The following is a 119,608-nucleotide window of genomic DNA, read 5'->3' as shown; positions in this document are numbered from 1 at the left end:
ATATCTTATAATATGCAGGCTATATAATTGAGGAGACGTAAATCCAGTGTGTACCGTTGACAGTGACCACTGGGGTTCCATTTATTTTGCAGAGCTTTTAACCTCTCTCTCTCTCTCTCTCTCTCTCTCACCGCCCTCTGACCTGGCAGCTTTTGTTTGCAGTCCACCTCTGGTCTTGTTTTTGCTTGTTTTTTCACAGTATTGAGAGGAAGCTTATAAACCCTTGCGTCATTTGTCACCGAGGACTAAAGGTGCTTTTCCTTGTTGAAGGGGCGAACATTTGCTTTTGCACGTCCTGCTCTGCTCTGTTGTTTGTTGAAGGTGTAGAAGAAAGAAACTGAGGTAGAGCAGTGCTTGTTTTGTGGCTTCAGATATACACTTTCATCCAATCTGGTGTTATTCAGTCAGTCAGTGACTTAGCTGTGGCTGGGCTGTAAACTTTGTGGATTTTCTGTTTTTTATGATTGGATTACAGCGACAGTGTACAAAGTTTTAAATGTGGATTATTCTGGGTTTGAGTGGACCAATGTGCAGGTAAATTTTTTTTTTTAATCAGACTTTGTCAACTGTGGTATTTTGGGCCTCAGCTGAAAGCAAACACACTCCCTGCTCCTGCCACAACTGGCTGCTTCCCACTGAGCGAGACTTCAAAGTTTGCCCGGGTTTCAGCGTGCTCTCCAGACAGAAAAGAGGCCGTTATTTTACTAAGCAGACAGACCTACTTGAGTCCAGTTTCATCTAGTTTTACTTGGTGTGTTGTGAAATCTGCATACACCACAGCACATATCAGGGGACCTGCTGTTTGTCTACAAGATAGCGTTGAGTAAATCCCACCTGCAACTAACCTGCCCTCTTTATCTTGAGTTCCTAAACCTGAAAAGGAATTTTCTGATCCGTTAACCTCACCTGGCATCTTTTTACAGCCTGTAAACACACATGTGTACACTCATTGTGTGAGCCAATGCTAGGTTTACACTTTTCTTCCATTCTTCCATGTCCATTGTTTCCCATTGTTGTTCTGTCGGTAAATCCTTTTTCCCAGAAGACTCTATTTACTTTTTGTCCCTAACCTCTAACACTCTTTTGACCCTTCTGCCCGTATGATCAATATTTTGTCATCAAGATTAAACAGTCAAAACTAAAAGAAAATGGTGCTAAATAGCACTAAAAGTGGTTCTTTGGCTTGTAATCATAGGGGAACCACTTTTGATGCTATATAGGACATGTGTTTAAAGGCGCTATACCTTTGTCAAATAAAAACCTCTCCCCAACTAAACTGAACCAAGCTGAAAAGCCTGTAGAAAACCTCTAAAGAACCATACAGAGGCTTAACAGGTTCTTGTACAGCAGAGGTGCTATATAGCACCTCAGTCACCCCAAAGGACCGCTGGAGATCTGCTGGAGTACCACCATTTTCTGTGTGTCGCTAACCTACAAGTAACCTTTGATAGTTATCTGTGAAGTTGACAGTGGGCCTCTGCCTGACCTCTGTTTGACCTTTCCCTGACTTTTGCTAAATAAGGAGGAGCAAAGATCAAGTATACATGACCTGTGCTCTTTGGACCTTATTTTTGGAGAGGAGAGGAGAGGAGAGGAGAGGAGAGGAGAGGAGAGGAGAGGAGAGGAGAGGAGAGGAGAGGAGAGGGGAAAAAGGGGTCCAGACACAAATGCATTCCATGTGGCAGCAGATTTTAGTCAATCCTAACAAATGATTGCAATATGTGTAACGCTGTCGACAGAGAGAAAAAAAATCTTCTGCATTCACTCTGAAAAAGCCACAACAGAGACATGGTGTCTTTTTTTGTGCAATACACAACATGTGTCTCTGAGTCACTCTGCACAGTTTTGTGGGATTTTGTTGGATTCTTCACTGTGTAGGCACACAACTGAAACACACATGCCCACATTGACAGAGTCTGTGCTGTACATACACACACGTGTAAAAAAAAACAGACAGAATCTGGGCTTGGCAATATTTTCAAATGTATCGTTGCTCTGCTTCATTCCCTCATTAATCTACGATCAGATTAACAGGGTGCATTCTTTCTTGATGTTCTCATTGCTTCCACTACCATTACAGTCAAATTACAGTTGACCTACATCACTTCAGGCATTCACAGACTCACTTCATGTTGTAATCCGTTCCATATGGAGGCGATAAGTGTTCATGACTAACCACTGGGTGGCAGCAGAGGTTGTCCACGTATCTGGCATCTATTTTAGTCTGGTTTGAAGTGTTTAAGGAGGTGGTAACTAAATTAAGATAATTCATACTCGGTCAGAACCATGTTTAATCCCAGACAACTATAATAAACCACCTATACTTATGCACTTAAATGAATTCCTAAGATAAGAAAACTATACAGATCTGGCATGTGTCAAATAAATAGATGAATGGATAAAAAAAAAAAAAAACAAGCAAATGAATTGACAGTTTGTGACCCAAATATTCTATTTATAGAATATAAAGAATATAGAATATATATAATATAGCAGTTTATCATTCCCATGGCAACAAGACTAAGCGCTGAATGGTAGTGTAAAAATCATTAAAATAATTTTTAAAAAAGCTTTTCATACATACTTTGACTGAGAATTTTATTAATGTAGCATTCATACATTTTTTAATTCAATATCCATTAACGCTTATCCTCATCCTGATCACGCTCACATTCACACCTACAGGCAATTTAGTGTCACCAGTTAACATAAGCTGCATGTCTCTGGACTGTGAGGCAACAGCACTAACCACTGCCCTGTCTAAAGTACAGCCAATATAATATAGTTCCCTCTGTCAGTATGTAAATATATGTATGTAAATGATTGATTGCAAAAGTGATCAGGAGGAAGTGAGCTGTAATTTTGCATTCAAATCCAGTCTATATACCAGTGTGTTAGTAAACCTATAGTGCCCTTCCTAGAGAGCCAGGAGAGGTATTCTTTTTACTCCAAAGGGGGCAGTATAGAACTATTTATAGGCCAATATCCAACCACCCAAATTTATCATTCATTTAAGACAGCAGAATGAAGGCAGCCTTATCATTATCCTGCTTCTTTTTTTTTCTTAGATCCAGATGCTCTGTGAAGCCAGGCAAATCTGCATTTTCATCCAAGGGGAACTGTTGTGAGCAGTCTCCCTTCACAAACAATCCACTTTGGCAGGCCTGATAAACGATGTGTCCTCTCTTAGTCTAAAATATCAATAATATATTTAATAAAAAGGCCCACAAAAAGGGGTCTCTGAATGTTAATTTGTTCATAAATAACAGCAGATTTAGCGGTCTTTGGAGGGAAATCAATGACAAAGTTAATTAAGTAACTTGAGAAGACAATGAGGCCAGTATTGGCAGACAAATTAATATTTTGAGAGTTATTGCCAAGGAAAATAGAACACAGAAGTTAGTTTCAGCAAGTTTCCGGAGATTTCAAGAACTACTGAATAAGTGCCAGTAAGAGGACAATTAATTCATGAATGCATACAGTACTGGATAAGCTCTGGATCATGCTTTTTTTAAATTTGTATTATTATTTTATTTATTTATTTATTTGTATCGCAACCAGCAGAAAATGAATCATAGTCAGAAACTGATACGTGTATTAAAATGGTTGTGTAATTTTGCAGCAAAAAAAAAAGAAAGAAAGAAAAGAAATCTTGACTCAAGACTTGAGCACAAATGTGAACAATATTTCCACTCTGCAAATCCAGGCTGAGCTGCCACATTGAGAGTCGACTTGTTCGCAGATGCTGAGAGGGACCTGCATGGGCCCGTGGTGCAGGCCCTGCCCATAGCTAGAGTTACATGGTAACCTGAGAGTCTGTGGGGCGGCAACCCGAGTGAGGGGGCAGATCAACAGAGGGGGGGGGGGTGTGTGTGTGTGATGTGAGTCTGATAGAAAGAAAAAGAAAGTAAATTAAAGGGGCGTGTATGTTTGGGGAAAGGGGGACTAGCAAGTGTGAGGAGGGAGTTCCCAAAGTTTTCAAAGAGGGCGTCACACATTGTGCTTCTGGATCTGTTTGCAGAGCCCCATTTTAAACACACATACACACACACACATACACACTTAGCATGCACAAAATCTTTCGGGTTGAGATACAGGCGCAGACGCATGTGTTGATTTATGAGCAGAGGTGTTCTTGACATGTTCGTGGTTCATTAACTTACTGCTCTTGGTTTAATGGACTTTGGACCTGAAGGGAATGAGAAGAGAAGAGAAGAGAAGAGAAGAGAAGAGAAGAGAAGAGAAGAGAAGAGAAGAGAAGAGAAGAGAAGAGAAGAGAAGAGAAGAGAAGAGAAGAGAAGGAGACCTCTTTGACAAGAAGGAGAATGGGATAGAAACTGCAAAAGGGCAAAACAAAACTGTCAGTTAAGAAGATGGACTGAGGCGAGTCAGAGACGCAGAGGGGACAAAACAGTGGATGGACATGGGCAGAGAGCGACTCACCCGGGGAATGCTCCTGCGTTTTGGTATTCTGCTCACTGTTGTGTGTGTGTGTGTTCATGTTTACCTGGAGACGGGTTGGCGGGGAGCACCTGCACCCCTGGCATCAGGACACGTCACCCAGCCTGGTCAGAACTGGGGCCAACAAAGCAGAACCAAACAGGTCTCTGCAGAAGCAGAGGAGCAGGACAGAGGCATTAAAAGGAGAATCTCCTATGTACGGACACCAAAGAAGGACAGCCCGTCTAGGAAGAGGGATGAAGGCAGAGAGGGCCCCTCACCACCATGCTGCCCACCTCTCCGCCCACACAAAAAGGTATGTTTAATATCCCATGCACTTCTGAGTTCTTAATTGCTGCGATTAAGATTCTTGTAAGGTTATCTGATCCTAAATCAGTGCAGTAGGAGACAGAGTGGCTCAATAAGGAGCTTTCACTCCATCTCTGTGAGTCACTGGCTTAAAGCTCAGTAATCCCAGAAGGGTGATGAAGGAAGAACATGCAGCAGAATCGATATATGTTCAATAAGCCTCTGAAAAGCTTTGAAGTTGAAAAAGAGAGTTCGTAACCAGGGTTTCTGCCGGTACAAAGCTGCCTGCATTCATTTTGTCTTTGATAGATGTATACAATTTAAACAGGTGTAGCTGTCACGCAAACTATTCTGGCTGTTTTGTATCACTTGCAAATCTATCCAGAGTCAACTCTAACAAAGGGCCATTCAGATGCAGTGTCTATTGGAGCAAACACAGCTATTCACATACACAAACACACATACCCACACTCCAGGCGCTTGACCCTTGACACGTGAAGGGTGTGTTAAAGCGCCGGCTTAACATAACTCCCACTTCCCTCTTTCTGTGTCTCATCGGGCCTTTTATTTTTGCCTCTTTGATTCATCTCCACTATTTGTTTTGGCCTTTATTTTGTCATTTGATCTCTCCATCCATCCATCTCCCATTTGTTCCCATTCACTACTGTTTTCCCTTCCCCAATCCCGCCACCAGCACATCATATTCTCTCTCTCTCTGTCTAACACACATACAAACACACAACAAATCTGTCTTAATCTTGCTTTCTTCTCTCTTTCAGCCCCCCATAGTCTTCCTCTGTAATGAATTTATTCTTTCTGTTACTTTGGGATAAGAAATGCTTGTTCGCTTTTATCTTTAAATCATTAATGCCTAAACTGACTAGAGACTGAGGAGTTTTAAATGCTATGAAAATCACTGCAAGGCTATTATGCCACACAGAGAGATGGGCACTCTTGTGCCATCAATATTGCATACCACCATATGCTCACTATCCCCGCTTCTTAACACAAAATTTGTCATATCAGATACCCTGGAGGGGCCCTGATGAAATGTCTGTGTCATATGCTGCTGCCGTTTAACTTTACACCTCTTCTCACTTTTTCTTGCTTTAGGCTCTCATCTGCTCATCGCTGTTGTTCTTTTGCTCTGTCATGTTACCTTGTACCCGTTCTTCATGCTCTCATCTTCCCTCTTGCTTTTTCATCTCTCCTGTCTGTCTCAATTTAAAACTTCAGTCCCACCCTCCACTTCTAACCCATATTTCTCTTTCCCTTTAATTTCTCTCTCTCTCTCTCTCTCTCTCTCTCTCTCTTTCCCTCTTGCTCCCTGATCTCTCCTCTCGGCGTATATTCATGATGAAATAATGGGCTGCAAGGCAGGACTGTTGCTCTGCGAGGAAGATGACAAGGACGCCTCTAGTGACCATGATGAATAGCAACGGAGGGACTTAAGAGAACACTCCCATAGGAGCTTAGTTATCAGGGGGCAAGTTGAAAAAATAGCTTTGTAGACAATAACTTGCACAGGCTGATGTTTTCCACAAACACCAGTGCAGCTTTGTACAGTGTTAATGATATTCTAAGCACCCGCTGATTCAAGAAATTCTGTATTATATCAATAGGTTTGCTAGATTAGCCTGTGTTCATTTAAAAATGAGATTCTGAAGGTTTTCTCCCAGCCTTTAAAAGGGGAATATATCAGTTCACACCAAAAGTGATCATACACTTATAAACATTTGGCATTATCTTGTATTTCTGTTACACTGCCATGATGTTTGGCGTGTCGACAATATTATCAGTGCTGTCAACAATCTGCCACAGATTGCAGAAAATCTAAGTTTTGCGTTACCACAGAGCATAAACAGAACCTGATTACTGCACCTCACTATTGTCTGTCTATGAGCTGCTGTAAATCAAACCAGTGGAAGGCTTTGCAACAGTTATTACCACATCTACAGTAAATAACATCGCCTCTATGTTGCATTCCCATGAGTCAGATCTTTTCTTATTCATCTCCTATTGTGTTTTCCATTTGTTTTAAATTGCGAGCGTGACATGGTGATGATGGTCTTCAAAAGGCGAAGGTGAAAAAGTGTCCACTTCTGCGTTTAGAGAACTGGTGATGAAACAGAATACCTTAAATTATTATTATTATTATTATGGCAAACGTGGATGATTACAATATTATTCCTATGTAAATATCACAGTATTACTGTTACAGCCCAAAGTGTATCTGAGGAAGAGGTGATGGAAATAAAACTACGTGACGAATATGACAAGTCAGTTTGTTCAAATTCTCAATATTTTACTGTCAAATAAAATATTGCTTGTTGGAAGCTAAAGTTTGGCTTGAGAGACAGCCAAGGCCAAAATAATGAGCAAATAAGCACTGTCTGCAAATAAAACCACAATAATAAATAAACCAATCAAAAATACATTGGAAACAGCAGATGAGAAAAGAAAAAAACTCACCTCAAGGTCCATGGAGTTCACCCAGCTGTCACTGAATTGTATATTTTCAAATTTCACATGAACCATGCACCAACTCTATTTCATGAATATATCACATTTCACAGTATCATATTACATATTAGTACATGACACATCAAATCTTGTGGAATATGTTCTGTATAAAACATTATAAACTTAGCAAACATTCTGGATGTACACTGCCGTCCCCATAACTTAGAGGGAATCTGACTTCTGTGTTTAAATATTATTTACTTATGTGCAAGGTTGAGCTGTTGCTGAGGTTAAAGTGAGATAAATGACATGTTTACGATAATGACGACTGAGCGCATCTATTTAAATATAGCCTGCTCTTATTTTTCATATCAGAATTGACCTCACAGCTGAAATGTATGTTCTTATCATCATTCATTTAATGTATTCCATTAGTTTGGTTTATTGAGGCAAGTGCCAAAATCAGCACTTGCGTTATGGTTAGAGACACTGTCTTCAAACAGTTGTTGGAACTATATCTATATCTATATATGAAGTTTTATTAATGTCTCAAAGCTGATTCAAACACAAATAAAACTGAAATAATGCCACCCGAAGACACCTCGCCAGTAAATAATATTCTCCCTTTCACATTGCTTGGTTGATTGGTGGCATTTTTATGGCATAGCAGCAACTACAGGGTGACACACCTTCACAAGCACAACAGCAGCAGTTTGAAAATGCCAAAACTTTTATAAAAAGAAAATACAAAGAAATGAATATATTTAGCTTTGAGGCTGTGTCTGAGCAAAATGAAGCAAAAACATTCACAAAGGCAAAGCTGGTTTCAAGTCATCCAAGAAGCTGTAGTGTAGATAGGTGACAGGACCGACTGTTGCTGACAAATTATCTCTCCCTTAATAATGTGTGTGTTCACTGTGAGACACAGCCTAACGGTCTGTTTTAGCAATAACCAATCTAGAGGAAATATAATCTCTTAGCTGTCAGGCATCCCACATAAACACACTTACACACATCCTCTTTAACCATTTACCTCTTGCAGGCATTCTTCCCCGCTGGGAAAAGAGGAGAGGGGTGAGTTGGTAAATTACAGACAGACATGAAATGTGCTGAGCCAAACAACAGCAGCAGGGATGAAGGGAGGGAACGATGGAGAAAGAGAGACACAGACACAAAGAGCGAGAGATAGAGAAGAGCAGACACAGCATGCACTGATGACTCAGCCTCCTGGCTTTAACACAGTAATAAACAGGCTACTGCCCTTAAGTCACAGTGACGCACATACACACAGTATATTCGCACTCCAACGCATGTCTATCTCTACGGCTGAAACCTGCAGAAAACTCTGAAAAAGTCAAGTAGAAAAAAAGTCAACCAGCTGCCATAAGTAAAAAAAAAAGTCACCAGAATTCACCGGATGATGCCATGTGCTAATTTGCATGACACTACTTCCCACGCTCACCTACTGCCATTGGTGGGAGAGGAAGTGCTGCTGTTACCCTGCCTGAATGTGAGAAGCAAGTGCCACCAGTGTATGCTCTGAATCATTTCCAGAAATCAATATGCAGGAAAAATAGCTCACAACAAGGCGTCTAGAGCTACACTAGGAGCTGTTTGAGGCTGTAGTTATAGGGCTAAATACATGCTTACATGCTCACAATGACAATGGTAACATGCTGGTGTTTAGCAGGTGTGATATTAACTTGTTCATCATCCTAGTTTAGCGTGTTAGTATGCTGATATTTGCTTCCCAGCAGCAGTGACCAAATTCCGTGGCAGTTCAATCAGTAGTTGTTGAGACTGACCAGCCAGCAGACCGACTTTGCCATCACTAGAGGCATGCCTGTATTGCAGCTGAAAATAAGACCATGGACAAGATGCTACTGTAGGTAAGTGTGTCTCTCTCCAGGGTTTTTGCAAGATCATGTCATGCCCCACTTTGTACACTTGAGGTTTTGCCGTCCTGATATTCCAATGAAGCTCTGAGGTTTCTCAGTTCTGTCGTTTACATTTAACCAGCATTGCCAGTGAGATCTTTTCTTACAATCATATAGGTTACTGTGGACAACATTTCACTTCTGGCTATTCTGTACATGGGAACTATTACATGCATGTCTCAGAATTGTAACTTGACTGAGGACCATAACCCAGAATCCTTGTGTTGTTTTAATGTTATGCAACTTCCTGCTTCCCATCTCAGAGAATTCAAATAACTTAACCCTCCAATTTAGAAAATATGCATATTAAGCAGCCTCATGAGGCTAACACTGTGATTGCGTGGTTGAGCTATTGCGTACAGTTGAGCTCAACTGTTTAAAGAGTAGCTGGGCAAATACGACAGGAGCCATCTTGACCTAGCAGTGAACTGCAACAAGTGTCTCATTACTCCTCATATAGTCAAACAACTTCAGAGTCTGTAACTTTCCTCTGCAGTGAAACGACAGTTCAGGAAGGGGAAATTAGTGCTTAGAACCACAAGTGAGACGGGGCTTTGCTCAAATCTAAGACAGCATGTTCCCATAAGTCCAAGTGCCTCCTGTCAAAAGGAGAACATTGATATTTGCTGGCTCTTCTCCCTGGTGCCACCCAGCAAATGTTCTTTTTCTCTTGCTTTTCTGAATACAATATGTTCAGTTAGCAGCGTGGGAATGATTTATTCTTAAGTCACTCTTCTCATCACAAGCTATTGAATGAAGCCACACAAACGTGTCCAAATTAATGTAGAAATGAATTATTCATGTTAAAGGGCTACCTTTATAGCCCTTTCACTGCATGTCCACCTCATCAATTCCCCCTGCCTGTTCTCCACAGCATCCCATAATACACTGAAGGTACTGTGAGTGCATGAGCGCTGCAGAGCTTCTGTCCCAGCGTCACTCTTTCTTCCAGATAGGCCAGCTGCCACTCACATGTCACACACACTCAACCTCAAAGCCCACGGGCAGGCAGCACATAGATCATAACAAAGAAGCAAAGTGGAACCGTGCATCCTTTCAGACAGGCCTCCCAGTTTTAGAAGATTTTATAATGTGAGACAGCCCGCTGAAATGATCATCCAGTGATGTTGTGATGACAAAAGGGTAATCTGTGCCACCCCATGCAATAAATGATCTTTTCAGATCTTGTTTTACACAACCGCACAGTGGGAGACAGCACCTATTAGAAGTTTTCTTTATCATCCTGTTGATGTTGGCTTCAGAGACAGACTGTCAGAGATACAAACTAGATGTTTCTGTTAGTTCACTGGCATTCTAGACAAAGAAAAATGAAAGGAATCCAGCAGAGGGGAATTAAATAAAGTGTTATGGCCTTCTGAGTCGAATAATTCACAGAACACTTTTGATGTATTCCACCAAAAAACACCAATAAGCCAGAGCAACATCTTTCTTTTGATTAGATGAGATACATGTTAATTTATCTGAAAAGAAAGTATTAATTACTTTTAATCAAATAACCATAAGTGTGATTGAAATTAATACTTTGCTCCTGAATGTTGATTAATTCAGTGTTGGGATAAAGCGATAAAAGAAAAGGCCACTCTGTGCTGTCCGTGCCAACCACTGCCAGCCACTTCTTGGCCCCCAGTGGAATTTCTAATGCAGAAACCCAGTGACCTTGGTCACGTCTGAAAGACCTCGGCTCAACAGAGGGAGAGGGAGAGCGAGAGAGAGAGAGAGGCTGTTACAAAAGAATGAGAGGGGTTGACTTCTGTAATCCCAAAGGTGTGACTGGAGTCAGTTCTCAGGCATCTTTAACCTCCAGCTGAGGCATCCGGGGAACCAGGAAGTCACAAGAAATCAACGGCTGGGAAGATGACATGTCACCTCGGTCACGCTCCACTCCCTGTTCCTCGAGACAAAAATTTCATCCATTACAAACAGTGCCTAGAGTAGTTGCCCTCCCAGCTTGGATTATTTATACATTCATTGTGTTTGATTCTACAAAAGAAGTCTTCAAGCCTAAGAAAATGTGTGGCCTTTTGAAGTGACATTTGTTGTCTTTAGTCACTGAATTGCCTGAAATATAAGTGTAAAGCTAGAGCACCAGAGGTAAAACTGCAATGCAAATGTAGACAAAAAGGTTGCAGTGGCGAGTTTTCAACATACAAACCTGCCATGGTGCTAATTATTCCATCAAAGCTTCAAGGAATAGTATGCCTATTCACTTAATTGACTTTTAGCACAAAGACTGTAAGCGGAGAGAAACAGGTAGCTTGGCGACCTACAATCAATGCTTAAGCTCACTAATTAACATACCATAGTGTATTTAGTTGGTGTAATCCTCACTAAAACCAAAGTGCCAAAACGCCACAATGGGGTTTTATGAGGTGGTATGTACTAACTATTTTTTGGCCAAGAGCATTGATGGAGCTTCCCTTGGCTGCCTGACAACCTCAGTGCATCAGTGCACATATAACCAAAACATAACGTGTTACCTTTCAACCCTCGGACAGAACCAGGCCCACTGTTTCCCCCCCTGCTTTCATTCTGTCTGCAAAGTTAGGCCAACTGTCTAATGGCTCTCGCTTCATATTTAACAGACAGTTGTGAGAATGGTATTGATCTTCTCAGCTGACTCAAGAATGCAACTTTTGCTTTATGGTTGTCTGCAAATGCCACATTGAGTACAGAATTTACAAATCCTTTTAGTGTTATTTCAAAGGCAACAGTAGCTCATACTTTAGGATCACAGGCACCTTGAAAGCAGCTTGCATGTTGGTACATAGCGAGGTGTAATAACTGCAGGCAGATCAGAGCGGAGAAAGAAAAAAAAAGTTTAGACATACAAGCCCTTTGATTCCAAAGATTTTTGGATCATTTTACCACGGTGACATCGCATCACACCTTATGCACACGCCAACCACCCTGGAGAAATAAACAGCTCTACACAGGCACACAGCTTTGCTTGCTCAATGCAAGATTAGTATCCAAGTCCAAGCAAACAAAACAGGCCGGCCTGGAGTCTTTGCCAAGTTATGGGGGGAAGAAGCACAAAGAGACCTTTCAGATAATCAATCACCCATTCTCTGCAGAGTTTACAGACATAAGACTATTCAATTGCAATAAGCAAGGGTTTACACACTTTTTAGACATGAGAAGATCTGAGCTGAGAAGATATTACTACTTTTATTGTGTCATGAGTAGGAACATTATGGATCCCATTCAAACTCTGTTTTTTCTAAACTTTGGCTTTGAGTCTTGGTTTGCGACATGACAGCTTGTGATCCCAACTTTTAAGTGTGGATTCAGAGAAACCCTGCCTCAAACAGAATGATCAAAACCATGTGTTGCATGGGGAAGCCAGCCCATGCACTTTATGTTATTGACTGGATAAACAGAGGGTCTGTTGTGTGCTTTAACTGGTATCAGACAAAGACTCCCACTGGAGGGGGAAAAGTCAGTGTCAAACTGTCAAGTCCAGAGTCTCGCTCGCACAATATTCCCCTCAGACATGGACGCCTTGTCTGGAACATTCCAGAGAGTTCTCAGCCTCCCTCCCAGCTGATATGAATGAGTGCATTGACCTCTGAAATGGACGCCCTCGCTCCCATCTTTGCCACTCACCTACATTGCCTCATCCATGTATACATACACTCAAACAGACCATGAATACCCTCTTCTAGCAAATGGCACTTTTGTGTGTCACCAAAAAGGTTTGTTTGTGTAGCAGAAACTCATTCCAGTAGAATTTGACGCGCACCTTAGCTACCTGTGTCTGGTTACAAAGACAACAGACATCACTTTGCCCCAAAAGCAAGAGAGGGAAAACGCGAGGGCCAGTGGACCTCAAGTGCGATTAATAGAGCTTGTTGTTGCTCGAGGCCTTGTTTGAAATCTTGTCGGGAAAGAACATTTCTACCACTTGATCTCTCACTCTCACTCTATCTGCAGTATTTATTTGAGAAGTGATAGAAGAGTATTAATAATGAAAATGGAAAACATGGCTCAGAATACACACACAAAAATGATGATTCTTAGGAAGTTCTTCAGCATAGTTTAGTTTAGTTGGGTAAAGGTTTTTATTTGTAGCACCTTTAACGATAGATACTATATAGCACCGAAAGTGGTTCCTCTATGATTACGAGCAAAAAAACGGCTTCTAGTGCCATTTAGTACTATTTCTGAATTAATGTGTAGGGAGATGAAGTTAGAAACACAAAACAACCATGAATATTGGCAATTATGCTATGCCATGGCTAAATTTAAACATCTACTTTGCCATCGCTTTCAATTTCTTACCATTTTTATATTCAGTCATCGTTCACAAGTAAGAAAGAAACAGACAAATTGGCACAAAAATGACTTGATGAGCTGAGAGAGAAAATTAACGCCTGTCTTTGTCCATCTCGCAGTCACTCTCTCTGTTTTTCCAGCTCCATCTAAGGAAATAAATGTCATATGGTCCCCATCGTGCTCCCTCTGCTCCTACCCACTACACATCAAACACAGATCTCATATCTGGGATGCTGTCCAGGAAGACAGGCGCACACTTCCACAGACACACTCAGAGACACGCATAGAGCTTTTAACGGCAAGCCTGTTAACAATAAGACCCCATCTGTCTCTTGAGATGCTGGCCAGCAGGGCCCGATTGAATTTGCTCAAAACAGATAACAACGTGTCTTCAGATGTGTCAGTCACCTTTTTTCCGAGCTGCATCTCCTACACAGCTATTTCAGTCCACGTAGGGATGAAGAGGAGCATCTGTGTACGTCTGCATGCATTTATGAACGCGTGTGTGAGGGAAGTTACCATGATGTGAACGAAAAGGAGACTGTGTTTGTTTCCAAGACAGCCAGGTCTATGGAGATGTAAGTTGAAGGCGTGTGTGTGATGTTGAGTCAAAGAACTCCAGAGAACACACTGACTAATGTTAGGCATGTTTTGATATGTGTGTGTGTGGGTGTAGACATGTATGAGTGCATGTGAAAAAGGAGGACAGGTTATTTATTCAGCTGTTACTTGTGCTAAAAGTTAACTGGAAATTACATATAACTGATGGAGGTTTATCAAATCAAGTCACACACACAGATGCCTTTACTTAACAACCACGCACAGCATTGGACAGTGTTTGGTACATTTTATAACAGCTATAATCTCCCACTGTGGCTTTTTATTAGATCATGTTTATATCAAAGCCGCACAGATATGTATGTGGCTCTGACAGCTACATGCCTTCCATGCATACATTGTTTTAAATGACTGCTATCTGCACAGCCTTAGTATTTCATGTCTTTCTCTTGCTGTGGAGTGCATACATGGTCGTCTTTGATTACCCTTAACATTCAATGTAAAGACAGAGCTGGAAATGAGCAGCAATCACTGCAACATGAGAGCTGGAAGGAGTTTAATTTGTGCCATTGAGTGGAGCAGCACTGATCGCTTTGTATTATTTTTCACCATTTGTCCTTGTCCATCTTCTGATGAATTCTGCGTTTCATTAAACATTAAAAAAAATGTCCTCATATCTGCCACACCTTTGCACATTTAATGCAACAAGGACTGACATGGGTCTCTGGACACAGCACAGTATATTGAGGGTGTTGGACAAAAATACACAGGAAAAAGCAACTTTGGTCTGACAAAATGTTTAAGCACTGCCCACAGTTCAGCTTTGATTTAAGCTAGTTGGACACAAAATGATGCTGCCATGTAGGCGATGTCACAAATTGCAGAGCAATAATGGAGGCGCACTAGTCTTCGATCGCCTTTGATTTACAGCACTTGGGCAGATAGTTCTGCCTCCAAGTAGTCTACAGAATGAAGAATGAGAGAGTGTGCGCTCTATAATGTAACACAGTGTGTGGAGCATGAATGAAAAGCCTCAACTTTCTCTCTCACTCACTTACTCACACGCACGCACACACACACACACACACACACACACACACACACACACACACACACATTCTCACAGTCACTGTCTTGCAGTAACTACACACTAGACGTGGGTTTGTGGGACTTCTCTTACGAAGAAAAAACAGTACAGATCTACACCATCCTCGATCTACACCATCTGCGCCTCGACCTCCAATTTCTCTCTCTTTCTCTTCCTCACACACACAAACACGCTACTTCCACCCGCCCCCCCACCCCCCCCCCCCCGCTTTAAAATCTCTCCACTCCTCCACAGACTTCTTCCACAGCATCACTCATGCCTTTGAGACTGAGGCTAAACTCTTCGGAGATTACTGCCTTTATTAAAAAAGATCAGCGTAATCCTCCACTTTAATTCTGTTATAGCCTGTCTGTCTCTCGCTGTACTCTGGCAGTGAGCTGGGATTGGCCGGTGAGCGAGGCCTGCCAGAGGAATAGAGATGACACTACAGGAAGTGGAGACAGCTTGGTCCGGTCCGACTGCCAGTCTCCCCATCTCCCAGATTAGTCAGAACGATAGAGCTTAGTGAGGCCGATTCTTTGTGATTATCCTGCTCTGTATGCATTATACAGCCATGCTATAAGTATCAATCTGTTACATAGACACTTTTTACTATGCTCTTAATATTATAATTTTCATTGTTTGGCAATGTTTGGCGTGTCACTAACTGATATAACACAATATGCATTCAACATGATATGCTATGATAGCCTTTACTTTTGCTGCTCTAAATACCCAGCATGCAGCAGGGATATTATTCGGATTAACAGGTCTGATCTGTCTATGATAAACTCTGTTCTCTGTGAAAATTTTTGCAATCCTTAAAGGATGAGGATCGTGATATTCTACATTTTTCTTATTGTCAACAAATCCCATGAAAAGACCAAAACCAACAAAACATTCATCCTATTGTCTCTGTTGCCAAAGCCTGATATAGCTGATTGATTTCATAGCACTCTATTATTTACTGTCAACAGCTATTAACAATACATCAGTTAGCCACACCATTGCACCGGGTAACATGTTCCTTCATTATTTAGAACAGTGTAGTTTATTTTGAGTCTGCTCCATTCTGCTGCTGTTAAAGCTCACTAGTGCACCAAATGTTTATCAGTACGCAGTGTGTATTCATTAGGAATAATGGGCTCGGGGCAGATTGCCACAGACAGAAGCGAAGTTGGAAAAGTATTGTTGACAGTAAGAAACCAAATAACAGCCTCTTGGCCTACCTACCTCATGGTAGGTGGGTGGTAAGAAAATGTAAGCCCTTGTCAAGAATTTCTCAGAAAGCTAATCTCAAACCACAGGTCAATGGCATAAATTTCACAGGAAATTTTAAGAAAATTGAAATGTCCTTTGATGCACAGGAAGGAATACAGCTCACAGCTGTTGCTGCTTATGGAACACAACAGACACATTATGTGTACGTCAAGACGGACTAAACGAAGAAAAGGACATAACCTACAGTATTTAAAACAGAATTTTACCTGTAAACACGTATGTTGTTGTTTTATCTCATTATTTCATGTATTAACTTGATAAACTTCTTAGTAACTTTTTACTGCAAACAGCCTTTCATTTGACAATCATAACTTACACCAAAATCTCATTCTCTGTCTTTTGTTATTATCGTTTCTCACTTGAATAACTCACACTAAAAATCACTACTATCTGCCAAAGCTGTGCTTGGCTACCATGACAACGATAATCAAATGATAATCATGTTTAGTACATAATAAATCTCTCAAATGGAAATAATTGAGAAACAGCAGTAAACAACAGTAAAGTGAAATGAAATTAATTTATTAGTGATTTCTTCCAGCCAATTTAATTATAGCTTAATCAACACCCATGTTTCGTAGCCATGTGTATGATATCAGCCTCAAACCCAGCCAGTTAACTATCATGTTAAATATCTGAGTTATAAACCCATCTGTCGTTGCAGTTATGTAAATATTAAGTAGGTTTTCATAGTGTTCAAAGGTACAACAATTGATTTTAATCATGTCCAAATTAAAAAAAAACATTTGGAGATTGCTGATTTGTTCAAAAGCAATAAAGCTCTTTTACCTTTTATTGAATGTTGCATTGCACCAAAGTTGTGAGCATTAAAGACAAAACACAGCATTTTTCCCTGTGTCGCATTAGCACAGGCCTCTGGAGCACAAGTCTCTGATAAGCTCTTTCATCTGGGTTCACCAAGCACTAGAAATCAGGGGGAGGCTAATGGGATTCAGCTACCAGCTGTTTGATTAAACCACAGCTTCCCTGTCTGCACACTTGTCCATCGCATGTCTTGACCTTCATTTGGCAAAGAGGTACTGTCGAGTTTTTAACCCAAGCTGTCAGGAAAATATAGCCTGTCAGATAACATCTCCTCACTTCAAGACGCTCCGTAGTGTTAAAAAAAAAAAAAAAGTTCCACACGCTGTTGAACTGAAAGCTTTGGCCTCTTGACTGCACAGCTTGGTGGTATTTTTCTGAAGCATCTGGACTCCGGTGAGAGCAATTGCAAGAAATGAGCAGCAGGTCTGACACTCAGCCACCCAGGCACTTTACCAACAGACAGGGCTGACTTGGCAGCACTCCTTCTGTCGCCTTATGGTTTTCAAATGGGCAGACACAGCTCACCTGTGGCTGGCTCCTCCGTGACATCTGATACACCAGCGACAATTTGTTTACTCGAGCACTGATTGCACTGTGTCCTCTCAGATGCTTGTGACCACACTGTCATCGATTGTCATGTATTGACTTTCAGTGTTCTTGGTGTAAATCCATATACAGGTGTCGAGCGTGTCTTCTTCCTTCACAGTGAGTGACATGTCCTCCTTTAAGTGTTTGTCCGTCTCCCTCTCTACCTCCCACTACTCAATTCTTCTCACCCGCCTTCATTGTTCTGGCAGACAGTCCTCTCTTGTTTTATCCAGTCATCTCTTGTTCACCCATCCATCCTCTCCTTCCAGAGGGATTATTCATGCTTGGTCTGGCTGCTCACGCCTCTCACACCAGACTGAGAGGCACAGATACGCTAACACACCCAACTCCATCAAGACATGCAGGCCATGCAGAACGGCCCCTTAGCAGACTGATCAAAAAAAGAGGACAGGATGTTAAAAAGAACATCCTTTATATATGCCTATGAATTAAAATGAGAAGCAAAGGGAAGGATGTAATAGGATAAAAGACTAATAGAATACAATTCAGTTAAATTTTTACCCCTGAAGTGAAATGTATTCCATTAAAATTGTCTCCAGATTAATTCAATTAATCATCTCTTTTTCTTTTACCAAGAGTTCATCTGCTTTCAGTAATCACACTTCAAATGACACCTCAAACCCTGTCAAGTCTAATAAGAACACTAACACAACTTCCACTACATATACACAATTAATAACAGCTTTCAGTGCTTACACTTCAAGTGACTCTAACTCTCAGTTCATACACTTGACCTTGCAGTCTTCTTCTCTCAGGAATGCCACTTTAATGGACCCTTCCAGCACAATTTATCACCTACACTTTAACCGTCGCTTCAACTTCTTTCAATATTTCAACTGTTTCAAATGTTTCAGCAGCAGGCACACATGCATTTTGTATGGATGTACTTCAACTTCTTTCACACTTCCATTTTAAATGAATGGAAATAGAAATTTCCAGCAGAGAGCGCACACAACATAGACATTTCTAGTTCCCATTATCATTGTACCAACTTAATCAGTCATTTCTATTGTCCATCCTTCCATTGATGTCAAGGCGAATGACTGAAATGCTCGTGCTGAGGATGTAGTTATATGTCTAATGTCATGGGATTAAGGTCTAAACAGCTGAGGCTCAACACTTCTGGGTGATGTTCAGCGTGTTTGTTATTAACACTGCTTACCTCTGATGTCCCTGAGGTGCAGATGACTTGTTGCTTGACTGAACATGGGGCTTAACAATAAGCTCATCAGCACTCAGCGATGATTCAGCTGTTAGCAAGACCTCATAGGCATGCATAGTAGACTGTGTGCACAGACACACACAATCTCTGGTATGATTTCAGGTTTAGCACAGTCACAAATTGAGTTGTTAGTTAAAGATTGGATTTATATTTCACCAAACAGCTTCACAAGAAGAGAAAAACAATCGAGGCCCGCGAGGAAAACAGACTTGGATTGAAAACCTGATATTGTGCAAGTTAGTCTGACAGTGTGTGTGTAAAGTCTGTAAACTAGAAATGTTGGACGCACTCCCAATGCCTTGGCAAAATCTGCCAGTATTTCCATTTCATCTCCGCCATAAAATTCACGGAGTATGTGTGTGTTTGTGCATGCGTTTGACCCCTCCCTGTGTCCTTTCCTTCTTCCACTTTTTTCCCTTGCTGCTCCTATTCAACCCCACCTTGTGCAATGCAGCTTTGCAGTGAGTCCATTGTCCCAGATATCTGCCCTCTGATCGGTAGTCCTGTCCAAACCTGTATCAGGCTGATGTATGGAGCCTGATAGCTGAGCTTTGCAGGGAGGACTCTGTAAGGAGATGAAACGGGCAGCTCAGAAACAGAGAGCTTTGGGTGCTTTTAGGGTCCCCAGGATGCAGACTACGTGTAAACAACAGACTCCCAGACTTACATGCAATCTTTCTGTCTCTTTAAAAATCTCCTGGTCTCACTGCTGCATGTTTTGAAGTTGATTGACATTGGTATTTCTGTTCTCTTTGGCCTTTGCAAGAGAGTTTCCTGCCATGAGATTTGAATTAAGATTTTATGAAGGAATTGAACAACAAAGTCTCTCTGTGGAAGTTTACCCAAACGTAAAAATCAGAATGTATTTTTCCTTTTATCAAGCTGTTGTCATGGCCAAGGCAACAGATATAGCATGAATAAATAGTGTACGTGTGTGTGTATGTCTGTTGCCTGTTTATTTGACTGGTAAATCAGGAAAACCAAAAGTGCAGAAAACAATAGCTATAGATCAAAATGCACGTGTTCACATCCATCACCCTGTTTGTCCTGCAGGGTAATTATGTTGATCATGCATCATGGGTGCAATTATTTTAAACTGAGACATTGAGCAGTGAGAGAGGGAAGGGGAAGAGAGAAAAATGAGACGCAGAATGTCAGAACCAGAGGGAGAAAGAGAGGAAAGGAAATAGAGGGAAACAGAGGGATAACATGATGAAGAGAGAGGAGGAGTTGAGTTGAGGCGCAGCAAGCACTCAGATGTTTTGACATGCCACAAATCGATTGAAGGCTGAATGCCAAACAGTGAATATAGAGTTGCGTGGATACAGCTCTGCAGCCATTAAAGGGACAGCTGATTCTCTGTGTTGGCAGGTTCTGGATCAGCATCACTGGAGGAGGAAATAGCACACATGGTGCTGTCATAGATAATGTATTAGCTGTGCCCTGTGAGTGTATATACATGGTTTCAGACTTATAAGTATTTGTACAAGTAGTGCAGGCATATGAATGAAGGAGATGGCCTAGCCACCATCTCAATTATAAAATACCACAACTGCTATGTGTTGAGTCTGAAATCACAAAGCCAAACTAGACACATAACTGTGAGTAGAGAGAGGAAGAAAAGGAAGCCTGGAAAACATGGGAGTGAAGGTTATTTTCCTAAACCAACCTGATGTCACCACAGTGGCCTTTGCAGATTGTTCACCAGATGTGCCCACAGCATCGAACAAACCCAAACATGATCTTGTTAGCTAAGCCAGAAATTATCTGTGCATAACCATGGAAAATAAACTACAGCACCCACAAGACACTGATGAAAGCAGGAGCGTCCAGGGCAGGGAAGCAGTCTATCGTGAAATCACACAGGATTATTTATACCAGAGCTGCTAATGAACACTTGGCCATGGTGTTTGACCCAAGAAATGATTGTGCAACCAGCACATGCATCATCACAGCTCTGTTCACTCTCCATCTCACTGCCTCTGCTCTAATCATAAACAGACACATTCCTGTAGAATACAGCAGGCTATAAAGCAAAGCTGTGCCAGGTTTCAGGAATGTGATCACACAGCAGCACTGAGCTGCTGCAGCCAACTGATGATGAAGTCTTATTTTTCCATTGTCAGACACAGCTGGACTTTGTGCAGTACATTTTTTTTTATCTGTACCTTGCTGCAAGGAATGCATATGAATAAATAGCAGCCCCCCAGTTAACTAAAATAACATCGGAAATTAACTTTAGTAGTTATTTGTCACAAACACACAGGTGGGAAAAAAATCTTCCACTGAGCACATTGTGACCTAGTTCCATTTCCATCAGTGACTATACACAAGTGGGTTATAATACCTGAAAGAATAAAGCTCCTTTTGTTGTTGTCCTTGTACTGGATTTATTTGAGTGGCCTACTTTGTTGTTACTTAATTGTCAGTTTTAATGTTCTTTTTAGTATTTGATCGTGTGTGTGTGTGTGTGTGTGTGTGTGTGTGTGTGTGTGTGTGTGTGTGTGTGTGTGTCCACTACAGACTCCTCGGTGGCACATAGACTTGGAGCCATGGGCCAGTGAGAGTCACTCTCTGGAGGAAGAAGCTAAGAGGTTCCTCAACTACATCACAACGCCACAAGTAAGTAATCACTGACTTCTAACTGGTATTTAAAATAAGCTCTTGTTGTATAAAACTAGATGGACATAATTGCAGTAAGTGCATTTCCTCAAGCGCTTCTACTCCACTACAATTCAATGGAAAATATTATGTTTTTTCTTCGCTATTTGATAATTATAGTTAAAATCTAATATTCTAATAATATAGGTAATAAAAGTATAATAGTCTCACAGGGTCCATCTTTCTGTTTTAGGAAGTTTTACTTTTGGAGTTCCAGGTACATACAGGTACTTAAGATAACATTTTAGTGCAGAGTATTTTCATAATGAGGTATTTCTACGTTTTAAGGAAAGGCCTGAATATTTCCACTACTGCCTTTGGCCATTTGATGTATTTTACCAGAGTTATCTTTAAGCTTATCTTCTCTCCCTCCATTGACAGCTTACAATTAAACCATACACACAGTGACGTACAACCTTAAATAAACAGGTTCAATTATGCACAGCTGAACATTGCATATGCTATATCATCATGGAATGTATTATGAAAATTAAAAGCAAAAGAAGGTAGGCTGCAAAGCTAGAAAAATACAAAGTAGTATGGTTACATAGTTACAGCTATCAGTCAAATTTACATTTTTACAGAGAGTTATGTGCAGTAACTATTTCTTATAACCACAACTTGTCGTTCATATTAAACAAATAAGATACAAAGTGTTAATTAACTAACAAGCTTTAGAGACACAGGCTGATTTGGAGAGAGTCAGACTTGCCGTTTTCCTCTGCCTCCATTTTTTATGCTAAGCTAAGCTAAATACCTCCCAGCTCTTGCTCCATACTTAATGCACAGACATAAGAGTGATATCAATCCTCTCATCTAACTCTCTACTAATAAATTATTGTTTTAGACCTTCTGATAGAACTGCAACGCAATGTTATCTGGTGAGTGTTTAACAGAGAATACTAATGGCCCGAATACAACAGAGCTAATTAGCACAGGACAATTGGATATGGAAGATTTGCAGTGCAGAAGTATTATGAAAGTGTGAAATAGAAAACAGGATCGCAGGTTTATTGGCCCAATTTACTCAGCTGACTTTATGTGAAGAGAATCTGAAGGATATAAAAAAAAATTAAAATGAGATTAAATTAAGTAAATTAAATTAACCTCATTAACTCAGTTATTTGTCTGCAAATCCTTGGTTGCTCAGTTTTTAAACTGTTCGACCATTAATATAGTTTTTTTCTGTATTATATATTTGTGATGGTGGCTGTACTTGATGCTTTAATGTGAGCTATGTTCCCTCAGAGAGCAAAACACTAAACTTGCATCTACTGTTTTTAACTAAAGATGAACTAAGCAGTGTAACCAGATGCATAAATGTAGCATTAAGATAATAGTTGCAAGACAGATAATTGAAGTTGTGGCTATGGATGGTCAGGAAGTGCATTATTTTGACATGTCTTTGTTATGTATATCAGAGTGAGCCTGTATCTATCAGCCCTCGAGTGAGCTACGCCTCTTTGGCACCTCTTTCACATTCAGCTCAGCCAGAGTATTTGTCTTGTTTGACAGCACACACATAATTCATTACTCTATTGATTACCATACAAATGAAACTCACAGCCCCTCTATTCATACTTAATCAATACAATGTTGTGGTTTGTTTGTTGGTTTATGTCAGTATTAAATTACTATAAATCGATTACGATGCTCAGCATCATAATTTGAGAAATATTGGGGGAATGAGAAAGCCTGAAATTCTGTGTCCTTGTCCTTATTGTGAAGGTAATGCAAAGAAAGAAATCAGTTTCACTGTCCAAACATAGAAGGATTTTTTTTAGGATTACATATGCTGCGGTTTTTATTGTAATGAAATTGGCTTGGGGATAAATCAGCAACTTATCTTTTTTCCTCACACAAAATAGTGAGAACACAGAGTGCCCCACTCCAAATGACTAAGCACTCGTTCTATATCTTTCACAAAGCAGACATTCAGCTCATAATGAATTAGCCCCAGGATGTGTGTGCGTACACGTGTGCGCAGCCACTCGTGTCTGTTTGTGTGTGTGAAAGGAAGAGACAAGGACAAGAACAGAGAGAAAGAGATTGTATGAGCATGTGTGTGCAAGTGTGTGTTTGTGCGAAGCTGTTGAAGGGAACTGTCCATCATACACAGTGACAGGCGAGGGTGGAGGGAGTTGGAGGGCACACAGCAGCATCCTGAGCTGTAATGCTGACTGACACGGTGCCTGGTGGAACTGTTACTCAGAGAGATGGCCTGCGACACAACTGTCCAATCAGTAGCAGTCAGTGTATCTTGCATGCATGCACCAGCACACACACACACCGATAAGAGGAAGTGTTTCAATAAAACTACTTCTTGAAATGTAGGATCACTTTTCTGATTAGCTTAACAACAATAACAATAATTGTTATAATGTATGCTCAATGAAAACATTCTTTCAGGTTAATTTTTACAGCTCAGTGTTCATTGTAACAATGTTCAGCAGTCAGCAGTTCAATGCCACTGATAAGTCTGCAGATGTGAAGAGGCAAAATAATCAAGAGTGATTTTGCATTTCATTGCACACTCTTCATTGTGTGCTGATGAAAGCCTTCAGCTGGAACACATTAGCAAGGACTGGCACAATGGGGCATATTTCAAATTCATTTAAATAGATTATTGCACCACCCACATGTACAATACAATTCTTGTGCTGTTTGCAACAAAAACTCATCGGGTGACTGTTACTCCCCCTTCATACGGTGACACTGCACTTGACTCAGCTGGTCCCTTCTTGCCTGGCCTGTAACTGAACTCTCTGATTAGAGGTTCATCAAAAACTGTATTCCCCACCTCATCATAGTGGAAGGGTTTGTGCGTCCCTGTGACGCCGGAGGCTGTGTTGTCCAGGGCAATAGATCCGGGTAGAGTCTCCCAAGGTGAATTGGTCCAAGGGGAGGGGGCAGACTAAGACTAATTCTCAGACAGCATGAGAATTGGAGGAAGCTGGGAATCCCTCCTGGAGCCAGACTTTAGCGGAGAGCTTGCTGGCAAGTGTCCTGAACCCATTGGGGCACAGCCCGAAAGAACTACATGACAGACAGGAGCAGGCGTGTTGATGCTTGTCTGGCAGTCTGGTTCTAGAGACACAGAACATCACCTTTCTGGCCTTTCTGGAAGGAACCAGAGCCAGTGTGGAAGGTAGGGTACCAACTACATACAGTTGGACTCACCTCTACACAAAGCGCTGGGTCAGGAGCCAAACTCCTAGAGAGGGCTTGGGCTCTCTCCATTTTTGGAGTTGCCAAGGGTGAGAGGTGCCAGGCGGGTATGGCGAGTACTCTCCAGCACTGCTGGCTGAGCATCACTCTCTCTGAGTTCTCCACAGAGAACGAGAGGGTCGCCTGAATGCGTCCAGTAGCCGATACGAAGGCCCTGACTGTCTGTGTTTATGAAGCCAACAGCAGTTCAGAGTATCCAGCCTTCGAAGAGTCTTTGAGTGGGGTTCTGGGAAAGATAGCACCAAGGGAATCTATAGTCCTGCTGGGTGACTACAACACTCATATGCTCAATGATGGAGAAACCTGGAAGGGGTTAATTAGGAGGAATGGCCTGCCTGATCTGAACCTGAGTGGTGTTTTGTTATTGGACTGTGGAGCCATCACTCTTTTGGGTCAAAAAGAGCCATTTGAAGTGGTTTAGAGATCTGATCTGGACACCTCAGGGGGGACTAAGGGTAGACCCAGAACACACTGAAGAGATTACATATCTAATTCGGATAAGGACACTGGGAACTGTGGTGTTGGCCTGAAAATGAAAACACGCTTAATGAACAATTTCAATTGCCAAATTGAATAAACATTAGATGTGATTTTATAAGAGGATGGGATACATCCCCTATCGTTCCCTGACAAGAGAATACTTTTGGAAAGCACTCATAATTTCTCCAGTCTTCATTGCTTTTATTTCACATTTACATAGCTGTGAGCCATTCTGCTCAGGCTTCATTTCAATTAACCTGAGAAAACACAGGGAGCGCTTTTCAGCTAGATAATACAGAATGGACAATACAGTGACACACACACACACATGCTATCTTGTTTACACTTGAATGATGTACAGTAGAGGCACAGATAAATTTTTCATACCATCATGTCTGAGCCAATATTGTTCCTTCCTCTGTAGACTGAATCTCTGCAGCAGACGGAGCTTAAGGAAACCAGACAGCAAACATTTGAGCAGCAGCTCCTGTGCCAAAGCTTAATCAGATGTAAAACTCCAGATGGACAACACAAAGCCAACACGCTGAAATGTATGCATGTGATAACAGTGCGTATGTACACACTGCATGTAGGTACATGCTTTCTATAATCATATGGAAATAGGTTGCAGGTTCTGGGCGAGTAGGAGCTGGGCTGAGACAGAATTGCTGCTGTGCACAGTTTTTAAAAAGATAAGTTATGATTAAGGGACACTGACACATTGTAGCCACTGTCTTAATGAACAATTGTTTTGTTAGAGAGGCTTCTTTTCATGCACGAGACGAATGCCACGATAAATATGCCTGTGGGATCAGTTATAAAGATTTAAATCAATATTTATGGTCAAACACTTTGCAGGTGTTACATTGTATTGGAATTTCCATTGCACTAGAAATGTTAGTTAATAGTTGTATTTTACATAACGATACTGTATACAGTATCTCACAAAGTTTGGTTACTGAATTGAAAAGAAAAAGCCTGCCTGTACATTAATCTCCCCCTTGTTTATCATTTCGCGTTCATTCCCCCATTCGCTCACACTGCTGTTGACAGACTTGGCAACGCTGTTTATGCATCAGCCCCAGCTGCACATCATGATGAATAGTCTGCATATCGCACTTCAAACACTATACTAGCCCAGGGTCATGTTCAGCAGCAGTTTTCAGTGATTTGTAGCATGTTGGGATATTTTGAGAAAAAGATGTTCATCACATCAGGACAGCTCAGAAAGTGGCAGCCAAGTTAGTGTGGATGTTGAACCTTCCTGCCACTCTATTTATTGTCCTATGTGACTAAACACACCCATTTGATACCTGGTTAGACTGCTGTTGAAGGTAAATGCAGTCAGACACTCAGTCCCCAACTACCCACAGCAAAATTTATGTAAAGCTTAAGAACACAAACCCTGCTGTTCTACTAATACCTGGGTCAACCTCAAATACAGTATGGAGATTCAAATAATATATAAATACATTAAATGACTCATACATCAGACATATATAGCCTTGACTGTTCATCGTTTACATAATTTAAACAGATACGTATTGCTTATTAATATTTGGATTTTGTGTGTCCTTGTCTTTAAGGCATGGTGAAAGATGCTCTGTAGCCCGTTGAGAACAGACATATTGTGCTAACACTGTGGGAAGCCAAAAGTCAATAAAACTCATTGCTCTGGTGGAAATACCATTCATATCCCAATATAGGGCTTGTTTTTTTCAGATCATATTTCCAATACATGATTCCCAGTTTGAGTAAGGGAATAAAACATAACCTTGACAAGAGGCTTTGGTCCTCAATATCTGAAATGGCTATTATAATATATGTGCTGTATACACTAAACAAATCTGTACTCATACACGTAATCATATGGAAACCACTTTTGGTGACATGTAGGATCCATCTTTAAAGGTGCTACATAGCACCTTCATCAAATGAAAATCTTCATCCAAATATGCTAAATTAAGTAGAGAACCTCTAAAGAACCATATAGGGGCTTAACGGGTTCTTTGTATGTAGCTGTGTTGTATTGCACCTCAACCACCCCATTTTGGGTGAATGTACAGTGCTGTGAAAAAGTATTTGCCCCCTTACAGATTTCTTCTGTTTTTGCTTTATTGTCACACTTACATGTTTCAGATCATCAAACCAATTTCAATATCAGACAAAGATGACCTGAGTAAACACAAAAAGCAGTTTTTAAATGATGATTTCATTTATTAAGGGAAAAAAGCTATCCAAACCAGCCTGGCCCTATGTGAAAAAGTAATTGCCCCCTCCTTGTTAAATCATGAATTAACTGTGATTAACCACATTTTTGAAAGCTGAGTTCAATTTCACTTGCCACACCCAGGCCTGATTACTGCCAGAGCTGTAGAATCAAGAAATCACTTCAATAGACAACATGAAGTAGGCTGAAAGATCTCAAAATGCAACACATCATGCCCCGATCTAAAGCAATTCAAGAACAGACAAGAATCGGTCTGGAAATAGTTACAAAGCCATTTCTAAGGCTTTGGGACTCCAGCGAACAACAGTGAGAGCCATTATCCCCGAATGGAGAAAACATGGAGCAGTGGTGAACCCTAACCCCAAACAACATGTAGAGCACTGCAGGCCTCACTTGCCTCAGTTAAGGTCAGGGTCCATGATTCAACAATAAGAAAGAGACTGGGCAAAAATGGCCTCCATGGGAGAGTTCCAAGGTGAAAACCACTGCTGACCAAAAAGAACACAAAGGCACATCTCACACTTGCTAAAAAACATCTTGATGATCCCCCACACTTTTGGGAAAATATTCTGTGGACTGACAAGACAAAAGTGAAACTTTTTGGAAGGTGTGCGTCCCGTTACATCTGGCGTAAAACTAACACAGTATTTGGGAAAAAGAACATCATACCGATAGTCAAACATGGTGGTAGTAGTGTGATGGTCTGGGGCTGCTTTGCTGAACCATGAATTCTGCTCTCTACTAGAAAATCCTGAAGGAGAATGTCCGGCCATCAGTTCATGACCTTAAGCACAAGCGCACTTGGGTTATGCAGCAGGACAATGATCCGAAGCACACCAGCAAGTCCACCTCTGAATAGCTCGAAAAAAACCAAATGAAGGTTTTGGAGTGACCCAGTCCAAGTCCGGACTTAAATCCAATTGAGATGCTGTGGCATGATCTTAAACAGGCCATTCATGCTCGAAAACCCTCCAATATGGCTGAATTAAGACAATTCTGCAAAGAAGAGTGGGCCAAAATTCCCCCACAGCGATGTGAAAGACTCATCGCCAATTATTGCAAACGCTTGATTGCAGTTGTTGCCGCCAAGGGTGGCACAATCAGTTATTAGGTTTAGGGGGCAATTACTTTTTCACATAGGGCCAGGTTGGTTTGGATAGCTTTTTTCCCTTAATAAATGAAATCATTATTTAAAAACTGTTTTTTGTGTTTACTCAGGTCATCTTTGTCTGATATTACAATTGGTTTGATGATCTGAAACATGTAAGTGTGACAAAAAAGCAAAAACAGAAGAAATCTGTAAGGGGGCAAATACTTTTTCACAGCACTGTATATATATATATATATGATATGCAAGTATGTATATGTTTTTATGTGTCCAGGTGTCATGTGCATCGTTGGATGGTGAGAAAGCTGCTCAACAGGGGACCAAGGGTGCTTGGACTGTCTGTCTGGATCCCAACTACAGCCTGGCCCACAGGATACAAAGCAAACACTGCAGGGTTTACTCTTTCGGGTGCGTACAAACAAACACTCATTTAAGGCTTCATCTCAACAGATTTATTCCCAAACGCAAATCTTTATCCTCACCACCACATGTCCAACATTAATCTTTATTCTAATGCAAATGTAATTGTAATCACAACGACAACAAAAAATCTACAGACGGTACGCTATCTTCGAGGCAAGCTGCCATCTTTAGAGCAACAGAATGGTTCACAACATTAATTTTCAGTCAGTGAGTGATCTGCAAACAGTTCTTCAGAGCATCTGGTTCTGTGACAGGCTGTGATATATCTATTCAAAATCGCTATTGTTGTTGCCTCACCCATGACACTTAACTTTTATTCTAAGTGGAGAAACTCAGGGTTTTTTCACCATTTTGTCAAAGAATGACGGCTATTTTTTCCGGCCAATAGAAGAAGAAGAGTATCTCTGTCTTAAGGTCTCCTGTTAGTCTGGTCTTTTTATGTCCTCATTGCAATAACTAATTGGCAACTGAGCCTGTGTTTATTCAGAATCTGTATTTCTCCAACAAAGCAGAAATATTCAACTTGCTTGTTTTGAGCCAGGTAGAAGTTAGGTTTCTCTTTTTTTGTGGTTATCCTGTTTTTTGTTTTTTTTAACAATCCCTTTTTAATCTGTTGAGTAACGCTGTAAAAAGTAAAGATAATCCTGTCCCCTGCATTACTCTGAAAATGTTGGATGCAGCTTTTCAATGTCTGAATATTTACCTCCAACACCCATCTTGAACGTCACATCCACTCTACCTCCACGTCCTTCCCTTGAGTGGCAAGTAACTGTGAATTGAGTTTTCCTGGCCACCAAAGTTTTTGACCTTCTCAAGATTGGAGGGTCAATCACTCCCAGTTGGCTTTGTGTCGTGGATCAGCTCGGCCGGTCTCCACAACGCTGGGCCTCCGATGTTCTGAGGTGCTGCAGAGGTCTGAAGGGATTTTTCTGCAGGAAAGAGGGAGCTTATTAATTTGACTGTTGAGAGACAGGACAGGTGTGCTGGCATCAATGCAGGCAGGGCACTGATACTGGTGTGGGAGGTAAGGGGGGGAGTGGGGTTACTGCTGTTTCTGGCTTCCTGCCTCTCTGTGGAGAAGGGTTCAAGGGTCAAACGGAGAGATTATCTGATATCCTCTGGCTGACTGATGGAAGACCACTCATGCAGACAATCTACATGCACCAAAATAAAAGGAATATTAGGATTTATGCAAACATTTTAACATTTGACCTGGATGTCAGCTTGGGAAAATGTGACTCACTGCTCTGATTTTCTACGATAGCTGCATTACAATATTCCCTTCTATTTAACCGATCCCTTAAGACCCCTGGAATGAATTCAATTTACGCTAAGTTGCCCCACCACTCTGGCTAATGCAATGATAGCGAGCCCAGCTAAAATAGAAAATTTTATGACAAACAGAAACTTCATAAGTATCAAAAGCAAAGTCTTAGGAGCCCATTACAACAGTTAAACAAGTCAAATGGCTCTCTGAAATTCCACTTTTCTGGATGCAGCAAGTGATCTTCTCCTTCCTGTGTCCCCTATCTGACCTAGATTCATAGCACACACACACACACACCTTGGTCACACTCTTGAATTCATGCCAGGTATGCTGAGCATCCTATTCTCAGAAGACTTCTGCCCTGCTGTATGTGAGACTCAGAAAAAACCCTCAACTACAGCGAACTGCTGCACATGACACTGGCTTTAATAGAAATGTCAAACAATATTGAGGGTGGGCGTGTGCATACTGTTGAATTCAGTGCATTGCCGAGTATGTATGAATGTATCGTGTGTGTAGTCTTGCATGCATATCTTTGTGTGTTTTCGTGCGTGTGTGTGAGGCTGACAAGTCTCATTTGCATGCTGTTTAACGAGCCGTGGACGGCTGTGCCTGGGCAGGATGAGCAGCTGTTCTCTGATTGGTCTGTCACATGGTGGTGGATGGGGGTGTGTGGAGGTGCGGGGGGGTTTGCAGGATGTTTTTCCACATGAAAGACCATTTATCCACCTTTCACCTCTCATACTCGATCTTACCTCTCTCTTCCTTCATCTTCCTCCCCTCGTACTGATTTCAGTCTCGTAGTCTGTCTCTTTGATCATACGTTATTTTTTTCTCCTGTTCTCTTGCAGTATCAGTGCAGATGTTTAATGTAATCAAAGATTGTCTGAGGAGGATGAATCATCCATTATTATAAAAAAAAAAAAAGAGCCCACATTCTAGCCAATCAAAGCAGACACTGAAACTTGTGATTTCACTCATCTAATGCACTTTCAATCAGAAGTGTGGGCATGTGTGATGCTGCTTGTGCAGCAACAGGAATATTCACAGTATATCTACAGGCAAATGTGGCTCCAGTCACTGCATCTTTCCTCTCTTTGTCCAAATTGCCAGTGTCATCATATTCCAAACAGCTGACAACATGCTGTGACTTTTTATTATGAACGTAATTTGTTTTTCGGATGTCGTAGATCTTTTGACAGGAGACATTTTGACATGTGATTGCAGAAAAAGCACAGGTGTAATTATGACTGCATTCCATTTATGTGAGACAGTTTTAAAGCCCTGGTATTAGCCTTTTGCACGGAAGACATTTTGATTCGTCAAAGTAGAAATAGCTGTTAAATCGCTTGGTTCACAACCACCAGACTCCATTGAGAAAAACAGCAATTCTACACAGGAGTTGCTGGTCTACCACTGTCTCAGTCATCTAGTCTGTTTGTGTTGTTAACACTGAAACAAAGAAGAAGAAAAAAATTAACAGATCAAGGCAGCAGTAGAGCAGCCACACTTCTTCTGCCAGGTAAAATTATTGGTTTTGTCAGTGGAGTCTGGTGGGTTTGAATAGCACAATACAACAGCTGGTTCTGGTTAAACAAAAAGGATCTTAAAGGTCTGTCTCTGTAGGAATCCTTTCCATGGTGTTGTCAGACATTTCGAGTAACAATCTGAGCCTGTCAGTGGCAAAAAGAAACATTTTCAGTGAACGTACATTGATTGGGCCCAATTGCTTCAAAGGATTACATTCCAGCCAATACAGCCCCTTCTCTGCCCGTTCCAGGCTGCTGGCGGAGGTGATTTACTGGACCACTTCTAGCAATTTTTGTACCTACCAGTCATTTCAAACCCAAAATATGTAAAAAAAAAAAGGGGCTCAGGTTTAAAAATACAACTTGTTAAAAGTTACCCTTTTAACAAGTTGTTTGTGTTTTGAAAAGTAAAATGTAAGTAGGGTCAGATTAGGATCTCTCTTGTATGTAACTGAAGTTGCAAATTTGATTCTCTCAATTACCCACCATCTCATTTTACGCCCCAAGTAACATTGTAGGAGACCATTGTCAAGCAAAGTCAGTCATCTAACTTTTTTATGTATGGCATCTCTAGCTGAACCTCCATTCAGCCTTACTTTGAACTTACACACGAAGTGCAGAAAAACTTTTATTCCTTGAATCTGAAAGAGGTCCACCAATGACAACTCGCAGACTATAGGCAATGCAGCCGTTGTTCAAATTTAGAGCACTTACTGTAAATAGGCTAAAGCACAGCAAGGGAATTAAAAATACCAGCACCTCATCACTCACTGATCATGAATATGTTAATGTGCTGCACAGCAGAAAGAGAAAGACGGAGTGGAGGAAGGCGGTGAGGAGACAGACAGTCACTGAGACAGATGGTATTTGAAACAAGCGAGTAAAAATGAGAGAAGATGTAGTGGCAAAGGGAAAAGGATAGAAAGGAGAATTTGAAAAGGAAAGAGACTGAAAGACAGCAGATAGTTTCTCAGCCCACCCAGCGTTTGTTAACCCGCCTCGCCAAGAGGTTCCCAACATCCAGACAAGCTGTTGATTAAACAGTTCAGTGAGAGGATAGGTGGACTAAAGGCTGCGTTTACATATTTACAATCCACTAGGTGCTTTGGACCCATCACACACAAACACACACACACTTATTCACATCTAGTTGCCATGACATAGTCAACACAGTGTTATCGCTCCTGTATTCTGCAGTCTCATGAGAGAGGATATTACATCTTGCAGAGACCCTCCTTTATCAGCACGGACAGCCACAAGAGCTTCTGATGCACTGTGAGCCCCCCACCTTCCTCCGCTTCTGCATGAACAATGCCTGATCCCTGTCACTGCAGCGATTCCCTGCCAAAACAACCCACCAGAGAATGAGAAGCTCTCAATGAAATATCTGAAATATTTATCTTGCTAAAAAGAGACGTCTAGTTGCATCTCAATCTCACTCATACGCTCCTCTCTCATCTCCCTGCTAGTGCGACGCATTCGGGGACTCTGTGCCTCATCTGTAAAAGACGTGTACTGTGAAATGTACTCCCTCCGCCGCAATTACAGAATACAGCCGCAGCACAAACTAGACACATGGGAATGTGGAGACAGCAGCTGAGGAAGGAAGAATGGGAGAAAACTGCAGAATTAGAGAGGGGAGGGGTGAGATAAAGAGAGAATATACAGTGAGAGGGGAGTGGGAAAGTGTGGGAGAAGAATGAAAGAGTGAGAAATACAGGGAAGTGTGTCTCTCTACTTAGATTTACTTTGATTTATTTTTTTGGGATTATAAGTGGGCAGAACAAGACAGGATCACAATGACTGTGTGGTGTTTGATATGTAGCCTGTCTATAGCTCTGTCTCAGAGTGAAATTTTATCATGAGAATTCAGTGGTCTTCCATTGTATTTTACTTCTGTGATAGAATGCGTCATAAACTCTGTTGCTTCATGCCACAAAGGAGATTTCTGGGTATCTGGTCAAACATTTTCTCTTTAACATGCAGCATAACAGTGCATGTGGAATAGAACAGGAAGCCCTCATCCTGTCTGTGCTCACGAGCAATTGCCCTGGTGGGAAAGTGGGTGGATATATTTTGAGTTGAGATGTCATTGTGGTTAATATTACACCTTCTGAACACCAGCATCTTAGCATTGCCGTGGTGAATATGTTGCCATGCCAGTGCCAATAAGTAAACAAGATTACTTATCGATGCCAGCTTTCAGTACAGTTTTCAACACTATATACTGTGTGTATATTTTAGCTTGTACCACAAATGTATTAAGGTTTGATACCTGGTTGTGCTGTGCTGTCTGGGTTGCAGGTTGGGTGCAGATGATCGGTCCCTAGAGCATTCTCTCGCCAGGGCAGGGTGTGAGGTCCACTGCTTTGACCCCAGTCTGAAGCAGCCTCACCTGCAGCAGTCTGAAATGTGGCTTCATCGGCTCTCTGTGGACTGGAGGGATCCCAACCCGGCCATTGTCGCCCAGCGTCAGTACGCCAACACCAAGAAACTGGCCACCATCCTTAATGACTTTGGACACAGACAGGTGAGAGGTAGAGCATAAGGGGGATCATTAACAACATGGTCTCTGGTTATGATCTAGATTTGTGAAGGATTCTGTCATTATAAAATCACCCGGAAAAGTGCGAAAGTCATTTTTCTTTCTGTGTCAGTTAGAGGATTCACTTAAATGCTGCATGCATGCAAACACAGGCTCCGTCCTCTGCAGTCCAATATAATACAGCTCATCATGATTCATTCCTCTGTTATCTGTCACAGGCTCAAGGTGGATAAACTTCCATATATAATTTTATTTTCATCTTCTAAATATTGTCATGCTGAATGTTACCTCTGCAAAACCCCCCAGGGATTGCGTTTCACCTCATCAGACAGGGATCTGCATACAAGATCAATCATATACACCAAGCCCACTAGTAGCATGCATACTAATAAACTCAGTTATAGATCCAGTGAACATGCCAGTTTAGGAACAGGCTGTATGACAATTCAAGGTGAAAGAAGCCAAAGATTCTCTTACTTAGGTAGTCCAATCACAGCCAAACGACAGTCCTTTCTCTTCTCTTGCCAGTGAGAGGAAAACTGATCATACAGACACACGTTTACAGACAGATGAGGATACACATTTAAATCTATGTCTGGATTCCATTAAAACCCTTTTTATGTGATTGTAGCATTTTGCATAATACTCTGAGGGCCTAAAAATGGTGTGTAGAGAAATTAGTGAAGTGGTGCAGTTTTTGTGCTGCTGTGTGTAATATCAGTGTGTCCTGCTCTCTTCCTTTGCTAATACTCCCACTTGGAGTCACCAAAGTCAGAAATGTTCAAATCCGACACATTGTGGACAATAATTGTAGGCAGAGGAAGGATTTCTTAAGGATTTCTGATAACCCTTGACCTTTCATCTAGCACCACCACTATGCCAATACTTTTATACCAAATCATGCACATCTAATAGGCAGACCGTCATGAAATTGAACACATTCAGGTTCCCCAGATGCCAAACTCAGACCAAAGTGTCTGCTTGACATACAAGATGTTTCATTATGTGAGGGACCCTTTACTATGAATATCACAGCTACTAAGAGCTGCTAACAGGGCTTAATGAATTACTATTAATATTATTTTTTTTATACCTGTTCATGTATGAACAGTTAAATCAAAGCAAATTTAAATCAGCTTCTGAAGCAGAATGGCTACATGCTGCTCAATAGTTTCTTTTTTGGAGCCAAAAGCAAAGCAGACTGGCTCATAGAAGGGACTTGGAATATTAAGATGTCGCGCAGTGTGTGACAAGATAACAAATAAATGTTGGCATGTGTATGTGCTCATGTGGGTGGGTTTGCAAGCCATACTGTTTTGAATAGATGACAGTATCCACCTGTTTTAAATGCAGAGCCACGCACACATTCTTGTAATGAGGTTTTAATGTGAGTACATAGTGTGCCGGAGGTGCAGGCAGCAGCATCAGAACAGTTTCTTCTCAAAGGCTCTCGCCCAACCTCTGTGATGGGAAAAGCAGCAGAGAAGAAACAGAGACATTCGGAAAAGGTCGAAATATGCATCTGTGCAGCATTTCTTATCTGCGCTGGTTGAAAACTACACAGATGACTCATTCGCGGAGCCCTGGTGACCGGCTGAGACAGCAGACACTTTCACCACATGGGCAAATGTCAGTCGCAGGAAGTCACATCTCATTTACTGAAAGAATATTGCACCATTGATCATGTTGGCAATTGGACAACACAGCAGAATCAGCACTGCCCAGCATTACTACCATTCTTTGGCACTCCCATATTACAACAACAGAACAAGCAGAATGTATGGCACCTAACATACCTTAGGATTTCCTGAGTGAAGATCCCTGCATTCTTCTGCATACTAGTTGCTGTAGTTACCCAACATAAATCTCTGAACTTCTATTTGGGAGACCCCTGATGTAGCCAGTAATTTGGCACTAATAGATGAGGGGCTTTATTGGTTTACAACCAGCAAGATGAAGACTCAAATGTTGTCTAACATTTACCATGTTCACCATCTTATTTTACATTTGCTAATTAGCACTAAACACGAAGTAAAGCTGAGGCTAGTGGGAATGCCAGTTTTGAAGATATTTGGACAAATTATGATTTTTAACTTGATGATGGTACTTGATATGAAGTTAAAGGATCAATAAAGTTATATTATAATTCATCCTGAGGGGAAAAAAAAGAATGTCTTACCATATTTCATGGCGAGCCATCCAATAGTTGTTTCACTCAAAACCACAAATGTCAACCTGCTGGTGGCATTAGAGGAGAAGTCAGTGAGTCATTAAAGTCAGTAGGATTCATCCTCTGGGGAGCGTGAATAACTGTGCAAACTTTCATGACAATATCCAAAAGGCAAGATATTGGTGGACTTACCGACACATTGATCATTCCTGAAACCACAATGATAGCATGAAACTCAGTGGTTTTTGTTATCAGCCTAGTAGAAAGTAGTAGAAATATCCATATGTGAGGCTTTAGCTGGAGGTAAGCACAATTATCTCACACACTGTTTGGAAAAATAATAACTCCTATTTCATGTCTCATTTGGGAGGCTCTGCCCTGATGTCAAAGCAGTTGTTGAAGTACTTCCAAAAGCACAGAATTAGCAAACTTCTCAGATGTGTAATTAAATATCTTTAATTGCGATCTGCTCTCTAGTGGCCAGCTCACTAATTAAAGCATTTAAAACATATAATAATGTAGGTCAATTAAGCTGTGATGTTTGGCTCTTTGATTTAGAAGAAAAAAGGGTTGAATTATTCTGATAAGACCAATCATGTGGAACAAAAGGGGACAGTAAATTACACACACAAAAAAAAGGCTTGTTGATAGCTGGGATTTGACCACCATGAAATAAACACATTTCAAGCCAATAGCAAGGCAAAGTGTAAACTTCCATTTTAAGTTATTTCCTCAAATCACCAAACTTGTTTGTTTACAAAGACTCCGACAACTTTTCATCAAAAGCGACTCTAAATTAAAAAATGTCCCAGTGTGCTGCATAATCCTGAGGATGCTTTACAGAAATAATTACCATGTGTATTTCGATCACACACTGCATGAGTCACTTGGAGCAGAGGAAATCTGACATTAACTCCTCTGCTGTGGAGGGCAGGAATTTTAAATAAAATGTTCTATGGAGGCTAAAGAGTGGGGCTGATGACCGCTATTATTTTGAAAGAGTCTAATTAGGTTTGTGGTTGTTTTTGAATTGATCTTGAGTTCTTACTGAATTTTCACAAGACAATTATAGTGATAGTCGTCTTTTTGCAGTTATCGTTTGTTATCAAAGACGCTGGTTTAAATAGGTTTCATTCGTTTGCTGTTACAGTTCAAGATTCAAAATAAAACCAAAGACAAGTCAATGTCATCCATGGGAGCCAATGTTTAAGAAACTCTTATTCGCTTTCCTTGCTAGGAATATTGGTAGAACTGAAGTTACCAGCAGCAGCTGGCTATCTAAGCTTAGTGTAAAGACTGGAAACTGGCGTTCAACTTCCTCTGGCAGCAGCCTGGTCAATAATCTGGCCTTGAGCAGAACCTGCAAAGTTCACAATTTTGTGGCTAGGAGCAGTAACATCCTGCATCCTCCCCTGGTTCAACTCAAGAAACAGTCTTGCACATAACCTCCCGCCAAGTAATACTGTTACACATTATTTTTTGTACATATAAAACAAATAAGCCATGATGTGTTTATTTGTGAGCATGCTAGTGGGTAGATTTTGTTAGCTTTGGACAGAGCTGAGCTAGCTCTTTCCTTGTTCCCAGCCTTTATGCTAAGCTAATTGGCGCAAAAAGTCAAACTACTCTCTACAAATGATCGATGTATATCAGCCAAATGTTTTTGACATGAAACATAATACTTTACTCTGCAACCACCAGCAAACTCATCTCATCTATTTCCAGCATAGTTAAGGACCAGTTAGCGGCAAAGGCTGCACAGCAGGTGTAGCAAGAAATCATCTGTCCGAGGCTCCAACACCATATGGACTTTGCTCACACCAGGCAGGAGTCTTGTCACGGCTTGCAACCTCTCCTGCTGAGAGAGTTGATAATGGCAGCATAAGATCAGGGACCGTCGAGGTATAAAGGCAATTTGTGTGAAGTCCACTGAAAAAAAAAAAAAGACTTAACATCCGTCAGACAATATGAAGTTGTATGAGCCTTTCTAAATAACAACCAATCTCGACACATGGACCCAAACACTTCGATACACATAGACACACACTCTCTCCCTAGAGACTCAGTGAATACATCACCCGCTGATGATGCCATATCGTTTTCCATTACGAGGTTTTCTGTCCAATTAAGGAAGTATCTCTGCTTGTGGGAGTTCTGGGGCCCATGGGGCGGATACAGAACAACATTTGGACTTGTTCTCCACAGAGAGCTTTTTTTTTTTGTTTTTTTGAGAGTTTCTGAGTCTTGTTCAGTTCCACTAATGAGAGCTGGGATTTCTGTGGTGCCACCAAAGGCATCAATTGGAGAGGAATTTCATGGCCACTTTAATATCTGTGCTGTCATGGTGCCGGTTGATGTTCTGAGTTTAGTTGTAAAACCGTGCATGTTTCCCATAATATAAAAAACATAAAGGAACTGTGAATTTCCTTTAGCTAGTATTTCATGTTATCTTTAATGGAATACGAGTATCTCATGTTATCTTTAATGTAATATTCTTGACACTACGATACTCTGAGCCTCTGATAAATCCTGTAATCTAAATCTCTCCTCAGGTCTTATCACTAATTAGCGGCTACATGATGTACTAGCTGAGAAAAAGCTAACTGAGACATTGGTGAGCCTCGAAGGAATAAAAGCACACTCATCAACGAGACTTTTAAATACATACAGGTCAGATAATGGACATCTTTAGCAATTCAGTAGACTGGAGAGGAATCCCAAGGTCCTGAGGATGTGGATTAAACTTTGGGCATGCATGCATGAGTCTCCTCATATGAATATGACCTGAGGGTGCTATTAACATTCATCTTGTGAAGCATTTCCTCTGTGCTCCAACACAGCAAGCCTTGTCAGGCTGCTCTCTCGCTCAATCCATCATCAACATCGCTAAAGCAAGAACAAAGGCCAAGCTTCACTTGCTCCTTTTCATCTTTTAATAGCATTTGCGTTCAATAATTCCACAGAGTTTAGTGTCATTGCAGTGTTATAATGGAACTCATTTATTACCTGAAGAAGAAAAAAAACATTTTTTTTTCTGTTCTAGGTGGATGTACTGAAGGCGGATATGGAGAGCGCAGAGTGGAAGATTTTGGAGAATTTGATCCTGGAAAGAGTTCTGAACTCAGTGGGTCAGCTGTTGTTGGAGCTTCACCTGCACTGGGCGGGCTTTGAGGTGGGCGGCGATGACCCCTCCGTAGTGCGGTACTGGTTCAGCCTGCTGAAGGAGCTGGAACATGCCAATTTCCGCCTCTTCCACGTACACAGCGACCCTGACAAGCCTCACCTCTTTCTGCATAAGAATGTCCTCAATGCCAGCAGTGCGTACACCCTGAGCTGGGTGAACACAGAGTGGAAGCCTTGAAGGATGCCACACTAACAGAAATCAAATAGGTGGAGCACAAAAAAAAAGGACAGTTACCTCGGCTGGAACGGCCTTTGAATGGAAATTGTGTGCAAGACGGAGTTTTAAGTCTGAGCACAAATTCTGAGTGGGCTCAGCTGTTCCCCAACAGACCGCTCTTATCTGGCCTGACCTTTTTTGCAGAGCTCAAAATCCTCGCTCCTACTTATCCTCCTGTTCTTCCTCTTCTGGACTGTAATGACCTCAGCCGTGTACAGGGGCACAGTAATTGCCTCCAGAGGCTCTTTGTGTTCTACCTCATAGTGGCGGTGTTGTTGGTCAGCCTCTGAGTCACAGCCACCCCTGTCATCACCGTCCTATCCGAGCTCGGCCCACAGCCAGACATCCCCGGCTGATATTGGGGAACCTTTCGAGATTAGGATAGTCTGCAAGGGCCCAAAGACCACAGACCCCCTCAACAGAACATGAAGTGAAGGAAATGGGTACATGATGTTCAAAGGGGGTAGGTAGATGAAAGATCCTGCCTCGTTGATGATGAATATTCATGGGAGGCCGTTGGAGCTGGATGCACAGAAAGATGAAGAACGAGCAGAGGAATGTGGGTAATAAAAGTAAAGAGATGGAATCAGCTCCGTCTGGACAAAGAGAGGACTCCCTGCAGTTGAACGCGGATATGACTGTGTCTAGAACCAAAAACATGACAACAATGTGAAGAACGTCAACAGCTGTCTCTAGATTGGGTTCTGTGTGTTTGATGGATATTTGAATGAGCCTGTGTGGGCGAATGTGTGAGAAAAGATAAAAAGAAAAGATGACATTTTTTCCTGGGTTATCATTGAAAACAACAATTGAGATTCACACAAAGAAACATTTGTATAACTGTCACTTCTGTTATCATTCAGTTTTGCTCTGCTGCTCCATTGGCCCTACTCCATTATCTCTGCTTTACCAGAACATCACCACCAAACTTGATCTGAAAACATAACACTGGGCTGACAAACTATTCCACATTAAAAAATTATCCAATTAATGGAATTTGCCGGATGTTTTGATGGAGTTTAATAAAGAGAGGAAACAAAGAATGGCCTAGGGTTTCATCTTGTGATTTTGTGTTAATTAGAAACTCTTTTTTTCCCATGGAAACAATGTTCAAATTTACAGAATGTTTATTTCCACAAAGGGATGGTCATACAATTGAAAATTGAGAGTTTTTACTGAGCATTACAAAGGGTCTGCTACACAGGACATCGTAACTTAGAATGACAAAACAAACTTAAAATAACACCCAAGTACCCCCTCTAGTATGCCTTGTATGCTTGCAGTAGATTGTTAAAAAGGAGGCCTGTGTACAGATAAAACATTAGTACATATTTCGATCTCTCACAACAGGATACAAAAATACACAGCTACGATAAGACTGGATACCAGTCCCGTGGCTTTCAATCGAGGCTTTTCACAAAAATCCTTGAGACAACCAGTCCCTTTCTGTCTCTCTTTAGCGAACCAGTTCACTACTTTCCATCTCCCTCCTCGAAAAATACACATACGCCAGGACAGACCTAGTCCCACAGTTTGATTTGTCCGTCCCAGCCGCAGGTGATGACTTTGGACGTTTCGTGTGGATGCCACAGGGCGCTTATGCACACTTTGTCATGAGCCTTGATCCTGTGGTAAAGCTTGGTGGTCTTCCAATCCCAAATGTTCAGCTTTCCATCTGCGTCTCCTGACACCACATAGCTGGTAGACAGGAGAGAGAGTCACAGGGAAAAAACACACAGAGAGAAAGAGAGGCAGAGAGAGAGAGAGAGAGAGAGAGAGAGAGAGAGAGAGAGGAGGGGAGGAGGACAGAATGAGAGGATTAGTACTTTGCTAAAAATGACTTGTGTGTCCACTTCACCTGCCAAAAGGTGGGAGTCTGAATGTTTGGTATTTCGGTCCAGCTGGGAGTTGTAGTGTTGCCATAGATACTGAAAGGAAGTTAGGGCACCTGCTCACAAGCGTGGGTGGTGGTGGGTGAAAGGAGGGGAGAAAACAGGTCCTAATAGGTGTTTTGGCTAAAATTAGATTGCTGAACTGTCCCACTTAGCTCTCCGTGTTGAGGTTATACATCAGATAATATGTAGAAGCTGTTTTCCCAAAATTTCTCCTTCAACTGGGAGCATATTAGAGGACAGAAGGTATGATCTGAGTAATGGCGTCTCACTGCAGCTACAGAGGCTGCAGACTTTTTCATTTACATTTTCTTTTCTTTGACACTTTCCTCTCATTAAGACCAACCCTCTTCCCAAAGAAACAGATGGATTTAACCTCTGCTAACTCAGTTTTAATTTCTCTGGCATGTTTTCCTTTATCAGTTAAAAAATAACAATTAGACATTTTTAAAATCAGCTGTGAGAATCTCTGCATTCCACGTGACACAAGTGAGTAATAAAGTTAAGTCTTACCTCATGTCTGGGGAGAAGTCTACTTGGCAGGCGTACCCAGCCACCATGTGGCCTTTGAAGACTTTCTTCTTGTTCAGTCTGAAGCGGTTTTGGGCTCCAAAGATCAGAATCTGGTTGTCCATGGACTGACACGCTAACCATTTACCTGGGGTTAGAAACAAGCAAATGGCATAAGTCTAACAGCTAATGTCAAGTGGGGCAGCATAGCACTTCTTTACTGCTGCAGTAAAACAGTACAACATCCCTTTTTAGAAATATCACTAAAAAAAAAAAAAGTGATATTAGTATTTGGGTACTGAAAGTAGTTGGAAGCACAGTGTAAAACTCCAAGGCCTATAAGAAGTAGACATCAGTTTGTTTTCACAGTCATAATTTTAACATACCTACCATTCAGAGGCTGTCACAACAAGTTTAAAAATGCCTATTAGCTTGCTAGTTTGTCTCATTAGCATGATTTTGCACAGCCAAATGTTTAACAAGCAGCCACGAGTAATATGGATGATAATGATGATGCTGCCTGCCGCTGCTCTTAGGATGTGCTAAACCTGAGTATCAACTCTGATTTAGATGGACATCAAGTAGAGTCACATATTTTAAACAAAAGGTACATGGTAATTGGTGGAAATATGCCTTAAGGACAGAAATAAAAAAAAAAAAAAAAGTGGAATTTTGAATTTGAGTGGACACTGAAAAGAGTATGAATTCGTCATGCTGCTATCGTTAAATTGTAAAGCTTGAGGTAATTTAGGGAAAAATGAAAAGACGTTTTTCATCAGTGATGCTCAGTTGAGATGTACTTTACAGGGCGTTAAACCTCCTGACAACGCTACAGCCTCAAAGTCACTACACAGTGGTAAGAGGCAGCGTTTGAGTGTCAAAGCATTACATGACTCACTGCACTCCTTAAAAGACGACATGATGGAAATTATTAACGTGGTCTGACAAAGAGATCGAGAGTTTGTGTGCGTGTATCCTCTTCCGACATCCTCTGCCACAAAACATAAATGAAGAAGACACGATTGTCCACAAAAGTCAAATGCAATAGGTGCAGGGGAATGAAAACAGCTTGGCCAATTTAACCAGCGCACTCAGGCTCCGTCTCTTTCGTTATGATGGCAAGAGATGGGGGAGTGGAGAAAATTGGAGAGAGGCCGTGGATGTGGCGCCAAGGGGGGCTTGGTGCCATTTAAGCGTGAGAGAAAACTGAATGGTCTCCCACTGAGAACACATTCATTATTCACACTGAAGAGAAAACAAATCGTGTTGGGACAAATAAGAACGCTGCCCAAAGGAAGGAAGAGACTAGGCATAGCACATGAAAGGGAGCAATCAAAGTCGAGAGAGAATAGATGGATGAGGACAGAGGAGCTGGGTTTAAAAGAGGAACACATCCGGCTAATTCTGGCATTATTTTTAGGTGTGAGCTGCTCACAAAACCTGGCTTTCATTTTAGTGACTGGTTTCTTAACATCATCCAATCAAATCTGGCTCATCAACCGAGCTGTCTGATGGCAAGCTTATTCTACTCCTGAACTGCTGTCATCTTCCACTGTGTCACATGTCTGCATCACACTCATGAAGAGTCCCAATCACATGTCTTTGCCCCAATGCTGATCCATAGACTGGATCTAAGAAGTGGGCGCAGCCACCATGACGTCAACAATCAGTTTGTGGATTCTGAAGCCCTGACTTTGGTTTTATGGCCATCACCATCTTTGTTTTGGATCCAGCAGTGACGTTCGTTCTACGAAGACCTCCTCTTAGCGGTTAGTCACAAGGTAGTATCTCCCTAAAGCATTCCCTGCTTTATGGTCTATTTTACTCTAAATGGGACCACAATTCAGAAATGAACATCATGCTGTGTTGAAGAAGACTTGAAAATAGCGATTGAGATCATGAACTCATAAGGAAAGTGTATACCAGGCGGGGGCCACTCCACTGGCTCCAAAGCATTCAGATAATGCTGGTCATTAGAAAAAAAAAAATGCAGGTTTAAAAGCACTTGAGCATTGACTTCACTTTTCAAGCTACATCCACTTCTTTTATACAGTCTATGTGCTGAGTTATTTCACACTCAGCAGCAGCTAATATCGATATTTACAAAATGTATGGCTACTCAGTGCCAACGGCAAGTGTAACTTACATAAATTTCCTGGGCATTTTAAAGGAGTTGTTCAACATTTTGAATAATACATTTATTTCCTTTCTTGCTAAGACTTAGATGAGAAGATCAATACCACTCCGCATGTGCCGTTTCGCTTTTCCCAACTTAAGAGTCTTTATGCTAAGCTACATGCAAGCACATTGTCCCCTGGCAGTACCATCATATGAACCTATTCAGATATGAGAGTGACATCAGTCTACTCATGTAAACTGAGAGAGCAAATAAATGTTATCAAAAAAGTTGAACTTTTCCTTTAACCAAATACATTCTGCATCATAGCTTTCCTTTAACTGTTTTCTATATTATTCATACTATTCACACATTAACATCAGCACAATATTATCACTAAAATAAAGGCAAACCAGCTGTTTTTTTTTCCCACCCAATGCAGCTTCTCTCTCTCTCTCTCTCATTGCTCACTAACACAAACTGTCATGTCATTAATTGAGACTGCTGGCTGCTGTGTGCTCCACAGTTCATTCCCTCACAACACTGCATTAGCAGACATTATAGTGTTTTAGCAGAGCTCAATGGACCGTTTGTGACATCTGGCATACACACAGCGAATAAGCGATTGGAAATGGATCAAACTTTCTACAGCCAGTATCTATCAAAAATGCTTGATTGAGTCTGATTCTGATTCCAGAGACATGCTCTGGACACAACCACACATATTTACTTAGATGAACCCAGCCTGCCTTGTTTTTAATCTTCTGAGCAATGACCAACACTGGAAGGTATTGAACCAACTTCAGTCTGGCAATGTGGGTTTATGCTCCCCAGAGTCCCATGTGCTGTGTGCTGTGCTCGACAGTGTCTGAGTGTTTTGCCGTGATCCGACTACTCACCATTGGGAGAGAGTGTCACAGCTGGCATTGAGTGCATACTGGGCTCGGCGATGTACTTGAAGTCCACAGGGATGTCCCTGGAAAAGGCACAAAGCACTGTGAGCACACTTGAAGATGGGTTAAACACCAGATGAGAGAGCAACCTGAGCAGCCCTGAAGCAAGAAGAAAGCGCTCACGGGGCAGTGGTTTGTTGACTATCGCAGCTGCTTCTGCCGTCTCAAAAATGTGCTTGTTACTCAAGAGAAAACAGTAACGGAGAAAAACCAGGCAGGATCACCATTACAGCTACAGTATGCAAATAACTCTATGCAATCTGAAGGGAGCTTTTGATGCTGCACCACTGACTGTACCAGCACCCAATTATTTATTAAATCCCTTCTTTGCTCTCTCACCCTGCCTCCCTGTTCGTTTCTGCTCTGCTATGTCTCTCGGCTTTGTGAGAGATCGGTCCTTGGTTATTTGATCTTAGGTGGTCTGCAGAAGATCATTCAAATCTACAGTACTGTGTGTGTGTGTGTGTGTCTGGCAGGATTTCCTAATTTTTTGAAAGGATTTGGCTGATCTGAGAAGCTGATCTGTAATGCAAACTAAGTGTAACTACATTGTTTCTGCTTAACTCTGTGTTTTCATCAAGTTAGTGCTAAAGAGCAATAGCCCTGTTTTCATCTTGCCATCTGCCTTAACTACAGCCATGTCTCTGTCTCTTTCAGTGATGAGTAACAGCTGGAGCAAAGTGATCGCACCAGGTTTGCGTACAAAGCCATAAATGGGCTTCAAAGAACTGAAAACAGGAGTTGAAGGAAAAATATAAACCCTTGTACACATAAAACACACTAGAATTCATGCACGCACATACAATCAGACATTAAAAGGGGCCCATGGTTTTGTCAGAGCCAATAGCTGCAGACAAACCAAGTTAAACTCTGGAAAGATCACAAAACCATCAGATCTCTTCTTCTGAGCTCCACAAATAACCACACTGAATGCTCTGTCTGGAGAGCGATGGGAGAGCAAGAAAGGAGAACATATGCCAAACAATCTACACACTAGGGATGCTCATGAATAATATATGGTTGATTGTTGTTTACGGTGTTTCGCGTCGATCAAGCAGGGGGACAAAGAGGAAAACAAAAACATGAACATGAACTTAAGTTTGTCAGGTATAACATTTGCGGTGAAGCTGAGGTTAAGTTTTGTAATCAGACTGTGGAAAAAATGTCCAGACGAAACACCAAAATCAGTGAGCCTCTCTCACCGAGAGGGAAATGAAGCAGACCGCCTTTATTTGTTAATTGGAACAACTGCTAAAAGAGGATTTCTCAAAAAGTAATTACTATTGACAAAAAAGTAATCTAATGTTTTTTTCCCTTTCAAACGATTTCCAATGCTTTGGTATAGTCATCACTAAACGGATAATATTTACATATTGTTGAATTAGGGTTGGCAGGGGGCTTTTTAAAAAAGGTCAGGACCATGATGAAAGTTGTGCCAGAAAACTGCAAGCGATTAGCATCCTTACAACAGTATAAGCTAAAATCATGTTGAACATAAGCGAGGGTAGCTGTGTACTTGGCTGGCAGAGCAGTTGATTTTTGTGTGATTCCAGCAGAGTCCTTCAATCCAAGTCTGTGTCTCTCCAAGCCCACAGTTTCATCACTCTCTGAAAGATGTCTTTATGATCAAGAGCTAATTCTCCTTGTTGGCACAGTGTGCCACAATTTATATTGATTGTGATCCTCCACCAACGCTCACACCAACCCTCCGCTCCCTGATGATAAACCTCTGCTACAGATAAAGTAGTCCCCCCCACAAAACTTGTATGTGAGCGGAAAACGAGGACAGAATTTGAATTACGTGTAGGCGTCTGCACCGTGATGTGAATGACTTGTAGATCTACTGCCTCACGATCTTTTCTATCCATCCGGTGTTCCCTCAGTCTGCCCCTCTCTGCCAGCCTCCGCTTCTATTCTGGAGATATGAGACTGTTCTGTTAAATTCAGCCTAAAGCTGCTGTGTAACAGGGGGGGGGGGTTAGCTAGAGCTGGGAGCCAGGTGGTATCCGTGGGAGAAAGGGGGACAGTAAAGCTACTCTTTGGCCCGACATACCACTTGCCCATTCGCTCCCACGCTGCACTAAAAAAGCTCTTGGGGGACCCCCTCCCCAACCAGTGCACTAACTAGACTCCTGGGATAGGGTTTTTTTGCTTCATGTTGCTCTTTCAACATTTTATTCCGTCCTGCACTAGTTAATCCCCATCTCTCATACTCCAGAGGAAAAAGAGGTTCTGAGAAGTGGAAAGGGAAAAAAAGGAGAAAAATCTACATGTCCTTGAATAAAACCCCCCCCTACCAAGAATCCGCATGAAGCTTCTTTTATCAGTTAGTCTTAAAATATTTATCATCTTTGAACTACAAATACCAGCGTTTGTGTATCACTACAGGACCCGAGGCCAATCAGCAAGCCACTCTTGGTGGTCTCTCTCGATTGGCTATTGAGCGCAGATACAGACTGCAGTAGTATACATCCATATAATATCTAAAAATAAAGAAGCTGCTGGAAAACACAGTTTTGTTAATAACACATGTAAATGTTTTGTTTTTGCAAGTGGAACGGGAGGCAGGGGAGATTTTAAAAGGAAAATCAGTTTCAAACTTCAGACTTGCCACTCATCGCAGCTCATCTGCCTTCCAATATTTTAATTTGTGGAACTGTTTGAAAATGCTTATTTATTAAAATATACAGTTGGCAACGGGGGCCAAGCTCATAGGGGTTATTGCTGGAGCACTGTCAATGTAAAATGTTAGCTGCAGGGGAAAAAAAAAAATAGAAACTCCCACTGTAACAGATGCATGTAAAGCAGACAAAACGTGGCAGAGGCCATGACTCAGAGCAGATTAGCAGCACAGCTGTGCGAGCTTTGTCCAAGATAGGGTTGTCTGGAGGTTTGCTGATGTCTACTCTTATTACTGAAGACTAATGAAAGGAGCGGCAAACAGCGCCAGGGTACAGAGGGCTGCACACGATACACTGATGATATATTGTTTGTTTTTCTTCTTGTTACACCAAGGCACCCAGTGTTACCATGATGCTCCTCGATGAGGCTGTGTCACAGCAAAATGCCCTCTGCAAACTATTGTGCTACCACACCTACTGCATTTGTACACGCCAAAACACACAAGATGTTGTCTTCTCTCTAACTCTTGATTGCTTCTGCTCCTCATCAGTTTAACCCCAACTTATGAAATGTTGACTAAAATGAACACTGAGTAATGAATCCCCATTTCATATTCACACAGTTCATGAATTTCTTCCAGCAGCTGCCACGTGCACATGCAAGCCCCGTCTTCCATTACTAGGTATTGAGGATTATGTGATTGGTTTAGAGGTACATCACTGAACTAACAGTACAAATAAATTCAAAACAGTGCACTGGTATTTCGGGCTGTAGTCTGTAACTCACCACTCCCAAACTCGAAGACTCTTGTCATCCGACGTGCTGACAAATCGTCGATTCTCATCGACAAAGGTGATGGTGTTGACGGCTCCCAGGTGACGGTCGTACTCCTGAACCACCTCACCTGTGCGGATGTCCCACTGACAGAGAGGAGCAAAGACCAAAGCAGACAAAGAGGGGGGGTAAAGACATTTATCTATGACAAGTCAAAACTAAATACATGGATTATCACAATTGATTCACGAACCCCACCAAACTGGATACGCTGCACATTCTTCATATTCTTGCAGGACACTGACTACCTTAATAAATGCAGTGTTATGTTGGGCTAATGAAGAGAAATCACTTAACTATGGTGGTGTGATTATGCTGATTTGCTGTCTAACAGGCAAAAGACAACTAAATTGAACCAACGGCCAGGCAACAAATGAAAAGGGCACATTTCTGTCCACACAGGAGACAAAGTTTGTGCCCGTACCAAAAACATACAAAAAAATAAAGCAGTTCCATATTAGTTAGCCCCAAACTCCAAGATTCTGAACTGTGGATGCCAAACTCATATTCCCAAGTCAGATAATGTATTTGTTTTCTAAGCACGTTACTGCAAAAAGATCCAAACTTTCATCTGGAGAGGTTCAGGGTTAGCTGTTCTAAAAATGGTTTACCTGATTGTGTGATATCATAGTTAAGGATTTACTACTTTTATCAGATAGTTCTCTTGCCTTTTCCTCTCTTCCACTCATGATTAATGACTTGCTCTAGTCCTGTCAGCCACTGAACCTTTAGCCGTGCGCACACACACACACAAACACACACACACGCACACACTAATGCTGGAAGATGAGACGAGTGGTATACACAGAAATTCTTGTGTGCATCTGCTTGGTCAACTGGGAAATACACACCAAGTGATGGTGGGAGCAGAATCGAATTGCTCGCAATGCCGCTCATGCCAACTTTACCTGAACAATCTTTTTATCTGACATGCCGGCCACAAAAAGGTTTTGTTTGTCCTCGTCTGGGTTGAACTTGACGCAGTATGGCACCTTCCTGTTGGTGAAGCGGGAGATACATTGGCCTGTGGAGGGAGGGGGAATTGAAAGTCAGAGCTACAGAATAATCCACAGTGGCTTTCCAGAAAGGTACACTCAAGTTATTTAAAATTTAAGAATGCCAACTGCAATTTTCGATGCTGTATGCTCTGCCCCTGCAGGCAGCGACAGCTCAGCTGTATCACAGAAAATTCAGTGTTTCTTTGTATTCATTCGGCAGAAGTGAATCACTACAGGAATGATGCTGCCACTATTGCTAGAGCGGAGAGAACAGGAAATTAAAGTGATTGCAACACCAAGAGGCCCTAAAGATAAGAATGAAGGCTTTTCACTTACATATTTTCTATATTAAATCAAGTGTTTCACTGCAACTGGGACAAATATGGAATAAACAACCAAAATCACCCCTGATGCAGCTATGTAACGCTGCAGGAAAAAAACAACTGCTGAAATGTATACTACACAAACTGATAGGAGACGTAAGGAACTAATTTCAATTAACCTGCTGTAACAGTATAGTAAATTAACTCTGACAGAAGCAGTTAGATGACAGGGCTCTAACACCTGTTATCAACAAGTGGGGGGGATTTAACTCTTTTCTGCCCTCTGCTGGATTGGCACTCTGGAGTTGGGAGTGGGGGAAATTGAGATGTGCGAGCAGCAGGAAAGATAGCAGGGAACCATGTGGCTTGAGACAGAGAGAGAGAGATCAGTTCACAAAGACACGTACAGAAGATCACTTGCCATTTGGTTACACTGAGACATTCTTTTACAGGTCTTTTACACTCCTGTCTAAAGATATGAAAGAAACATACTGATTCTTAAATGCCATGTAGGGCTGCATTCATCAGCCATCTTATCTTGCGTTTCACTTGGATGTGTTTGATGGAGTTCTAAAGTGCCTTATATTCATCTTCCAAGCAAATCCCTGTCAACAGACACTTCAGTCCCATTCATTATCAGGTATACCTGAGTTGACTACATTTTCTGAGGACATTGTCTGTAGTTTTGCGGAATTACGCAGATAAACAATATCATACAAGACATCATGCTAGATCTATTTGAAGACCAATGCTGAATTGGCCTCCATGTCAACAGATGACAGGGTTCTTACAAATACAAACATCTGTAGGTAAGTGACAATTAGGGCTGCAACTAACAATTATTTTGATTATTATTCAGCAAGTAATTTTCTTCTCAGAAAATAGTGAAAAAAAATCATATTTTTCTAAACCTTAAAATAACATCTTGATGTTGCTTGCTTTGTCTGATTAACAAGCCAAAATCCAAAATCATTCTGTTTACTATCATGAAAGACAGCAAGACCAGGAAACTAGGGAAGGTTTAGTACTTAAGCATTAATCTATGCATGTTCTGCAGAAAAATGTTTCATTCATGCAATTGCACAAGGACACCGGGGTCTGCGCTGTCATTTACAATTATCTGATAGCCTGTGAGATCAAGGTTATATTAAATTGCATGTGCAGTATGTTATTACATACCTCCTATATACACACACTATCTGACAATTTCTACTCCCAGAATATCTGTGGTTAAAATACCGAATATTGAATTTTTTCTTGAGTATTCAAATAGACACTGTATAAGTGAGATATTCATGTGGAGTACATCTCCCATGATTCAGTCATTTTGATCAACCACAACAAATGGCTATGTGAGCAATAGAAAAGAGACATCCGAGTGATGAAGTGTACCTGTCTCAGAGTCCCACAGTTTGAGGTAGCGGTCATAGGCAGCGCTGAGGAACTGGGTCCCAGTGTTGTTGAAGCAGATGTCTCGCACTGCTTTGCTGTGGCCTGACATAAGCAGAGGAAATTTGCACATATATTACAAACAAATAAATAAATACATATTTACGCAAGAAAAATCCACTCAGCTGTTCCCCAGTCTTGTTACCATGTCTCCCCCAGCTGCCTTGCTTTGATACCCGATTCATTTGAGAAATGTGAAATCTGGTTAGAGGAAATAAGGGATGTTGAGGAAGAAAGATGATGTGGGCTGTGGGAGACGAGGGAAATGGAATCTTTACATGATCTTGGAGAGGAAAGAAGAGGAGAAGGGGGGGGGGGGACATACAAGCTCCATGCTCTGTCTTTTCAACAGTTCCCCACCTTCTCCTAGTCTCTTCCTAATCCCAATCTATGCAACCCTTTGTCTTTTTCTCATATAGTGTAGGTGAAGTGAGGTCCCTGTGGGCTCAGAGTACGCAGACACCCTCCTTGTTAAAACTAGCTTTTATTGGGGCTACACTGTTTCCACAGAGATAACACAGCCCACTGAAGCTAAGCTCCTGCCTGCTCACTTGCTCTACCCTGGCTTGCTGACATACCAAAGGCAACACCGCTGCCAACTGCAAAAAGCCTTGATGGTGTGCGTGTGTGTGTGCGTGTGTGTGTGTGTGTGTGTGTGTGTGTGTGTGTGTGTGTGTACAGGAAAACACAGATACACAAACTACTGAAAGCAGGGCACGTCATCAACTACACCCTTGTCACAGACAGCATCCACACATGAAAACACAAACAATGATATGCATGCTTGTTCATATATCCCCAAAGTTAATATATTCTTAACTGCTCTTCTGACAAGCTGCAAGTGACAACAACAACGGTCTGCAGCTTCCTGTTAGAGTCTATAATTTAATTATAGGTAATAAGCAACTTGCCAATAAATTTAGTAGGAGAGGAATGGGAAACCAGAAAGGAGGAAAAAAAATCATATTGTAAACAAAAAATTTTACTTTCTAATGATCTAAAAGACACCCTGATGATCAAAAAGTCAACGTAGGAAAACGAAGAAGTAAGATTGAACATCTCAGAAAAGACTAAGAAATAAAGAGAACAGAATTTTTTATGCTGTTGTAAAAGATGAATACACCAGACAGCAGATGATAGAACTGAGAGCACAGCAGCAACAACAGTGTGTTAAAGTGAAAATTTAATGTGCTCATTACAACGTAGCCGTATACTTCTAACAGTCTGAAGAAAAACATTTTTTTTATCATCATCTGCAGCTCTGCGGCTTCTCTTACTGGCAAACCCGTCAGCCAGTCACTCTGTCAGTTTATTCACTCCTAAACTGTGTTCTCTCCCTCTCTCTCTCTCTATGCCAACTCCTCTCTGTGTCTTGTGCTCTCCCCTGCCCCTCGTTCCCCTCGGCCCCTGGGCTGCTGAATTATGCATATTCTGTGAAGAAGCTGACAAGCACAACCATGGCTGTAAACAATCTCTATTCAGACAGTGTGCTGTCTCTGGGAAGAGTGTAAGAATGACCTGCGCGCATTATCCTACACCCCCCCATCCCCATCTATTTAAAAAAAAAAGAAAAAAAATCCCTGCCCCCCCTACTTTATGCCAGCGGTCAGCAGACATGTCATTAGTGCTCCAGTAATGCTGAGCTCACAGTCTGTCATTGCTGTGTATTTCCCAAAAGGGTGCACGCACTTCAGACCTGGAGCATATTTTATGTCAGCATGTTTGCTGATGATCCAACATTGGCGGTGAATTTTGTTGAAAATCTAAATTGAAGATTACTTACCGATAAACGTCCGTATACATCTCCTCTCGCTGTATACTTCCCACAGCTGTGGAGAGGAGATTAGACTACTAAGTGAACACAGCTTTACACAACTAAGCCTAAGCAATTTTACATATTACTTTAAATATCTGAAATAAAATATCTGATATATCTGATTCTGCAACTGTTAACTAAAGATGTCAGATAAATGTAGTGAATTTAAGAGTATAATATTTGCCTCTGAGATGTAGTAGACAATAGAAAGATTCAAGTTAATGAAGCGAATATATTTTGCTTCCTGCTCTGTAGTATTTTACAGTACAGTGCATCAGGTGGATTGTAGGCTAGCACTGAAACTTCTCAAAAAGCAGCACGGTACAATATAACTTTCAAACTCATCACAGATCTAATGTATGTGTATTCATTCAGGAGCTTCTGTGGTGTTTTTTGTAACAGTGTGATTATTTACCTTGATCTTACAGTCCATGGAGCAGGAGAGCAGTAAATGACCAGACCTTGGAAAGAGCCGGATAGCACTGACACCCTGAAAAATATACAGAGAGAGGAGCGATGGATATGCATCTAACCTTATTACTCAACATCACTGTGCTAATCATCAATACAGGCCCAAATATCAAATAGACATATCACATGTACATGTTTACATTAAATAATACACACAATACTTTAGGGCAGCCCTGTGAAACATAAAGTTGAACTAGAAAAGACTGAGAGAGGAAGTGGGGCACAATCCAGCTGCTCTTAATACAGAAGCAGACTAGCCTTTAATATTTAATCAATATGTAAACATTTGTAAGGAAATTCCAAATCATGCTCATACTCTTGACTTAATTTGGATATGACCACCCTATTGATATTAAAGCAGTTTATATGGGGAGAAATCAGCTGAATCCTATTGCGATCAGAACAGAGAGAGTGTGTGTGTGCAGACCACACAGCCTCTGTAATAGTCGAAGAAATTCTGATGACTTTCAAGTAACCAAACTTTCTCCAAGAAGTCTCACAAAACTTTGGCGACACCATATGGGCCATGCTCCATCTATTATCTCGACATCAGCACTTCCGATGCTTATTATCTTTTCAAACCTCTTTGTATTTCAAATTACACTCTGAAGGCTGTAACTTCCTGCACAAAGCGGATGGGAGTTAATTTAAAACTTGAGTGATTTCTCTCTCCCTGAAGCATACTGGCAAATCTAAAGCATGAATCAGATCTTTCTTGGAATAACCCAGTGTTTGCCTTTTTTATATTTGAATTATAAAGATGGTGTTTTGAATGAGACGGAATAATCTTGAATATGTCGGGGAAAAGTGGCTCATACAAGACTGTGTTATCATTTTATTCAAAAGTACCCAGGAGGTTTTTACAGGCTGCCTTGGAAACTCTTACAAGGACTGCATAATGGAATTTTCTCTCTTTGAATGCACAGGCACCTATGTGACATGGCTCTCATTTTGCATTTCAGAATTGTGTTAAAACACCACTGCTTGAGCTTACAGTCACCAAAGGCGGCACTTACAGTGGCAAGATATCTTAACCGCTACATAAACGGACAATTCATGTATACAAAGACACAAGAATGATGCATGTCTGCTCTCACTGACCTTGGTGTGTCCAGACCAGACATGAATCTGTTTCTTGGGCAGGTAACACTTGTCTGGAGCATCAGCAGAGCGCAGGTTGACGCCCACATCCTGTGGAATGTGGAGGTAAGACCTGCCCTGGTAATCATACATGTCTTTAACTGGAGGGGAAACAAAAAGAGACAAATTATCACTAAAATGTAGGAAAATCCTGAAGCATGTGGACACATTTTTTAAGCCCCCCAAGACTTCTTGCGGGATTGAATCCTTGACCAGAAAGGGAATTACAGACAAGAGTCTAAACATGATATCATAAATGGACATGTGGATAAAAAGACCTCGAAAATGCTGTCATCCATCTATAACTCTAGGTCAACTGGGCAAACTTCATCTGCCAAGAAAGATTGTGTGATACGGTAATTTTTTTTCTGTGTGCAACAATGTCTACAGTCCACTCACGATACAAACTACAAACCACAGTACCATGGAGAATGGTCTTCTCTTCTGCAGGAGCATCTTCCTCATTCCTCCCCTTCTTCTGCCTCTTGGCTGTGATCTCATCCAGCTCTTTCTGCTCATCCTGTAAAATAAAATTGACCACAACCTGGTGGTTACATAACAGGTGTATTCTGTGCTGAAGACTTTTCTCAGTTGCCCTGGTGTAGAGCTGTTTTAGTTTTCTCTGAGAGCAGAAAGTTGTGTGGGTAGGTGGGGGGGTCACACAGGCTACACTATATATCTACAGAAGTGCAAAAATGCTGCTTTTAAAAAAGGACTTATTGGCGTCATGTTTTATGCCATGGATGCTAATAAGGCATAAATAGAAAGGCATCAACCATAGCTTAAGCCTATTAATAATAGCCTGTATATCTGTCGTACTGTCCAAGGGTAATCCTCATTGTCAAAGCCTGGGGCAAAGCAAGCCGAGTTATTATGCGACAATCTCAAACGCTCAGCCACAATATTTTTTACAGAATATACTGAACAAAGTATTACCTCTGATGGTTTGGCCACATCTTTCTCATCCGCATATTTCGCCCATGGTCCGAGAAAATTCTCGATCTCTCCTGCATCTCCACCTTTGACCTTTTTTCTTTTCTCTGTCTTCTTGGCTCCGCTCTCAAACACAGTTAGCCCTGGAGGAAGAGCCATTAGACATTAGAACTCTTAATCTCCCTTAAACAGTACTTCATACAGCATAAGACATACTAAAAAGAATCTAATTTATACAGTCAGATGCAGATAAACACATTAGAAATAAGGTGTGATAAATGATTACCTTTATTTTTCTCAGCCTCATCCACTGCGCCAATGTAGCCAGGAGTAAATACCTGGTGTATGTCAACTGATGGGTCTAAAGCATAACCTATAAGCAGAGTGGAGAGAGTTGTAAAAAGGTCATTAAAATTCAGGGTCAATACATTGACCGCATCATTTAAGCCCATCACAAAGGTCGCAGGAGAGCTTACCAAAGGTGGAGAAGGTCCTCCTTTGCTGTTCAAACATAAAGTCGTTGAGGTGAGCAGGTTCTGCGTAACCAGATAACATGTTCCTGGGGGCAGCCATCTGCTGCGATTTAAATGGGTTCACTGGCCCAAACTATAAGGAAGCAATACAAAAACATTAATATTACACAACTCTTTCGATTCTTGTAACAGTGGTTAGGAGGATAAATAAATAGATAGAGCACTAAAATTATTAAATTAAAGCAGAAAATCCATGAAAACCATGAAACAAAAAAGACAAAGACACTCAAGGAAAAAGGTAAGACACAAAATATAATGACAAATGATAAACAACTAATAATCATAATCAATAATCAAATCACGACATCAATTAAAACAGACATTCTGATTCAGGTAATAGTTTTTTTTTTTTTACATTAAATCTGGTTGATAGAAAACTGACATACAAATGTCACTTAAAAAATTTTACAAATTCTAGAGCAAACACCTCAATGGTAAAAGGAAGGGGATTTTATATTGTTAACACACAGGAAATGTTTGAGATCAAGACTATGAGTAGAGTCTTACAAGCTTTCTAAACCAGGAAAAGACAACATTTAGGCTGTATGAATATATTAAAATAAACAAAAGGTTGCCTGAGCTCTAGTGCTTATAGTCCATGTTTGTCCTACTGACAAGCATAAGTTATAACTGTCTAATAAACTTATCTAATGCTTCGTTTTTGTTTCTATTCCCACAAGCCTCCGATCGTTCTCAGTTTCTCTTCCCCCCCCTCTTTCTCTCTCTTTCTGTGTGGCCTGTCCTCTTCCACGTCTCCTTGTTGGAGTTGGAGTGTAAGTAAGTAAGTAAAGTTTATTTAGTATAGCACTTTATGCAGAACAAAGACACAAAGTGCTTCACAGGAGTAAAAGATAAAATAAACAAAATACATTTGATAAAATCATAAATAGGATCTTAAAAACTGTAAAAGAAACGACAATCAGCCATAAGAAGAAGCAGATCTAAAGCACACCAATCATAGCTCATGAACGTTAGACAGCAGGAGGCGAGAAAAAGGAATAAATGTGTTTTCAGCTGCTTTTTGAAAGCATCAACCGAGAGTGGAGATTGAATGTCTACAGGACGGGTGCTCCACAATGCCGGAGCCACGATCACCTTTCTTTCTTAGTGTTTTTAGTCGAGTGTGGGCGAATGATAGTAAATCCTGGTCAGACGACCTCAGAGACCTACTGGTGATGTACGGATGAAGCAGCTCAGAGATGTATGCTGATGTCTGACCATGCAAGACTCTAAACTTAAAAACAAGAACCTCAAAACGAATCCAGAACTTGATGGGAGGCCAGTGTAGGGAGAATAGGATGAGTGTGATATACGTTGACCTGCTGGACCTGGTTAGCAGCAGTTCTGGACCAATTTGTATAGATTGAATAGAGGGTGTTAAACAATATACAAATTGTAAAGCCCCCAAATGCAAACAGTGGTTTGTGGTTTTTGGCTGTATAGTAATCCTTCCATTACAATAATCCAGGCGAGAAAACACAAAAGCATGTCCCAGCTCTGGGTGCCATCCTCTAATTTGTGAACTCACCTCTGGTGCAAACATGGTGTCGAATGTTGGGTTGTAACTGACTTCCTTCAGTGAAGGGTCCAGGTGTGAGCCAGTCTCAACAGACTCCTAAAATGAACATTTTAGACAGGAAAATCAGCAAACTAGCGACACAAAGCTTCGGAACAATACACCTGATGTTTGATAAGATGGGTGGTGTTATTTTCTTCTAATTGATTAGCTTGTTAGACACAAAAAGTAAAAGCAACATAAGCTACAGTAACGTCATCCCCATGCTAGGCACTTTATATTTCCCGCTAACCGCCACTAGCTTTCTTTGGTAACGTTAACAAGCAATAGTTAACTCTACACATTAAATAATCACTTACTAAGAATCCCTAGTTACCACATTGAACTCACATGTCTCATAATTATATTTAAACATAGTGTGACTCTTAAACAATCGGTTACAGCGCTAAGCTAACGTTAGCTAGCTAGGCTAACTTACCTTAACTGCGACCTCGGGAGCGGAGTTGAGAAGAGCCACAGACATCGTGTGTCCAGACTGCAGAGGTTTGAGGTGAGCCGTGGCGTCCGGGTTCGCTGGCTCCACTTTCTCGACGCTGGTAAGAGATTCCGACTCATTTTCTGAATCAGAATCGCTACCATACGAAACGAGGGAAGCTATGGCAGAAGACATCTTGGATGTTGTGAACACGCCGGAAGCTGGAGGGCGGTACTTCCGCTATGGGGGAAAAATAAAAATAAAAGACTTTATTAAAAAAAAAGGGGGGAAAGGGGGGAAAAAAGGTTTAATCTTCATTTGGATTTAATTATTGAATGTGACTCATACAGAACATGATAATTAATTACAGAATATGCGTAGAAGACAGTAGTGCTGTAGGGCAGAGAAATATGATGCACCCCTGCATGAAACAATTTGTCAGCAAATCGATTGGTTGATCTACAAACAATTAATTGGCAAATAGCTCATTTACATAATCGATAGTTTAAAGCCAAAATATGTAACATTTGGGTCCAGCTTCTCGAATGCGAGAATCTGAATTGAATTTCTTTGGATTCTGGACTTTGAAGATGAATCTATAATTTTCCTCTACTTTGTGCCATTCTATAGACTAACAATTGAAACATTCTCATATGAATCCATAATGAAAATAATTGTCGGTTGAAGCCATAATTAACACCACATCTAGCTTCACCTGGTATGTGTCTCTGCCTTATTTTATTTGATTAATGAGCGAACACGGTGTAAATGTTTTCCTAATTTAATATGTAATGTAGTCAACATGAGATCATCAAAGAATCGCGCAGAGAATCGATTATTTGTGTATCAGGATGCTTCTTATGTACAGTGAAGTCAGCAATAATCAAATCTACGTCCTCCCCTGAAATCGATTGGGCATCGCGACATGACGGGACGAGATAACCAGCCAATACCGCGAGCGCGCGACTTCTCCGCGAGCATCCCACGAGCACAGCGGCAGCTCCACGGACCGCTTCCTCGCGCCCCAACAATAGAGTGGTAAGTACCATTATCACGGGTCACAATGGGGACGCCTTCCCGAGAATAAAGGTCGTTTCACACCCCTTACTTTGGGAATAACATCTTTATCGCATCCGGGTGAAACTGACGGATATTTCTTTTTGTCACGAAACCTGTTGTCAGCTTCTCCGGACCAGTTTTTAATGATTATTCGGCCAACATCTACCCCGAGATACCCTTTGGAAAAAAGGTGCCTGGATTGCTCTCCGCCGCCGCCTCTTCCAGCAGGAGTACATTTGATATCAGACACAGTACAATCATGGATCCGACCCGGGGATTTAAATTGTCGGACACGGTGGCGTGCTCTGCCGCTCAGTAAGGATGGCAACCAAATAAGAGGAATTTCAACAGACGTATCAGGTAATTCTCTTAACACTGTGTACTGAATTCACGTTTTCCTTTAACGAAAAAAAAAACTTGAAAACGAGACTTTACAGTCACGTTATCGCATCTCAGCACAGCGGCAACAAACTGCCTTTAAACCGAGTCACCATGTTGTAATATAAGACTTAAACTGGAGCTGCGTGACTAATAACGGTGCTGGTAATTCAACACTGCCTGACCATCACTGACACCAACCCAGCACACAGGTGACAAATGTGGCAATGTTGACAACGTTAGGACTCCCGAGTGCTCAAAATTCCCCAAAGTACCAACAGCACGATTATAAACGACTAAATAAACGACGCGTTTGTTGCGGGGCAGTTTTTAATGGTGATAAATTGCAAAACTCCACATCTGCATGCAGCGTCTTGACATATTCAGACCAAAGCATATCATGCTGGTGAGAAACCGGGGAGCAAATATTTGCAGTGCCACGCAAATTATCTAACGTTGTATACACATGCCACATATGCCATCATTCAGTTTTTTTATTTTATTTTAATTCGTGTAGGGGCTGTAGAGTTTCGGGTTGTTGGAGCACGATTAGGAAAACCGCTGGCATCGGCACGACGTGATTTAATTTTCCCACTAAACGCATTGACTTGACTCAGAGAGGAGGATAGGGGCTGGGGTCTGTTCCAGCCAGCTTGGTTTGCAGTCATGGGGGATGGTAGCCTTCAGCCCAGTGAAAATCATGCTTTGTGAAATCTGAAACCTTCTTTGTACTACTTCAAGTGCAGTGAGAAAAGTGGGCATGAGGATCCGTGTCCTGTTGTGATCTGCATTTCTATCTGGTGACAACTTGAAGATATTCATTGCATTGCATGATGCCAGGTGGAGTGGTGCTGCATGGTTCAGGGCTTGCATCAAACTAACCATATTTTCTGCAGCACAACCAGTAACAGAGTCTTAGGATGCTGCAGGAGACACTTTTGCCCACGGCGAAGCAAGCAACAAACTACAGTAGTGAAGCACGAGCAGCTTGTAGTGGAAATTTGTATTCATATCTGAGGTTGGTGATGAATGAAACATGAGCTGCAGAGCCATTGATAAAAGTCTGTGTGCGCCGCTGTGCCTGCTGCTTGTGACAGTAGATTAGTGGGGCCAGTTTGTGCCTCTGATGTATTAAAATTACATTCAAATGTAATGACAATACACAAGAGGCACAAACTGGGGCTAAGAAGAGTGTAGATGTAGTAGTGACTGCATGTGATGAGCTGTAGGATTTTACTTATTTACTTTTTCATGGGGTTAAAGAATTACCTTCCTCGGGTCAGTTCAGATCAAATCTTTATTTGCCACAAGAGGAAGTTCTTTAAGTCTAGACAGACATGTCAATATTAACTATCAGAAAGGGCTGATGTTTAAGACTAGAATTAGCCACACAGCTCAGCACTGTCTGGGCCTGTGACACAATGAAATGCACAAGAGACATTAGATTAGATCAGATTCTCAATTTAAATCAAGAAAATGTTGATGCATGGATTCTGCACGACATGTGTTGTCTTTCCAGTTACGTCTAGATTATTTATGTGGAGCATATAGGTTACTGTGTGTGTAAGTGGCTCAGACTCTAAGGACAAAATAGTCCGAGGGCCCTTGCAGCTGTTGGATGTATCAGTCTGCATCAGTGGCATCCAAACTATCACATGACTGAGTGGAAGCTATAGGCTCACAGCAGCTCTGAGGGAGCATATACTGCATGTACATTTAAAAAAAGAAAGTAAAATAATACTTAAGACATAGTCTGTGGTCTCTCCCTAAAAATGACATTTTGATCAAATTCACCCCCTGCTCAGCTAGATGTGTGCTGAAGTGAGCCTGCTGTGCTCTCAAATAACTGCTACTGTTTTGTTGGAGGCAAGTTCCTTCCCAAGTGGGGTTGTTTTTATTATGCATGGTATTTTTTTTTAGCATTAAACACCGGTGAAAAGTAGGAAACTTGAAGGGTATATCTATATCACCTGCTCTTTGGTACATGAATCTATATAATAGTGCTCGGTGTACCTGACAAATGGCCTTACCTACAGGTGTATTCCCAGAATAGAACAGAACATATTGCCATGGTTTTATCTGATGCTGTTTGTGAACTCTTTTTTTGCTGCGAGGGATGACATTCCTGCACCGTTTGCAGTTCTCATGTTTTGCTCTGTGTTTCGGAGGCCCTCGTGATAGAAGAGCTTTGGCATGCCTCCTGCAGAGGCTTTTGGACCTCTCTTATTTGTTGACACTGCTCTGATCCTCTGCCAGTCTCTGGTTTTCCCGTGCTAGCAAGAAGAATATCTCTCTTTCTGTAGCTGTCTTTTGTCTCCCTCCGCAGAGGTGGGTGACAGGAGGACACGGGGCGTAATGAAAGGGCGTGTAGAGAGATGAGAGTAAAATGAGTGATGGCCGTGCGGCATGAGGGGGAAGTGGGAAGAAGCTGGGCCATGGATTCTGGGAAAGGCAGAGAGAGAGAGAGAAAATTTATGTGTGTGCACGCAATGTGCAACGCCCCTTTACGTACCGTTTAGTGGAGCCAAAGACAGACCTCCTATGTCCCAGCTGTTAGGATGCTACAGAGGCTCGGGCACACAGCAGCTATTGTTCCTCCTCTTGGCCAGGCTCACAGCTCTATAATACTGCTTCTGTCCGTGGTCTGAACTGGCCTGACAGCAGGACACCAGGGCTCAGTCAGCCTTTCTGACTGGCGCTCCTTGTGTCTTGTTGCCACTGCCTCCGCCACGCCCTTCCTAGCTTTGTCCATATATCTGTCCATCCTTGGTTGTGACTTTTTGCTCATTCTGACTTCACGGGAACTCTTTTTCTCTCTGTATTTCTCTCCCCTTTCCTTCTTTGATCCACTTTTTCAATTCGGGATGTTGTCCTCGTTCTCGTTCTATCACGTTTCATCACTCCTCTCTGCAACTTCCGGGATGGAAGTTTTTATAGTATACCTAATCTTATCACAACACGTACATTTTTGCTGACACCATTTTTTAATCTTACACTGGATCAAAGGTAGAACAATATTTCTGAACATAAAAATAAAGTTAAGCAATTTGGGGAAACATTAAATACATGAAATGTAAGACTTTTAACAGCCTCAAGCGCTTCTTAAAGACTTTTTTTATCCTACTTTGATGTTTCTCCTAAAAAATCAGTGTTTGCTGGCATTATCGCTTCTACCTCTTGCTTCTCCTCCCTCTCTTTGTAATGACCAGTCACCTTTCATCCACCTAATCTTTTTCCTCGTCTTATAGTTGCCATCCTGGCTCTTTTAGCTTCTTTGTTTCAGTCTGTCACTGTAACACTGGGGAAAAGAGGGCGTTGACAGGATTTCTCTGAAAGACCTGTGTGACCGTGTCTCTGCTACTGCCAACAGGGCAAAAACACAAAAATGCCATTCTGGGCATAGAGCTGCCTCTACTCAACTGTACATCTCCATATCTGCCCTCTTCTATCATTTGTGCCCCGATCCTCTCTCTCTGTCTCAAGTTGAAAGTACCACCACATTTATTTTCAGTCTTCTTCCTCTGTATCACTTTTTTTTGCTTCCATATCTTTACAGCACGTCCTTACTCACTGTGATGTGACACCTTTGCTGCCAACTTGTTAGACCAAAGCTACTGTGTTTGAATGCATGCAGAGAGTTCTGTCACTCACCACATCACTTTAGGCTCTGATGGGTTTTGGAAAGGATTTGTCTTGCTTTTGTAAAGTTCAGCCTAGCGGTATTTTGTATGTGCCAGTTACAGCTTGGCCACTAGAAAGGGTATGCTCATGCTTCCCAGCTTTAAAAATACATGTGTTTGCTCAGAGAACTTTAGCATCATTACAATTTAAGTGTGGTTCAAAGCTGATAACACACTGCCAAAACAGAAAATTACAAGGGAAAACGGTTGAACCCAGCAATATAGGCTTAAGATATTGTTAACAGACGACTCTCTCCTTCTGGGCCCAAGGCTCCTGCAAACTGAATAAAGAAGCCCTGATGATGACTGTCTGTCAGTAATAGCCAGGTATTTGGGAAATGGAGCACCGTGGTGTCCTGTGACTGACCTAGCTTATTCTCTCAGTTGAAAGCCAAAATGAGCTGCACAATGGGATAAACTATGGACTGTTGAGGCCACTCCTCTGGTGTCATGTGTATGTTTGGATGCTAAACGTAGTCTGATACCTTTCTCAGCACAATGTAGCCTCAGTCTGCCCCAGGAGTGAATTGGATACAGGGCTGGCCCAAGCGATGACAGTGGGGGTGCGTGCTAGTGTTTGTCTGTGTGTGTATAATGTCCTTGGTCAGGATATTCTTAGTGTTTGTATTAGCAGAGCAATAACAATGTAATGTACCTGCCCCCTACAGTCACTGTGTTTTCCTGTCCTGCTCTAAATGCTGCCAACTAAGTTGAAAATGATCTGTGCAGCTGCACTGGGAGCATCTGTGTATTTGACTTGATTTGAATATACAAATTTAACTCCACCATGATAGGCAACATGGTCTGCGGTATATTTCTCCTTTTTCCTGTCAGACCCTCTCTTTAAATATCTATTAGTTCTTTTCCACTCCCCTGACTCCTCTGTCTTTTAGCTTAGTTCCCTCTTTCTGCTCTTTCACTGATGGGTTCTTATTTAGCTGGAACGGCCGATGCCCTAGTCGTCGTGGTGATGTGTGATGATTGATGGATGGGAGGCACGTTTTATCCCGTCCGCAGCTTGAATCCCTCATGTCAGACGTCCATATTCAATTACAGACATGCTGCATTTTCATTAGGATTTATAAGCACTCATTTTCGTCTTCTCAGTTCCTCTGGGTAAGAGTACAAGGAACGGCATGGCAGAGGTACAGTGGAAAAGACAGTGGAGGTTTAGAGACAGGAATGAAGTGTGAAATAAAAGGTGCTATAGGGTTTTTTGCTTCAGGAACATGAAGTTCCACACGATTTTTTGGTCTATATTTAGCTGGTGTCGCAATTAACATCCTCACTCCTATCTTCTTTGTAGCGTTTGTTTATCTTAATCCGTCTAAAGAAATATTCTAAATATTTTCTTTAAAAGAGGAAAAGAGCAAGACCGTGGCTTATAAAGGGATTCTGAATAAAATAAAGGAAAGTGCTGAGAGAAGGAGAGCAAGAGGGGAAGTAGCCTCTTAATGTCCTAGTGCGTTTGTCCAAAGTTTCTCAGCAGGGGTGCCTGTGCTGCTGCCTTCAATTAGGAGCCAATATTTGGCCATTCATTTACAGCTCACAGCAAGGATCAAGCTGCGCTTTGGATTTGCATGAGGCCCAAGCACAAAGCTCGTCTGATTTGTGCTGGACAGAAGCCCAGCAGAGGCCGTGAGTGAACGCTTCTCTTCCATTTCAGAAGTGGAGGAGAGCTTGCCTTCCTTTTGTCTTTGGTGGTTAGGAGAAAATGCCAGATTCCCTTAGAAACTCAGCAAGAAAACCTACTGTAAGCAGTCTCACTAAGAAATCCCTTCATCAGTGTTAAGAGTGCTTAGGGCAATGCTAGCAGTCCATCAGGGCAAATCTTTGCTGTAGAGCAGAGGTCAGACAGAGGTTAGGGAATTCTTATTGGTAAAGGAAGCATCTGCTGAAAGGTTGTGGTTGAGTGGGAAGAAGAGTACACTCTGTAGTCTTCCTCCTCCATTCCATGGTGTGCCATTGAGGAAAAAGATGTGGGGGTGGTAGTTATTTGTGCGTATCTACTCTCAGGCCTATCTAGACTATGTTAACATTTCAAACTATATTATGTGATGATGAAATCAAAGGCAATCTCTAATGTCAAGCTATGGGAAATGGTCTGAGACACAGCCATCCCTTACATAACTGTCTTTCATTTATAGACACATGCCCACAGAGTGTGTCAAGGCTACTATTATATAAGAACAGGAAAACACATGGTGTCTAAATCTTAAATTTGCACTCATATGTTGATACTGAGAACAGTCTTTAGATAACAGCCATGTTCTGAACTCTGATAGTGTCTATAGGCATTGTCTATTTGTCCTTGATCTGGAAAAATGGTGCATCTGTGTGTATGTGTGTGAGAGATCACATGCATCTTCTTCTTTGTATTTTTTTTGGCATTAACGTTGTGTAGCCGAACAGCGAGCTGTAACTGAACTATCAGCAAATCACCACTTCACTGTTTTCATGAACCATAATTTTATTGACTGGCCCAGCTCGGCGCAGAACACTAAAATGCAAAAAGGACTAACAACCACGCAGAGCTCAGTGCTGTACCAGAGAGCAAGTAATTCTGACAATGATTTGAGTTGACGCTACAATATCTGACATTTTTGCTGTAGTTTGAATATGTGTACATTTACAATTTAAGGCTTCATTCTGAATCTGAGTGGTGTTACGCCCACATACAGCGGCTCTGTGGGTGTGTAGAGGGTAACCGCTCCTCAAAAATGTAACAACACATAGACGCCTCTTGAAGACCTTAGGGACGATGATTGCTCTGCTTGGTCTGCTTTATGTTTTGTTCTGTATAGCATCAGCCCTTGATCCTTGGGAAACCCAGCAGAATGCTCAATCAACCGCACTTACTTTACCCTGTTATTTGCAGTCCATCAGTGCATAAGGAGAGGCACACTTCACTGAGTGTGTACCTCTGATGACAGGTGTGCAGGCTGGTGCACCTGTTTGGTGAATAACACAGACATCTCTAGGGGCAGAATCTTAAATACAAGGAGGAAAAGGCTTAGTAAATCACTCCCCTTTATAAGACACTATATCCTATGGTATTGTTGTTGATGCAAGCTAGTTGATGCAAGTTGTAAGCGAGTTTTCCTAGCCTCCTTATTGGCCTGTTAATATGACAGGCATACATTTAAAGTCAATATCACAATCTAGAAATTGACATTTACTGATACAGTTATTTAGATGCATACCACAAACATCCAGCCACACAGTGAGCTGTAGTGCAGCGTGAATCAGGGCTTGTGTTGTGGCCCTTCAGCAAACCAATAAGTTGTCGGATGATGAGACAGAGCGTGACAGGGCAGGAGTGTCACTAATCTCTAAACTAGGTGAAAGTTTCCAATCGATCCCAACACTCCTCGCAAACTACTCTCATCTTTCCAGTTATTTCTGTGTGTGTATTTGTCATAGTCAACCCTGGCTGGCTAAATACCAGATCAGTGTTTGGAGTTAAACAAGCTTGGCGTGAGCTGCCTGGAGGAACACCATCCTCGAGGTAAACAGTAAAGCAGCAGTCCACATTGGTCCATCCTGTGGTGTAGCATAAGATCAAAGGTCATTCCACTATGTGTGCGGCTGTAGAAATGTTAGTGGGGACTTGCGGCGAGAGCCTGGTTTGCGTAGCTGAGCCTCAGGAGGACAGATAGGTGCTGACAGACAGGCCTGGCCTCACCTCTGGGAATGCTGCCTCTGCTGCTGCAGATCCTCTTCTTTTTCCATCAGTCTCGCTCTCCATTATTCCTCACTAGGTCCCTGTGGATTTATTCTCTCTGTCTCTGTCTCTGTCTTTCTTTTTTTCTGTCTCCCTCCTGCCCCTCTCCCACTATGTGTTTCTTCCGTGTCTATATACCATATTCCTCTCCTTCCTACGTCCTACTTTACATAATCAGGAGCTGTACAGTCAGTGCTGACTGCATGCAATGAGGCTAATGGTGACTGCCAGTTTTACTGTCAACATTATGCCTTACTTGGCAGCGTCTGGAGCTTGACCATATTTTCTTATGCGGATCTACAGTGAGTTCAAAGAAAGGTAACATTATAGTGGGAGAGAGGAAGCAGACAGAGTGGGGCAGTTGTTCACTAGGCCAGATGTTGCCTCGAGCTTCAAATTAAATTTTCCGAATGCAGCATGGATCAAGAAAGACCGAGAAAATCTTTGCAGGTTCATTTCTTTGCCTTTTCATTTCATCAAGCTTGTCTAATAGCCGCATTGTAGGACACACTAAAGTTTTGTTTACATATTGCCATTGAATTACCATCAGGGTCCTTATTCTAGAGGAATAACTGGCCTCATGAACAGCTATACACTTTCATGTTGAGCTGTTTCTTTCCTGTATTTTGCTTTTGTAAACCTCTCGGCTTCAGGCTTATCATTATGCTGCTCGTCTTGACCAAGTTCTGCTCACACGTCCAAGCGTAATTGAGGCTCTTGTGGAGTCCTTATAGCCGAATGGTTAAGTCAAATACCACATAACCATAGCGTCTCCAGTTCAACTCCAGCTGGGGACATGAGTTGCATGTCATACCCCCTCTCTCTCTTTCTCTCTCCATTTCCTGTCTGCCTCTAATAATGAAAAAGGAACTCAACCATGTATTAAATCTGTGGCTGATTTAATGAAAGACCTTAATTGGCTCAATAATAACTCAATAAAGTCTCAAGATTGGACCAAAATAAATAGAGATTTGAGGTCTGAATGATGTATAGTGTAACAATTAAGTCAGGTAAAGAGGCAAAGTGTTTAGCATCTATATCTGATCATTATCGGGAGCCACTTCAGTACTTGTGAGATGAAGGACACCTCAGTGGGGGGGAACAGGAAGAGGAGGACTGTGAGCAAGCTGAGTAAGTTTTCATCAAATCGCAACAGGACTGAGGGAACTCATGGTATAACAGCTATGAAACAGTGACTGTGACTGACAAGGTCATGGTGACTCACAAATCCTCACACACACACACACACACACACACACACATACACACATCAGTGCAGTGATGAGGGGGATGACAGGCAAGCCAAAGTCTGACTGACCAGGACAGATAACAAGGAATCATGTGGGAGCAGTGATAACAACTGCTGTGGGTTCTGTCTCTCTCCTTAAACTCACACGCACACACCAGCCTCACTTAATACTGAAGAGAAGGTTGGGGGCTTGAAATATGCCCACTGATAAGAGGGAAAAATGGAGGCAAACAAGGGGAGAGAATAGGGGAGCGAGAGGCTTTATAACAGCAGGAAGAATCAGATTTGCTTCCCTTTCAAGATGTGTGAGTTGGAGGCCAGCAGAGAGCCTTACAATGCCAAACGCAAGAGGGTCCGAAGGAACTGAGTGGCTCCTTTGTCTCCACCGCCTTATGTCCCATTGTCACCCATATCGCCATCTCCAGACACAAGAAACTGCATAGGGCCTGATCTAATGATCAGATCTATATGGACCGGTTGAATATGTGTGGGTGTGTCAGCTGTGTGGATGGAGGAACTTTTGTGTCTCTTGTTCTGATTGATTGTGATCCTCTGGACTCACATACACAGCGCTCTCCATCTAAATATAGCAAATTGAATCATACAGACACCTTAAGTAACAGTCGGCCTCAATCTAAAAATCTCATCTCGCTCCTCGGAAAAACTGCCTGGCAAGCGTACTGAGTCAGTGTCTTTATCATTGTTCGATATAATGGCGGTATAAGTGGATGGCCAGGGCCTTTAATTGAGTCAATCTTGTATAGTGCTGTTAATACAAGCCTGTTAGACCACATTTTGTCTTCCTTAGCCCCCTTCGCTCCATACACATCCATTCTTTCCTCCCAGCCCGGCTCTCGCTCCATTTTGTATGCAGAAAATGTTCACCCACCGTTTTGCCTGGCAGTGGCATTTTTAAGCGTAGCTGTCAGGACTGTGTGTGGGTGCATGGGGTGGAGGGTGGTGTGGGGGCGCTGAGATGTCACGAGACACAGGTCACATGATGCCTACAGCTGACCTTTTGACTCCTAATGAGCATGCTGCTTCTATAGATGGAAAAAGGCCAGGGGAGAGTGACCAACTACTGCCTGCTTGCCTGCCAGTGTGCCACCCATCACTCTCAGCGTATGTGTGTGTGTAGAGTTCATTAAATGCAATTTATTGCATTCATCGTAGATTAATTTATAGACAGTATCTCCATGATCTCCAAATCAAAGAGCACTGACAATTTTACTTTTCAACTGTAAAATGTCTCACTAAGTACATTTTATGATCGCAGTACTTTAACAACCAAATTTAAGGGATCCTGGTGAAAATGTTTAATGTTATGTGTTCATGTAAAAAATGTAAAAAAAATCTCAATTATTGTAATTGGCATTCAAAATTGTATTGATGGGCTACAATGCGCGGACTATTAGAAAACAATAAGTAACATACGTGCTTGTGTTTGCATTAAACTTTTCGCTTATAGGAGAAGGCTCTGGTTGACTGAGTGTATTTGAATCAGTTCAGATTGGATCAAACAAGAACTTGGTGTTGTACTAGTGGTCAGTGCTACTGTTGTGTACCCACTGGCACTGCCTCAGGCCTCCTCACAGCAAGGGCACCTTCACTAACCATCACCGCGCTGCTCTGCCAGCACTTTGTTCCCAGAATCGTCTCTCATGCACAGACACAGACCGTGACATTGCACACAAACTCAAGAGACAGCCCATGAGAGGTTTGCACAGCTGCTCTGGGCACCGTCTGATCGGTCCACTTTATCCCACAAATCCTCCCTGGTTCCCCCTTTTTGTCTCTCCTCCTCACATTTACTCCCGTCTGATGCAGCCAAGTTCCGCTCCGTTCGCTGAATGGTTGTGAATGGGTTGTTCAGTCTGTTGTTGGGGTGTAACTGACCCTGCTCTATCAGCATTGTTTTGCAGAACATGGTGATGTTCACAGTGCCGTCTGGGTTTTGATATAAAGTTAGATTTTGGTTTCAGAGTTTGTAAAATGTGGAAAGTTTTATTTCAAAAAAAGATTTCAAGTGTAGGGGAAAAACCCTATTCTTGTAATGTCCTGTTCCAAAAAAGTTTGTTGTTTTAGTGCTGAGTTGGTTGGTTTCATCCTTGATGGCATTTCAACATTTTAACAGACTGAATTTGTTTTAATGTATATTTTTACATTTGGATTTTGATTAAATTAAACAGAAGTCCTAATTTATTAAGTTACACGAGTACAGTGAAAGAGAAGAAGTTCAACAATAGCAGTTGCTATTAAAAGTGTGTGGAATACGGTCAGCGCCTTTCCAGGTGAAAGATTTAACAGGTTTGTGTTGCTTGTGTTTACACATTTTCTTCTTTGCAAGAGGCAGTGGTGCATGAGAGACAGAAATACACTTTGCCTCCCAGCTATATCACCAGACCTTAAAACCACTCTTCTTTTTCGTTCTCTCGCCATGACAGATTCTTAGATGTAGATCAAAGGAAATTGATAGAAGAACAATTCATCCACAGTGTGGTGAATCTCTACCTTCTCACCACAACCTGGTAGATTGATAGAGGTTAAATGACGAAATGAAAAAGGTGAGTGCTGAAAGGGCACTTCAGATGTGGAAAAGCAAGGTGCCATATTCTGTGATTCATGCGTCTTTACATTCAAAGTGTAACTGCTCTTGACACGTTCCCCTCTGGGATATTTACGGCATTCAGATGGATGTGAAGCAGTACATCACAGTACATTGTTCAGCACTGTATCACAATACCTGCTGTATTGTAATATATTGAAAAATTGCAGTATCAATGAGGCGCTGCCTCTGTCATTCGTTATGCTGCCTCTCTGCCCTGAAACACAGAGCCTCTGGTGTGGACTGGAGCATTGATCTCAATAAGAGAAGATGGTCTCTCTCTCCGTTTCCCCCCCGATGCCACCCACGCTGCTTTTTCGTCTTTCTTAAATGTGCCTCAAGCTGCTGCTCTCTCACTCACTCTTTCTCTCTCTGGTGCACTTTTCCCCCAAAAACTGCACAGGAGCTTGTAAACTTTTTTTCTTTTTAACAAGCAACTTTTTCATGAGATTCGTAAATCTTAATTTTCCTGTCAAGAGAAATTACATCAAATAGTGCACATGGCCGTATACACAGCCACCTGGGTCCACCTTCTGTGACAGAGCACAGTTGTGTATCCCTTGAGGGACAAGTAGCACTACTGTTTTCTTTTTGGCGATTTATTATTTCTTTTTCTTGATTTTTCTTTTATTATTTTTTTCCTGATAGTGTTGTCTGCCGTTGGAGCAGACGGGTTGCTGCATTGGTTGTCCTGTGTGCATGTCCTTCACGTCTGTATGAACAGCATGAGAGTTGGTATAATGAAATTTCCCTCACAGGCCAAACAAGTGCAGCTGCACAGTGCAAGCATGCAGACATTTATTATTGAGCAGCAGGCTTTCATTATTCATACCAGTGGGTTTCGGTGCGCTCAGCAGATAAACTTCTTTGAGTCTGTTTGTTCATCAGACACTCTACTCATTGATGTTGGCACACAGACGTCTATGAATATTTAGTTGTGCACGTCTACAGTGGGACAAAGCATGTTATCTAAATGAACGTCTAAAGCAATTGAAGCTCTTGGTAACAAAATACAGCGTAGTCTGTGTCCAGCTGCTCACTCAGTATAAGATCCATCATTTATCATGCTCTGACTGTTAAGTATAGTGGACAGACAGCCACTGTTGAGTCACAGTGATTTCTTTTCATACACAGAAAATACTTGATGAATTGAAAGCTTTGATTCGTTGCTGTCTTCTCCAAAGAGATAGAAGAAAGAAAAAGGAAAGAAGAAAGACATCAGTGTGTTTTATAGCTGCAGAAAGACAAACATTTCCATAGCTGTTAAATTCCATTCATATAGAGTATTGGAATGGCAATATAGATTGTGTGACATATGAGCACAGTTTTTGCTACGTTGTTCATTAGGATAATTAAGAAATAATAGACTGAGAAGACAGAAAATATGCAAACAATAATAGCCAGGAAATGTAATTTTGCATTTTCAGCAGTCAGTATTGGAGTTGGTATTCGATTTCTTGTCTAAAACAACTCCTGAAACTTGTTTACAGCTGCCAGGCAACATTATAACAGCCCAGAAATCCAGCCAGCCAGTGGATCTGTGCCATCTGAGTGCCAGCGTGCCAGGATGCTCACTTTGATCAGTGCCGGCTGTGAGGAGAGGCAGGGCATAGTGCTAAATGACTGCCTTGCTTCACACCCCTGCTTGATTGGGACTGCTTACTGTCTAGCATGTAGATGAGAAATGGCCACGGACAACCCCGAGGGCCCCAGAGTACAGAGCTCAGGTGGGGGAAAACAAAAAAGGCAGTCTTCAGCATGAAAAAAGCTTACAGCACTACACAGAACAGCTTTTGTTTATGCGCAAGTTAGACAGCGTGTCAAAAGGAATATTGTGAGAAATGCAGCGCAGTCAGAAATTCAGAGTTATTGAGGTGAGAAAATAAGTTTATTATGTACCCAGATCCCTTGCCACTCTGTAAAGTTTCCCACTACCAGTAAACCTAGTTAGCATAGCTGTCTGGGGCCGACCTGACAGAAAGTAGTGCTGCAGGTGTATTTTCAGCCCGACAACAAGAGGACTGTGTGTATATAGCACCTCACTGGTGAGGGCCTGCAAGGTGTCATCTCATCGCTGAAGGGGTGCCGGCTGGTACAGAATATTAATTGGCATGAAGACACATTGGCACATGCCATGTAATGTTCTGCCAACGTGATCTGCTCTGATGGGTGAGGACGGCGGGGGAACGGGGTTGTAGTCTTAAATGGATGGGTTGGTGTGTTTGTGTGTGCTATTTTAGGGGTTTTTCCTCCTATTTTGCATATTGCTTTGATAAGAATGCATCCATAGGTTGCTGTCAGAGAATTGAAGCATGTTCAGTGTGTTTGTGCATGTTGTTTCTTTCTGCACATGTGCACCAGGGGCCTCTTACTGTGCAGAGGTGCCAGCACTCCTCTCCTGTCAAATTTGACAGTCTGTCCCCACCAACAGCAGCATAAGATTAAGACTGGGTTAAGCTCAAAATGAACTAGTTTGCATGACGTTGCCCAACCAAGTCTGAAGGCGAAGTGTTTATAGCTGTCGCAACAACTAGTGTTAACAGTTAGCAAGAAAGCCTGCCATCACAGAGAGAAGCAAGATCTGATAATCAAATGCACTGTAGATAACAGTGCCCGCTTTCGTATAATGTTTCCTTGAAGGAATTCAGTTTTGTACTTCATTTGTACATACGGAAAGTGACCAAGGTAGTCGTGAGGAACTTTAAAAGAATGAGAGCCTGAGAGAGAGAGAGAGATTTCTATAATGGCTACATTCTTACTATTGCACATCTGGCCAAGCTTTACATAAAGAGGCACACTTGACAGATTGTCTGCCCCAATTCCAATGTCAAAAAGGTGCTATTGGAGGATCTGATGAGCACTTCAGTTAAAGCGTACTGACCTTCGCTCTTCATGGCGCAGGTGAAAGGGTAATGTCCTTTTCATACACAGAGAATATTTGATGAGATGAAAGCTTAGATTCTTTTCTCTTTTCTCCAAAGAGCTGTTGAAAAGAGGAAAGACATCTGTGTGGAAGCATGAATCATGATGCATATGGGTGCGGCTTACGCTACGTTGCTCATTTGAATAATAAAGACTGAGAAATGAAAATCACCAATCGATGTTGTCTGAAACAGCTCCTGAAACCTGTTTACAGCTGGTGGGGGCATCTGATAAAGCTTGGATGATCTTCAGTTCAGCATTAAACCTTCTTCCTTAAAGTAATTTATCAATGACTAACTTCCCAAGGACATCTGATTCAGTGCATAGCCACTAGAAGACGGCAAATTCAGCATTTTTATTATCTTAAAATGTGTGATTAAAACATCTTGCACATAAGGCTAGAATTCTATCTTTATTCCCTTTTTAAAAGAAAACAGCTCAAATGGCCAATGAGAGAGAAAATGAAAGAACAAATGGCATTTAAAAATTCATATCTACCTCATTAGAATAACAAAATGATGAGCTAGACATATTTTCCTGTTGAGACTCCGCAGTCGCAAAGGAAAAGTCTTCTTAAACAGGACACAGGACACAGTATCCTTGATAAGTTTTCAGTTTGACAATGTACATTTATTTTTTTTCTCCTCGCTTGTTTTCTTTGGAAAATGAGCCGCTGTAGCTGTTCTGCTCCGCATATCTGCATTACTGATTCAAACCAGCTGCTGTTAAGCTTTGCCAGTTTGATCTCTGGTCCCTCTGCCAGTTTCCCCGGTTAGATGTATGTGTTTTTGTGTTTGCAGCTGTTCATAATGTAGCAAGAAACCAAAGCCACAGTTGTAGTGCATGAGCTCCCTGAATCACTGGAAAAAGGGGTGTTGAGGGTAATCTAACAGAGAATGCAAGCTTTGGGTTCACTTCGAGGGAGAGAACAGCACATTATTGTGAATTTATATGTTTTAAGTCAAAAAATCATTTTAGGTGTGTTAGTAGTGGCTTATAACTCATGACACTTGATGCACACATTAGTCTTTTGTAGCAATTCATTGTTGACCCGTGCAGGTTACAGGATGCCGATAACAAAAGGGCGACCGCCTCCTCCTAGTTGCTTTTATCGTATTTCTGTCAGCACCCTCGGCATTTCTGCAGGTCTTGAAAAGTGTGAAAAAGCACTGAATTCAGTTTTCTTTTGCCCTCTGCAGGCAGTAATGTCAATTATAAAATGTCTAGTTATGTGATTGAGGGCTGTATGGAAGGTTTGTACACCTGTAAACTAAAGTGGGATTGTTGCAACAGAAGATTATGCGCACGAATGCTTGTTGTTGATTTTTAGCGAGAGCCGTCAAACCTAAAGCAAACGCTGTAACCATTAGCTCACCACAATAGCTCAGTTGCACATTGTCATGTAAGGGGAATGTGTTCACTTTAGCATAAATTGAATTAACTTATATAAATCCATTATCTGCTGCCTATCTGGGTGGACATCACATTAATTAAAATTGATTATGCCATTTGGAATTATTATTATTATATTGCACTGGGACAAAAAATGTGATCTAATGATATGATAATGGCCTCCTCTTACTGGCTTCCATACTCTGGACAGTTTTATTGTGAAACATGTATTAAATTGCATTCTATGTGGTAGTAAAATTGTCTTAAAAGGTCTTAAATGTAACTTGGTGAACCTTGCAGGAACTCTGCGCTCTGTATGTGAGCTTTTGGTTAGAACCAGACTCTTAATCTGTACCTCATGTTGGATTCTGTTTCATGGCGATCCAGAGAGAAAATCAGCTTGACTAACTGTTCAGACCATGAATTTTACATCACTTAAGGAAGGCAGAGGCTGTTTCATTTCAATTCCAACCAGCTCTCTTGCTGGTTTACTGCTAGTTGCTTTCTCTGTTTCCCCTCTCTTCTTGTGGTTTTCCAGCTTCCCAGAACCAGCAGCTGTGATGGCAAACTGGGGCTAAAACAATTGCATCGCTACTGGATATTAGTTGTTTTTTGAATATGTGGTTGCTTGTCATCTCTGATAGGTAGGCGTCAGAGTGTTGTTTTGTTCATGCTTTCTCGGAAATATTCACGCCTTCCCCTCTGCAATTTGCAAAAAAACACTACAAGAAATACTGGTTGCCTCTTTTTGTCTGTGGGTGTGCGTCAAATCATAGCTGATGGTCTATCAAGGGTCTGGTACCTCTACCAAGCAAATCCCCTTGACCTGCTCCATATGGAGGGGTCCTGGGCAACATTGTGTGGCAGTGTGAGTGAGTAAATGCTCTGTTAGGATTCATTAGAGCCTCTAGTTGGACATATTGTCCCGAGTGCAATGACCCGCACCATTGGAGGCCCCCTGCTCTCCACTGGCACGTGCCGTCCCTCAGCCTGCTTTGTGCTCGTACACAATAGATGAGTTGAGCCGTCTCCGATCTCCCTCTTATTGTCTCTCTCATATTGCATTCATTCATCAATTGCTATCACTGTTTTGACACGTCACCCAGATCTAAGCCCATTCATTCCTCCCTTGACCCGTTCCTCCCTCTTTTTGTTCACCGTCTTTGCCTCGGTGTCTCTTGGGATGTTGTAAAGTGACCAATGACATCCCACTGCAGCCGTTGCCATGGTGATAGGTGACAGTGGGAAGTACCACCCAAGATATATGGACCGTAAAACTAGGAGAATAGTGGAAAGGGGTGTACAGAGAGAAATAAGGTTGCTAACCTGTAGACTGAATGAAGAAGAAAAAAAAAAAAAGAAAGAAGGGAAACATTTGAAATATTTCTTTGTGCTGTCATCTTCCCTGACCATTAGATACTCATATGGGCTGCAGTGATCCTCCTCCATTTTACTAGCAAGGCACAGTTAGTGAAGAAGGAAAACTAAGGAGTCAAGGAAGGAAACGTACAGGGAAACCATAGTTCTCTCACAGAGCTCTTACAGCTGCCTCGTTCATTAAATCAGGCTAAAACGGAAAATGAAAGATTATAATTTTCTCAGTGTTACAATTGTCACTTCTGTCACTCACATCCACTCTTTCCTGGCACAGCTATTATGCTGAATAGTCAGAAATCTCTCTCAGAGTAATCACAGTCAATGCCTCTTATACCTTCAGCCCATTGTAGAACATTAGCTGGGTACCACAGAGGTCTCTAACTGAAAGTGAAAGTGTTTGTTACTCGGGCAAGAATAATTCTAAAATACAGCTGAAAACACAGATACACAGATGGCTTCATCTCCAGAAACTGCTGACAGTTTGGATATTCCCCCTTGGATTCAGTTTGTGTGTTGTCATTTGTTATGAGTGTGATCCATGAGCCACTGTAAATGCAAACTCAGTCTGCAACTCTCTGAATCAGGGGTGATCTGAAAAGCTTCTGGTTTTAAAACTTGTTCACCAGATGACTGACATAGCTGGAGTCAAAGGGTATCGGCTAGATGGCTACTTTTATTGGCTCTAATTGGATCGTTATGTGTTACCCTCATATCAGCGTCTCAGTCATGGCAGTAGTGGACCGCTCTTATCTGTAATTGGCTGTCTTCCCATTTGGTTACCCATAAGTAATTAGTTCCTCTAAAACACTTCAGTCTAAGAAAACCCTGACACATCAAAATCATAATGTCTTAATAATTTACTGTCATGTCACACTATACCTGCTACACCATCTATTCTGCTGGACTTGTCCCCTACATTTCTTTCACTTTAAAGTTAAATATCTCACAAGATCTCATTGAGTTATACCTCAGGAAGACAAATTTTTGACACTGTATTTTTGCCAGTATTTGTTCCCCTACTTTATCATCCTTTCATTGTCTATACCGCTTATCCTTAAGGGTCGGGGAGGGCTGGAGCCAGTCCCAGCTGACGATGGGCGAGAGGTGGGGTACACCCTAGACTGGTCGCCAGTCATTCACAGGGCCGACACATAGAGACAGAGACACCCTACATAATTATTATTACAGAACAGATGAATGTGTTGATAAAAAGCCTTGACATTAACTAGTAATGAGAAACATCCTTTATGTATCCAATGGTGGAACTCTCTGTGGAATAAATCCTTTGTTTCTTGACTTCTCATTAAGTCCTTTTGTGTTACTGGAAAAATAAGATTGTTGCTCATTAAGCCCCTTGTCCATGCAGGAAACCCTTGTTTAGCGATTCCACTTTACTTGTTGTTACAATGTGGTGGTTTGGGCTGGGTAAAGTTAAAAAACAATTTCAATTCCAGTACCAATACCTTGACTTTAATGCCATTTCCTTTTTTTCAATATTTATTTGATAAAATCCATTTTAACAAAATGGAAATTACATTACACATTATTGTGCAAATCTCAGTTTTCTTTTTCAGCTCTCTGGCATGTTACACACAGCAGATTTTTAACATTTAACAAGTCAACAAAAAGATGCTTTCCCTCTCACATCAGTTTTATAACATAAGAAAATAAACCTATTTACTACAACTTGAATTAACATATCAAGAAATAAAAATATAGAGCTACTGCCACTCTGACACATGAAAAACCAAGCTGTTCTAACGGTGCTAATATTTCTAACACTGTTAACAGGGGCTAGCGGCTTAACCTTGAGCCGCATATTTATCAAGGTGACCCGCAGGGAGAGCCAGAGGGTGTACATCACACTCCTGCAATGACCTTACCAGTAATAATCGCAGAATGAGCTCACCAGGGCACGCCCAGCCAGAGCAGGGTGCAGTGCAGGGTGGCGGCGTTATGAATAACCTGTGTATTTCTTGCATGCCTCTGTAGCGTGTAACATTAGACAGCCAATCACCAGCATTATTAGATCTTGGGACAAGCATGCCGTATGCTTATTGGCTCACTGATGCTGATGAAATTTACTCCTTTAGGTATCAAAATTTGGTACTGATGGACAAGGCATTTTTCGTTACTCACTAGTATTGAAGCAATCAGGTGACATATATTGAAGTTCGGTACATTTTAATGGGTTGAGTTATTTGTCCTCTAGTTTGTCCCTCTCTTTCTTCCTCTTATGGTCTCTTTCATTTAATTTTTCCCTCTGTCAAAACCAAGATGATGTGTAAGCGGTTTCTCATGGGAAGCCATGACAAATGACAGCACTGTTCTCATGGGAGCAGCGCTGTCAAATGCCATCATGTCATAGCATGGTATGGAAAGCTCGGGGGACGAATGCAGCATGTATGTGTGCACATGGTGATGAGGGCTTGTGTATGCGTCTGTATGCAGAAAATCTTCTCCCTCCTGTGTATAGAGTTAACTTATGTCCAATCAGAGAGGCAGCCAACGTATACTGCAGTCATTAATCACACATACAAACTAACATGCACTGTGCAGAGGCAGTCTGAGGGTTCTTGTGGTAAGCAAGGCAAGTTCACAGTGTTTAGTCACTAATAATGTGCCAACACATATCAAGAAAATGTAATGGAGGTCATGATACCGTAAAGGAAAAGGGATTTCATCCCAAATTCATTTTTATGCAAAGAAACAATCTTGTAACCTTGCTCGCACAGACTAGATTCACAACAGGACATGGAAGTGGAGCACGGTCCAGAATTAGGCCTACCCCATAGCACAGTTTTTGAGGTGCTCTTCCTCTGTGCTTTTTTTCCCGTGTTTATTGACAAACAAGAATTAAGCTAGATAACAGAAGTGAATTTTTATGATTCTGTGGATGAGTTTGAAATACAGAACGTCTTAATAGCTCAAAACCTCTGAGCGGGGTATTTTAGGTCATTCTTAAATCTCTATTTAGATCCAAAGAAAACTGTCAGCATCTCTACTATTTGAAAATCCCATCCTGAGGAGCTCAGGCTGGCAGAATCAATATAATCACTTAACACCTATTTCTATGTGCTTTTTATGTTTTAAGGGCTTAAAGGGTGGGAGTGAATAGTGATTCTCTCTCATCTATGGCAGCTCTGTGTGTATTTTTTTCCATTTTATGTCTGTTTGTGTGCCTGTGAAGTGTTTGTTTTTTTTAAAAGTCATAAAAGTAAAGGTATTAATCTTACAAATGTGTAGCTTGTTTGTATCCCAGGTCTGCCTAATTGTTTTTTTCCTCTATCTGTGTCATCTGTTTCTTTCACTGCAGTCTGAGAGCCCAATTTTGTATCACCCCACCTCCCTTAGACAAACATATTCTTAATTTTCTCAGAAATAACTCTTATGACCCAGTAGGTAGGAGGAAGGTTGTTAAGAGGACAACACATCTCTTTATGGGAAGATGAGAGATTGGGGGGGGGGGGGGGGGGGGGGGGGGGGGGGGGGACTTGACGGGGGACAGATGAGCACAGGGGGGTGGGCTACAAAAACAGTGTGAACTTACCCGGCAGATATGTGTGTGTTTGTTTGTGTTGAGTAAGCTAGTATGCATGCGCGGCAGAGAAATAAACAGACGTATAATTGATTTAATTTTTGTTTGCTTCTCTATAATCTATCTCCATTTCTCTCTGTACTGTCATACCCCAGAGATATGCTGAATGTACCAAATATAGACACAGTTAATGTTCTCATAAAGTAAACCGATGAGCTGAGTAAAGGTAAATAAATGCCTTATTGATTTCTGATATCAAATCTTCATTAATCCCCAAAGGAAGGGACAGAAAGTGGAGCAGGATTTTTAGCCTTTGAGAGAGAAGGGATGAAGATTGTGCAAAGGAAGATGCAACTCAACTTCAAGATGAATGGATCGATACTAAAATTAGTAATGTTTTTGTATTGTTAATGTTTTGTAAATTAAAAGAAATGTTGTGACATTTTGGGCAATGCACTTATTTGCTTTCTTGCTTAGTTACTCCAGACAAGAAGTTACTGTCACACAGATGTGAGAGTGATATCAGTCTCATCTAGCTCTCAGCATTTCCCCAAATGCTGAAGATTTCTATAAGTTCCATCCATTTGTAATTTGTTCTTCTGAACACACAGTAGATGTTACACTAGTGGTGTTTGGCCTGTATGTTAAAGGTCAACACAGTAATTATAAAGTACATGTCTCCACTTTGGCAAGAGGTAGCTCAGGGTTAGACCTCCATTACTAAGACCTCCGGAAGCTGTGGAAAATGTCAGCGCACTTTGGGAGAAGAGGTGGTCCCAATCAGGATGAGATGTGTGTGTGTGTGGGTGGGTGATGGAGAAACTGTGAGAGGAAATAATAAACAATTATATAAAAAAAAAAAAAAAAAAAAAGTAGAAAGGATGTCTATTTTAGAAGTGGGCAGGGATTTGGCACTTTGTTTGGGTTTGTGTCGCAGTAACATCGCCTGCACATCTCCTTTTAAACCACTTTAACAACAGCTTAGAGAGGTGCGAGCTCTCATTCTTTCCTTTTATGGGCATTTTTGCCCACATTTAAGACGCTTCCAAGATGAATCACCTCAACAAAGCTCTTTACTGGGCTCCCTCTCTCTCCCCTCTAACCATCCATAGCTGGGCCACTTCCTAGAATAGCCTTCCTTGCCCTACATTTTTATGGTTACGGTCAATAATCATATTTATTCCTCAGTGACGGCAACACTGCTAAGAATACAGCGGTATTAAAAGTACCAGGCGTCAATTAAAGTTTAATCAGTGCTTTAACGAGGTCTTATCACTGTCAAGCCCAGTCGATCAATTAGGCCATCTGAACACCTGATCTCCACATCATTGCACACACTTGCTTTAATTAAAAAACAAGCTAACAGCAGACAGGCGAGGTGTTATGTTGTGTTGGTAGAATGATTTTTCACCCTCTGCCCGTCTTCTTATTTTAGCAATAAAGAAGTATGTTGTTCAGACAAAATACTGCTTATTGGTAGAACAAGAACGTTTTGTGATCTAATATTACAAGAAACATAATGGATGAAAAAATGGTACCCGGTAACAAGTCCTAATAACATAATAACATGTTGTTTAAACATGAAAAAGAACTTGTAAAAATGAGAAACGGCTCTCATTGTAACAAGAAACTGCAGATTTCTTTTTTGTCATCTTTGTTACCATTACCATTAAATTTAGTGCTGATATTTATGCCCACCTCAGGGTGATTCCTTGACTTTTATATCATCATCATCATCATCATTTTGATTTCTACAGTATTATGGATTATGATCAAATACTTACATATACTGACATTCCCATCAGCCTCAGCTGTGCTTTGTGATTCTTATTAGCAAATGTTAGCATGGTAAGCTCATCTGCTCTATGGCAACATGTTAGTATAGTAATTCTGAGCAATTTGGCATGCTGGTATTTACAGCCTCACAGAGCCACTGGTATAACTGTAGACTCTGACTGTCTAACAGTTTCTTAAGGGACCAAAGTATATTATGCAAGTAGACGCATTAACTGCACCTAGTATGATTTCTGCTCTGGTCCTGGATCGCTGCAGCCTCTGTGTCCTCTGTGGATTTCACAACTGTCCCGTTTGGTGTTGGTGTGAATGGCTAAGAACTGGGCCTAAGCAGCCCAAGACTGCAGCCTTAATGCCATTAGCATGGCTGAGTGGGCAGGCAAAGTGCTGAGGTTTGTCAGCCCAGCTATGCCTGATGAAAAGGACAAGATGATGGTAAGTCAGTGAAACAGATGAGACAGCATGGCTGTTAGCAATGTCAAAACATTCCCTCCTTGCTATTCAGTTCCATTGTAAGTTTTTCAAGGATTGTGTGCAGCTGTGTTTCTCACATTGTATTCCCTCTCCACGTGCCCTTTTTACCATTGAACTCACGTCATGTTCTGTCATCTCACTCTCTTCTATGCTAATAGAACACACTATTGCTCAGTTGTGATAATTCCCGTGTTGTGTTAGCAAAGCAATCATTGAAACAAATGTCTTCTCCTTCCTGTCTGTCTCTTCTATTGAGCACAGTGTTGTAAATGGCAGCAAAATCACAAGAACTGTTGCACTAATGAAGTTTTGTTCTATTCCTTCATTCCCCTTCCCCTCCCCTGTCCTGCCTACATCCATCCGACTCCTCTAGGTAGTGGTGTCGCTGCAGAAGGATGCCGCTGGTGAAGCGCACCATCGAGCCCAGGCACCTGTGCCACACGGTGCTGCCAAGGAACATCAAGAATGAGCTGGAGTGTGTGACTAATATCTCCTTGGCCAACGTCATACGCCAGCTCAGCAGCCTCAGTCAGTAACACAGGGACACACACACACACACACACACACAGATGCACACATATTTGGTATATTAATCTGTTATGTGCTTGTGGTTCATTGGTTCATGCAGCTTAGCTACAAATATGAAAAATATGTATGTATGCACGCTCTCCTGCTCAGTTAGTACCTGCTCCTGTACGTGCTGCGGGTACAGTGACAGAGCTAAAAATGAAATGCAGTGATGACAGACAAGACATTATCGGATGTGCATATTTGGCATTCCTTGCTATTCAAAAAACAAGTCTATAAATATGTGTCATTGCTAATCACTTAATTAGTTCTAATCTAACGCTTTGAGCAGGGATGGGTGAGAAAACAAAGTGCATGTTGCACCATATGGTCATGACTCATGTGCTATGACATAAATCCACTCAGATTTACAGAGGCTGAAAAGCCTAATTCAGTTCTTGAAGGAAATGGTGGTCGATAATGGAAGTCGTTGCCTTCTTTAAGCTGAATAGAAGCTGGGATACACACTGAAGTATGACCAAACCTGACTGATAGGTATTTAAGAATTCACAAAATTAAGAGGAAAGTAAGTTTTGCTCTTGATCTTTAGTTTAATCTGCATCTTTCTTGTTTCTCTCCAGCACTCACATATGGACTTCCATTCACCACTGACACAGCATTTCTCCAACCATCAATTTCACTTATTATTCATCTTTTTAGAGCTATGCTTGACACAGACAAAGAACAGCACTTCTAGTTTGCTGCGATTTTTACTGACAAAGTATTTCTGTTTTATTTTCAAAGCAGAAGCACCCAAGTGTCCCCAGAGCCAGTTGAAATAAAACAGAACTAATGGCTATGTTAAAAAGAAATGGCACTTTTAACACTTTACTTGTGTTCCCATTTCAAAACTTTATTGTGTGTGTGTGTCTGTGTGTCTGTGTGTGTGTGTGTGTGTGTGTGTGTGTGTGTAGGTAAATATGCAGAGGACCTGTTTGGAGAGCTGTTCAATGAGGCCCACACCTTCTCTTTCCGGGTCAACTCCCTGCAGGAGCGTGTGGACCGCCTCTCCATCAGTGTCACACAGCTGGACCCCAAAGAAGAGGAATGTGAGTACTTTAACCCCCCCCCAATACACACACATACACATACACATACACATATGTGCCAAACACTTACTTGTTCACTCTCCCTCCTCTGCTTTCCTTCAGTCACACCATCACCTCTTCAGTTTCATCTGTGTTTTCTATTACTGCACCAAAATGTGTGTGAGAGTGTGTGTGTGTGTGTGAGTTCACCTGCCCCCCCTCCAGTGTTAATGGCTGTTATTAAAGGAACAGGCAGTTATGAGACACTGTCATTTTTCAACCCCAATAGTGCAAACCCCTCTATTAGAAACATTCTGCCAGAGTTTCACTTTGGCTGGATGCACGTTTAACCACTAAAGGCAATCTCTTTGTGAGGAAAAATTGGATCTGTGGTCAGGCTGTATCTGTGGTGAGCAGGTTAGCCAGGTTATCCAGAAAGAAGGGAGGCAGGATGACAGGGAGGCGTAGCTAGAGGAGTGTGCAGTGAGTGCAAAATAAAAAGAGGGAGAGAATCACAGCAGTATAATACCATGCTCCAAGGCGCCGTATCGATTTCCCATGGGCCAGCAGTCTGTTTACGGCTTTGCACAATGCTACTCTAACTGCTTCCTTGTCGCTAACACGGAGACACTAAAATGCCCACTGGATTTGTATTCGCTGCTTATGGCTTTTCTGTGGATGCAAACACACTTTACAAGCCAACGAATTGTTTCAAAGCTTTTGCAGAATCATGGGTTTGTGTTTTAAACACAGTCGCGGAATGCACCCTTACAAATCCAGATGGCTCACAGATCGTTCATCCCAATCCTTCTTTGTGTCCTATCCCCCATTTATTTTGCTTCCCCCTTCAGCGGTTTCCCCCCTTTTGGATTGCTTTGCACAGTTTTTTCGCATTACCCTCTTCCACCTGCCATTCTTTTACCATTTCCTGTTTCTTCTTCATCTTCCTCTCCTTGCCACCACTTTCCCCTTCTCTCACCACCCTCTCTGCTAAGCCTGCCCACATTCTATAGCCATGCTAATTGAATAATTGCATGTGATCTAATTGTGGAAGTCTGTTGTGCAGGGAGTCTCAGCTGGTAAGTGAGTCTGTATTATCCTGCAGAGGTTGAAGGGCAAGCACACACACACACTAGCGCTGCCTTCCTCTCACGCACATCTTACCCTGCGGAGGATAAGATATTAACATTTATCTTATTAGATGCACATCTTGCGGAAATACCCAAGTAACAACAAAGCCGATCTTTGTATCGTGTTGGCGTAAGGCTGCTTGTTCATATTCATGTGACGTTTCTGTGTAGGGACACAGATTGCGAGTGATTCTGTGTGCGCGTATCTCCCTTCATAAATAAGCCAGACTTCCCCCTTTAGCCTGGAGTATTGGCTTGAGAGACAGTGGATAAGGATCAGCTCAGTTGCAGTTTAAGTGTGTGGTGGTGGTGGTGGTGGGAGGAGTACGGGAGGAGGAGAGTAAGAAAGATGGAAGGATAGAGGGATGGGTGCATTATACAGGGCACTGCAGCAAAAGCAGTGGAGTGTAAAAGGATTGTACCGCAGAATTTTTCTGGGCCAGGTTGAAATGGCCTCCTCTGCAGGTTACAGAGATTTCCCACTCAGTTCAACTCCTCCACAGTCACGTATAGCCAAATGAAGCTGTCTTGCAAATGGGAAAATCTGTGTTCTACTTTCCCCTCCTGACCAAGATTCGTAAAATCAAATAAATGCAATGTAGTGTGTTAGTGTGTTTGACCGATAACGCTAAGGAGAGAAGTCAGATAAATGTGACAGAAAGTTGGACATTTGTGGGAGGGGTTCAGGAAGGGGTTTGTTTCCCGTAAATGTCACCCTAGGTCCCCACTCCCACCTTTCTCACCCTCACACTCTCAAACACACACTGCTGTGTGAGTATGTATGCTTTTAGCACAAGCATATGACTTGCCTTGTAATTGTCTGCGCGGGTCTGTGGTCGACATGAGAGGAGGAGTGAAGGAGAGGGGGATGAGTGCAGGCAGGGCTGGGGCCATAAATCAGGACTGTAGAGGGATAAAGATGGAGGATGGGGGGTCGGGTGGGATAGAAGAGAGTGGAGCACACAATATGTACACTACAGATACTGTTCACAAAACCCCTCGCAAGCTTCTTTGAAGTTCTTTAAAACCCTTAATGACCTGAGAAAATTTGGTGTTGAAAAGATTACACTCCATCCAGCCGGCTTCAAAATGTAGATCAAAACATAATCTCTTGAAAGCAAATTGCTGCAGAAATGGTTCCTCGTTCACGCCTAAATTATGGGTTTTATTTGATATTAACTTTTCATAGCAATGGATGACACATAAAATGAAACTGCAGTAATAATCACAGCGTTATGTTTCTTAATAATTGTTGAAATGTACTGAAATATTCATAGTCACATGATAAAAGTTTGAATTCACGCTTGTAACATCAATTTAAACTTAAGTTTGTACAACTATGCTGTATTGTGACTTAGTGAACCAGAATCCTAAATCCTTCTGACATCACAGATATGACCAAAATGAAAATTTGTAAAATTAAAAAAAAGATCAAATGTCATTGTCGCATCAGTAATTTGGACATGAAAAATGTGAACCAAGATGATATTTCACGGAAAAGTTAAATTAAGCGGCAGTGAGCTGTCAAAATGAATGGTCATCCAGCCCTTCATTGTTATTGTATAATTCATAGCAAATTACACATTGATACTGTAAACAAACAGTCGTGAAAAGCTGCAGTGTCTTGATTTTATTGCACAAACATAAGAGTGGTGAAGTGCCAGGAGAAGAAATAAATGCTCAACAGAGAGAAACACGTAATTATATAATAACTCTGCAGTACTTTAATGTGTTTTGCTGAAGTTGTGATTTCCTCTTAAGTGTCACTATAGTGTCACTAGTGTCACTACACAGACACCAATTATGAGTATCTACCTGTGACCACTGTTCCTCTGTTTTTTTTTTAAATTTTATTTTAACTGAGAATGATTACTGCAAATAAAATTCAGCTGCAGACATGAGTCAAGCTAAAAACATTAGCAGCATATGCCAATTTTAACAGGATTTAACAATTACCATTCAGTGGAACACGAGGTGCCTTAAAGGCCAGATAGTTTCCACCTTAATTGCATTTGTGCCATTTGCAAACACTGCAGAATTATGTAAGGTGGTAATTCCCACAAACAGTATATGCCAAACCTCAAAAACACTCCTGAGATTTCTATTACATAATTAACCTAAAGAATACTGTATTTAGTTGATGATTACTGTACTGAAAACTGTCTGTACTCACCACATCCAGTCACTATTAATAATGATATTAAATTACATTCTCTACACATCATCTATGGCTTTGACATAACTATGACTATATAGTGTTTTTACACCTGACAACTAAGCTTAAACTTCCCTTTACAGTTCAGAGATACTGTAGCAATGAATGGCAAGTGTCATGTCATCAGACAGGCATTGTGCAGCTTAGCTGTGTTTGGCCACTTCATACAGCACAACAGTGCACTTACAGAATCTAAACATGGTGCGACAGACACAGGGAAGTGAATGATGTTTAATCAGTCCAAGGCCTAAGGACACAGAGTGTAAGATGGTGGACGGCATGAGAGATGTTGAGCTGAAGGTCGGTAAGATGTGAGATGGAGAGATGAGCGATGTAAGCGCTGCAGTGTTGTTTGCGGTGCAGGGGCTGAGGTCAAAAGTGCTCCATCACATGAATTTATGCACATTCAATTTGAGAAACTCACATGAATGCACACACACACACACACACACACACACACACACCTTGCCCACAAAGCCTACAAGCCTTTAAAGGGTATTGCCCCTCACTTTGCCCTGTAAGCCTCCACACCCCCCCCCACACACCCTCTCTTTGTTGTCCTCCCCAGCCTACTCCCATCGCTCTGATTGATCTCTGCTCTCCCTCCATCTTGCGTGGATGCTATTTGTGTGCTGTCAGGCTCTCTACCCCCTATCACTCTAGCCGACCAAACTAATGGCCTGTATCCCCTATTTAATGACACCGTTATATCAGTGCACTGGCTGCAGGCCATTATGGAAGGCCACAAAGCCACCCCGAGTCCCTGTGGGCTCTAACTGTTTCTTTATGTACTCCACAGTATCTCACGGCTTCCCCCTTTTTCTATTAGTCCTGCATCTTTGTCTCTGTATTCCATAAGCTGCTTCCTTCTCTGTTGCCAATTTTCTTCTCTCTGTCTCTCCCATGACATCTTGATCTTCCAGTATTTCCATTTCTCTGTTTTTCTTGGTTGTTGTCCTCTACTGCTTGTTAGCCCTCCTTGACTCCCATCTTCCCCAGCGCTTATTACCTATCCCTATCTCCCATTCATCTCTGTCATAATAGGTATATTATAAAACTACAAAAAGGCCAAAGTCTGTGCTTCCCTTTCAAACTCCTATTTGTTATTTAGTATTTTTTGTTTTCCTCCGTGTCTGGAAAGTCAAGTCTGAGTCTTTTTTCTTAAAGGCATTTAGAATTTCCCATAATCAGGGATGTTGTTCAGATGAGAGTGTCTTCTCACGTGTGCATACTGTAGTCACGTACTTCAAATTCAAGATACAATTATTCTCATTCTCTATATATAAAGTACTTGGTATACAAGGACACAAAAGTGTATTGTTTTTCATTACTACACTGTAGACGATGTAGCGATTATGTGGTGAGATTACGTAGTTTTCCTTGCACATGAAATGCTCTAATGGATTAAGATGTGCATTCAAAAGTTTTATCACCATATGACCATACACCACAGTGTAGTACATTTTCTGGAACCATACATTGCCAATCAACTAGCAGGACTTAATGGCAATAATTGTATCCCTTTTATGTACCAATGTGATAAAATACATAGATTTGTCAGGTATTTGATTTGTTTGATTTTATAAAAACATGCTTTTCTGGCAGCTTATTTAACCATTGATTGTTTTTTAATTGACTTACTCTAATAAAAACTTTGGTTGCGTTTCATACTATGTCATGACATGCACTGTGATAGAGGATTTTATACGAAAAATCTAATTTATACATACAAGTCATTAATATGTACAATCAGATATGTCTGTCTGGCATTGTTCACCTTTTTGCAACCAAAGGCACATGACAAAATTTGTGTTGCTCAGACTTGATTGATTATGCAGATGCACAACGTTATAATTTTTGGCTATGATGGTTCATCCAGAAGCCCTGTGGATGATGACTAGCAAGCAGATATAAGAAACACTATGGTAGGAGCCTTAAGAGGAGCTTTAAGGAGTCTTAAGAGACGCGTACAGTTCATATGTTCACTTCTTAGCACACAGTAACTCAAAATATAACCGCAGTCACTACAGTGTTCCCATACTAATTGCAGATGGAGGGCTTGTGCTTTGTGTTTGTAACGTTCTGTCTTACCAACAACACATGATTGCATTGTTTATTCTCACACTGTGCACAACACTGGTGATTTACAAAGTTTGTCAATGCAAGAGGGAGAACGCTCGGACAGATTCTAGGAGTGGAAGAGGACAAAATAAAAGAAAGGACAAACGATAAACAAGTTAACAAGAGAAAGAAGAAAAGGATGGGGAAAAAAGATGGAGTATAAGTGAGGAGCAAGGGATTCGGGGCTACAGGAGGAAGCGTGCGGGGGGGGAATATAGGGCAACATTTGCATTGAAGTACAACAGCAGAGAGTTCCTGCATGCTAAAAGACAGCTTGGCTTGTGCTTTTTCTTATCGTCAGTGGTGTAGGACTGCATCTCTAAGAAGGACAGGATGAAAAGAGGGAAAACATCATTTCCCTGAAACTTTGAGGGAAGCTGAAGGAAGGGTGTGTGCGTGTGTGTGTGAGAGACAAGTACTTCCTCACCTCTCTTTGGTTGAGGGTGTTTTAGCGAGATGCTGAAGATATGAAAGAGGGAGAGAGAAACTAACCACCACTCGTGTACTGATAAGGAGCTTCACAGGCTGAGAGCAGAGGCTGCTGCCACACCTGGTGCCGCTGGACCATACACACACACACACACACACACACACACACACGTGCACACACACACTCTTACAACCTCTCACTAAGTCACTCATACAAACACATACACGCATCACATTTTTCTCATTAGCTAAATGTCTTCACTAAATGGGCGTAATTGGTAGTTCAGCTGAATAAGTGACATTTTGTAATTAGGATTTAGAACACCATGTTAAGATATCCATCTGTGTCTGAGTGTGTATTTGACTGATCCAGTATATGTGCGTGTGTGTGTGTGTGTGTGTGTGTGTGTGCCTTCTGTGTTTCTGCCCACATTGATTAGCGCAGTGTGCCTCTCTCAGTGCTCAGTGTTGCTTGGCAGAGGTTTATAGCCACCTCGCTCTGCATCAAATTCATCCTGACACACACTTCTGCGCTGCCTCTCTCTTGTTTATCGCTTTTGCACGTACTTGTCACATCATCTGACAGCCCTCTGCTCTCCCTAAATGCACTGGGGCAGCAGGACACAGTGCTCTTGCTTTACATACACATTCAGCAGCACCACATTGTGACTCACCGGTTGGCCAGTGGCTGCGTCTGTGTGTTTTTCAACAGTCCAATCAGAATCAGATCTGTTTTTTGTACATTTACAAGTGAGAGGGAGAGCGCTGGTGTCAGCTCCAGGTGCAGTTTCCTGACCTTCATGCTGACCCTCCTGTGGAAAGGGGGCCAGGCAAACAGTGAAATGCCCTACAGGGATCACTAAAGCATCACTTTAATGTTCATATCTCCTTTCCCACATCGGTATCCCTCACCCTCTCTAATCTCATTTTGGGGAAAAAAAATCTAGTCCAGCTTCTTAGATCTCACCATTACCCCTACTTATCCCTGGCATTTCTCTCCTCTGTAATCACTGTGGGCAGTGTAATTGTCATGCCACTGTGGCTATGGCTTTGATTTCTTTCCCCCCCTAGTAACCTTATGCCACCGAGTGTATTCCATTGCACTCCCTGATACAAGCTTAAAGGATAATTCCAGTTTATTACAACTTGAGTCTTATTTGCGAGGTTTTAGGCATTGTTCTTGTCACTAATAATAAGAATGTGAGATCGTAATTAATTGTAGTTTAGATTAGATTAGAGCCAAACGTATTTTAAAAAAGTTTTTTAAAAAAAGTTAAATCATTGCCAAAACAGTCACTTGGAAACATCAGACACAGTTTACAGACTAAATTCATGTTTCAACTTGCAATACTTTCCATAATTTTGTATGGAGCTTTTTTTTTTTAACCCGATTTTTACCTTCTAATAAATCATCAAACTTTGTTGTAGCAATGTGTCTGTGCTGCCCAGATCTCAGCACATTTTCCAATTGAACATCTTTCTTAGTAAAGTTATAAAAGAACCATAAATACATGTCATTGAGGAGTGTATCAAGCAAGCGATTCTAACGCTACACGAGTAATTAGTAAGGAAAAGTAAGGATTGAATAGATTTTGGCCATTTTGAAAAACTGTGGTACAACCACCATCAGAGGAGTGAGGGGAGGCTGCCAGTGATTTTGTTATGAGCTCAGTGGTTTACTGTAATGTCACAGTCACATTTAGCATGGATACGTTCACCCTCAGTTTTCTCCTGTGTGGAACAATGTAATGTATGTAGCATATGTTTGTCTGTGTATTTTTGTTGATCAAATGGCTGCCTGAGTTTCTCCCTTGTGTTGTTGTCGAAGCTTATTCCACCCTCAAGCTCTTCTGCGCTCTCATGGGGTACCTCACGCCTGCCATTCTGTTTTTCCACATACGAGTCATACCGTATGTTTTTATGTGTTTTTGTCTACACCACTCCTTCCTCTTTATTTGCATGTTCCCATGTTGATTTTATCGTCTCTCGTCCTTCATTTTCTTGCATCTACTTGTCTGTTTATGTTGTCAGTGTTTCCTTTTTTTTTTTTATGTCAGCTCATGCTCTTGTTTTACTTGTAGTGCCTCTTCTCTCGGTCTGTTTCTGTCCTCTGTTTCCATGACCCTGTCTCTGTTGAGTCTGTGTTGTTTTATTATCTCCTCCTTCCATTCTCTGGCCTTCTTTCTCTCTCCCAGAGTGTTACTTGCCAAACTTTGGCTCACTGGTGGTGTTTGTTAATACTGATACTCCAGTGCCTCAGGTGGCTGGCCCTTTGCTACAATAAGAGTCTGTGGAAGTCATTAACCAGCTGTACTGCTGCAATGTAGAAGATCAGATCGGGGTGGTTAGTCCTCTCTGGGCCTTTGTACAGTAAAATGTGTTTGTTTCTGTCTCATTTTATTAAAACATCCATTCAGCAATCATCTTCATACATCAGTTGTTCCATTTGTTTGGAGATCTATTTACTGCATGTTGTGGATATTATGTTTAATATTGGATTCTGTGGTGTTGTTTTGTTCAGTGTGTGTGGTAAAGAGGCTAATAACAGAGAACTGTAACAATACTTTTTCTGTATGCCACATGACTTTGTCAGTCTTCCCCGTGGGCAGCAGTAAAGTGTATCCATTTGTCGTTCCCTCATGTATAATTCAGATCTGGTTGCAACGCTCTGGATTTCTTTCCAAGACTTGCCGTTCTCTACTTGGCCCGACCAGATTGAGGGCTAGCATTAGTGTGGTTGTGTTCCCCCTTCCCCTGAGCTATTTCTCTAACCTGTTTTTCTGAAAGCTTCAGCTGCGCAGCATTGATTTTCTTCTGTTATTCTTTTGCCCTCCGAAAATGTCAGCTGTTCTTGTATGAAAGAAGGGCAGTTATTCCCACACCTTCTGTCTGATCAATAACAGTAGCCTAGCTTAGCTTAGCTGTCATGTCTGGCTTTGTTTTGGGAGGAAATTGAAGTTAGCCAAATAGGACAACAATGTGGTTTCTCATAGGTTTAGCACTCTGTAATGCTAAATGTGACTCTTTGAATGATGATGTCAGTGTTGATTTAGATGATTAAAATGGTGAAATGGAGCCAAATGGTGTTATTGTGTTCAGCAGAGACTTAAGAGAGACAGAGAGTCTGTTGGATGGTGTTGGTGTGTTTATCTGAACACTGTTGGGGAAATACAGTCAAAGAGTTAGAAGTGATTTCTCATTTTCTCTTTATCTGTCTTTCTGTTAGTCAAACACTTGGTACATCATATATCATTATGTCTAGCATATATTTCTCTTGATTTCAGAACTATATAAGTATAACAAGTCCTTCTCTTTTGTTTGTCCCCCCCATCCCTTCCTCAGTGTCTCTTCAGGACATCACCATGAGGAAGGCTTTCAGGAGTTCCACTATTCAGGACCAGCAGCTGTTCGACCGCAAGTCGCTGCCCATCCCACTGCAGGAAACCTTTCAGACGTGCGAGCAGCCACCACCTCTCAACATCCTCACGCCCTACAGGTCTGAATTCAGTGAAATGAACCTTGAAATGATGATACTACAATAGAGTGTGATGCAGCGCTGTTGTTCCATTTTTTAAAGAAAAACTTGCTGTCATCTACGACTTGCACATTGCAGCCTTTTCTTTGAGCCATCAAATAGATACAAAGGTTGATTTTGCAGCTATTGAAACCACCTCCTCTGGTTGGTTGGTATATTATTATTGCCAGACTTGTGACTCTTTCACATCAGGTGTCTCTCTTGGCTCTCAAGATTGAGCTGGGCAAGAGGAGCGATAGATGGAGTCATCTGAAGATGAATAATCCATAAAAAGCTCTGCTCTTCCCGCACTCCTTTCCTTTTATTTCTCTGCCTTCTCACCCTGCTGCTTTCTCACTTCTTTCATTCCCTTTCACTCCATTTTATCTCCTTCAGCATCTTGCATAGCCTATCTCTGAGTAGAACTCTCACCTTGACCAGGCCAGTTGGAGAAGGTTACCAGCCAAACACATCTTTTTGCTTTTTTACATTAACACGCACCGTAGGGAGACAAGTGCAGGTGGAGGCTGTGGTATATGTGAATTTGTGGCGGTTTTAACCTCTGGCCTTGACATGACCTAGATCAAGTGAAAGGCATGTGTGGGTCTGACATTATTTCTCAATTTCACTCCAAATGTCTTTTTTTTTGCACTGCCTGAAGGCACATTTTTATTCAGACATAGAGGTTTAATGGTGATGGTTAAATTAAACCTAAACATGCACATTATAACCCCTAAGGCCATTTCTCAGGCCGGCTGAAATTGCTCTGACCCCTCTTGAATAACAACTGATGGAGTACCCCTGAGCACAGGGTCTAGGAGAGTGGTAAGTATCTTTTATAGAGGACAGAAGGAATATCATGTACATATTATTTCTATTATCAATTAACCTGACAATTATTTCCTTGAGTAATTGGTTAATCATTTGCCCTATAAAATGTCAGAAAGAATAAGAAAATAAGTACCTAGTGCAATTTGTTTTGGATGAAATGTCCACATTCACTCAGCTATGATATGAGTCAAAGAAAAACAGGAAGTCGTTACATTTCAGAAGCTACAACCAGCAAACAAATCTTCATTTTTACAGTTATTCAATTATAACTGATTCATTTTTTTGTAAAATGATAAATCAACCCTTTGCTTCAATTCTTGTCACCAATTCCATTTGCGATTTTCATGGATAATTAGTCCAGTTTGCAAACCTCAGAACTGTATGTCTGCTTTTTGTGGATGACGTGGTTCTGTTGGCTTCTTCAGACTGAGACGTCCAGCATGCGCAAGGGTGGTTTGTGTTTGTGTGAGTGAGTGTGTGAGTGTGTGAGTGTGTGAGTGTGTGAGTGTGTGAGTGTGTGAGTGTGTGAGTGTGTGAGTGTGTGAGTGAGGGAGTGAGGGAGTGAGGATGAGATTCGACACCTCCAAGTCCGAGGCCATGGTTCTCTCCCGCAGGCTGCTCCCTCTGTGTTGGGAGTGAGTTGCTGCCCCAAGCCAAGGAGCTGAAGTATCTCAGGGTCTTGCTCACGAGTGAGGTTAAAATGGAGCGGGAGATGAACAGTCTGAGGCCGCTGCACTGTACCGTTGTGGTGAAGAGGGAGCTGAGCTGGAGGAGAAAGCTTTCGATTTATTTGTCGATCTACATTCCAGCCCTCACCTGCAGTCATGAGCTTTGGATAGAGACTGAAAGAACGAGATCACGGACACAGGTGCTCAAAATGAATATATACTATATCTAAAAAAAAAAAGAAGAAGAAGAAAAAAGAATTTGTAGTTCAAGTCTTAGAAGTGATCCAGCTGCGAGTCACGTAACATTGTCTATGGGATTTTTACTTCCACAACCAGGGGCGCCAGCTCCTTCCACTTTGCTCCTTTTTTCCACCACAAGAAATCTCCTACAGGACCAAGAGCCATTTCTGTTCTCCCGTCTTAACTGTACCTCTCCTCTCCTCTCCTCTCCTCTCCACACTTCATACCAGGAGTCTCCCTGGGACACATCTCTAGACTGTTATTCCTCAGATCCTCTCTGAGCACAACTGCTCTTCTCTCTTTCTCTTTCCCCCTCCCTCCCTCCCTCTCATACCTACAAGCAAGCACACAAACACACGCCTCAAATATACACTGAACGAACACAGCACATAATGATTTACACAAACACTCAAACACTACCTGCAGTGCACACGCACCACAGTAGCTCTCTCTCTGCCCTTGCTTTATCCCATTGTTGAATTCTATTTTTTTTCTCTTTGTTGTGTTGCATATCATTAAACTTTCCACTCTTGCCTTTTGAAGCTTTTCCTTTTCATGTCCTGTCCTCTTGCTCTTTACGTGTCATCATCAAATAATTGCCTCCCAAAGCGTGGCAGACGGCAGGTGAAGGCAGCTAAGCATAAGCTCAAGTTAGGACCACTGGATGGTCAGAATACACTAAATATTTCTTTGGTTTCCTTTTTTTGGTGTCAAAGGAAACCTGAACTATAATTTCATGTCCTGTTAGCCCTGTTCAGAAATAACTGACAGCCAGAGGACATTGAGTTAGTAAGTAGATTTGTGCTACATGTTTGAGTATATCTGTGCTAGTTTTCAGAAAAACAAGATTAAGGTTAGAGGTCATTTAAATCAATGTTGTTACCTCAGTCTTTGCAGGAGAACCTCTCGTATTCATTTTAATTAGATCACACGTAGACTGCAGGCTTTGCACATAAAACGTATATTATTCTGTAGTTCTGTGACTCAGATTTGAGGACTTTCAACAAAACCCGTCGGCTAGCTTTAGACCCACCATGTATATGTCGATCCAGATTCATGAAGTTGCAAAGAGCCATTAGTTCCAGAAATGTTTTCCTCACTCTGTATTCCTTTTGAAGAGCTCGGAGCTTTCCCTATATTTTCTCCAGAGGAACAAGGAACTACATTTAGCTTTCCAGTTCCAGGTGCCTAAAAAAGTCTCTACTACCAGGATTGTGTTTTCCTGTACTTGAAGAACTACTCAGCTGTGTTTGCAAGGCTGAATGTCGCTGATTGGTCAAACGCAGACCCAGCAGCTGCTAGACTTTCTGTACAGCTTCATTCACAAATGAAGGAAACTGGTTTATAATTGAGGGCGTAATTGAGGCTGGTCCCAAGGCTGCAGTCTTTAACAGGCTTTCCTAATATTACACAAACACATCAGCAAGGCAATTGACAAAGCTTATCCCCATATCTATATGAAACGACATTTCCGCGCAGCATGTGTGGGCGTTTGTGTATGATAATTTCCTTGTCAAGATAGACCTTTGATGTGATAACTACCTGTGCCTGTCAGAAGTCTTTTTCGTTTCCCTCCCTGTCATCATGGCACTGTTCCCCCCAGTGAACACCAACCACAAAGGCTCCTGTAATGCGAGTGAAGAAGACAGAAAGGTGGAGCAGAGTTGAGAGGGAATGAATGATAACACGGGACATGAGTTGTTACTCAAATGGTAAACAGATATGATTTCTTGTAGGGAAGCTAAGCCAAGACAGGAAAGGGCAGAACACAAGAAAAGAAAAATTATTCTTATCAAACATTTTCCTCACTCTCCATTTTTCAGGGTTGTTTAAATTCTGCAGTGCGTGCCTCGTGCATTTTAAGAGACTCGGTCAAAATAAGAGGGAACAGGCCTATTTGTAGCAGTGTAATTTTGTGTCCTACCCCAGCCTTTGCTTTATGTAGAGCTGAAATAATCAGTTGGTTACTTGATTAGTCTGTCAGAAGAAAATTATTCAGCAACTATTATGATAATTAAATTATCACAGAATTTTGCAAACAAAAATACACAACATTTTCTGATACCAGCATTTGAATAGAAGAATTTGCTGCTTTTTAATAGTCTTACATTATTGTAAAGTGAATTGTCGGTTTTTTTTTTTTGGAGGTATCACTTTGATCTCTGGGAAATGTGATGGCACATTTTCAGCCATTTTCTTCTTTCAGATGCAAAAGTCACACATTTTTAGAGCTAAAGCAATATAACTGCACATTAATTGATAATCATAAAATTTTAAATACAGATTATTTTCCTGATTATTCTTTAAATATCTTGGTCCAAAATGATATTCAGAAATATATTCAAGTTAACCCCATTCATAAGGTCTTGACATTTAGATAATTTTTTTTCCCTCCCTAAGAGTTTTGTTGTTTTTTTTAGCCTAACAGAAAGAAAAGGTCTTCTCTGACGTGCCAACCAAAATATAACAAGATTTCTTGTTTTCTTTTTTTCTATCTGCAGGGACGATGGTAAAGAGGGTCTGAAGTTCTACACCAATCCGTCCTACTTCTTTGACCTGTGGAGAGAGAAGATGCTGCAGGACACAGAGGACAAAAGGAAGGAGAGGCGGAAACAGAAGGTATGTCTGAACAATTACAACACATTTTACTTTCTTTTCATGCAACAATTGAAGACTGCGCCGATTCTTTGTGCTGCCGCAATAGACCGAGGTGTTTGATGAGAACTGAGGTTAGGAAGACACGAAGTGAGAGTGAACAAGAGACTTCCTGTATTCTCCACAGATACAGACTGATGTATCCTGCTCGAATAAACTGAGAGGGTGATTCACTGATTCACAGGCCCGGCCTCATATCACACAGTCTAGTGCATTAATTAGCCACCACTCATAGATTAATCAACCATTCCTGCAGTCAGCCCTCGTAGTTATTACTTGTGTGATCATTACATCTAATTAATGGGAGCATCTGCTCTTCACTTGCCCCGGCACTCAGCATCACCTCTTTGCTTCTGCATAAACAAACACATGCAAACTCGTGAGGAAACTCTGCACACACACACACAATCTGATATTGGATTTTTATACACAAAGACACACACAAATTACATAAGCAAGCTCTTGCACATGCATGGAGGGCTCCTCTTTCACATCAAATGCAGAACTATGACCCCCTACTCAAAATAGAGGGGTTTCCCACCCTCTGCATCAGGAGCTCTAATCAGCACCAGCTTGCATCTCCCTGCGTGGGAAACAAGGCGTGCTCCACATTTGCCCCCTCGCAGTCGATCAAAGCTTATTACAGTCATGTCAATGAAAGGAGGGTGTTTTTCTGCTCTGAGTTCTTGTGAATGAAGAGGACACAATTTGTTGGTTATGAGGTTTTTAATGATTGTGGGAATGGTGCAGAGAGGACAGAAGGCGAGTTCAGTCAAGAATTAGTTGGGAGGAGGAAGATAAAAAATTAAGGGTATTTATTTGCGGTTGTTTTCTGGTTTAGCACTCATCACCTTTATTATAAAGCAGTTAACATATGTGCATTTGGTTTTTCTCTAAGCGGTAAATGAAACCCAAAGCTCATTTGCAACAGCAGACAGACCTTATTTGCTTCACCGGGTTTGGTTGATATGACTGCTTGTAGCCGAAGCTCATTCCAATGATTTCATTCTAATTAAAGCCCTGGGTGGGCTCAGCTTGTAAAGCCTTGTTCATTTCCCTCTTCACCACACTGGCAGTTTGACAGACCCCATGGAAAGGCCTAGAGGACATTCACGGGGAGAGCAGGATGGATTAGAGGAATTACGCACACATATTTGTTGGTCTGTGTAACCATCATGGTGGATAAATGGTCTGCATGAGGATCAGGGCAAATACTGTACAGTGCAGAGGGGATGTGTGTGTGTGTGTGTGTGTGTGTCTATGGAGAACACGCACAGTCAACCATTGAAAATGAGAGTATTTACGCGAACACTCGCAAATACACACTCAAATGGTTGAAAGTTAGTGTGTGAATCATTAATAGTTTTTCTACTTCATCACTTAGCTCATTGAGAGGTTTTGCCACACCATCTTAACACGCCTCTCCGTCATGGTGTTCCTGAAGAGTGTGTGTGTGTGTGAGAGTTTGTTGCAGTAATTATAAAATATATATATACTTTTTGCGAGTCACCTTATTATTTCACCAGAAGATTACATCCATATCACACTTTGGCACTTAACTTCTAAATATTTTTCACAATGACAGTTTCACCATTGTTGACTCAATACACAAACAGACACAGACCAGCACTGATGTGCAGACTGACGCTGAAAAATATCTAAACCGACCATGACCTACCATGCGGCTGCAGTGTCGAGGACCTGACAGGCCGCGCCACCTGTCAGTCAACACAACGCTATCCGAGATTAGCTGCCAACACATTTTGTTCCGTGTCACACACTGTTCCAGTTATGCTTCGCTTCCTCCTCTCCATAACTTCCGTCTGCCAGGCTTCACTCTTGCAGCTTTATATAGTTAGTTATGGCTGGGAATTGGACAGTATGGTTGAAATCAATCAATCAGTCTTTATTTATATAGCGCCAATTCATAACAGTGTTATTTTAAGACGCTTTCCATAAAAAGGAGGTCTAGACCAAACTCTTTAATTAAGAGAGATTCAGGAATTCAAAATTGAGGATTCAAGAATCCCCACATGAACGAGCATCAGGTATTAGGCAACAGTAGCAGGAAAAACTCCCTGGAGGTTGGACAGAGAAAGAGAGAGAAATCAAACTATAATACTTGTAATATCAGTATACATCCCAATGTGACAAATTGATGCAAAATCATCAGTGTAAAATCATGAAATAGAAACAAAAAATGAACGGAAAAATGTAACCTTACACAAACATGGCAGCCAGGATTTCTAATGTGGAATATCAGTAGCTCTTGACATGCTTGATAAGTAGAAATCAGGTCTTAAGGGAACTCTAGCTTCGTGTTGCTGCTTCTTTAAAACTTTCTTAATGCGTCACCCCTTGAATCCACTGAACAGAAAACAGGGTTTGGATGCCTTCCAGCGAGTAGCAAAGGCAATTGACTTCAGCTGCTGTACAGGGAGACGCAGTTCATGTGTTCAGGTCAAAGTTTCTTCTTTGACACCGTCGGCCAAAATATTTTACTTGTTGTTTTCACTCTCCGGTCTAAGGAGCAGATCGAAAGACTCAGTGAACAGTGAGGGCATTCGTGATAGACAGATATAATTTACACAGTCTTTACAATACTTATATAGTGCTTATATGTGTAATACATCTTTTTCATTTGTATTTTAGAGATTTATTTATTCTATTTAAAATGGATCCATTTTCCAAGCAACCTTGACTTCACCTCATATAAAGCCTCAGTGTTCTGAATTGTCTCATACATCACAGACAGTAGATCTGTTATGAGGGTCAAAATTCAGAATAATCTATAATGCATCTCCTTCTGGAAAGGTATGGAATGAAAGAAAGTCTTCATGCAAAGTTGCACATAAAAGTGAAAAGTAAAAAAGTGCTTTACAGTGTGAAACATTCATCCCAAAGCCTGAAAGTAAAGTAAAAGTCTGAATTCAGTCTGTGGAAGACAAACGGCAGAGGAACTGCTTGAATGTTTGAAACCAAAATGTTGGCTGAAGTGAGACTATGTTAAAATTTAATTCCCCACTACCAAAATTTGAATGTAGAAACTGGAACAGAGGTTTGTCCATTTTCAGTGAGTGGGTTTGTCAGAAAAAGTGGAATTTCTGCACTTTATCCCCTGTGTCATCTTATTTAATCACCGATAGTTTACTCATTGAGTCACATCACTAATTACTAAACACATCATTATTGTTATTAATATATATTTAGTAATGGCTAAAAACTACATCTACACACACTACATCACACACGAGCACACACAGATTAACAGCCAGTGATAAATGAAAAGCAGCACAGGCCAGAGAGAAAGGAAAAGAAGCCTACAGTGTCCTAATCTCATTAGCTCCTGTGTTAGCCTCACCCTCAGTGGATTAGCAGTAGACTATGTGCTGAGCCAGTCGGAGGGAGACGGAGGGAGAGGAAAGGCCCAGGGACTCGGGAGAAAAGAAGCGAGAGAGACACACCGAGAGAGAGAGCGCTGGCAAGAGAGGAGAAAGAGAGCAGTGCCGCGTCTCTTTGAGATCAGTACACAATACAGCTAGGTTTGTCTCTGGCGTCCGGATCCCCTGTGGCGAAGCCCTTTTGACTCTGCCTCTCCTACCAGTGTCTCATTATAGTGCTCACAGGCACAGGCAGCTGGAAATGCCTTATCATCATAATGGAATATATTGACATTTAAACTTCAGCCTCACATAGACTTGACCAAATGTTTTCTGTTGTAGTCTAATGGAAAAGACTGCTGCCAATCCTCATTAGAACCACTGGGTGTCCGTTGTTGCAAGGCAGTGAGACAGCTTGATTAATTGTCCAGCCAGGTTAATAAGTTTATCCTGCATTTTCAGACCACTGTTGAAATCTCCTCCGATTGCGTGCCACTAGAATAGACCATGTTGTTTTTGAGTCAATAAAACCTGAAATTTTACAAGGAGATACTCCTTGTACTCTACACCAATAAAGAGCTTTTTTCTTCTTTTTCTTTTTGCTCGCTATGCTCATGGGATACTCACATAATCCTCATGTGTGTATGCAGTTTTGTTCTTCAAATGAGGAAAGCTGTTAGCCAAACTGTCTTTGTGCTTTATTTGTCCTCTGAGCATAAATTAAAATGACAAAAACTTCAAACTTTTTACCTTTTTGATCTCATAACTGAAAGAGCAGCTCCATTCAGACTTAAGCTACACATGACGGTCTTGAGTCGAGTTACAGTTGTAGATATTTCTGACTTATCTGCAGAAATATAAACTGTGTTTGTGGTTACAGACCATTTTGTGGAGCAGTTTTCATGAATATTTAATGTGTACAAGATGTCCTTCTGCATGCTTGTATGAAACTTTCAAGACGCCGGCTGATCAAAGGATCCTGCACATCAGATACTCAAGTAGAACATTTCATTGACAACAAAGTGCTTTACCCTGACTCGAGGAATGTCTCCACTTGTAGCAATCTTTAAGGGGAATGTGGTGGGATGTACTGTTGAAAAATGTAATTTATTTCTGAAATGTATATTAATATTTTACACTGGAGCAACTCTAAAGACACACAAGACAAGTACTGACCTAAAGTATGCAGATGTAACGCCTTGTCAAATTTAACAGTCAGAGAACATCCGGCACATCAAAACCTTTTCAGTTGATAGTGAAACTGAAGCTTTGAAGAGTGTGTAGCATCTTTCTTTTAACTTCTAGCTCCTGTTAATAACGCAAAATGCCAAGAAAACATTTACCCTTCGTCATCTTCATTATTAAGATTCGTGCAGTAGCAGGAGGCAAAGGGTGACATGTCCGCATCAATACTGCTTTCTAAAACACATCTCCAGTGTTAAGTTGCCTTCCTTTTCCCCAGAAAACTCAACACAATCCCTTTACCCCCATTTGCTGCGGTTGCCATGGCAACCACTCCGGTACATTCAATAGACTGAGACAGCAGGCTTGGAGCGGTGAGATGCAGAGATGGACCGAGACTGACACCCTGAATAGTGCCCTGCTACGGGCCACAGCAGCTGCACACATCCCAGACTGCTCCACTGTCAACACACACACACACATATACACACACACACACACACTGGGCTTTTTATGTGTCACAAGGCACAGTTCACCTCTGGGGGGTTCTGTGAGGATATTTGGATGTAGAGAAGATTTTACCAAAAGGGTGCCGTGAACTCCAGCACAAAAAAAATGACTGAATGCAGATTGTTGCTCAGCAAATGATCAGAAACTGATTTCAAGTTAAATGTTGACCTTTCATCATGAGGACGGCAGTGGCCGCAGCTATCATTAGTGTAAGTTATAATGTAATGAGCACATGTTTGAGTAAGAAGTCATGCTTACAGATATCACCTCCTGCACCAGAATCTTCATGTTCATTATTGCAGCCTACCTGGTCCACAGCAGCCAGCCAGAGAAGCGCTTTAATGAGTGTGATTTCAATAGTAACAGCACCTTTTTTACACGAGGATTGAGAAATGCGCCCAACGTGTTTTTAGATTATACGCACACAACCTATTAAAACAGCAATTTGCATGTAAGCAAAGCAAAATGCATTCACTAAATTCACTTTTGGTATCTTTCACATTTTTTACTGGTCAACTTGTTTTGAGCGCGTTTAAAGGATGTACAAACAACGAGAAGACACGCTCTGCCATGATGTCGCAGTCACGGTTGTATACATGTTAAAGGGCCCGCAACATTTGGATGCTTCGCTGTCAAGGACGGTTATGAAAAAGTGGTGACAGTGCTGTTGGTCTCGACTGAGATGGTGTTACGCGCCAGATGGTTTCTTACGAGCTCAGAAATTGGACAGAATGCTGTGTTGGCACACTTCAAGGCAGGGTGTTTTCAGCCAGTGTGCTAATAGCATTTTGCAAGTTAGCACAACCTTTTCAGTCTTTGTTAGCTTGTCACTGCAGCTAGCAAAAGTGAGGCAAGACAGCAGTCTTCTGACTTGGGAGTGGTGTAGACAAAGTGTGCCATTGCAGACAGTGCATTTGCAGCATTTGCCCCCCTTTTCTGCTAGCAGCTGTATATACAGTGGGGCAAAAAAGTATTTAGTCAGCCACCAATTGTGCAAGTTCTCCCACTTAAAAAGATGAGAGAGGCCTGTAATTTTCATCATAGGTACACTTCAACTATGAGAGACAGAATGATGAAAAATCCAGAAAATCACATTGTCTGATTTTTAAAGAATTTATTTGCAAATTATGGTGGAATATAAGTATTTGGTCAATAACAAAAGTTCATCTCAATACTTTGTTATATACCCTTTGTTGGCAATGACAGAGGTCAAACGTTTTCTGTAAGTCTTCACAAGGTTTTCACACACTGTTGCTGGTATATTGGCCCATTCCTCCATGCAGATCTCCTCTAGAGCAGTGATGTTTTGGGGCTGTTGCTGGGCAACACGGACTTTCAACTCCCTCCAAAGATTTTCTATGGGGTTGAGATCTGGAGACTGGCTAGGCCACTCCAGGACCTTGAAATGCTTCTTACGAAGCCACTCCTTCGTTGCCCGGGCGGTGTGTTTGGGATCATTGTCATGCTGAAAGACCCAGCCACGTTTCATCTTCAATGCCCTTGCTGATGGAAGGAGGTTTTCACTCAAAATCTCACGATACATGGCCCCATTCATTCTTTCCTTTACACGGATCAGTCGTCCTGGTCCCTTTGCAGAAAAACAGCCCCAAAGCATGATGTTTCCACCCCCATGCTTCACAGTAGGTATGGTGTTCTTTGGATGCAACTCAGCATTCTTTCTCCTCCAAACACGACAAGTTGAGTTTTTACCAAAAAGTTCTATTTTGGTTTCATCTGACCATATGACATTCTCCCAATCCTCTTCTGGATCATCCAAATGCTCTCTAGCAAACTTCAGATGGGCCTGGACATGTACTGGCTTAAGCAGGGGGACACATCTGGCACTGCAGGATTTGAGTCCCTGGCGGCGTAGTGTGTTACTGATGGTAGCCTTTGCTACTTTGGTCCCAGCTCTCTGCAGGTCATTCACTAGGTCCCCCCGTGTGGTTCTGGGATTTTTGCTCACCGTTCTTGTGATCATTTTGACCCCACGGGGTGAGATCTTGCGTGGAGCCCCAGATTGAGGGAGATTATCAGTGGTCTTGTATGTTTTCCATTTTCTAATAATTGCTCCCACAGTTGATTTCTTCACACCAAGCTGCTTACCTATTGCAGATTCAGTCTTCCCAGCCTGGTGCAGGTCTACAATTTTGTTTCTGGTGTCCTTTGACAGCTCTTTGGTCTTGGCCATAGTGGAGTTTGGAGTGTGACTGTTTGAGGTTGTGGACAGGTGTCTTTTATACTGATAACGAGTTCAAACAGGTGCCATTAATACAGGTAACGAGTGGAGGACAGAGGAGCCTCTTAAAGAAGAAATTACAGGTCTGTGAGAGCCAGAAATCTTGCTTGTTTGTAGGTGACCAAATACTTATTTTACCGAGGAATTTACCAATTAATTCATTAAAAATCCTACAATTTGATTTCCTGGATTATTTCCCCCCATTCTGTCTCTCATAGTTGAAGTGTACCTATGATGAAAATTACAGGCCTCTCTCATCTTTTTAAGTGGGAGAACTTGCACAATTGGTGGCTGACTAAATACTTTTTTGCCCCACTGTATGTGGACTTGGCTTGTTGAGACTGACTTGCATTAAAAGAAATTAACTGGAGAAAGATGGAAAACTTTTACCAATTACAGTATGGATAATTAAGACAGCTTTCACATTCAGAGTATGTGATACTGTTGGCTGTTTTAAGCCACATAAAGGCCTCTGAGCATGTGTGTGATATTTTGTGAACTTTCAGTGGATAATAGGACAGCGCCAGTGAAATGCTGCTTAAGGTTCTCTCTTTCTCTCTCTGTTCCTCTCAACCGTTGCTTTACATTCTCTTTTCTGAGTCCTGGTCTAACTCTGTCCAACTCTGTGCAGCAGGAAATGCCCTATCTTGTGTGCCCCAATGGTCTCATAAGAGTCCTCTCTGAAACCCCTCCTCCCTTCCTCACTCCCCCAGAGGTAAGACTTTCTCCCTTTGCCCCCCTTCTGCCCTCCGCCAGAGCATCTGCTCCCCATGCGGTAGCCTGCAGCCCTCCCTCACTCCCACTCTGGTTTGCTCTGAACAAGCGAGCTCCCCACCTCCTCCCCGTTACTAACAACCCTCCAGTATTTACCTGCCCTGACTGCATCCTGGTTCTACTCCACTAGGAATCCTTGAGACTGTATGTGTTTTATCAGTCATCCTCCAAAAAAGGGAGAAGGTTGTTGAACTAAATTTGATCCCTGGTTAAAGTAGTTTTTATCCTGGCCTTTTACCCTAGTTAGGTAGTACTCTGTAATTGTGCAAAAACTGAATTTGAAACATAATTGCTGATTCAGAAAAGAGTTTCCCAGTCCTGATTTTGAGGTGGATGTTGAAGATGATCTCATAATTACAAGTAATGAAGTACTGATACTGATACATCACTACAGATGCAATTCCAACTGAAGCTAAACTGGTTGGCAGTGAAAAATAAAAGAAAAAGCCTTTTGAAGTTCTCATTGGCTGTATCTTTACTCTGAAGAAGAGAATCACACATGCAGACAGTTGGGACCAGAACATATCGCAAACTGCAAGTGAATACACCAGCCATCATTGAAGTTTGTTGGTTTTATTGTTTAATCATTTATTCACTCATTAATTTGTTTGTGTGTTTAGTCTCATCCACACTTGAAATGAACTGGCTGGTCACGTTTAGAATACCAAATGTCAGTGACAGTCAAATGCTTTAAACGCCGTTTGCAATGTGTTTTGGCCAGACCTGCCTGCATGTCAGTTTACACTTTAGTATCTATGAGGTAGGAAAGGATATGATGACAGTAAGAAACTTGGGCCACGGCCATGGAGTAGACCCCTCACTAACCGCAAGACTAACAGAGTTCATTTGCAAGGTGATTGTGGTTCTGAGTTAACTGCACATTTCTGTTTAATCTTTCTTTGCCTTGCTGGGTTGGTTTAGTATTCCAATTAACACTTTCTGACACACGTTTTAGCAGATACGTCTTCCTCTTTGTTACAGATATGAAGCCATAACAGCTGCAGATCCACTTTTGCTTTTCTGATAATTAAAGTATCAGCCACGTTATGCATTCACATGCTGATTTTGATTATAGTCTTGCTTGACAGGTATATTTGATATTGCCACGAGGCTACATGATGATCCAGAATATCAGGATATTGAGTGTGGCTGCACACTCAGTTCATTTATTTCTTTAGTTGCACAATAATTTGATTACTTTGATTACTGTAAAAGTCTGTATAACGCAAATCCAATAGATCAGCAGCAGTGGTAGGGTGTGTATTGTGTGAGGGGTTTGTGTTATTGTCAGCAGCAGGGTGGTCCACTGGCCGTGCGCCTCCGCGGGCCTCCCTTTGGGGGTTATTTACCCAGTAACATGGCTGCAATTCTGCTGAGTCTGTCGCATCGAACGTTCACACACACATGCAGACACATACAGGTACACCGGGAGAATGCGTTCTGTGTGTAACATAAATCTATAACTGCTGCATCACACACACTCAGTGCTTACATAGCGGCACTTCCTCTGCCAGCACCAGTGCATTCAGATGAAGGATGACGACCTAGCAGAGGCGCACAGCCTCTTAAATTAGCTTCATTTATAATATCACACACACACACACACACACACACACGGATGCACCGTTTCTCATTTTCTTTCATGTACAAACACGGTGTACCTCTTTCCTGTGTTTACTCTGCTTTTTTCTCGACTGTTTCCTCATTAACGTTGTTGCGTTAAAACTCACTCTGTGATGCTCTCTGTGGGACAGATGGTCGTCGGGTGGCGTTATGTGTTTGATTCTGGCTCTTTGTCTGTGTTTCTTTTTTTTTTTTGCCCTTTTATGTGTCCTACCCCCTGTCCTCCTTGCACTGCTCATCCTAATATTAAAAAAACCAAAATCCCACAATAAAAGCCCTGAGTAGTATTGCAGTATGCTCACTTATTTTTGGCAGATGTGCTCTGGGGTGCCTCTTTAAATATTGCCAAGACACGATAACTGCAAACCTTTCAGGAAGTCAGAGGTTCCACAGACTAAAACTAATCTCCGAGAAAGTGCAGCTGGATTTTAGAGTCTCGGCTCAGTTTGGAAAGCGGCAGAGGACATTAAGTTAAAATATTTGACCTTCTGATGCAGCTCCTTCAGCCTCAGCAGACACTGTTGTCAGGATGCATTGCTGTCTCGTGTGTTTGGAATAAATAATATTCAGTTTGTCAGTCCAGATATATAGATGTGCTCAAGCAGAGTGGGAGGAGGTCAGTTGTCTGACTGTGTGTGTGTGTTTGTGTGTGTTTGAGCGCAGAGGCTTCCCCTCAGCCAGTGCTTCATCAGGGGTAATGGGCCATGATGAATCAGAACCTAATCAATGTGGATTACCATTAGGATTTATTCCCATGCTCGCTCTCAGCAGCCCGGCCGCAGCAGTGGCCAGGCAAAATCAACATCACTTAGCCAAACCAGAGGAGATGCTGTCCACCACCCACGTGGTGTTGAATCAGCCGCCTGTCAGCCAGCACGTTTCATTTGAAAACCTAGCATGCACACACACACGCACACACACACCCACACACACACACACACACACTAGAAGCAGGATAGGCCACCCTGGAGGATTTAAGTGACATAAAAGAAATCGATTAGTCTTGGTTTTAATGCAGAGTCCCAGTGTCGCAAGTTGGAAATTATCTTTCAGAGGGTCTTTTTTATTTTTTTTAACCTTGCCTTGAACCACTTCTAGGGGAAATTATACTCTACCACACACACACACAAACAAACTGCACGGTGTCTGTACTTCTACAAATAGGATTGTAATAATAATAATAATAATGGTTTGATTCCTCAGAACAGGGTGAAATGTTATGTGTTTGTATGAAGGTAGTTTGTATAATATGTTGAATTTCACCCATACTGTACTACAGCGCGCTTAACACCTTGATTTTTATAATGACTAACACTTAAAGGATGTGTCTAGAAATATTCTGTTTTTTTTCTTGGTATCAACAAATCCCATGAAAAGGCCAAAACCAACAATGAACTGATCCTACTGACACATAACGCATAACAAGTTTCGTAAAACAAAAGGTGCACAGGGTAACATGCTCCTTCATTGTTTAAATCCATCCCACTCACACCTGCTGTAATCACTCCAGCACTTGAGCCCTGGCGTAAAAGAACTTTCTATTGTTTACCGTGCAATCGTTGTAACAACAGATGGAATATTATAACTTTTCAGAGTAATGCGCAGCTGAAAATAGTCCCCAACAGAGAGACTGCTTCCTCTTGCACTCTTGAGTGAAGTTTGCCAAAGTGTTAAAATGCACCCTGCCCAGCTGTCTTAGAAAACTATTTAGTCCCTTTTAATAAATGAAACCATAAATTTGTGGCCGGTCTGTAGATCTAAATCTTCGCTATGAAAGCCGAGGGCCACAGACAGACTAGAGGAGTCAGAAAATATCGCTAAATACATTGTAGGTTTTAGTCTTTTCATGGAATTTGTTGACGGGAAGAAAAATATAGAATAACACCAGCCTTTATGCTTAAAGTATTTGCCTATAAGAGGTAGAAATTGTGTTTTCAATTGAATGGCTTCTGCTAATATGAATGCATAGAGTGGCTCACGATAACTAAACTGACTGAGAAAGTGCTTTTTATGCATGTCAGTATTACAGCTGAACTGTGAAATGCTCCCTTCTTCATCTCGGTGTTCATCTGCTTTAACGTGTTACGTATTATTTTGAGTTGACTCAAGCATGCGCGTGTGTTTGTTTTGCATGTTATTCTTCAGCATGAGCTGTTGTTGTCGGTTTAAAAAGTCTTTCCCCACGTGTAGAAACACACCTTTGTAGTTTGTCCTTCCATTCCAGTGAGATCTCTCTCTTTCTGCCTCAGTCTTCTTTCTGTTTGTGCCGAAGCTCTGCTCTGGATTTCCCTGTGTGTGTGCGTGTGTGTGTTTGCACTGGACTGTGTGCTGCTGCGTCCTGTCTGCATTGTGACGTCCCCTGAGCTGCACACGTTGTCATTTTCTGTTTAACAGCACTTTTCTTTTCCCCACTTTCCCTTTTGTCCCACCTTCTCTCGCCTCCCACTCTGTTTTTGTCCCCGTTGACTGTGTACAGTGGCGTTGTGCTCAATCCTGTGCCGTGTTTTTTTTTTTTTTTTTTTAAACGCCCCTCCGCTCACCCCTGGTGCTTCTCTTGTGGTTTTTGTTTTTGTTCTTATAGTTGCAGGACCCCCGCATGTATGATCAGGTCTATAGGTACTTAGACCTTCCAGGGCAGGTATGTGAAAATACAGCGATTATTTCAAACCACTGTGTGTGATTTCTGCTACAGCAGCTCGCTGCTCAGTTTCTTTCCAACCTGTGTGTGTTGAAAGTTAGTCACACTGAAGTCTGGGAGATGGGGAGTGTGTTGTCACCGACTGACTGTTTGTCAATAGGCCTATGTAAAAAATATTGAAAAACCTTTCCAAATTGTCTCTTCTATCTGAGTTCCATGCTTCAGTAAAAATATATACTTGTGTAATAATTTGACTTGGTTCCAGTCAGTCAGTGAGCTCTCCCTGTTCCCAAGCTTGTGCGACTGTGTTTTCTAAACCGTCTGTGTGTTTGTCTCTTCACTGAGTTAATTCCTAGTCATCACCTAGTATAAGAAATCGCACAGAGACATATTGAATAGCTGCTATGTAAAATGAAGGTGAATTGTTTAAGTGGGAGGCTTTGGTGTATGGATGTGTATGTGGCACATGTACAGTTAAACAAAAAAGATGTAAATGACCAGAGGGAACAACTTAGATCCATGTTTAATTTTTGAATCTGATTGTGTGTGGGTGTGTCTGAACAGCCATAAAATGCTTCTTTTTCTCATGTATTTCTTTTTACTTACAAATCTCTGACTGCAAATCTCACCGTTGCCTGTTGTGATAGTTTGTAGCAGGCAGTCACTGTTTTGCTTGTTTTTTATCTCATAAGATTACAAATGAAATGTCTTCAACAGAAGCTAACCTGTTATCTTTTATCTCCTTGTCTCCTGCCACTGTTTTTCTCCATCCACAAACCATCTCTTGTGGGTTCGTCCTCCATCTCCCACATCTGTCCTTTCCCTCTAACCACTTCTTCCCACACCATCACCACCACCCCGCCCCAACCCTCTTGTCACCCTCCTTGTCACCCTCCCTACCACCCTCCCTACCACAGCTGAAGGCGATAGACCGTCCACAGGAGCCAGAGAAGATACCGCGGGCGCCCCACGATCGTAAAAAGGAGTGGCAGAAACTGGCACTGGGTGCAGAGCTCGCCCAAGACATACCTGAAGACAAACACAGAGAAGCCAACGGATCTGCAGGTTACCAGGACAACAGGTAGAGACAAACATTCAGGCCTACTTACTACTTACACTTACAAGTATAATTTCTTAATTCAGGAAAATCCACTAGGTTTTAAAAGGTTGTCAGGAGTTAAAAAGCACTATAACATTTACATTTCTCAACCGATTCAATTTAATCTTTTTTTTGAATACAAGCTTGTAGGATCCTTGTCTGCAGCAGAAAAAAAAGTCTTAAATATAAAAACGCGTCCTTGAAAGAGAAATGTAAACATTATAGCGTTTTTTATCCAAAGGAGATGCAACTCCCCTGTTTACTGGTATATTTACATGCCAGTCTTGGAAGGTCCAATATGGCGGTGACGTTGAGGGATCGCAGCAACGGGCCGAAGCCGCCAGTGTATCTGAGTCTGTGTTAAATGATGTGCACATGCAACCTGGTAATCATGGAAATACAGCATGTATAACTTCTGTTTCAAACCATATCAATGAGCTTGACAAAAGCTGATTGGACAAACAGGATGTGAATCACTCGATCTACAAAAACGAAATGTTCCCTCTTCACAGAGGATGAGTTCTTGAAAAAGAGCTACAACGGTGATGATTAAGACCCCTCACAGTCGTGATTACACTCATGATGGGTCGAAGCTCCAATGCCACTCATTCTCATTCGAAAGTTTCCCTGGTGGTCAGTGTTATTGGTTTGTCCGCCATGAATAGCTGACATAAAATCTTTTCTCCGAGAATCGACAAGGACGGACTTCAAGTAAATCGATACCTCAGTGTCGGCACACACAGATGGTTGTGAATGCATTCTGCTTCACGTTATGACCAAACCACCACAGAGTCTATGACGGACGGACTCACCCAGCAGTGTGGACAAAACATCTCAACTCTTTTTGGAGTTGAGGCACATGTACATTGATGTAAGCCATTTAAAAAAGAGACAGATTAACTGTAATTGTCAAGGAGTGACTTAATCCATCATAAAATAATTTTTAGTCCCGACCTGTGTCAAAGTGCCGTTTGATGCAGCCACATCTGATGCTGCTTTCTGTATCTATCTCAGATGCTCCAAGAAACACATCAGGTTACCTCTAATTGTTCAGTGTTCTCAAAAATGAACATCAACATGTTTCACGCTTGTTTAGTTTCCTAATTGCCTCCCATCTGTTTTTTAGGTTTGTCTAATTTTAGGTTAGATGGATGCTTATTTTTAAACACTATTTTTAATTTTAAGTTGACCAGTAACCAGTATGCAGGTTAACGTTCAGACTGCCTCTGTATAATTGCCATGAACATTTACATCCATCACCTTATTGACACAGTATCAGCATTGTTGTTGTGTGTATCATTAATAGTTCCCAGTCTCGGGGTAAATCATCTTGTAAGATGATTTGCAGGATTAGAGCACAGCTCTGATGAACAAAATCATTCTCACTTTTTAATTACTTTTTTTTTTTTTTTACATCTTTGCTTTTACTGGATGCTCTACCTCTTCAAGCCTTTAAGCATCAGTCAAATGAATGTAGGAAAGTTATTCTTTGGAAATGCTCCTCTGTAGTGCACACATTGCATGGTTGGCAGAAAGTGTTTTGGACTGGTGAGAAAAATTCACGATGAATGTGAATGAACTTTACCTGCAGAAGATGAAACGTTGTAAATAAAGTGAGAACAAGCTATCAGCAATGTGCAGGACACTTTGGCTCTTTGACAAGGGACCATAAGGTAAAACAGTTGGGAGCCATGGGCCTATTCTGTGTGACCATGAGCAGTAGTCAGAATGTCTATTGTTGTGTTACGTTATAGGGATATTAAGAATCAACTGTTAACCAACTATGAGAATTTTGACTGATGAATACTATCAACTAACAGTTAAAAAACATTAACGTTGTTTAGAGAGCTTGTACAAAGTATACAAAGAATATGTAGCAGCAAAAGTACAGTGGTAATTATTGTACGACTTCAATGGACACATGACATAGAGGATCTATGCTCCCCTCCACACACCAGAGCTAAAATGTGGACCATTTCGCTGTGTTCGGGGGCGGCTGGGAGAGCGCGTCAATGTGCCGCGGGAGTTGCAATGGTTTCCCCAACAGCGGCTGTATCGCTATCGGAGACCATGGCGCACTAGTGCAGTCTGGAGCCACCAGAGTAACTGCTAAACCCTCCTCCTGAATTTGCGCTAAAAGGTGAAGGACCAGGGGTAGCGTGAGAAAAAACGTCCCCTCCCAGTGGAGGAATGTCCCGTGTACTTATGGAGAATCAGAGCGGCGCTCTGCGTTTTCTGAGGCACACAGATCCTCTCTGAACCTGACCCACAACATTTGACCAGGTGTGGGATTCAGCCCATGTTGTTTGTATACTTGCACTTGTTAATTTAACTCATGTGTTAATTAACACTGTACTTTAGCTGCTTTATATTGATTGTATTCTTTCTACAAGCTCTATAAGCGACACTAATGTTTTTAACTGTTAACTGATGCATATTTATCAGTCAAAATTCTTATTGTTGGTTACACAGTCAATCCTTAACATCCCCACTACATTATAGTTCTGACAGGAAAGATAACTGGTACAGGTAAGATTGTAAGGTATTGACATTACAATTGAATATGACCTAAAAAACAAAAACCTGTAAGGGAAATTGAAAGGAGAACCAAGCGAAATGTGAGTTAAGGACAAGTGGGGAAATGAAAACCTCTCTCTGCTCAGGGCTCCCTTGTACATGGAACATTTGGACGGACCCTTCTCGCTGGCGGCGCTGCCCTACAGCCAGATGAACGAGCTGCTGAACCGCACCGGGGACAGAATGTATTCGCGGCCCCACGACCCTCCACCACCTCCACCTCTCATGCACCCACTGGGAGAGATCAAGCCACCCTCTGTGATCAGGTGGGACAGGAGACAACACGTAACGCTCACTTTTATTTTCCCTCGGACACTTTTAGTAATTCTTGCTTGCCAGAGAGTTGTTATAGCGCCGATTTTTCAACTTGCCAGACTGAAAAAGTTCAAGCATGACGAAGCGTCTGAGATTACTAGCTCACCTTGTGTCTGAGTCACAAGCACACACACATAAAATTCCAATCCTCATCTCTGTGGTTTGTTTTTCTTATCTTCATTTCTTTTCTTTTATGAATCAGGCGGTCATAGTGAGTGACATTCCATTACTTTTATTTTTTGTGAGCATTTATTCTCTGAGAGGATTTTTCACTCTGTTAGAGCTCAGCAGAAAGACGCAGAGGAAGGCATGAGTGAAGTGCTGGATGGATGGATGGGTGGAGGGAGGTTTTGTGGACCACAGCTGAAGGAAAAAAGGACAAGGCTCGGAGAACGCCGCGATCAATAATGCTTTAAGGCCACTGAGCGTATTATGGGTTGTTTTTCTGCTGCGCACTTTTGCCGCATATGTCACTGTTTGAAGGGATGGAGAGATCAGAGGGAATGATTAAGGCTGTAGCAGCAGCACCCGAGAAATGTCTCATTGATTTTTGCAGAAGTCCTTGCAGCCGTCGTCTTCTTTTATTCACAGACTCTGTCCATCCCCCATCTTAGTCTACTTTTATCTCCTTCTACTTCTCAGTCTTTTCATGACCTTTTGGTTCTGGTGTTTTGCTGTTACCATCATTGTATTCCATACCTAATTTTCTCACTGTACCCCATCCTAACATTTAATGTGGCACATTAAGTGGATATTGGCACAGATACAGTAGGATCAAGTGTGCTTGGAGGAAATACTCACACATTATTTTCCTCCCCATTCTCTCCATGCGCTTTTTGTCAGCAGCAATTTTCTCCATAGGAAGAAAATTGATTGCGAACAGATTGGTCTTTGTGTTGCAACATCCTGGTTAATAGCTCGATCCACCCACATAGCTTCAGCATAAGTTAATGGCCGAGAGTGATAACATTCAGGCTTTCATGTAAGAGTTATAGTAGGGTGTAGATGCTCTGTGCTTTCTGCTCGCTTACAGTTTTTATCCTCTAATTCAACATACTGACACTCAGGTGGACATTCAATGTTATATTGTGATTTCCAGTGTTGTGTAAGTGCTGGTGGGGGAGTTAAGGAGCTCCCACAGGGTCACCATCACTCTGTCCAAACATCTAAACCTAAATCTGACCATGTAATTTCTAAAAGCTGTGTGTATGAGTACGTAGTTTTTATTAACATGAAATTCAAAGTGTGCAGCAAACATTTATCCACTGAAAAGAAACAGTTTCTCTTAAGAGCCAGTAACGTAGCACTTTTTCTTTTTGTTGAACAAAACTCTGGAAAATAGACTTTGACTAGTTCACTATGTCCCGTCCTCCTTAGTTACTGTTGCTACAACAAACCGTACTGTTGCCACGCTTGTCAGGCTTTCCATTTTAGCACAGCTCATGTTTGAAATGATAGCAGTGGTACAATTTTTAAAACAATGGTTGCTTAATCTCAACAGATTCACAAAAGCAGGCTCCGTGTGTCTGTCCACCAATCATGGATTTTGTTGTCTGAATGACAACTGTTGCTGGCAGATTGTGTCAGCTGAATAGACTGTCTATAAGATGTGCACATAGCTACTGTGCCCTCACCAATAGGTTTGTGGAAAGCCATTTTGAAGCTTAAAGATTGGCTTAATTGGTTTCGTGGAGCCAGAAGTGATGTTTGTTCCACGAAGACTGCCTCTGATTGGTCAGTCACAAGGTGGTCCTGCCCTAAAGCTTACCCTGCTTTATTGTCTATTTTACTCTAAATGGGACCATAATTTACTAAATCAACATCACAGTGTATTGAAGACTTGAAACTAACGACTGAGACAATTAACTCATTAGGAAAGAGTTTACTGAGGTAATAAATGAACCAGACATCTTTGAACAACCAGTAGAGTCGCCCCCTGCTGGCCATTAGAAAGAATGCAGTTTTAAGGCACTCGAGCATTGGCTTCACTTTTCAGATCCTGAAGCCACGTTCGTTTCTTTTATACAGTCAACAGTCAGCTAAGCTAATGTTAACTCTGTGTTTTTGTTGAAAATGGCACCAGAGACTGTTTCCAGTTGGCTTGTGTGATATTCACTTGCCGGCTACATACGTAACTTGCTAAAAGATTGAGCCGGTGTTTCAGGCAGAGAGTCAGTATCCTCGCTATCTGATGATCCATGTAGAAGAGAGAGATGGAAATGAACACTTTCTTCTCCCACAGTGTAGAGGGGGTTGGTCCCAGTGTCAGATGCATAAGGAAACACAAGTTCACACTATTTCATTTTCAGTTCTCCAATTCTCCGTCTTGACCTCCTTTTCTTTCTTTGTCTCTCCTCTTCCCTCCAGTTCCAGTTCAGGTTTTTCCGACAGCAGACCCCAGTCTCCAGCCCGGACAGCAGGCCTCAACTCCAACACTCCTCCTCCACCGCCTCCCCCTCTCCCTCCTCCACCTCCCCCCTTACCCTCCACAGGCATGCGGGGCACCCCTCCTCCTCCCATTCCTCCTCTGCCAGTCCAGCAGCAGCCTCCAGCCATCCCGCCTCCCCCTGCTCCTCTCCAGATCGCCCCAGGGGTGCTCCACCCAGCTCCCCCACCCGTCGCGCCTCCACTCCACTCCTCCTCGCCGGCTCGTCTCCAACAGGTCCTGGACAGGGGCCAGCCCATGGGTTTGGGCACCCAGTCGGACGGGACCATCCTGCCTCCTCCCCCGCCGCCTCCCCCTCTGCCCCTTCCTGGAGCCCGGAGCTCCTCGCCCTGCCTGTCAGGCCCACCACCTGTGCCGGTGTTCCCCTCAGCAGGAGCCATGGCCTCCCCGCCGCCCCACACCATCCACGATGTGGGCGCCAAGAGGCACCATCCAGCCAATCTGCCACCCATCAGCGATGCACGCAGCGTCCTGTTGGAAGCCATTAGAAAAGGTGGGTCATGTGTTCCCAGAGATGTTTGAGAACTTCCCCAGCATGCAGTGAAGAGTCATGATTTCTCCGGACAAAGCATATGCTCACGTTTGGGAGGAAGTGTGGATTTTATTTGCTTTTCAAATGGCAAACTTTTATTTAGGCATCAGATCTGTAAAATTATATCAGAATCTGAAGTTAGTTGGTGGACAGATAACTCGCAGAAATGATTGATAATTGACTGAGCGTCAAAAAAGTACTTTTCGAAACAAAGGTGCCAAAATGTTACTTATTCCCACTTTTCTAATTTGAATGTTTGCTGATTTTCTTACTTGTCTATGATGGTCAATTGAATAATATTGTTTTGTCTGACAAACAGTTGAAATGAGATCATCTAAAACTAAAGCCTGTTAACCACTTCTTCCCGCTGCAGGCATACAGCTGCGGAAAGTGGAGGAGCAGCGAGAGCAAGAGGCTAAGCACGAGCGCGTTGGCAACGACGTGGCCACCATCCTGTCTCGCCGCATCGCCGTGGAGTACTCAGACTCCGAAGACGAGTCAGAGTTTGACGAAGGAGACTGGATGGAGTGACGGCGATCCGAGAGATGGGAGTGGGGGAGAAAAAAGCAGCGTTGGCGGCAGAGGACAAACGTGTTCAGGTGCCCCTTCACCCCCCAACCCTGCACTCCACACCTCATCACCTCATCGTAAGAGTCCTTTCTACTCTGGAAAGAAGCGAAACATCATCGTCGCCCGCTCTTCCTCTGTGGAGTTTTTTTATCTCGTCATATCTCTGTCTCGTTGTGGTTTGTGTTGGGAGAATCTCCACGTCGCCCTCGTTTGTCTCGCTAGTGTTCCCAGAGAAGTTTTTGCATTCATTCTTTTCTGCACTACCACACAACCTTGTTTCTGCTGGATTTCTTGTGATGAAATCCCCCATGTTTACTATTGTTATACATGAAAATAACTTTTTTGAAGAACCACTAGTTTTTGTTTTATTATCCGTATGTCGATGTAAAAAAAAAAGGAAAAAAAAAGAAAAGAAAAAAAGGAAAAAATGAAGGCATGTTGCATTTATCCTTAGTTCTCCAGAACCGTTTTGCCATCTGGTGGCTGAACATGGCATTGAATGAATACAGTTTTTTATTTTATTGTCTTTTATTTACCTTTTTTTCTGATGAAACATTTGCAGTTTTAACGGGCCAGTAGTTGCTAATACTGACCTCTACGTGAACAGTCACTCAGTGTGAACACCAGCTGGGTTTTGTTTTGTTTTCTCTCTCGTTATCAGGACAGTTTTTACCACTTAGAACAAGCAAAAGATTGTTTTGGTATGTCATGTGATGATTGCTGTATGGTTGTAAATGAAGAAGGGGAAGCATATGGCGGCTTCGGCCACGCGTGTCCATATCCATTCACTTAGAACTTTTACCCCAGGGAAATGTACGCCAAGAGATTGAGCTTTTTGTCTGTCCAGGTTCTAAAGGAGCCACGTGCGCTCATGAAGATAAACACTGAGCCATTGGTTTTTAGTATATTGAGCTCCCATCCTTTTTTTCCAAGTTCTTTGCCATAGAAACGGACATTGGAAGCGATTAGATGCTGTAGATCTACATCAGATGTCCTGCCTCTCTTATTGTCCCTGATGAATATTGCTGCGGTAAACCTTGATTTTTGAGAAGGTACCCGTGGTAATGAGAGTCCGACCACCACCAGGTACAAACCACTCAACAACACCGGCGGCAGCTTTTCCCTCAGATCCCCCTTTTACTGTGTACCTGCCCACTAACGAGAAGCCTTACCTCGTTTGGTTCTACAGCAGCAACTGTTGTTCAAATACATTTTGTGTGATACTGCCTTTCAGGCCTGAAAGAGAAGGATACATTCTGCCTTGTTCTGGCTCATTTCAAAGAAAATGTCTGCCATCCTTTTCCGTTTGTTCGTTTGTTCTTTCTTCTACTTGCCTTATTGTTCGTACAAAACGTATCGTTGAGTTGATGAATGTACTGTGCTGTTACTACTTACTTGCCTGCGCTTGTATGGATTTGCTGTTTCCATGTTTGTGGGGAGGGGGGAAGGGACAAGGGGGAGGGGCAGAAACCCTGGTTTAAAAA

The 119,608-nt window shown here is 41.8% G+C and overlaps 3 protein-coding genes across 4 annotated transcripts; 2 read left to right on the top strand and 1 right to left on the bottom strand.

The window, feature by feature from the left end:
• Positions 1-4,053: 4,053 nt before the first annotated feature.
• mettl24 (methyltransferase like 24) lies at positions 4,054-64,715 on the top strand. Of its 2 annotated transcripts, XR_011585629.1 has the most exons (6): positions 4,054-4,756; positions 21,551-21,649; positions 29,009-29,142; positions 34,258-34,483; positions 39,712-40,081; positions 64,705-64,715. XR_011585629.1 is itself a non-coding variant. In XM_070848913.1 (5 exons), exons 1-5 carry the CDS (start codon positions 4,418-4,420, stop codon positions 40,027-40,029), a joined length of 1,116 nt encoding a protein of 371 aa, XP_070705014.1. In that variant the 5' UTR covers positions 4,054-4,417; the 3' UTR covers positions 40,030-41,113. The 2 variants fall into 2 exon arrangements, 1 of the variants encoding a protein (XP_070705014.1); XM_070848913.1 differs by lacking the exon at positions 64,705-64,715 and having other exon boundaries at positions 39,712-41,113.
• cdc40 (cell division cycle 40 homolog (S. cerevisiae)) lies at positions 41,187-58,844 on the bottom strand. The gene is made up of 15 exons (XM_070848910.1): positions 58,653-58,844; positions 58,187-58,273; positions 56,602-56,731; positions 56,412-56,498; positions 56,129-56,268; positions 55,616-55,712; positions 55,154-55,293; positions 53,997-54,071; positions 53,549-53,594; positions 51,709-51,810; positions 49,904-50,019; positions 48,948-49,081; positions 45,486-45,562; positions 42,474-42,618; positions 41,187-41,766 (listed from the first exon to the last, which is right to left on the bottom strand). The coding sequence occupies exons 1-15, from the start codon at positions 58,842-58,844 to the stop codon at positions 41,589-41,591; spliced, it is 1,746 nt and encodes a 581-aa protein (XP_070705011.1). The 3' UTR covers positions 41,187-41,588.
• Positions 59,973-118,558, top strand: wasf1 (WASP family member 1). Its single transcript, XM_070848911.1, has 10 exons — positions 59,973-60,068; positions 83,215-83,369; positions 84,323-84,457; positions 93,674-93,827; positions 98,086-98,203; positions 110,529-110,585; positions 111,503-111,666; positions 114,348-114,527; positions 116,944-117,515; positions 117,928-118,558. The coding sequence occupies exons 2-10, from the start codon at positions 83,237-83,239 to the stop codon at positions 118,083-118,085; spliced, it is 1,671 nt and encodes a 556-aa protein (XP_070705012.1). The 5' UTR covers positions 59,973-60,068; positions 83,215-83,236; the 3' UTR covers positions 118,086-118,558.
• The last annotated feature ends 1,050 nt before the right edge of the window (positions 118,559-119,608 follow it).

Source organism: Pempheris klunzingeri, chromosome 18 (assembly GCF_042242105.1).
Source record: "Pempheris klunzingeri isolate RE-2024b chromosome 18, fPemKlu1.hap1, whole genome shotgun sequence".
Taxonomy (NCBI): domain Eukaryota; kingdom Metazoa; phylum Chordata; class Actinopteri; order Acropomatiformes; family Pempheridae; genus Pempheris; species Pempheris klunzingeri.
Note: the sequence above shows the minus strand (reverse complement) of the source record. Positions and strands in the feature narration are given on the sequence as shown.

Bases quoted from the DNA above. Each gene is read 5' to 3' on its own strand.
- cdc40 (XM_070848910.1), bottom strand. From the start codon at position 58,844: ATGTCTTCTGCCATAGCTTCCCTCGTTTCGTATGGTAGCGATTCTGAT. The intron at 58,274-58,652 runs GTAAGTTAGCCT...TGTTCATTTTAG, and splicing joins CTCCCGAGGTCGCAGTTAAG to GAGTCTGTTGAGACTGGCTC. The intron at 56,732-58,186 runs GTGAGTTCACAA...GCTTCCTTATAG, and splicing joins ACACCATGTTTGCACCAGAG to TTTGGGCCAGTGAACCCATT.
- mettl24 (XM_070848913.1), top strand. From the start codon at position 4,418: ATGGACATGGGCAGAGAGCGACTCACCCGGGGAATGCTCCTGCGTTTT. The intron at 4,757-21,550 runs GTATGTTTAATA...TGTCCACTACAG, and splicing joins CTCTCCGCCCACACAAAAAG to ACTCCTCGGTGGCACATAGA. The intron at 29,143-34,257 runs GTGCGTACAAAC...TCTGGGTTGCAG, and splicing joins TGCAGGGTTTACTCTTTCGG to GTTGGGTGCAGATGATCGGT.
- wasf1 (XM_070848911.1), top strand. From the start codon at position 83,237: ATGCCGCTGGTGAAGCGCACCATCGAGCCCAGGCACCTGTGCCACACG. The intron at 110,586-111,502 runs GTATGTGAAAAT...TCCCTACCACAG, and splicing joins ACTTAGACCTTCCAGGGCAG to CTGAAGGCGATAGACCGTCC. The intron at 111,667-114,347 runs GTAGAGACAAAC...CTCTCTGCTCAG, and splicing joins GCAGGTTACCAGGACAACAG to GGCTCCCTTGTACATGGAAC.